Source organism: Chenopodium quinoa, unplaced genomic scaffold (assembly GCF_001683475.1).
Source record: "Chenopodium quinoa cultivar QQ74 unplaced genomic scaffold, ASM168347v1, whole genome shotgun sequence".
Classification (NCBI taxonomy): domain Eukaryota; kingdom Viridiplantae; phylum Streptophyta; class Magnoliopsida; order Caryophyllales; family Amaranthaceae; genus Chenopodium; species Chenopodium quinoa.
In genome coordinates this window covers 2,110,828-2,249,551 of record NW_018742461.1, presented here as the reverse complement: position 1 = coordinate 2,249,551, position 138,724 = coordinate 2,110,828, and the positions used below count along the sequence as shown (strand labels likewise).

At 36.2% G+C, this 138,724-nt stretch overlaps 16 protein-coding genes and 1 pseudogene across 22 annotated transcripts; 5 read left to right on the top strand and 12 right to left on the bottom strand.

Annotated features, from left to right (window-relative positions):
- Positions 1–3,152: 3,152 nt before the first annotated feature.
- On the top strand, positions 3,153–5,768 carry LOC110718680 (uncharacterized protein At2g17340-like). Its single transcript, XM_021897564.1, has 5 exons — positions 3,153–3,254; positions 3,352–3,429; positions 3,524–3,601; positions 5,189–5,251; positions 5,354–5,768. The coding sequence occupies exons 1-5, from the start codon at positions 3,171–3,173 to the stop codon at positions 5,432–5,434; spliced, it is 384 nt and encodes a 127-aa protein (XP_021753256.1). The 5' UTR covers positions 3,153–3,170; the 3' UTR covers positions 5,435–5,768.
- Positions 5,741–7,404, bottom strand: LOC110718679 (cysteine protease XCP2-like). The gene is made up of 4 exons (XM_021897562.1): positions 6,868–7,404; positions 6,545–6,777; positions 6,304–6,444; positions 5,741–6,126 (listed from the first exon to the last, which is right to left on the bottom strand). The coding sequence occupies exons 1-4, from the start codon at positions 7,325–7,327 to the stop codon at positions 5,911–5,913; spliced, it is 1,050 nt and encodes a 349-aa protein (XP_021753254.1). The 5' UTR covers positions 7,328–7,404; the 3' UTR covers positions 5,741–5,910.
- Positions 7,405–7,500: 96 nt separating this feature from the next.
- LOC110718681 lies at positions 7,501–12,487 on the top strand. 3 transcript variants are annotated; one of them, XM_021897567.1, is made up of 7 exons: positions 7,501–8,716; positions 8,819–8,890; positions 10,749–10,879; positions 10,980–11,050; positions 11,532–11,613; positions 11,898–11,932; positions 12,166–12,487. In XM_021897567.1, exons 2-6 carry the CDS (start codon positions 8,839–8,841, stop codon positions 11,916–11,918), a joined length of 357 nt encoding a protein of 118 aa, XP_021753259.1. In that variant the 5' UTR covers positions 7,501–8,716; positions 8,819–8,838; the 3' UTR covers positions 11,919–11,932; positions 12,166–12,487. The 3 variants fall into 3 exon arrangements, with proteins under 3 accessions (XP_021753259.1, XP_021753258.1, XP_021753257.1); XM_021897566.1 differs by having other exon boundaries at positions 12,047–12,487; XM_021897565.1 differs by having other exon boundaries at positions 11,898–12,487.
- Positions 12,488–13,090: 603 nt separating this feature from the next.
- On the bottom strand, positions 13,091–22,364 carry LOC110718678 (CMP-sialic acid transporter 4-like). Its single transcript, XM_021897561.1, has 15 exons — positions 22,163–22,364; positions 21,768–21,825; positions 21,602–21,647; positions 21,315–21,426; positions 20,962–21,041; positions 20,790–20,865; positions 20,591–20,691; positions 20,106–20,177; positions 19,013–19,061; positions 18,877–18,918; positions 18,613–18,734; positions 16,967–17,026; positions 15,646–15,694; positions 13,998–14,092; positions 13,091–13,916 (listed from the first exon to the last, which is right to left on the bottom strand). The coding sequence occupies exons 1-15, from the start codon at positions 22,187–22,189 to the stop codon at positions 13,865–13,867; spliced, it is 1,041 nt and encodes a 346-aa protein (XP_021753253.1). The 5' UTR covers positions 22,190–22,364; the 3' UTR covers positions 13,091–13,864.
- Positions 22,365–25,529: 3,165 nt separating this feature from the next.
- On the top strand, positions 25,530–26,645 carry LOC110718677. The gene has a single exon (XM_021897560.1). It carries the CDS (start codon positions 25,739–25,741, stop codon positions 26,213–26,215), a length of 477 nt encoding a protein of 158 aa, XP_021753252.1. The 5' UTR covers positions 25,530–25,738; the 3' UTR covers positions 26,216–26,645.
- Positions 26,646–29,814: 3,169 nt separating this feature from the next.
- Positions 29,815–32,397, top strand: LOC110718675. The gene is made up of 4 exons (XM_021897559.1): positions 29,815–30,247; positions 31,041–31,684; positions 31,783–31,983; positions 32,080–32,397. Exons 1-4 carry the CDS (start codon positions 29,992–29,994, stop codon positions 32,116–32,118), a joined length of 1,140 nt encoding a protein of 379 aa, XP_021753251.1. The 5' UTR covers positions 29,815–29,991; the 3' UTR covers positions 32,119–32,397.
- A 2,156-nt stretch (positions 32,398–34,553) lies between these two features.
- Positions 34,554–40,034, bottom strand: LOC110718674 (calcium-dependent protein kinase 26-like). The gene is made up of 8 exons (XM_021897558.1): positions 39,230–40,034; positions 38,638–38,781; positions 38,371–38,523; positions 38,147–38,262; positions 37,012–37,179; positions 36,010–36,234; positions 35,676–35,818; positions 34,554–34,984 (listed from the first exon to the last, which is right to left on the bottom strand). The coding sequence occupies exons 1-7, from the start codon at positions 40,032–40,034 to the stop codon at positions 35,723–35,725; spliced, it is 1,707 nt and encodes a 568-aa protein (XP_021753250.1). The 3' UTR covers positions 34,554–34,984; positions 35,676–35,722.
- A 2,745-nt stretch (positions 40,035–42,779) lies between these two features.
- LOC110718673 (mitochondrial phosphate carrier protein 1, mitochondrial-like) lies at positions 42,780–47,612 on the bottom strand. The gene is made up of 6 exons (XM_021897557.1): positions 47,233–47,612; positions 46,178–46,527; positions 46,037–46,080; positions 44,970–45,184; positions 44,767–44,891; positions 42,780–43,505 (listed from the first exon to the last, which is right to left on the bottom strand). The coding sequence occupies exons 1-6, from the start codon at positions 47,386–47,388 to the stop codon at positions 43,451–43,453; spliced, it is 945 nt and encodes a 314-aa protein (XP_021753249.1). The 5' UTR covers positions 47,389–47,612; the 3' UTR covers positions 42,780–43,450.
- Positions 47,613–57,220: 9,608 nt separating this feature from the next.
- Positions 57,221–62,473, top strand: LOC110718671 (monosaccharide-sensing protein 2-like). Of its 2 annotated transcripts, none has more exons than XM_021897554.1 (6): positions 57,221–57,487; positions 58,111–58,222; positions 58,671–59,237; positions 59,623–60,554; positions 61,219–61,406; positions 61,822–62,473. In XM_021897554.1, exons 2-6 carry the CDS (start codon positions 58,144–58,146, stop codon positions 62,261–62,263), a joined length of 2,208 nt encoding a protein of 735 aa, XP_021753246.1. In that variant the 5' UTR covers positions 57,221–57,487; positions 58,111–58,143; the 3' UTR covers positions 62,264–62,473. The 2 variants fall into 2 exon arrangements, with proteins under 2 accessions (XP_021753246.1, XP_021753247.1); XM_021897555.1 differs by lacking the exon at positions 57,221–57,487 and adding an exon at positions 57,604–57,673.
- Positions 62,474–62,768: 295 nt separating this feature from the next.
- On the bottom strand, positions 62,769–66,594 carry LOC110718672 (RING-H2 finger protein ATL80-like). Its single transcript, XM_021897556.1, has one exon. The coding sequence runs from the start codon at positions 64,982–64,984 to the stop codon at positions 64,394–64,396; it is 591 nt and encodes a 196-aa protein (XP_021753248.1). The 5' UTR covers positions 64,985–66,594; the 3' UTR covers positions 62,769–64,393.
- Positions 66,595–67,754: 1,160 nt separating this feature from the next.
- LOC110718670 (homoserine kinase-like) lies at positions 67,755–69,359 on the bottom strand. Its single transcript, XM_021897553.1, has one exon. It carries the CDS (start codon positions 69,080–69,082, stop codon positions 67,970–67,972), a length of 1,113 nt encoding a protein of 370 aa, XP_021753245.1. The 5' UTR covers positions 69,083–69,359; the 3' UTR covers positions 67,755–67,969.
- Positions 69,360–69,624: 265 nt separating this feature from the next.
- On the bottom strand, positions 69,625–75,666 carry LOC110718669 (glutamate receptor 3.2-like). 2 transcript variants are annotated; one of them, XM_021897550.1, is made up of 7 exons: positions 75,355–75,666; positions 73,787–74,159; positions 72,077–73,413; positions 71,632–71,909; positions 71,249–71,280; positions 70,760–71,154; positions 69,625–70,343 (listed from the first exon to the last, which is right to left on the bottom strand). In XM_021897550.1, exons 2-7 carry the CDS (start codon positions 74,049–74,051, stop codon positions 69,843–69,845), a joined length of 2,808 nt encoding a protein of 935 aa, XP_021753242.1. In that variant the 5' UTR covers positions 74,052–74,159; positions 75,355–75,666; the 3' UTR covers positions 69,625–69,842. The 2 variants fall into 2 exon arrangements, with proteins under 2 accessions (XP_021753242.1, XP_021753243.1); XM_021897551.1 differs by lacking the exon at positions 75,355–75,666 and adding an exon at positions 74,841–75,051.
- Positions 75,667–77,431: 1,765 nt separating this feature from the next.
- Positions 77,432–88,206, bottom strand: LOC110718948 (putative disease resistance protein RGA3). Its single transcript, XM_021897885.1, has 4 exons — positions 86,744–88,206; positions 79,683–82,934; positions 79,098–79,228; positions 77,432–79,006 (listed from the first exon to the last, which is right to left on the bottom strand). The coding sequence occupies exons 1-3, from the start codon at positions 88,204–88,206 to the stop codon at positions 79,219–79,221; spliced, it is 4,725 nt and encodes a 1,574-aa protein (XP_021753577.1). The 3' UTR covers positions 77,432–79,006; positions 79,098–79,218.
- On the bottom strand, positions 88,134–90,194 carry LOC110718947 (disease resistance protein RGA2-like). The gene has a single exon (XM_021897884.1). The coding sequence runs from the start codon at positions 90,192–90,194 to the stop codon at positions 88,251–88,253; it is 1,944 nt and encodes a 647-aa protein (XP_021753576.1). The 3' UTR covers positions 88,134–88,250.
- Positions 90,195–90,752: 558 nt separating this feature from the next.
- Positions 90,753–104,403, bottom strand: LOC110718666 (nucleolar complex protein 4 homolog B-like). 2 transcript variants are annotated; one of them, XM_021897548.1, is made up of 15 exons: positions 103,500–104,403; positions 102,918–103,010; positions 102,707–102,780; positions 102,337–102,398; positions 96,319–96,361; positions 95,903–96,000; positions 95,280–95,371; positions 94,126–94,227; positions 93,347–93,405; positions 93,085–93,259; positions 92,818–92,991; positions 91,988–92,144; positions 91,769–91,826; positions 91,561–91,666; positions 90,753–91,155 (listed from the first exon to the last, which is right to left on the bottom strand). In XM_021897548.1, exons 1-15 carry the CDS (start codon positions 104,001–104,003, stop codon positions 91,021–91,023), a joined length of 1,932 nt encoding a protein of 643 aa, XP_021753240.1. In that variant the 5' UTR covers positions 104,004–104,403; the 3' UTR covers positions 90,753–91,020. The 2 variants fall into 2 exon arrangements, with proteins under 2 accessions (XP_021753240.1, XP_021753241.1); XM_021897549.1 differs by having other exon boundaries at positions 103,536–104,401.
- Positions 104,404–105,013: 610 nt separating this feature from the next.
- On the bottom strand, positions 105,014–115,556 carry LOC110718668 (annotated as a pseudogene).
- Positions 115,557–115,788: 232 nt separating this feature from the next.
- Positions 115,789–130,455, bottom strand: LOC110718665 (epidermal growth factor receptor substrate 15-like 1). Of its 2 annotated transcripts, XR_002510946.1 has the most exons (14): positions 129,082–130,455; positions 126,054–127,158; positions 124,430–124,639; positions 124,036–124,265; positions 122,866–122,940; positions 121,068–121,139; positions 120,888–120,986; positions 120,722–120,790; positions 120,517–120,631; positions 120,014–120,082; positions 118,999–119,344; positions 118,325–118,436; positions 116,605–117,946; positions 115,789–116,192 (listed from the first exon to the last, which is right to left on the bottom strand). XR_002510946.1 is itself a non-coding variant. In XM_021897547.1 (13 exons), the coding sequence occupies exons 1-13, from the start codon at positions 129,217–129,219 to the stop codon at positions 116,825–116,827; spliced, it is 3,762 nt and encodes a 1,253-aa protein (XP_021753239.1). In that variant the 5' UTR covers positions 129,220–130,455; the 3' UTR covers positions 116,271–116,824. The 2 variants fall into 2 exon arrangements, 1 of the variants encoding a protein (XP_021753239.1); XM_021897547.1 differs by lacking the exon at positions 115,789–116,192 and having other exon boundaries at positions 116,271–117,946.
- Between the last annotated feature and the right edge of the window lie 8,269 nt (positions 130,456–138,724).

The window sequence follows — 138,724 nt, the reverse complement described above, 5'->3', positions numbered from 1 at the left end:
CCACCTGATGGCATACACGAACTTCATGTACCTACAGAGGTTGGATGATGCCACCTGTTGTAGATGCTTTCCGGCTACATTGAAGGGTATTGCCCAACGATGGTTCGACAACTTGCCAGCCGAATTCATAAATAGTTTCAAGACGCTCGCGTACTTGTTCATCTCTAACTTCTCTATATAAACATCCTTGCTAAGAAAACGAGCTTGGACTTGAGTGCCATATAACAGGGAGATAGAGAAGGGCTTAGGCCCTACGTTAGGCGGTTCAATCGGTTAAGAATTCATATTCAAGGGCTGTCTGACGAAGTAGCTTACCAGATTTCTTTAAGGGTCTAAAAGACGGATCAACTTTCAAGTTTGATCTTGTAAGGAAGAGGGTTGTTACCCTCCAAGAGGCTTTGATGGAAACAGATGCCTACATACAGGCTAATGAGCTATGCTCCATCAAGAAGCCGTCGGACTCCAAAAAATCCGACAAAATAGACTGTCACTCTGCTCATTCGGCAAAAATTGAAGAGAGCAAAAAGAGAAAGGAAGTTTGGGTGGCAGACGACTCTGGGCAGCCATGCCAGAAGAAGAAAAGAGAGTTGAAATTGTATGCCCCCAAGTACGAGTTCAACCACTACAAGAAAACAGCTGGATTCCGACGGAATTTTCCCGTCGGAAACATATGAAAATCCGTCGGAATCAAGCCTTCCGACGGAATTCCGTCGGAAATAGTCTGTCGCAACACCCCTTGTCGGAAATTCGACCTTTTCCGGCGGAAATTCCGTCGGAAGAGGTGATTCCGGCGGAATTTCCAACGGATCTTATTCTGTCGGCGTCGTTTTTAACTTTAATTGAAATTCCGACGCAATTTCCGATGGAAATTTCCTTTGGAGGTTGTTGGTTTCCGACGGAATTTTTCGTCGGAAAAGGAATATTACGATGGAAATTTCCGTCGGAAAAGTCAATTAAAAAAAAAAAAGCAGCCCCCCACCCAGCGGCGCCACCCCTTCCAACCCACCAGACCACCCCACCCCCTGCCTCTCCACCCTAACCACACACCCAGCGCCACCCCTTCCCACCCAGCCCACCCCCTGCCCCCCCCACCCCTAACCACACACCTAGCCCCCACCCACCAGACCACCCCACCCCCTACCCCCACCCTAACCACTAACCCACGCACACCCTAACCACCCCACCCTAACCAACGCCACCCCTAACCCAGACCCACACCCCCCCTAACCCATTTACCCAGACCCACCCTAACCCCATTACCTAGACCCACACCCACACTAACCCTTTACCCAAACCCACACCCACACCCACCTTAACCCCTTTACCCAGACCCACCCTAATCCCATTTACCTAGACCCACCCCACCCCACCCCTTTACCCAGACCCACCCCACCCCCCTTTACCCAGACCCACCCCACCCTTTACCCAGACCCACCCTAACCCACGCATCCCAACCCTAACCTTGTACCGACCTAACCCAGACCCACCCTAACCCACGAATTACCACATCCACCAACCACCACCACCGTTTTACCACATCCACCAATTACCACCACCCTAACCCACCAAACCCCCTAACCCGAACCCACCAAACCCCCTAACCCAAAATCCACCCACAATCACAACCACCACACGAAACGTGTGAAAAAAATAAATAAAAAAATAAAACATACCTTAACCGGTGAATTTTACTTCGAATGTCACACGAATTTGGTTCAATACGGCCAAATTCGATCATGAAACCTCTAGATCTAGAGGTTTCATGGTCGAATTTGGCCATATTACCATGGAACGCCGGCGAGAAGGAAGAAAGGAGATGGAGAAATACGGTGAAACGCCGGCAAGAAGAAAGAAAGGAGAAGAAAGATGCGGGTAGAGAATAGAGGAAAGAAGGAAAAGAAAATAGAGGAAGAAGGAGAGGAAAGAGGGCTGACCAGGAGGAGAGAGAAAAAGAAGAAAGGAAAGAAAGAGGAGAGGAAAATGGCGGACAAGGAGGAGAGAGAAAGAGAAGAGAGGAAAGAAAGAGAAGCTTGAGAGGGAAAGAAAGAAAAGGAGTGGCCTCAAAAAAAGGGTTAGGGTTTGGATTTCTGTTTTGTACCTCAAAAAAAGGGTTAGGGTTTGGATTTCTGTTTTGTAAAGGGTTTTTTTTTGTTTTGTTTTTTTTTTTTTTATTAAGATTCCGACGGAAATTATGTCTGAAATATTAATCCGTCGGAATATTTGGGATTTTCGAGGGAATATTCCGTCGGAAATTTTCGACGGATTTTATTTCCGCCGGAAAGTTAACCTTCCGACGGAATATTCCGTCGGAAGCCTATTGTTCCGAGGGAATTAATTTTCGTCGCAAAAATTCCGACGGATTTTCCGTCGAAATCAACCTTTTCCGACGGAATTTTCTGACAGACCCTAATTCCGTCGAAAAGTCCAAATTTTTCGACGGAATTTAGGTCCGTCAGAACGTTTCCGTCGGAAAACAGCCTATTTCTAGTAGTGAACAAGGATAGCTATTCCATGCTCATGGAAATCAAAACCGGGTGACTATTGAGAAACCGGCTGTAATATAAGGTTCCGTCAGAAATCAGAACAAGAACAAATATTGCTACTTCATGAGGACATAGGCCACGACACCAATGACTGTTACAACCTCAAACATATTGGATCGTGTGGCTGATAAAGGAGTGCTGAAGTCCCATATCTTGGAGTCCTAGGTGACCCTCAAAACAAACAAGGGACATCCACCCAAAAAGGCACCCCAGCCTGCTAATAGTTCGGACACTGATGATGAAACGATCTATACTATAGCAGGTGGCTTTACTGGAGGGGCCCAACCATCCGGGGCATCAAGGACTACATCCGGAGACTGGATGTTAGCGCAGTGGATGAGGGCCAGACGTCAAAGGACAAATTTCCAAACGTCCTCATCACTGAGAAAGACAGGGCAAGGTCAGGCGGCTTCACGACGACGCCGTAGTGATTGAATGCAAAATAGCCAATCAGAAGGTTGGCCGTATTCAATCGACACTTGGAGTTTGTCTGACCTGATCAGTCACAAGTGCTTGGCTAAGCTCAAGTACAAGCCAAGTAATATGATCCAGGTTTCCACCCCTTGGTTGGATTCTATACACATTGTATGCCAGATGATTCCATTACCTTGATTTCAACATATTGTGATGTTGCAGGTTATTTTGGCAGCCAATGAATTGCCTTCTATCAATGATGTAACATATACAGAATTGTTTGATATTTTATCACAGGTATTTTTGCATCTCACACTATGTCTTTCTTAAAATCTGTTCATTTGTAATGCCTCTCAATTTATGGGCTTGCTGGTATTCCTATTTTCTTTATCAGTTGAAGGATGAAAATGGACAGCTCATGGGTGTCGATACTTCTAAACTCTTGATCGCCAATTCTGGCAATGATTTGCCGGTCAGTGAAAAGTTTTAAATTTAGCTTTCAGAATTCAAATGCATTTGCTTCTGGAATCTGTTATCTGATGTCCTTCATATTAACTTTTTGACAGGTCATTGATCTTAGAAGCGTGTCACAAGAATTTGCTTATGTAGCAACTGATGCTGACCTAGTTATTCTGGAAGGAATGGTATGTTAATTTGCCGTGCTTCTAATGATTTTTGATATGTGTGTATGCCATAAAACATGCATCTACCCATCAATAAAATGTGCAGTATGGGTCAGATGGTCTCTTTTTAGCCAACGCAAGAATACTGCCTGACTGAATCACAGAACTCTGGTTCACACATTTCTGTAGGGGTTTGATGTTGTCTCCTTCAGTAGTCTAATCTAAGCTGGACTGATTGGTTCATCATGAATTCTCGAACTATTTGTCTTACTAGTTACCAGTGTAGATCTCCTTTATATATGGAAAGTACATGTTTTTTCATTTTTGGTAACACCAGGCTTTAGAATTTCTGAACTTAAGAGCAAACAGGCGCTAGTGAAGCTGTAGGACAAACGAAGCCCAGCACTCAGTCTTAAATCCAATTGATGGGTCAATAGACAAGGCCACAACATATGATCTGGCAATCTCAGCAGATTTCTGATTGCTGTCCGGGCCTTTCAGCATTGTTCTCTTTGCTTCTTTTGTAGTTGTTATAGGTGATTGGATTCTGCTAGAGTGCTATGCAGTCATGCAGAGAATTCAATTTTCAGAGTTTGTATAATTATGGTACAGTAGTATCATAGTGTGTTTATTTGCAAGGCCGTGTTTTTAAGTCATAACAACTAGGATTTGAATTTTCTAACAGAAGACCCTTTAACTGTGCTTTTAAACTTTACTTCTGAATCACAATTAAGATTTACTACCAGTATGTTCATGTACTATGATTCCACACCTCTTTTTTCATATTATCTTTTTCTTAAGAAGACTATAAACTACTCCGTAGTACTCTGTTACTCTGTATTATTCCCTTCTTCCCATATTTTTAGCAGCTCCTCCTTATTGGCCTATCCCTTATTTCTTTCATGGACTCCCTATTACAAATTATTATCTCCCCTCCCTTTGGACCCACATCTATTCCACATTCCTAATATAAAAAACATTAATAAAGTGAACCCATCCAGTAACTATAACCCCAAAAAACTACTATGTTCGTTCTTTTATGTTCTACTTGGTTAATGGAAACTAGTAATTTATGAAAATTTTGAAAACGGTTAGAGAATAATTTGGACTTCACAATTTGCCAAGACTAACATACCTCAATTAATCTACTTTCATTGTTCCCTCAGGATTTCTTATCATCAAAACTTCCTCTTGCAATTAGTTAATGCAGCAGTTTTGTTGTTTCTTGGAAGCTTAGGGCTTATTTTGTCATTGTGAGTTTTAGGTTTTGTTTTATTTAAGCCAGAAAACTAGAATAGTTATTTGTTTTCAGCTTTCGTTACTTTTAAAAATAATGTGACATGTGTGAATATGACTAATTTTAAGTTTTTGGTCTACACATATCATACCACAATGGATACTTAGAACAAAAGCTGAAATCTGGAGTTTGTAGAGTTGATGCCTTTTCTTTTCTTTATATAATTTTTTATTGTAGCAACTTATATTACCAGTTTTGCTGATACGTAGTAAATCCCCCTCACCTGTAGAAAATTGCTATAGAGCTTTGGTATTGAACTGTGTATCTAGCTTTCATATAATACTGATTTGGATTCCTCGTCACTTTTGCAGGGGCGTGGAATAGAGACAAATCTGTATGCTCAATTCAAGTGTGACTCCATCAAGATAGGAATGGTATATATATGGTTTATGCCTCTTTTATCTGTGTTTAGTTCAGGAAAGTTTCACATGCATAGAGAAACTTACTCATCCTTTGTGCTGGTCATAGACTCACAGGTAAAGCATCCAGAAGTTGCCCAGTTTCTAGGAGGAAGGCTTTACGATTGTGTCTTCAAATACAATGAGGTCTCTGATTGATGTAAATCTTTGATGCCCACAAAAAGGATCACCTTTTACTCTCTTTAAAGTATCACAGATGTACAATATCAGGACCTGGTGACGTGCTGGTTTTCCTGTACAGCATTTTATTGGTATTTCCTTGAGTATTCTGCATTAAACCTGAGCCTAATTCGCTCATGTAGAATGCCATTTTGACAGGCCATTCCGTAGTCTTATTTACACACGTATTGGTATGCTAATGCTCTAGCTGTGGAACGGAAATACTTTCCATTCTTTTATTGTACTCGAAAATAGTAATACTAATGTGAGAACCAACAAGATATCTGAATAAATGTTTTGAATTTCCTTATTTCTCACGAGAAATACATAGAATGATGTTTATCATATTCAATGATAAACTTGTATAAACATATACACTTTTTATTGTTTGTTGCTTGGATTGCTGCAAAGGCAGGAAGGAGGGTGATTGAGGAAAGAAACTTGTATCAAAATTTTCATTTGTTCTTGGTTGGATAAGAAGCCATTTTGTTAATACCACAAAGTCCCTCGCGGTGCTTAGTGTTTCTTTTCATTCTTATGTATCCTTGTTCTCCCCATTTTGGTCCCCATGAGTTCTTCACAATGATGTAATCTGATCCCTTTGTTGAACCGTACCCTACAGCTGTTACTCCATGGTCTAACATAGTTTCACAAGGCCCGTCAAAAACTCCCTGCATAAAAGAAACAAAAATGAAGCTAGTTAGTACACGGTAAACATCAACTGTCCATTTTCAAAGATGAATCAAGGAAGGGTGAAACCCCCCTTCCTATTGTCTGTTTTGCTCTGTCATTTTTGGTTATGAATAGTATTTGATGAATGATGTAGAAATTTGTGCAGGAGAGCTTACCCCGCTGTAAAATTGGAAGTCTCTCCCAGAAGCATCAATTCCGACACTAATAGGTTGGTGAGCGAGTGCCTTCAATAGACTTGCTTCATCATTCCTTGGAACATCTCTATGACCATTAATGGTCACTACTTCCATCTTTTCCTGTGAAAATGTCACATAAGATAGACAAAATCAATAGATGAGCATGTTTTCTAGCATAATCTCCTAGCAGATGTGGTTTGAGCTTCTGTGTAGTGCATACCTTTTTTGTTTCACAAGTTCCTTCCTCCATAAGATAAGGATAGTCTTCCTCCTTGTGAAGTCCACCATTAGAGACTATAAACTTAAACGCGTTATCCATTAGCCCGCCATTGCAGCCATTATTGCTTATATCACAGTCTATCAGTTGTTGCTCAGACAGTGAGGTTAGGTTTCCTGTGACAATCTGATTTATGCCCTCGACTGCAGCAACAGTTGAAAATGCCCAACAACTTCCTGCAGTATTGAAATAAAATCAAAGTTCATGATAAACTTCAAGCTAATACTGTAACGATTTTGAGTTAATGAGGAACATTTTCAGCTTACCACATGCGCCCTGGTTCTTGACTGGTGTAACAGCTCCTTTCGTTCTCCAATCTACAGACTTTGGTACATTCGTTACATCTCTGTAGGTGAAGTCTTCTGAAGAATCCACCTGTTTGTCTTGTGCAATTTTCAAGCCTAAGTACTTATTCTTGAACTCTTGATGGGTCAAATCTGCAAACTCATTCAAGCCAAGCCAATAGCTGCTAATACGCTTATTACTCTCATCAACATGTTTCAAGTTATCTTTGAATGCCTCAAACCTAAGCAGCTTCTCTTCGAGACTATCATAATTTTTTAGGTGCTTTGACATCCATGTTACAAATAGATTATGGAGTCTCTCTTCTGAACCCAAGTCATCAGGGGAGTAACCAACGATTGAGAAGTCATGAGCAAAAGCTGGATACGCAACTAGAAATACAATGAAGGTGAAATAAAAGATTGTTTTCAGTGGATATGACATTGTTGATATGGAAGTAGTAGTAGTAGTAGTAGTAAACTAGTAATGTGTGAGGTTGGATTGGTTTGATATGTGCAGAGCTTGATAGGATATTTATATGCTGTGGTTTCATGTAGTATATTGCTTAGAAGTAAAGACGAGATTAATATCTAAGATAACCAAAACTTTAAGGATGGATCTTTTCTGATACTTTAGTTGCAAGGTATTCCATTGTTTGTTGGCAGCATAGTTAATTAAATATGATCAATTAGTACCATTTGCTTATTCTAATACTCTTTGAGCATCCTATTCTTGACTTCTTGCAACAACTTTCTAACCCCATATGTAAATTAAGATTAACGGTAGAAAAAAATAAATGGTTCAAAAGAGCTGCAAAGACAATGATGTAGACGGAATTCAATCTCAGCTTTTGGATATCTCCACAATTTCCCAAACACTTTAAGTCTTTAACCAAACTAATTGGTATAGTACTATTTACTTGTGATTTTTTTTTATTTTAATTTTTTACTTAGAATTATTTTATACTCCATACTCCGTATATGTTTCCCTTTTACTCTCGTATGTCCTTTTATTTTGAACTGTATTGGTTTCTGTCTAGAAAGTAGAAACTTATCTGGGTAGAGCTCAGCCCAGTAACCCAGTCAACGCGAAAACAAATACTATCCGGATCCAATTTCTCGGCCATTTTCAATTTCACCCATCAACATAGCTCATTCACTATCTCTCTCTGTATCCTCTCAACTTCTCACATTCAAATCAACCCATCATCAAATTTCATTGAACATCAGTAACAATCCAAAATTTTCCACTTTAACCAAATTAATAACAAAAAAATCACACAAATTGAGCAATTTTCCAAATATATTTACAATCTTTACCCACATTTTATGAACTCTTCTTCACATCCTTTCTTCTTATATTCATCTTAATTATTACATATTCAAATTGATATACTGATTGAATTTCTTTACTCTTGTTCTAATTTCTCTATTATACTTGATGGGTCGTTTTCCATTTTGTTTAAAATTGGGAGGAACTAAAGTTATAGAATTTATGCCCTACTTATCATCCAATCTTTGCCCAAAAAGGGCAATTTCTTTTTCAATTAAACCCCACCAAAACCCAATTGTATCATATACAAGGAATTTGCCAAATTTAAGGGTTTATCATCAAAGAATTCTGGGGTTTTCTTCTGCTGCAGGTGAGAAAATTGGAAGTGTGTGTGATAATCATGGTGAAAATGGAGCTGGGTTTTTGAAATTATCAGATGAACAATTGATGGGTCAATGCGAAATGGAGACATTCAAGTCTTCTGGGCCAGGTGGGCAGCATCGAAACAAGAGAGAGAGTGCTGTTCGTCTTAAACATCTTTTAACTGGGGTTATTGCTCAGGTTTGTGAAGATGTTTTTCTGATTGTGTATTTTATGTGTTATTTTTGTGTTGTGTTATTGGTTTTTCGATTGATGATTGTTTTGTATTCAATGTTTCGGCAGCTGAGGATCGATCACAGCATATGAATCGTGCCTCGGCATTAGCCCGGCTTCGCGCTCTTTTAGCTCTTAAAGGTGAGGTGTTGATTTTATGTATCTGTTTTGACCTTAATTTGGTTGTTTTAGTTTGGTTGTTCTGAATTTTAAGTTTGGAACTTTGAGTTAGATTATGAGGGTTTTGCATTATATTAATGGCATTTGTAAGATGATATGGAGAAATTTGTGAATCAAGTTGATAAGATGCTTTTGCGAAAAGTTCCCAAAATCCTCATGTAGTGATTATCAAATGTGCAGTATTATATGTGTAAATGGTTTTGAGGCACAGCGATGTTCCAACTGCTGCCATATCCTCACAATCTCTTCCTTTGATTGTATGTTAGTTTGAAGCCCCTTTTAGTTTGTTGAATATTTAAGTATGATGTATAATCTAAAAAATTTCAAAAGAAGACTTATGAGTCAAGTAGACTTGTAATCCTAGTTGTTTCAGGCTTATTTCTTGTAACTACATGATTATAAACTTATATTTAGTCTTCGTGAGTAGAATGTTTTCTCTATGAATAATGTAAGCAAATGACCATTTATTGCACCTAAAATATAGAGCATTTAGTGAAAAATTAGTTGTGCTTGTGCCCCGACACTATGGTTTCTGAAAAATATTCATTGGAAATTTGTACATAGCATAGATCTCGAAGCCATGAAATGTAGGCTTCAGTACATATTCACGTAGTAATGCTTTGTATCAAAGGAGGCTTTTCAAAGGAGTAGTGTTGTACTGTAAAATATGGATCATTTGGGGAAGTCATTAGGCAATTTGATATGTCTTCTTTGTGATGCTTTTTATATTTAATATTGGCTGATCACCCCAAATAAACACTTGGGCATATTAGTTTTCATATTGGGCTTCCAAGAGGCAATTTTGGACCTAGCTACATGTACGGTGTAGGTGGCCAATTTAGTTCTCAATAGGATTATATGACTGCTTTGTTGGTGTCAACTAGTTTTATGTTTGGTATATTATGTGCCCAAGAGGGCTGGGGCTGATGGCAACTTGAAGAGCCTTTTCTCTAATTCTAAATGGATTTTTATGGCATGATTTTGTTATAACTTATGACCCCCTAATTAAGCTTAAGGAGCAATTTTCTGTCCGATGTCATTCAAAATTTAGGCTGCTGACATGGGCCTTTAGTGATATTGTGAAGTCGCTCTGGAGTTGGGGGTTTATCCAATTAGTTTTTATTTGAGATCTTTAGATATGACTTTGTGTCAATCCTGTGTTTGCATGGTGCAAATTTCAGGAGCCTTCCCTCAACATTTGTTAAGATTCTCCGTTGATTACAGAATGACATTTTAGGCATGAATTATAGCCTTCAAGGCTTCAAATTAGACTTTCTGAGGGAAAAAATTGGGTCCTTGGTTAACATAGCTAAAAGAGTTGCTGGAAACCTTCCTTCTAACTATGCATTGTAATGATCTTGGTTAACATAGCTAAAAGAGTTCGCAGGAACCCTTCCTTATAACTATGCATTGTAATGATGTATCAAAAAGGTCTCTCACCCATGACCTGAGGCCTTTTCTAGGGTGTAATAGTTTTATTTCTGGTGCCACCTATGCTTCATGAGGCTTTAGTTTATTGAGCTGCTTCTTAAGTTCTTGGTGAGCTCATCACCAGCTTGAACCGAAGTCTTATGCTTGATTTAATGGCCTTTGAATATGCTTTCCTTGGTGATGGAAATTTTATGTTTTTAAGATGACTAATACAAACCTTGGGAATTCCTGAAATGATGCTTCAGAATCTTTTATCTAAGATTTTCAACGAATATCCTCAACACACTGAAGGTCTTTTGATCATGATATAGGGTTCTTTACTGTATCAACTAGTATTGTGACACTAATTTGAAAAGACTTTGGCCTTTCTTAATCTTCTGTATGACAGTAAGAAGACCTGTGAATCTCAATGCTTATTCTCCTCCACCAGAGCTTCTTCAAATTCTTCCAACAAAATCTACTATCAGGGGATCAGAATGCGGTCCACAAATTAAATCCAATAATCCAAAATTTGTTGAGGTGATTCATGTTTTTATTAAACATCTAAATTCAACCCCACTATATTTAAAAACAATTTTACGAAGGTTTGTAAGACCAAATTTCTTTTTTATGTGTTTAGGGTATGCAAGCATTATTAGATTTAATCTATGCAGTTGAAGGTTCTGTATCAGATGCTTCCAAGTACTTGGGGTAACGTCATTATGTATTTCTGTAAATTCTGTCAACTTTTATTTATTCCTTGCTTTGTGTATAGGTACATGGTATTTGTTTTTGTGAGTTAGAGATGTTCATGCAGCAAAAGACACTGAAAGATATGTTTGATGTGTGAAGCTTCAATTATGACTCCCTAAAATCTCAATGTGTATTTGTAACTATGTAACTGCTATGTACTTGCAAAGCTATTGTGGAATCTCTTATTGCTATAAGATGAATCACTTTTTTTGCCTGTGTATCCTCTGATCTCCTGATTAGTTTTTAAGTCTTGAAGTCTTGACTTTAGGACCATATCTTATTGTTTAGCTTGTAGTCTTACATTAGGATTTATATGCATGAAGGAGCTCCTAGAAAAATGTTATATAGTTAGAATACTCATCTATCACAAAGGTAAGCTTGCATGTACACATACTGTTTATTTAAAGTTGATATTGCTATTTACTTGTTGAACTTGTAGGATGAGCACAGGGGCACTGTCACGGCTTATCCTCTCTGATGACAGCCTTCGAGGGGCAGTAAATGAGTTAAGAGCTTCGAAGGTAGCAACTCAAACTATTTAGCTTTTACATGTCTATGGGTCCATTGTCACACTTAGTTTTTTTAATGGGATGTGTCTAAGTTATAGGTCTATAACCATGTGCATATGTTGTATTCATAAGTTGAGTAATACTCAATGACATCTTTACTAGATTTTCAAATAATTCCAATTTCCCTTTATTAAACACCATTGTTAGGATTTTTGCATGTGATTTTATTAATTGGTTGCATATTTGGTGATAGTATATATGAAGCTGAATTTTAAATTTTGGTTTAACGTTTGCAGGGAATAAAGCCTCTTAGATAACATCGACTTCCTAGGTAGGTTATTTGCACCTCTTCTGTATCAATTTTTCGTTTTGAATTTATTTTGGAACTCACATGTGTAGTATAAAGCTTTCATGTTTGCTACCATTTGACTTTACTGCTTGACAGATCTCCAAAAGCCATAAGAAGACGAGAAGTAACTTTTTTTTTTTTTTTGGGTGAAAGTGATTGTACAACTTTTTATCTTCCATGAATTCCAAACGTGCTGGACTGCTGGTTATTTTCAGGACTGCATCGAGAGTTTGATGTTTTTTCCGGTTATGGAAAACTGGATCGCCTGACTGGTAAAAAATTTGGAATTGGTACTCCGCTTTAAAGACCATGAACTAGGTTCTATTGGCTCATGAGTGATCGGATATCGTTGAACCATTTAATTTAGCAATATCAACCAGAGTACTACCCCTGCGTACAGGTTGAGCGAGGATAAGCCTTGGGGTAAAGAAGCTTGGAGGAGAACAGCTACTATCAATTATCACTGCCCACTTCAATTTTTGGATTTTTGGCCTGTGTTAAATCCTGTTCATTTTTTATTTTATTTTTTTTTTTTTTAAGGAAACGAAGATGCTGCTACTTAGGATTGTTTTTATCATTTTGATACTCAAATATTTAAATATTTTAGGTGTATTTCTCGTATATAATTTTCATAAATTTTACAAATACGAAATTTAATGACGTACTAGTATGACAATAAAGAACGTAATTAAGAAAATTTGATCTTGCTAGTCTGGAATATTTTTATATGGTTTGGATTATAACAGGAATAAGTACCTTAATAAGAATAAGGAGAAGAGAACAAAGTCGGATTGATGGACTCACTTTAGCCTAGCTCATAGGCAATAGTCTATTAGTATTCTTGCGATGCACAATGTAGATATAAACAAAGTTATTTCATTTTGCAACAAATTACACAACAAAAAAAAAAAAAAAAAAAAAAAATGTCTAGTGCATTTTTGGTTAACTAATATTAACTCTTTTATTTATTTTAAAAATTTAATTTCCCAATGATTGAATTTAGAATGATAATTTGACAAAATATCAAAAGGAAAATAAAAAGATAATATCACTAAACGATTTTGGCAGAATTTTTTTTTTTTTTTTTTATAAGAAAATAACACTTGTGTAAATATAATATAAGTGATTTTTATTATTATAGTTAGAGATTATGATTATCCATAGAACATTTATATAAGGGCACCTCAGTATCTATTAGTTGCCATTTATCAGTCAAGCTTACTAAACTCCTTTTTTTCCCCAGTATACGAGGTCACAAATTCACAATTGATCCCCAAATCTGCCACAAGCCTTTACCAGAGTGATTTTTCAGATATCAACATAAACCGTGGGAGAAAAGAGAAGGCCAAACTCATTGGTCCTGATGTTAAAAATTCAAGTAATAATGAAAAAATCATTTCTAATTTTTCAAATTGTAAAAATAATCCCATTTCACACAACTATATTCTAGAGTGAGATGCTAATTAAGATACTACTCTTGGACAATAGACAAGGTACTCCCATTAGGCAACCTTGGCATATACATGAAGGGGACACGCATACAGTACAAAGCAGACCGCCCCTGTACCAGCAGCTTTTCCAAGTATGAACCCAACAAGATGTTACCACAAGTAGCTCAAATGTTACGTATATATTGACATTTACAATGATCCATACAAAATTAATGCAACATGACATGACAAGTTCTATATGCCTTTCACATAGTTTAGTAGAAGGATCATCACGCTGGCTCCAGAAAAACTATAGCCTTTCCTCCGGCTTAGAAATTGTTAGAACCGGAAGCACCAATCGTGACAGCACTAGCTTCAGGACATTGTCAATATGAATTCCACAATATCATCTGTCTCATTTTGTTAGCAAAAATTCTATAAGCACAATGGGACCAATCATAAAGAGAGGAATTGCTGCGTTCGGCTACCTTGGCGTTTTCCCAACCTTTTGTAGATACACAGAGACAGACACAACACTGCCAAAACATGCTATTCAGAAAACTTTGTCCAGTACAACAGTTGAATAAAAATATACTGTAAGATGAACAGTAACTTACGTAGCACCAAGAAAAAAGGCAAGGGAGAGATGAAATCCAAACAGAAAAACAGAAACAATTGCTGTCAGCAACATTGCTACCGAAGTTGAATATACCTGCAAAATGTTATCAATGTAAATTAACTCTGCGGAATTTTCACCATATACCACTGAGTTATAACTTAATTCACCATATACCACCAAAAACTTTCTAATTCACCATGTACCACTGAGTTCCTGTGCAATACCACAAAATATCTTTTTTGGTAACTGTCGTTAATCTACCGTTTGGGGTATTTTACTAATTCACCATATACCCATGTTTATAAAGTTATTTCACCATAAACCATTAGATTAAAAGATATTTCACCATATACCTAGAAATTGCAACGACTATTTTAGTTGCTGCATTTACTATCTTTTGCTACTTCACTACTCTTCTCTTGAGCTCCTTCAACTCTTGCTTCAACATGCTCTCATCTCCATGACATTATAACCCGAAAGGACATTTTTTTCGGTATTACCCTTGCACCATCTAAATTTCTCACATACATCACCCTTATAGTACAACTTTTGTGGAATTTTTGCCGAATCACAGCTCCTTGTTGCAAATTTCTTCCCACATGTACAAGCTTTCTGGGCATATTGTGAAATTATCTTTTAATTTAATGGTATATGGTGAAATAACTTTATAAACATGGGTATATGGTGAATTAGTAAAATATCCCAAACGGCAGACTAACGTCAGTTACCAAAAAAGGTATTTTGTGGTATTGCATAGGAACTCAGTGGTACATGGTGAATTAGAAAGTTTTTGGTGGTATATGGTGAATTAAGTTAAAACTCAGTGGTATATGGTGAAAAAGCCGTTAAATCTACATAGGATTAAACATGCAGGTAAACTAGTGAAGTTTAAAGGCATCAGGTAGAGACAAAGCATGCAAGTGTAATCCTGGAGGCATCAAGTTTGGCATTTCTGATGCCCAAGAGACAAGTGACACTGAAAGAATAGCCAGAAGCCATGCTTGTCAATGCATTATTACTTGACTAGTTCAAATTTAAGAAAGTCAGGATAAGAAAATGTTTCACTTGTTTCATATCGTAAAAAGGCTAATGAACCCAAGACAACCATCTAGTATTGTAAACTAGGAATAGACCAAATTAAAATAGGGTACACTCAATCAAGCAATGCAAAAATTTGAAAAGATGAGGGTTCGTCAACCGAGCAAGTGAGCAACAGCAGACGATGCACAGATCAAACAGATAGCACGAAAGAAAAGGATCAGAATACTATTTTAAATATTACTCCGTGCATTGCCTTCATCTCCCATTTAACTTCTACTTTGGGTTGTACACAAGTATATAGGAGATAAATTATAGGGGGGTTTTGTTGGATAAAGCTGAATAAATAAAAGGCAGTGAGTATAACTTATTGTTTTTTTAAGGGAGGTGAGAGAGAGGAAACCCAAGGTCAGAAGGTAAAAGACAATATAACAATCAAAGCATTATTTAATTATGTGGATATCAATTCAAAGTGGGAAATGGGAAATTTATCAGGGGACAAGTATTTTGAGAGAAATGAAAAGTTTACTGGGGGCAGAGACAGTTCACAATTAGGTAAATTCGTATCTCCCAGCTCAATAATGAAGCAAGATGTTAAGAGGTCTTACCTTCACGATATTGTCAGCATATTTCATTACCATCGAGACAGCAATGCCACTGCATGAAGAAGATTGAAAAGTAGCAAATTAATTATCCAATGTAATATAACTGAGAATACTGGGAACATAGGAGAGCAGGGTAGTAGCTAGATGACTTGCCATGATGTAAAGATTTGGGAAGAAAGGAAATGCTGTAAATTATTATTAATAGAGTATATAAACAGTTCACATGTACCCATATGAAATACAGGATATTAAAATACATCAACAAAATGTTAAAAAGGAACTAGGATTACAACTCCAGGGAGGCTGGACATGGTCAGCCAAGTAATACCTAGAAGGTCCAACTTGAACACCTATGAAAAGCTTTCTTGCACTACTACCAAGCAATACCTTAAGTTTCCCAAGTTCAATCTTTGATATTGGTCATATGGACCACAAATGACTCCAAAAGCAAGCATGACACTGTTATGAACAAGAAGACCTAAAGTATGAAACTCTAGAAAGAGTCTAGCACAGCTTAAAGGGGATGTAACAGGTGGACATAATGTTCATTCTGGTTCAGATTGTAATCTCTAATGAAAAATATAGCTTGCTATGCAGTGGTGATTAATGCAGCTTAAGTAGTCAAGTCTTGTACTGTAAGCACATAAATAGGTGAAGAGTAGATTTAATGGGTATCAGAGGCTAGGGCAAGTCCAAATAAAAACAATCCAAAGAATTGATTGTGTCATAAAAGCCCTAATGCCTGCAAACCAATCATCTTTCTGTAAAAATACGTGCTTCAAGTATACCTTCATACTTTGCCAAATCCCAAAGTTCGTCCTACAAAATGTATACCTATGAACAGCAGCAAGAAAAAAAAAAACCTTAAATAATCTTGGCAACCCATTTTCAAAGCTTATAATTAGGCCTGAGAAACCACTCCAAAAGCCTATTGAGAAATGTTAGCAAATAATGTTGGCAAGGCCCCTTGTTTTTCCTAATTACCAATGGTCCATCTATGAAACTATGTATACCCTGGTATAGCCGTACAAGACGTAATTTAAGAAACCATTTCAGGCATCTGAAGTAGTCTAAATCTAATTCCTACTTAACCACCTGGGGTCATCCAAGATATGCAGTTAATTCATCTATAGTATACATATCTCAACCAGTGTGCACTAGGCCATGGATGAACAATTTTTGAGATCTTGTTTAATCAACTAAAACTTATATTGTAAATTGGAGGATAACTCTCCATCAAGCATGATTCATCAAAATAGAAGAGAGCAATTATCACCTATTAAGCCATTTCAATCAGGAAAACTAGAGGTCGCGTAAAATATACCTGAGTGCATGATTTACAATCATGAGTACAGTAATGAACGAGTAGCCATGGAAAAAACCCCTACAAAAGAAAAAATGATATTAGCATCCAAATGCATGGAGAATCTTAGATAAAATCATTCAGGACCATCTATAATTAATGGACATTGCAACTGACAAAACTAATTACATGGAGAAATCAGTTAATCAGCACAAAGAACACAAGTCAGAGCATAGGGTCGTTACTGTCTTGGACAATGCCAATCATACTGCCATCTTCAAGGGATGATAATAAGCACACTCAGAAAAGAAGGATTCAAAAGGGCTACCAAAATAGCTAAGTAAAACAAACAGCACTTCCAGATTACAGCATTAAAACACGAGAAAAGATGAGAGCAAATCAAGCATATGCTGGCAAAGGACTTTGTAAATCTATCTAATAATCAGCAATAAATTGACCTTGGAATTCAGCAATAATAAGTCTATTGCTCCCTTGGAATTTCCTTTCATCCTGTCAATCCAAAATTCAGAAATGGCAGCTATGAGACTGCAGTTTCTGCTTGTGTTTTTGAGCTTTCTACAAAACTCCTTAAAACTCTCTTTAGCCCCCGAGTTCGATTCAGTATCCCAGGAAAACAAAGTACACCACACCAAGCCTGGTGACAAGCAGGGTGGTGAATAAAGTTATAAGGCTGGAGCGTGGAGCCTTTATCACATTTGAAACAAACCTTATCATTAGGTGCTAACAATGTAACTTTGACTTTTCATCACTTCAAGAACCCAAGTCAGATCCTTAACCCTTTGGCAAAGGTAGGACACTTCATGTTGGGCCAATCAAGGAAAGTTCTCACAAAATAGCCAAATCTAACACAGGACACATAAACACGTCAGAAACAAGTACCCGAGTCGAAGTAACATAGGGTGCTAACTCCTGCTCCCTGGAAGCTGACCAGTGCCTAGCCTATCTCTCCCAGACTCGCAGCCATCCACCAAATAAAAGGATGTCCGGTATCTATAAGCTTTAATGATATGACTCCAATCATCATACGTCACTGAACTTTTCCATCAAATCCCCTAAAGCTCTATAAGCTTTACAACAACTCTAGCTTCCTTAAGCAATGCAGAGAGCCATCTCGTCTCCAGCTTGATGAACTAAAACAGATATGTTCACAAAAAAAAATTCCAGCTTGGAGAAATACACCCTAAAAACACCATCAGATTTGAATCCAGGCAAACATCACAAAGTAACTCTGTAGCATATTCATGAAAGATTTGCGAAATTAAACTTCATGCTTATCAGCTCACAAACAGCAGTTTGATCAAGAAAACACGTCAGCATGGGGAAGATAATATCTTTGTTATATTATAAAACTGGATCTAGTGGAATTCACAAGGAATCGAGTATTTTACAGTTCAAAGTGTTCCATTTCCATCAATAGCATAATAGTCACAGATTATAGATTTTAAGGAAATTTTCCCAATTCTTTGATCCTACAAACAACGATCAGCCTAATAACATTCAATAGGATCACCAATTTGTTAATCCACTCATTGGAAATCTCCCCACCCACTCTCTTCACTAAATGAATAAAATTTTACAGGCTTTTCAGATCTTGTAAAGGTATGTAGAACTTTTCATAATAGATAAATAATTGAACAAGTACATACTTATTTGCAACTTCATCAAAATCTTGAATCACTATTGCAACGGCATTGAAAATCATTCCAAAGACGTATAAGTAGAAGTTCTGCACGTTTATGTTTCTTTGGGGACGTTTCTTGATAATTGCCTGGGAATACAGAACATATTTATCAACACAAAGACCAAGTCAGCTATTGCTTACTACTCTGCATCAATATAGCTATAGCTCACTTAACAGAGGTTAACACAGAATAAGTGCTAAATTGACAAATTATATCTACTGAAGTTACCTCCGTGTAGACCCCAGCAAACCCACTCAAAAGAGCCATGACCTACAAGAAATTCTAAAGCATTATTCCAAAATAAAATATCTAATGTTAGTCTGAAATTGACAGGAAAATTACTTTAAATAAACAAAAAACTTACAATGGCCATGACCCAACCATAAAGTGGAGTCTGAAGAACATGATCAGAACTGCATGGATGGAAGGAATGTTTTAAGCAGAGAACATATAAAACTAATATATTGTACAAGTATTATTCCACAGCTGTGATAAGATAGCACAAAAGATAGAAAAGATAGATTCACAGAAAAGCAATGGCTATACTGCAAGTTTGATAGATTAAATAGCATGATCAGGCACATTGGAGGCAGCATTCAGAAGCCCTTTTGAGGAGTGAAAATTTAGTTTTAAGGGGCTGTAAAGGAAAACAAGGTAGACCTGAGAAAAGTTGCAGGAGCTGATAAGACAAGATTTGGACTGCGTTAAGCTTGATGAGGATATGACCTTTAATTGGAACCTTTGAGACACTAAGGAAAACAAGGTAGACCTGAGAAAAGTTGCAGGAGCTGATAAGACAAGATTTGGCCTGCGTTAAGCTTGGTGAGGACACGACCTTTAATTGGAACCTTTGAGACACACTTTGTCATGATATCAATTATCAAAGTAGTCATTCATATAAGCTTTGAGAACATCAAAAGGTCTAGGTTTGAAAGTAGAGTGTTCCCATTATCATGATTTTAATAGAGGACATCACCTTTTAGGGACACCTTTTAGGGACACATTTTAGGGATATAGTAGATTTTGGGAACACATTGCCATGGATTATAAGATGCTTACTCACATCAAAATTTATGGAAGTAAAAGTTACTTTGGACATCCATACATCTACATGTAAATCTAAGCAAACTGATCCTCAGGAAAATAATTAATGAATTAGCCTACACCTGTCAATAATGTATTTGTTCGACCATTATAACAAATTTATGACTAATTGATGTATACTCCAGAGAATTATCCTACCCCTTTCATTTTCCTATATATTTCTTTTTTATGTTTATGTATATATTAGAAAATTGGTAAATTATCAACTGCCAAAGTACCAACTGAGGCTAAGGAGCTTATTCCTCTAGTTATTGAAACTGAAAATAACATTGACAACAGTGCTTATAACCAACCCACATAACAAAGTTTTATAAATCTAGTCAAAAGAATAATGAGTTTATGACCACTCTTACTTGGAGGTGAGCTGTGCAGTGGTGCACCCAGCACACAGTAGAATGAAAGCAGCCCACTCAATATCACTTAACCTGAAAATTCAGAAATATATTATTAGAATGGTCATTTACTCTGACATGAATCATTATCAGCAGCCATGTTAAACATTCAAAATCAAATTATTTGACAACAGAATATCATCAAACTGCAGGGCTGTTTCAACAGAAAAGATCCTAAAATAAATCATAATATCAAATTTTAATTTTCTCGATAATATCAAGGGTATGTCAGATTTCGAAATTTTCATAATACTGGCTATTTTGATTCCCAGAGAAGCTCCTAGAGTTTTTAAAGCATTCTGGAATAATTATAACTTTTCTAAAAAAATCATGAAGGTTAACAGAGTTCTCTAAACTTTTCCCAAGTAAGATTATGCAGAACAATTCATATGCTTTATTAGCGGACAGGAAATGATGTCAAATATCTTTAACATAAAGGGGCTTACCGCTTCTTAAGAATGATACGATAGAGAACACCAGTGCTGATTATATTCAGATTTTTCAATATTTGATATCCTGGAGCATCCACGTATGCAAAGATATAATACTGGTATTGTCAGGTGGAAAATGGTGAGAAACCAGAGAGGCGAATATTTCATTAAAAAAAAGAAAGAAAAAGAAGCAACCCAGACAACTGAAAACAACCTGAAGCAAATTCTTGACAAGATAAAGCAGTGCTGGTATAGGATATACAATTACTTCATCCACTGTAGTGCTTAACCTAGTATGATAACCATATGGAAACTCAAATCAGCATCATTTCCTTGGAATATTTAAAAAGAGCCAACTTCTCAATATGTATTCAACAATATATAACCTATTGTCTTCATTAACACCTTCAGTTCTCCAGATTTTTGCCAAGGCTAAAAGTGATAATGCACATTTCAAAGTTTCAACCTGGTAGCAAAGCAAAGGGTAGGATCTGAAATTAAGAACTGTGTAATTAAAACAGAAGAAAACTTTAAATCAATATCAAAGAAGTCCAGGTCTGCTCGAATAGTCACAGAAACAATGTTTTCAAGCTCAGCTACCAGCAATTAAAGGGGCAATGCGTCACTTTTCAAGGAATCATATCAACTGTCCAAGAATTAAGTAACAAAGTAAACAAAAAAGAGAATGTGATCACAGACAATAGTGCTAAAATCTCAGCCAAACGAAGATTTCACTCACCAAAAAATTTGCAGTTGTAACACTGTAATCATATTTCCCAGCTCTCTTTGACCAGACAATAAGTATAGCTTGTGAACTAGTAAGTATAGTCAGCGCAAGCGTAACCATCGACCTATTTTCATGACAAGAAAGGCAATAACCAATAGCAATCAATCCAACTACTAGATTTCTGTCTAAACCACATCTACTTCTTATACATAACAATCAATCAAAGCCTTGATCCTATAAGTGGGGTCGGCTACATAACAATGTAGAGTTAAAATCAGCTAAATTAAACACAAACATACTTGCGCTTCCATTGAGGTGCTACACCAGATAAAGCTCCCAAAGCAGCTACATTATTCATCATACCAGGAAAAATCAGCCGGAAACGAGATAACTAAAATTTACACTTAAAAATTCTAGTATTAAGTAACAAGAATTTCAAATCAATCAAATTAGGGGGTAATAAACCTGAATTAGGTTTCCCTCGTGAAAGTTCTAGGTCACCCGCGGATTCTTCATCTTTATCCTAAAACAAATCAAAATCATTTCTCAAATCTTCTGTTTTCACTTAGTTTACAGCAATCAAATGTAGGTTCTATAATGAATAGATACTTGGATCATTCAAATCAAATTAATTGTAAAATTCAAATTTTCTCCAATAATCGCGATAAGATTAAACGTGATGATTACGCAACTATGAAGGTTGAACTCGCATTCATAAATTAAAAGGTTCAATTGCAATAACTGAAAATGAGAAGAAATTATCTTCTGGAACTGGAGAAAATCGTACATTGATAAAAATACAGAATTTCTGCGAAGAATAAGAAACAATTGATAAAATAGTACGAAGGAGAGAGAAAAACCTGATCCTTGATCTTGCGATACTCCATTGAAGAAGGCAAAATCAAACTCTGCTGAGAAATTTGGTCTTCAGAAGAAATGGTTTACACACCGTCACTCACTGTGTTGTAGTGTAGTGGAGTGTGTTCGATTTCGTGCCTGAACAAAAGACTGAAGAGCGTCGAGCGAACTGTACGATATCGTGGTTTGTGAGATCAAGTTACTTTACTGTTAAAACTCAAAACCACTCGGTACTGAAATTTGCAAAAAGTAGACACGACACGAACTGATCACGATTGGGTTGTGGATAAGTTTAATTAAACGGATCAACATGACACGAAACGTTTAATTAAATAGTTCGGGTTAGTGTTGAGACTTCCAACATAAATTAACACGACTCAACTCGTCTAAGAAAAAAATCGGTAATAAATTAACGAAATTTTTGATAAATTTATTGAATGAGGCTAATATTTTTTTCGTATAACACAACAACACGACACGAAAAAAACAGGTTAGTGTTAAGGGACAATCGGACAAGGGATTCTGACACGTTTGATTAAACGGGTCAACATGACATGACATGTTTATTAAATGAGTCGGGTTGGTGTTGAGGCTTCCCAACCCGTTTAATTCGAACACGAACACAACATGACCCGATTGCCAGCTACAAAGTAAAACGGTACATTGTTTATTGAATGCAAGACCTAAAAAACAAGTCCTTAAACTTAGACCTTGTTTGGTTGTAATGAAAAAATACTTCCCATGATAATTTACTGCTTATGAAAGTTATTCCCTTATTAAATTCCTATGATATTGCTTAAGTGTATTTAGTAGATATTAAGGAAATCACAAAACATAAAAATTATGAATGACCTAAGGAGACTTAGGTAATTTAATTCCTACATTATGTAGGAACTCCATTCCTTAGAAATTTCAACTTCCACCATTTTGCACTTTTTGGGTTAACCAAAAATTAATCCAACCAAATAATACCTTACCAAAAGTGTTGCAACTAAAAATTGTTTTTGATTTGTAATTATAGATAATAAATATTCAATAGCATTACTTCAAAATAATTGATAATAATACATCTCTATTTTATTTAGTTTGGACAATTGATAGGTACAAACAATGAGGGACAAGATAGAGAAAAGGTGAGGTAACAAATAACAATGTTATTATGTAGCACTGTCAAAAACCGAACCGAATTGGTGAAACCGAACCGTTTCAACCGATCCGAATGAGAACCGAACCGATTAAAAACCGATTTTATGAAATTGAAAACCGACCCGAACCGCATGTTAGTAAAACCGAAACCGAACCGATCCGAGTAAACGTTAAACCGTTTAAGAACCGAACCAAATCTAAACCGAACTAAAAGGAAAATCGAACCGAAAATGAACCGAACCGTTTCTAACCCGAAACCGTTTAAACTGGCATAAAAACCGTTTACACCAAACCGTTAACAAACTGCAACCCGTTTGCACCAAACCGTTTATAAACCGAACTGATTATAAACTGAACCGCTTATAAACCGAACCGTTTATGAACTGAATCGCTTATAATTCGAACCGTTACAAACCACTTCCTATAAGGGGTTTTTTGAACGACTCGATAAAAAACCAATTTTTTGAAATAAAAAACAGACCCGAACCGTAATTTAGTAAACCTGAAATAAAACCGATCCAAATAATGTTAAATCGTAGAAGAACCGTACCCGTTAACGAACCGAACCAGTTATAAACCAAACTAAAATAAAACTGAACCAAAAAAGAACCAAAGTGTTGTAACCGGACAAAAACCGTTAACAAACCGCAACCTGTACCGTTTACTACCCGAACCGTTTACAACCCGGACCGAATTTAAACCGGGATAAAAACCGTTTACACCGAACTGTTAACAAACCGCAACCCGTTTGCACCGGACCGTTTACTACCCGAACCGTTTACAACCCGAACCGAATTTAAACCGTTCAAGAATAAACCGAAACCGAATCGAACCGATAATTATTTAAACCGAACTGAAACCGACCCGTAAGACATTTGAACCGATTTCAAACCGACCCGATTTTAAACCGAACCGATTTCAAACCGAACCGAAACCGAACTTTCAAACCATTTTGACAGTACTGTTATTATGTAAACAAGATTTATGTCTTGTTTCTCACTATTGGGAAATTTTCTTCCAATTATTAGGACGAAAATAGGAAAATGTACATATTAGCTGCTAGACTTTAGGAAATGGGCCTACTTGAGTGGCGGCCCAATAGTCCATAACCCATTGAAATTTATAAGTACGTACAAAAAGAAATATAAGCCAGATTTTTTGTTTAAAGAGAAAATAATAGTGTCGGCGGCGTATTGTCAACCGACAGCCTCACACGGTCCCACTTTCACACGCCACCGCTCTGTGACATTCCCGCGCATTCTTATAGTCCAGGGTTCCCGCCACGTGTTAATCTGTTATATTGCTCAACTCATCCTACTCAGCTTAATTAAGCTTTAGTTTGCTCTTAATAACGCTCGAATTAGCAACAAAAGTGGGCTTCAATTATATGTAATGAAATAAATGGATTTAATTGGATGAGAAAATTCTCTAGGGGTTAAACATTCTAAATTATTTTTTAAGTTAAATTATTAAAATTTGATGAAACTACACACTCCAATTAATTGTATTTTACTTAATTTGCAGTACTTTAAAACTACTCGTAAAAATTGGTTTTGATGTTGTGGTAAAACTTCAAATCCTTCTCTAATTTGAATGAGAACTATCAAAAAAGTTAAGAGAATATCAGCTCAACTATTCTTCATATAGAAAGTGTTGGTTATTGTGATCATTGGTATGTCGTCTTTAGGTATATAGGAGGTCGAACACGAGATTATGTTATTTAGTAAATTAAATTTGAGAAGATTAAGATATAAACAAGATTCAATTTGAAATTTTAAGTATGCTTCTTGTGACCTTAACCATTCAATGTAATTAATATTATGTATAAGGTGACAGTGTTAAATCAAATTGAATAAATTCAATTTTACATAAAGTGAATTAAAATTTCATGTTAGCTCTTATTTTATTGAGGATAACTAACTTGGCAAGTTATTGCATATAATATTATAATTTTATAGATTTCAATTGTGAAGAATTTTCTTTCGAAAATTCAACACTAAATTGCTGTCATTCTCAACTATCAAGATTCCAACCCACAACCTTCATTGAAAACAATAAAAACTATATTCCTATATAATCCAAACACTTGTTGATAACAAGCTAAATCTTTTAATGTACTAATCGTTACACTATCAATTTTAAGAAATTAAAAAAGTGGTCACCATTACAATACATACATACAAATAATAAGCTAAAACGACCCTACCATGATCACCCCACCCTCCAATCCCTTTTTTCCATGCCTTAAAACAAAGTAATTCAAGAAAAGAAGGAATCAACCAGCCTGTTTCCAAAAACCCTTATTAGCTATTAGCTGTTTCTCATTTTCCCTCAAACAAAGTCCCCTCTATATTCTCCCTCTCTCTAAACCGACACTTTCACTTTCTCTTTCAACGCTTTCATTTCAACAACAAAATAACCGACGCTTTGCAATGAGCTCAATAGTTCAAACCATTCAACAAAGAACAACAAAGAGTTCATCACTTCCAATTTCATCATCATCATCTTCTTCAGATGATCAACCAAGTTTACGAAGGCGGCTTTCGTCGCTTTCGTTAAATCTTCATCCTTCTTCAATCTCTGCTTCTCCGGCAACTTCATGGGCTATTCACCGGTCCAAGTCTTTATCTTCCATGGGAGAAAACGCGGGAAGCTCGATCAAGAAATGGTGGGATTTGGGCTGGGCTTGGGTTTTGTCTCGAAAGCCCACTTTTGTTCAAGATCTGGAAATGAATGAAGAAGAGAAACGTTTTCTTGGGTTTCAAAACAGGGGAAGTTTAATGCATCTGTTTTTTAAGGTTAAATCCGAGGTTAGGAAGCTTCTTAGATACGATGATATGTCTCTTCCTCAGACTTTTAAGTATCAAAATCATAATGGCTCAATGAGAAGAGGTTCTACTCTTGGTTGAAAATTATTATTAAGAAAAACAGAGTATTGCTTGATTGATTGATTAAATAATCTGATCAAGATTAATTCTTTATAATGAATAATTGATGTAATTTTTTTCATGTGATATTGTATGCGTGGAGATCTGTGCAAACAAGATGAAAAGGATGAGAGGAAGATTGAATTCAGAAAATGGTGGGTGTTTTGGAGGTAGGATTTTGAAGGGTACGGTATATAGAATATTATTAGTAGTGATTAATATGATTGATATTACACGTTATTATTTGGTTAATTTTATTATTTGTTGATTTTTTTTTTACAAGTACAAGTATTGTTTTTTGGGTAGAATTGTTTGGTAATTTGTAACAATGTATGTACAAGTAATTATATTTGAATGTTTTGTTGTTTCTTTAAGAATGGGTAATAGAAAGAAGCCAATATTATTTCTTCTCCATTATTTCCACACGTAAAAGAGGCTAATTTGGCCCCTACATCATATGATTCATATCTGTAGTAGTGCTGTATTATTGTACAAATAACATATATATAAAACAAGATTCTATTAGGGAGGAAAAGGGGAAATGACAGAGATTTTTACACTTCCATAGCAAGTTAAAGGTTGCTTTTAAATGGAGCATAGTAACCAAAGTTGGTGCTTGTTAAAGTTGCAATTGTATGCTCATTTTACATAGAAAGAAGAACAATACCTATGTGCTACTTTGCACTCGTATTTTGCAAACTACATCATGGACGTGGGAGCAAGTACATGTTGCCGACTTAATATGCGCTCTTTTACAAGTACATACTATCATATGCATTAAAATCGTTGAGGGATCTTGCATTATTATGCGTAGTAAGCACCATACAATGCATGCACATTAAAAGTTGCGAAATATACCACACATCTTTCTTTCGTATGAAGCATTATGAAATTATACTCGTAGCTATTCAAAAAACTTTAATTAAATATATGTTATTTTTTAATTCCTATAAATACGTCATCAACAAACTAGTTGGCGAATAATTTACTACATTACAAAAGTTAACTATCCTATGAAAATATTAAAAAGAGACCTTCCACAACTTTTGACAATTGGTCAAATACTAAGAAGATTCAATTTTAACACGAGTATTATATTATTGACAGAAGACAATTCAATTTTGAATCAAGGAAATACAAAGTGGTGTACATGTAAACCACTAATTATAACTTATAAGCAACTAAGACATGAGAAGTCAAAGTTAATAATCACGCAATTTAATCAAATACACGTGCTATTAGTTGTTCTGGCAGACCGAAACTCGGAAAGAAAGTTTCCTAAAACGCGTTACGTTGCAACTCTAACATACTACAGTAATTTCTATACTATGGAGTATGGAGACATGAAGTATCTAATTGCGATTCGTGATCCCTCTCATGTACTACGGTCTACGGAGTAATTTTTTATCGTATAATCTGGCTTATAAGTTATTGTGCGACCGTTTTATATAAGATTTTGTCTAGAAGATTTATGAAGAACTAGTTAAATTAGCTACAAGTATTAAACAAAAGACAATGATTAGTTTATTAATTAAAGCAATTATATGAGAGGTGTAGAATTAGTACAAATTTACGACTTAACTTTCATTAATCAATCAACACCAATATATATACAATGCTAATTCTAGAATTACCTTAACTTAGGTAACTAGGAATTAGGAAAATATGAAACATAACTATCAAAATATCCCACAAAATATATCCTCAATAGGAGGTCTGATATAAAAATCCAAGTTGTCAAAATGTCTGATTCTATATTCCTATGGAAGCTTATGTGTAGACTGTAGAGTACAAAAGCTGCAGACTAACCGTTATTTTCAAGTTTATACAAAGCTTAATTGTTCATTGACTGCAAGAATTAAGACATCTTATTCGCTTTGATGTGTCTTTCTTACCTCTTATGTTGCCCAATAATTGAGAAAAAGTTAACAATTAATGAGTGGGTAAATCATACTTACCTCAATTACATACAATGAAAATATATATCCAAAAAAAGTAATGATAAAAACACGCATTTATAAATAGTATTACTGATTTACTGTATAATCTACTAATAGTCTAATACTAATGTTTCTATTTTTACCTCCTTATTTTTAACAAACTCTTAAAGTTGTACATATTAAATTTCTTTTATTGGTCATCAAGTAATTATATTGGAATATTATGATGATTACATAACATCAATCTTTAGGTGATAATAATTAGTTGCAATTTGATCAATAATTAAGATCACATGGTTCCTACCATACACCACCGACAGAAACAGATGGAAAATATGCCGAAAACAATGCTGGGTTTGCTGGCTATTAAGACTTTAGCCAAACCATATGCATGCAACTTACAAATCAAACATTAATTAGCCTTCCATAATTACTTGAGTACAAAACAATGTGGTGGTTCCTTCTCCTTTTGTTTTACCATTACAATGATATTTTTTGAAATTGTTTATTGGCAAGTGTTTAGGTCATATTATCAATGATAGCTAAAATTATTAAGAACTCATACAGTCATACTCCAAACCTCTCGGAATTATTTATCAAGATGTTACATTTCTTAAATCGAATTAAACTTGATGGCTTGGCCTTACTAATAGTTTATGTGATTAAACTAGTTTTTTTAATAATTAATACTCGTATTAAAATTCAGCTCAAGACTAAAACAAATGACCCACCACTCGAATAATACTGTCACTGTAATTCGATAGTCTCATTATCACTTAGGTGGTGCTATGATTTTACAAAGAATCACCATAACCCAGGATCACATATGAGCATGGAGTGAACAAATCATGCAGACGTATACTATACAATTAGTTCAATGTATCTACTCTTTTCAAGCGTCCTATTTGTGAGACTTCTATTTTCAGTCCATCATTAAGACTTGGGCCTCCAGTGGTAGCTTAGCTGGGTCACTACTCACTCGGCCCAATAGCGTTTGTACCAGTAACCCTCTAAACCCTACATGGGTATACCTCCACTTCAATTTTTATAATCTATATTATGTATACGCCTTCATCATTCAATTATCGCCGTATTATTTAACCATTTACATAATTTGTCATTTACAACATTGATCCTCCTTTATTTTTTTGATTTAAATTATCAATATACGATCACATTTCAATTTTATATACAATTCCTTGCAAGAATTCCAACTTAACAAACAATTTTGCATAATCCTAAAAAAAGACATAAATATGAAGGAAGCACAAGTATTATTTTAAGATAAATAAAGAATTACACTAAAAAGATACCCACATTATTTCACAATGAGTTTTCTATTTTAATTGTACACATTTATCAATGCTTTACTTTAATATAGATATCTTTAATTGTATATTAGTAAAAAAAAAATACGTAGTATAACAATTCAATATTGATAAAGTACTCACATAACTACTTTGTTAGAAGATTATTTTATCTTATAAATACTAACAAGATTACAAATAAGAAGATTATTATGGAATGAAAAGAAAAGTATTTTTATTTTCTTCTTCAAAAAAGGCTAAGGAAAGGGAAGGTGCCAGAATATAGTGGCCAATATGCAAGAATAGTCCACTCCAAGGGGGAATTGACTTACTCACTTACAGTTGCAAGACTCACAGTTGCAAACTATCCTCACATCTCAACTCAACTCTACAGCCTTGTATTCTTTGCTCAAGATAATAAGTTCACTTCATAAAAAAGATAAGACCTTCCATTTAAAAATTTGTGTATTTTTGTTTCAAAATAATAAATAAATAAATTTGTGTTTAAAAAATGGCTTCTTCTTCTGCTTATCACTTTGTAATCTCACAGAAGAAGAGGACTCTCATACCATCCTATAGTAATTCCTCAATATTTCAGAATTACCCTCTTTTACCTTTTATCCCTAATTCACTTTCTCTTCCCTCAAAATTACCCCTGCCTTCTAATAGTAAACTTACTGTTTGTTCAGTTGCTAAGATTATTCCTTCACAAATTGAGGTTGATCAACAACAAAGTAGCAGTTTTAGTCCATCTTCTCCGAATTCCAGTATGTTATTTTATTTTACTGTTTTATTACTTGGTCTTTGATTTATTTAGGTGATTAAGTTGGGATATTAATTGTTTTTGGATTTTTTATTTTGTTGTTGATTTTGAATTTATGAATTATATACTTCATATGTTTGAATTTTACATTAGATTGTTGAATGAAGAGTTTACAAGTAAAATTAGCTATCTTTTTGAACCTCGATGTGATGTTGAGGGGAGAAACTACATTATAACTCCATATATACTTGCTCTGTATTTTTTAGTTGCATTACTATTGTAATTGCAGGCTCTTCGACAATTTTTGAAGTGGAGAGAAATAGAGAAAGAAAAATAAAAAGGTCACATATGATAGGAGAGGTATAGAGTGAATTTATTAAATAAAAGGGAAAATAATGCATCTAAATTGAAACTTCCATTATTAGAAAGTAATATATCTAAATAGAAATGGAGGAAGTATATCCCCTACCCTAGGCCTACTCCAAGATATCCCACTAATATAGTAATATGTCCCTTGATAATCCAAAATACCCCTGTGCTATAGGAGTATTATATGATGGATGCCAACTAGCTTAGTTGGTTAAAGTCTTTGTGCTGGAGATAGATTTAAAAAGACCTCACATTGGCGTTTATCCACTGTATTAGTTGTATACAAGCTCATTTCTTAGGGATTATCCGATTATAAGACTGATTTTTTTATTAACCTTTCTGAATTATATGTAGTATCCAAGATTCCTAATGTTATCACCTGAATTGATAAAACTGATGCAACAAGGTTGTTGTTAATTTGTTTGAAGGTTGGGCAGAATTCGCGGACAAAGTTTCAGGAGAGTGGGATGGATTTGGAGCAGATTTCACAACTGCTGGGGAACCCATTGAACTTCCTGAATCAGTAGTACCTGAAGCATACAGGGAATGGGAAGTTAAGGTCTTTGACTGGCAAACTCAATGCCCTACATTAGCCGATCCACAGAAATTCCTTCTTTCCTACAGGTCTGTGAAATTACTTCCCACAGTAGGCTGTGAGGCCGATGCAGCAACAGTATACAACAGCGATGACAGAATCATAGGAGGCGAAGAAAGCAACAGCATCTTAGCCTTTGCGTTTCAGAACACCGGCTGTTATGTGGCCCTTTGGTCAGTTTTGGAGAATGAAGTGTATAAAGTATTGGAGTTGGAGCATTGTTTGATTGACCCTCGAGATAAGGAGTCTAGAGTAAGGGTGATTCAGACACTTCGTTTGGAGGATTCAAAGTTGAAACTGCAGAAAATTAAAGTGTTCTGTGAGCTGTGGTATGGACCATTCAGAAATGGAGATCAGCTTGGCGGTTGTGCTATACGTGATTCTGCATTCGCTTCTACACCTGCGTTGAATGCTTCTGATGTTACAGGTGTTTGGCAGAGTCAGGACGCTGTGGCTAGCTACCAACCTTCTCAGAATGTGAGTCCTGTTTTGTTGTTTGATCAACTGATCACTATATTTTTTACAACGTACAGCATCATGTATGCTTAACGCCGATTTTCCTTTTCATTGGGCAGAAACCCTTGCAAGAACTTACAGGAAGAAGTACCCAGAAAATAGTCAGAAATGAGCATGAACTGATTATGTTACCGCGACAATTGTGGTGCTCGCTCAAGGAAAGTGGGATAGGCGAAACTTGTGGAGAGGTAGGATGGTTACTAGATCCTGGATTCGCTATTTCATCAAGATGCACTTTCTCAAGTGATGGCAAGTTAAAGGTATGCCTGAATAAAAACTCGATTTTTGGCAATAGTCAAAATTGCTGATCTGCCGAGATAAGCTGCTAAAACACATTGTTTCACTCTTTTTTGCAGGAAATATCAATAGGCAATGAGACGTCAGCTAGTAATTGAAATAGCATATCTAATATGAATATAATTTTATACAGTACGCTTCTGCTCTTTTAAGCTTGTCAAAGAGCACTCCTTTTTTGTTAGTAGTACTATTATATAATGCAAAATTCTCATTTTATAACCCCTTTGAACACAACAAATAGCCTCATCTCAGGGGCTGTACTTAGCTTTTGAACTATCCAATATATATCAATATGTATGCAATTTTACCCTTAGCGTGCTGATCATTATGTATTTTGATTCTCTGTATTTTATACAATTATTATTATTTTGGGAATATGAGAAATTCTGAATCTTAACAGGAGGATTCGAATCTTAAATCATGTCCATCAGCTATATACCACCCTTGACTTGGCAAAAGATTCATATGTACGTGCAATCCAAAATGTGCTGATAGAAAATTTATTGTAAACTAAGGTTGTATTCAAGCAACTTAATTGTCACCTCTAAATTATGACTAGATACGAATGATTTAATCAATCTCCCTTTAAAATAAGATACTCCCTCCGTTTTTTAAATACTTGCTCCACTTTTCATTTACGGCCGTTTTTAAATACTTACTTTATTTCCTTATTTAGAAAGTTTTTACAATATTTAATTCATTTTTTCAACTAGTGGATCCAACATAAATCATATTTTATTCATTTCATATTCTCTTTCTCCAATTCCCTCAACTACTTTTGCTTTTTATAATTTTTTATTCTTTCACCTATCCCATTATCTCCATATTTTATTATTTTCTCTAATTTCTCCTAAAACTCTGCGCATAGAGAAATGAAACAAGTATTTAAAAACGGATGGAGTACTTGTTATCTCTCACGTCTTTGAGTCTCCCTTGGTTGTTGAGACATACTAATATTATGTCACTTTAGATGCTCTAAGAGTTGCAAATATAATATTTTATCAAAATAGTGACGAGTTGTCGAGTTACGAGTACATTAATGCAACTAGTCAACGAGGCCAGATCCGCCAATCCTCATGCATCGTTGACTTAATAACTTCAAACTTCAAATACATGATCTCAAACATAAAAACTCAAATCTCTCATTCTTCATCTTAAATCTCTTGTTCATCGAATCAACCAACACAATATTCTTATACTTCGTATCAAATTCGACCACGAAAAAATAAAAAACAATGAACCAAAGTGCGAAAGCTTTGGCAATAGGATTAGTAGGTGTAGCAATTACATTTTCTGCCTACTCTCAAACAACCTTCTCCTCCAGCAATTGTATTGCCATTGGCTTCCTCGTACTCGTGTTTGCGCTTATCGTCCATGAAGGTTTCATCTCCATTTGATCGATGAATTTATATATATTTTAGTACTCACCTTTGTTTCAGTATGATTGTTAATTTGTTATGTAAGGATCTTATTCATTTACCTTTAATACAGAGTTTCATGTAATGTTTGGTTTATGTTTGGATCAACTTTTGATTTGTTCTTTTGTGGCTACTATGTTTGATTCATTTACTCTTGTTTGTCTAGCTAAAGTTTGATACGTGAATGAATAGTTTCGAGCCCCGATGCAAATTTGCAATCTTGATTATTGGAAGCTATTGTATGTTTACTCTATGTTGTGTATTAGTCCCTTATTCTGAAGGGATGATCGACCCATCTCTGAGAGTGTACTAGAGCTTTTCCGGATATATGTTTTGAGATTTCTTTTTATAGAATTAAACATTTAGGTAATCAAGATATTTCTCTCGTGGATCTTTATTCGGCTATTACACTTAGTAGTTTAATTTGATCATAAAGTTTCATGTCCACGGTCAGCCTCGTGCAATGTTAAATCTATCTACTTAGAACAATATTAGGTTTTTAGGTGTTGCTTCTTAATGTAACGAGTTACATGAAAACACTATTCACTTGTTAAGAGCAACATAATCCAAGACTTATTTTCAAACGGCGTTTGGGGAAGGGACAACCATTGGAAAATAGGACGGTGTTTTAAGATACATGGAGAGGGTATGCCCAGGTATACAAGAGGTATCCATTTCAATAGATTATCAATCTTCTTTGGCTTTTTGATTGTGATTTGTAACTACTAAAAATTAGCCTGAATAGGCCATTGAAATGAATACATTCCTGTTATTGACTGTGAAGTAGTAAATGATCATTGGATCAACAATCAAAGTAGCTCCGATCCTTTACCCTATCTTGGCGGGCTCAAACTATGTCCAAGGTGAAAAACACTTAAAAGACATTGGGGCAATGTTGCTGTAACAATGTAGCTCTTGTTAAACATCGCCTTTAGTCCAAAAGGGTTGCCATGTTAATTCAGGGCTAATACGTGGAGTATAAAGTTATGTAGCTATCACTAACTCATTGAAACGACAGTCTCCTGCGATTCATAGACCATAAGTCCAGAAGATGAGTAAATATCAGATATATATAGCAACGCATAACAGCTCTGCTGTATTAAAAGGGAGCAACATTGATAAAGAACAAAAAATTTAGAATGAAGTTCAACAATGGTCCTCTTTTCATTCATGATACAAAGGGATCTAAGGTTTAAATCTCAACATTTAACAACATACAACAGCACTTTTAAAATGACATTGACAGCCGCTAGAATAAATATCATTTTTCTAAAGTACAATCAAACAAGTTAAAAGTACAGAACGAGCACGAACTTCCAAGCTTGCAAAGGAAGAAACAGTAGATCAACCTTGTTCTTCCAAACATACACAGATCATCTATAGACATGGTAAGCTGGAATCCATTTCAGACCAGTCATCGCAGAGAGTTTATAACTTTTGCTCTATAGTGCACACAACCTTTACAATAAACACCCCACAAAAGGAAGTTGGTGAGCCGAAGGAAGAACCTACATCTCATGGTTTTATCATCCATTGCTGTACAAACCTGAAAATCACACTACGCTATCAGCACCACACTGGAAAGAAGAGTAAACAATCTACTTCTGCTTGTTGGCTAGCTCAAGGCATTCTTTTCAAATTTAAAGTTTAAATCAGAAAAAATAGTTATACTTCGTACTTGGTAAAAAAATCAATTTTAATTATGAACAATCAATTTTAATTGGTAAAAATCAACAAAACTCAGATGTAATCATAAAATTGGTAAGAGCTAAAATCAGTTCAGTAGAGATTATAGACAAAAAAAGACATGAAAGCCATTCTGCAAGCTAATACAACAAATATTGTAATCTTTCCTATTTTCACTTAATTAAATGTGCATAACACAAAATCCACAGTTTCATGCACCCATTCTGCAAGCTACGTTGTATGGTGAAAATTGTTTGTTTAAAACATCAAAAGAGAGTTAGCTTTCAATGTTGAAACAATTCTTAAAAGAACAGCAGCATCTTTCCTCAGAAAACCCTCCAAGTTTACAAGAAAACTTAAAATTATTATGAAGATCAATGGCTCAGATTTTAGATTGTCATTCTTTGTTAGCACACATAAGAACCTTCAGCAGCAATGATACACCATTCTTTCAAATTTCATGGTAAGACTCCTACTTCACAGAATCCACCAATTGCTCTTACACTGTTTTATCAGCTAAATAACTTTGTGAAGAGAGGAAAAACAAGTACCTTAAATAAAACTACAGTGAAAGTCTAGTAAAACCCAGGTGCATCTCTCATTCTCTCATGCTCATACGCATGGTTCTCCTTCCAATCCCACCATCACCTTTTCTCATCATCGCAACAAATTCACTATAATCAATTGTGCCATCCTGAAATGTATGTCAAACACAATACTGAGATGTATAGAAAGATATGATTGGAAAGTAAAAACATGAGGCCAATGACTTGCCATTCCAAATTTCAAAAATTGAAAAAAAAAATTAGCACAGAATAATACAGTATGCGGATAATATTACAAAAGGTGAAGCAGAGAAATGTGACTGAGAGTGACAAGACTTACGTTATTTTGATCAACTTCTCTGATAACATCTTCAAGGTAAAGATCGTTAAGGCCCTGTTCTTGACAGGCTTGCTGGAGCTCATCAATGGTAATAGATCCACTGCCATCCTTGTCAAAGTACTGAAAGGCAGCAACAAGATGTTCCTCACGCTCGAGCTTGTTGAGATGAATTGTAGCAGCTATAAATTCCCCATAGTCAATTGTACCACTATTGTCAATATCAGCCTGCAAAATATAACATGGTTCAGAAGAATGTAGCATACTAGCATGTACAAGAAATAGAAGCTTAAACAAGAAAAGTGATGTCATAATTAGGAACCTGCCTCTCTTCATCGTATCTCAAGTTAAATAAAAGAGATGATTCATGATAACTTTGTTGATAATACATACAAATATATTGGACAACCACAGAAAGGAAGGAGTAATTTTTTAGATTATACACTTATACAGTCAGGTAGGCTATCAAATTTATATGTACAAGGACAATAAATTGGGAAGACGTGCAAGGTTCACCTTCATATGGATACATATCACGTAAGAAGCACATGCAATGGAAGCCAACAATTAATTTTAAGGGATGCCCCATGAGAGAGAGCCCAAAGAGAAGCTAAATACACCAGGCTCACACAAAGTAACCAAAGAAGAGTTTTGACCAAAGTCTTAACTCTTCAACACAGCATCTTTATCAACAGTAGCAATGTTTACCTATATTATTTCTACTTGGACTTGTCTCTTCAGTCAAGTAAAAACTAGCAAACAATGTTACCAACATGCACATGTCTTGTTTCCAAAAACAATGACATACATTGCCAAATTTGAAAAGAAACAAACAGCTTAAATCAATAAGATTCATGGCATACTAATGTTAACTAAGTGCAGTGAACCAAAAAAAGGAAGGTAATATATCAAACAAATAAGAAGGTTTAGTGAATACAAGTGCAGGTGAGTGGTTGCAATATAGAGAAAAATAAAATACCAACTTCACAATAGCTAAATTATTACCGCTTCCATCAGATCACGTATCTCTATGTCTTTAAGGTTTGAACCATATCTTTTTAAACCAGCTTTGAGCTCCTCAAATGTGATTGCACCACTGTTATCAGTATCCATTGACATAAACATTTCTTTTAATCCAGCAATTTCTTCCTCTGACAAACTTTCAGCTATAACCTGCCAAAAATTAACATGAGAGATTATTTTGCAAATTTCACCATGTTATATCTAGAAACAAGCATTCAGAATATGTGAATGAAAGAAGAACATTAAGATCAGATTGAGGAAGTAGAAGACAAAGACGAAGTGGGGATAAAGAAGAGAGGCTTCATCAATTTTCAGGTCTACAGAGTTACAACTAAACGCAGCCTTGACCAAATGGGATATAACCGCGCGGGGGGGGGGGGGGGGGGGAGGGATGGGTTGGGAAAAAAAAAAAAAGGGCAAGTCCAAAATGGAAAACCATAAATGAAAGCAGTTTAACCTTTTCCAAAAGCAGATAACAGGGAAAAGAGAAGGTTGATAAGTAGAACAAGTAATCATGCCAAATAATAATAAATACATAAAAGGTTAAAATGATCACAACTTAGTGACACATAAAGTAACACACCAAAAAGTGATTCTTTTGACTAGAATCTATTGAATTCTTTTAGTTTTTCCTTCATAATCATGTGAAGTTGTGATTGTGCTTTCTATTAGTATACAAAAATCTTAAGGGGAGAAGTTAGAAAGAAACGCATGGACTTTTAAATAGAGCTTCAACAAGTTAACTTACGCCACCTGCAACCCTCCCAACCCTCTAAAGATACATTTTGAATTTTAGAAGATCATCCCCATATTACAGCCAGCTGAGATAATCAAAATCTGCCGATGCTCCCGTGCTTTCATCATGATATATCATAAATGTGAAGTGAACCTTGATGGAAAGGCCATAGTGCAAACTCAATCAATATGGTACTGCTACTATGTATTTAAAAAGAGTGTGTAGTTGTAGTTACTTTACTTATTATACCTTATAAAGTAAGACACAGGGGTATCACAACACCTCACATCATCACATAAGCCATAACATGGCATCTACTAGCACTATAAATCATTTGTGATTGTACAAACAAGGAAAGTCATATTTGTAGATTATACATACCCGCAATGCCATTTTCTTCAGCTTGTTCATTGCAGAGAAGTGTTTGAGACGAGAAATTACAGCTGGGTCCAATGCTCTATCTGGTGCAACCCCACTTTCACAAATCCAAGGATGACCTAAACAAGGTAGCTATTCTTAAAAAAACAGTGTCCAAATAACAAACGAGAAAAAACTTTTACTAACAATAAAGTAAGCAGATTATCAAAGAGCAAGTACTAACTCACATAGAACTTGGTGAGCAGTCAAACGCTCTTTTGGGTTTGAGCACAGCATCTTTCTGATAAGATCCTTTGCACTATCGGAAATTAGGGGCCAAGGATCTGAGTCAAAATCAATATGACCCTTCAAAACTGCATCGAATATTCCCTGCTGAGTTTCTGAGAAACAACAAAAGCAAAAGAATAAATATGATATCATCTGAAAGAAAGATGCACACAATATCCACAAAGTAATGATTGAAGAAAAAACAAAAAATTAAACCCCTTACTTACCAGCCCAAAATGGTGGCACACCACTGAGTAATATGTACAGAATAACTCCAGCAGTCCAAACATCTGCCTCAAAACCATAATTCTTCAAAAGAACCTCAGGCGCGACATAGTAAGGACTTCCAACCACATCCGTAAAGACCTGACCTGCAATAGCCAGCCACCTTCAATTATTCCTTGAAAACTGTATGCTGACTACTTTCAGCTTTGCTAACGTTACATGATATCATCCATCCAGGCATAATAGTGTTAAATGTACTTGAAAAATAAATAAGAATCTGGACTTCTTTAAAGATTTATACAAATTATTTCGAAAAAATATTAAAATATATTTTGCTATCTATATTCATTGCCAGACATCGCAACTACATGAAATTACTAACACAGGATCTCAACAAATGACAACCGAGTGGCATTCAGCCATGCCTATGCTCACCTGAAATGCTTTTAAAAAATTAAATATTTTCATGCTTATCAGGCGATGATAAAGTGTATGCTAACTGAGAAACAATCAATATGCATCAGAAAACGCAATTCCTCAAACATTGATGTTTATAAAAGAAACCAAAAGGAGAAACATAATTTGCTTGGATACCTGGTTTAAAGAAGACAGACAGCCCAAAGTCGATAGCTTTGAGAGAGAAATCATCATCCTTATTCACCAACAAGAAATTCTCAGGCTTGAGATCTCTGTGCATAACCCCAAGTGAATGGCAGGCTTCAACGACCCCTACAATGATCTTAGTCAATTCAGCAGCCTTTCTCTCACTGTAATGCCCCCTTTGAATGATGCGGTCAAACAACTCGCCCCCAGAACAAAGTTCCATCACAATGTGCACATATAAAGGATCCTCATAAGCACCCTTTATGGTCACAATATTCTTGTGACCTGCCAGGTGGTGCATTATCTGAATCTCTCTTCTCACATCTTCCACATCCTCCTTGGATATCAACTTCCTTTTCGATATCGATTTACAAGCATATTCAATCCCTGTGGAGATCTCGGTACATAGATACGTGGTCCCAAATTGCCCTTGCCCCAATTTGCGGCCAAGAGTGTAAAGATCACGAATGTTGGCGGTCTTATGACCCAAAACATAATAAGCTTGATTATCACTTTGCTTCCTTATGGTATTATTATCTTTAGCCATTGGAACAACAACCACAGAATTATGATCTTTCTTAGGATTATCTTGAGCAAATTCCTGATTAACAAGTTGCTGGTTTCTCAAACTATTAGGTGAATAATCTGAGTAATCTGAATCGTTTCTCTTGGTAGTATTAGAGCTAGTGGTATTCGAATTCGTGTTCGAGTTCGAATTTACAACAGAATGATCCTCGGGCTGAGTCTCGCCCTGATGAAATTTTGCCCCAAAAGATCCCCGGCAAGTATTGCCCATGAAACAACCTCAATTCCACCCAACCAATTCAACAACTCTTTCACAATCCAAACCAAAGTTTCTCATTCAATCAATCAATCTTAATTGCACTGAACAAGACATTAAACAAACAAAAAAGAACAACATTAAAAATCAATCAAAATCATCATATAAATCCACAAATAAGAACCAAGAAATCCCACAAAAAATTAAAACAAGTTAATCAATAAACAAACAATAAAATCACAAACCCATACGAGAAATGAATCAAATAATTGCTAGAAATGTAAACTAGATCTAGATGAACAAAATTAAATTGAAGAGAGAGAAAGAAAGGAGAGAGGGTAATACCTAAATTTTTTGATGAAGTCAATAATAGTATCAAAGAGAGGACATAGATTTATTGGTTAAGATGATCAACAAGAGGGCAAAAGGAAGATCTTTCAAGGTAAGTTCCTAGCTCATGTTCTTGAGGAATAAACAAAAGAAAAAAAAAATTGGGGGGAAAAATAAAAGAAAATTTTATTAATAGGGTGTCAAAGATCTTTCATTTTTAATCAAGGAATAATCAAGGTTGTTCCTTTATTACGTTTTTATTTCTGCTTTTTCCTGAATTTTGAAAAAAATTGTGAGGTGGGTTTCTTTGTTTTTTTCTGTAAACAAGAAAAAAGCAAATGAAACGAAAAGTGTTTCTTTTAATAGGATGTTTATAATTACATATCTTTAATCTTGGTATATAAAATATTAAGACATTAACTAATAAGTTGATAATGTTAATAAGATTCAATTCGACTTTACCGATAAGACTTAATCAACTAAGCTAATCGCTATCGCGTTAATAAGAAGTAAATAATAAAGTAATTGGGGTGCAAGAAAGATGTAAGAAGAAAGTGCTTAACAGCTCTTTAGTAGATCCTATTCCATAGATCTCATTATCTGATCCAGCCAAAATTACTTAATCTTAACCAATCAGATAATTAAAAGATGGAATTTTTTAATTTATTAATTAATTTTATTTTTGAGTGTTCTAAAATCTGAATTACGCGGTTTCTAGGAAAGGGGAAGGTGGCAATACTGGCAAACTCACAACAGGGGGGGAGAATGAAAGGTGGTGTTTTGACTTTTCTTTATCATGGTTCAGTTAAACAGTATCCAACGAAAGGCTGCTAATTTTAGGATTTTACAAAAAAAAAAATTAAATAAATAAATAAATAAATAAAAATGAAAAAAAAAAAGTTAATGGTGGCTGATTTGCAGTCAACGATTCACTATTTATGTTCATGTGTTGGTCAATCCAAGTTTTAGGAAGTCTAATCCTTATCTTTTTACACTCAATCTAGTCAAAGTAGTCTTGCTTAGAACTTCCTAAAAAAAAATCTTGCTTAGAATACAATTCATATTATCTTGTACTTAATTGCTTATATCATTGTCATTAGTACTTTTCTCTAAGAAGGGAAAAAAAAAAATTTTAATATTGATAGGTTGTGTTTGACAAAGAAAAATGTTAAACTATCCTTGATTAGTATTGTTATTGAAAAAGAAAATATTAAGCATATATGATAAGATTTTTTTAAGAGAAAAGACAAGTTTAAGTTTTTTCATAAGTTTCCAATTAATGTTATTAGAAAAGCATAATTAATTTTTTTGGAAATCTTTAGAAATTAAGAGTTATTGTTAGCAAATCATTCTTATGTACTTAAAAGCAGATATTATTGTATAAACAAAGACCTAAAATGTAGTACAAGTCAATCTTATAATAGTAACGATATATCATGAGGTAAGGTGTATAAGTGTATTCGTTACTAAAGTACTACTCTTTTTGTTCCCGTTTGTTTGTCCTACATTAATTTTGTAACTTTTTTACTCCATTTTTTAGTTGGATTGAGCTGATGAGAAACAAAATAGGTGGGAGTAATTTATAATTGAATTGAGTTGTTACCATAAAGAAAACTCAAATTAACAACAATAAAATTAAAACTGAAGCAATTTAAATGAAACAAAGACCAGCGAAAGTAAACAATAAGGTTTATGAAAAAGTCATAATCGTGAAAGTAAAATCATCTTTCACATCTCAATTTAATTATGAATAGATTCATATTCAATAAAGAAAATGTCAAACTTTCTTACCTAAGAAATAATCCAAAATTTTGAGGTGTGTTTTGATCAAGAAATATCAAAAGCCAGAAATAACTTTCACATTAGAACGAAATTGTGATAGTGCTAGCCAGTCCAAATTCAGAACACTTCAAAGCTAGTATGAAAAAGATGAAAGAGGCTGACATAATTGCAATTTCTAGTCCACTTGTTCAAGTGGGTAACCTATCTATCTTGTCTTTCATTATCACCTTTTAAGGCTTTTAGTACAAGTAGTGCTTTTTTCATTCAAACAATAGAATTTGTTTTATTTTTATGATGATTACATAAAGTAATTAATTATTATTGATTTTTATACTAATTAAATGTCTATTAAAAAATTCCATTGTATGAATATATCTTTCAAGAGTATTTCTAATGATGAAATTTTCTTATCATAAATATTACTCCGGGATTCATATTTATATTACTTCATTTTTAACCCCGTATTATCTGATTTAGAATTGGTTAGTCGTTCTAACAACCACAACCCCCTACCCCACCCCTCTTATTCTCTGATCATACAATCTTGGAGTAATCATTTACTCCCTTAGTGGTCCATTTTAGCAAGAAAAGAACAATAAATACAACGATGTCAACCAATAAGAAAATAAAAAAGCTAGAAAAAACAAGTGATTAAAAACAGAAATCCGACTACCAAACTTGAAAAAATACTTACAATGTATGGCACAGAGTTGATCATTGAGCTACATACGTGGTGGGACTTGGGAGTGCATGAATGATTATGTTTTTTTTCCATTCATGCTATACAAATAGGAGTTTGAACAACATGGTCCCATTACAAGGGCAACTTGCCCTGTCACAACCACAGATTTAGTGCACTCAGATCTGAATGCTGGCTACATGCCTTATGACTTCATGGACGCTGTACTAGTAAACTAAGCAACAAACAAAATTCAAACTTGGTAGCTACCACGGGATCGAATCTCATCGCCGGGAGGAGAGGGGTTATAAGGGGAATTCTGAATAGGTTGGCTATGTACTCCAGATAGGTAGGTCAGGTCCAAGCCTAAAAGTGCTTTAATTCTTTATCCATGTGATGATTTTATATCAACAGAAAATCAATCATGAGTAACACTGCAAGTTCATGTAATATGTCATTGAGTTATTTTTGCCAAAACCAGATACGTGCAGTGTTCACCGATATAGACCTGTACAGACATCCTCTTCGCTGTTCCATCATTCGTGATCGAACTGATACAAACTGATGAGTGGAGGGAATTTATAACTACTCTTGTCAGGAAGAACTATGCCAAAGGAGGTTGCTGGAAACAGCCTCAAAATTAACCAGCAGAAATTGATTCTTCAAGACGCTTTGGGAGTCCTCCACTTGCAGGCCTTCAGAGAATAATATAAAGCGGTTCAAACATGTCAGTAATACAGTTAAAAAGAACAATGTGAAACGAGTAGCCACTGAATCATGAGAAATTGAAACAAAACTATATCAGATATACAGTAGTAATCAGGATTGCCAAACAAAAACGTAAATTGAGTTGCTCTTGTAGATCTCATCGTGCTGAGAGGGTGAGATGTCGTCTGTCATCAAACCCTCCCCCTCCCAACCCAGAGAAGAAAAAAAGAAAAAGAAAAAAAAGTGAAACCAAGTAGTGTTTAGTCTCAGCTGGCCTTTTTTAGTTTTTGAATAAAGTTTCCATCAAGGTTCCATCAATCTACAGACAATAATGATTGAGCCCAACCAGCAGTTTTTACCATCATTTCAACCAACCCATATATCAATCAAAACTTACATGTTATGATCTAAGAAACTGTGTTCATAAGATCCACATGGGGCAGATGTGCACTAGGACCATGAATTTTAAGGTTCAAGTATTTGCTAGAAGACATGCTTTGAAATCATCAAACACCCAATGTAAGACCTAGATTTCATCCAATGTTAGATGAAAACAAGGTGTCCCTACTCACTGCACGAGAGTAGGATATGTAAGAGGCAGGCAGCTAGCCAGCCATCATCGTTAAAGGTGAGTTAGACAATCAGTAGGCATAGCCCATATATACATACAGCTCCTCTCCTAGGCTGCGGCCAAGTGAGTTCAATTAAGCATTGTTCAGACTCCAAATCGAAAGTACCAAGACTGCTAACTGCCAATTCTTAAGTGCAAATTATTAATTAATTTCTCTAGCCGTCTAACATCATGTTGCTGAAGGATAAAGGCATTCAAGCCATAGCAGAGAACTAAAGCAATACACTTTTAAGACTACTCTGGATCAATTTCAAGTAGAGCATTAACAGGGCCTTGTAATGTTGTACACTCATTGTAATCTTGCATTTTTTTTTACCCTTGTTATCATTCGCATACTTGATAAAATCCCACTTATTACAAATTGTGCATTGAGACTTGAGAGTCTCCCCACATTCATCATTTTACTTTCAATAGTCACAGCTTCCCGCCAAATGACTTTCACTTTGTCACCCTAATCATTATCCGAGCTCAATATATTATACAAGTATTACCTTAATGTAATGCTATAAATAAAAACATTTTAGGCAACATATATACAGAATATATAGAGGAATGCTGTTATAGAATCACCCATGGCAATAAACTTTACAAATAAACTTAGTAAGGATTGAACTTACAGTCCACTTAGAATTTTAATAGAGTCATAGAAGAACCACTGCATAGTCACTACAGGCCCCACCAGTGCAATTCGAACACGCAGACTCCTAGTGAATAGATTCAGGAACCCTATCTTTTTTACAGCCTGAAAGGAAATAAAATATATTTCAGTTTGCTTATAAGATGTCTACTAGCATGGATTCATATGAAACACTGTCCCCACCTGAAGGACAGAGTCAGCCTTTTTGTTGTAAAGAGAAGAAACAATGACATCAGCAGGATTTGAAACCAAAGTGCCAACAGCTCCAGCTGCATAACCAGCCAAGCAAGTTACACCAAGCTGCTGGATTCTAGAGCAGTCTTCCTTTCTTCGCTGAAGGATATCATGGTAGATATGGTGAACTGAATGCTCAAATGTTGAAAACATCACCATGGAAACTGTGAAGGGGGCAGAATAAGGAAATCATAAGAAAAGAGATCCCTTATTTCTTAAGAATACACCAGACTCTTTACCTTAAAACTGATAATCTTAAGGAGTACATTTTACCCTATAGTAATATTTTACCTATGCAAGAGTCCATTTGTTTTACCTATACAGAGTCCATTTGCTTATCCTCTAATACAAGAGAATATAGTAAAAAAGAGAGTTTATGATCCAACAAGAAAAGAATTGCAATAACTCAATCTCCCTCTCCTTCACTCAGCTTAACTTCTTAGTTCTTATCAAATTTGTATGAACAGTGAACATATTCAACCTTATATGGCACCAAATACTCAATAATGCCTTTAATATGCAAGCATAGACACATCATCATCATGTCAACTATTATCATATTGAACCTTTCCAATATTATAAAAACTACAACAGCAACAACAACAACAACACAGAGACACGTCATCCTCATGTCAACTACTTTTGTATTGAACCTATCCATTTCCCTATGTTATACAACAACAACACCACCACCAACTACTACTACTATGAAGACATTGATTTTCATAAGCAGGCAGAATATAACGATTAGACGATTACTGGAGGTGGACAGATAGAAAATCAGTGAAACTTGGAAATCAGTGTCTAATGCTGAAAAAATTAGGGTATGTTATTGTCGAACAGATCTGGTTTTTAGCTTGACATAATCCAATCACATCAGCATATCTGCAACTTTAAGGAAATTACAGATACTCAACTGCAGCATTCAACTCATCAGATTAACAAAGAACTTCTAGGACTGACAAACAAGAAAGCAGGTAAATGATCATTTGAGAAATGCAAGTTAGGCTTATTACATGGAAGATTACGTCCCCAAAGCGGAAGAAGTCCTTTGTAAAATCTGCATTAAAAAAACAAAGATTAGTCATTATGTTATTTAGAAAGAACACATACCCTTATGTAATGCAAAAGAACAAGCTTAAGCTCTAGATAACTACCCTGACAAGCCTTCAGCTCTGTATACTTTGGGAAATCCATCAACTAAACCCTTAGCAAAATTTGTTTGTGTTTGCACGCGGACTTTAATTGATTCAAAAGGACAGAGAGCAACATCAGCAAATACTTGAGCAGATGCACCACTCAAAAACAATATCATGCTCCTGTTTTGACCTACCAATACATCAGAGTAGAGCTTCTTAAAGTACTCATATAGACCAAACTTGCAGCCGCCTTGAATCCCATATCCGAAAAACTTCCCTGACCAACCTCTCCAAAGGCCAGAAGCACCATGTTCACTCCATAGAGTTGAGAAACCTGATGAAATGCCATTATATTTAATGGGATTCACCTACTAGTTCAAACAAGTTAAAATTAGAAACAAACTCCACACACATTAATACTATTACCAATTTGAACCAAATTTAGGTTATTTTGACAAAGAATCCACAGTAATATGGCACCTATTATTTAGAAAGCTTGAATATTTAGTGCTGGTCTGACCCAACTAAGGTTACACAGAAAACCAAACCCAAATAATCCAAAGTTTACTCATTTAGTCATTTATCATAATTTGATATTTTACTAAGTTTACTTTGGTTTGACATATCTTCGGTATCACCTTAAATCGACCAGAAACCAAACCCGATCAACCCATTGACTGGAATCGCTGGCTCTTACAATTAGTGTAAAAATTACAGTAATTAAGGAGAAATGCTAATTCCTTTTTCAAAATGTTACCAATTTAACAAAGGCAAATCCAACAATTTTAGCAAAAATGAGCGGTATATCAGTATATATATTCTAGTTAGCCACTAAATCTACATAGACCATCAAAACCCACTCACATTAATCATCCAAAAATCTGTAATTGCATAACAAACATGTTTCAAACCAAATAAGGTCAACACACCAAATTCAAACATACATAAATAAGCATATAATTTACAAGTACAAGCTAAAACCAGATATTAGCTGAGAAATAAACAAACAAATAATCTAACAAAATGTGAAATTAGAGAAGGGTTTAAGAAGGGTTTTAGGGAAGAAAACTGACTTGCATATTAACTTTAAGAACATCAAGAGGAGTAATGGCCAGATGGGTAGTTCCAGCACTAAGCATTCCACCAATGGTGCAAAGACCATAATACCCTGGTGAAAATTCCTCGCAAAATCTGCCTTCAACCCCTTTCATTTTCTCTAAAATGTTCATCTTTCTAAGTTTCAGATTTGTTCTAATTTCTGGGGTAAAAACCCCGGATTCCTCTTCTATCTGAAAATTATTCTTTTGATAAAACGAAATCCAGGATTCTTGGGAGATCAAAAAAGGGAAAAAGTGTTTGTTTTGTTAACGTCAGAGATTGAGGAATAGGATCGTTAGAATGACTGAAGAACATGTATTTGTGAAGTTTGTTTGTGTTTTGTTTATCGTTTGTGATTCTTCCACGTTACATGTTTTTTTTTTTTTTTTTTTACAAAAGCCACGTTACATGTTGTAGTATACGGTTTAGAGCTAATTGGAAAAATATTACTTTTTTTGGTGGGAAGGGAATTGAATAGGTTTCACACTTTTATTTATGTTCTATTCAATTGCGTGGATGATCGATTAGATTGATCATTACGAGTTTAAATTATGTGTACGATGTGCGATTAAATCTTGTGTACACGATGATTTCTTTGTGGCTCTCTAAATCCACAACTTAAATTTGTATCACAAACGCAAAATGTGTATTGTGGAAAATTGATAATCAATTGTGTCTATATTTTTGTAAGAGTTGGTGCCAAAAATTTGTCATAACATATTTGCATTAAAAAGAATTAATTGTTATAGTCATTTATTTAAAGTAAAATTAATTTATGAAAATTATTTGAAAGTATAATGGAATCATAAATTGTTGGTAACACAAATACAACGATAGAAGTATTCCCCCATTTCTTCTTAATTGTCTCATTCAGAATCTTGCACATCTTCTAATGTAGCATTATGAAGTACAGAGTAAGGTCCCGTCCACTTCACCCTATTTTTGTTGAACTAAAATAATTTTTAATGAATTGAAATTATTTTTGCTAAATTTAAATTATTTTTACTGAACTGAAATTTATTTGCTAAACTAAAATTATTTTTACTGATTTTCTGTTATATTTTTTCTATAAAGTTACTGATTATTATCGAATTGAAATTATTTTTACTAAACTGAACTTATTTTTACTGAACTGAACTTATTTTACCGAACTGAAATTATTTTTATTGAATATTATTTTTTTAAGGTGAAGTGAACAGGGCCTAATAACGATATCTCTAGGTATGTATATTAAAAACAAGTACTACCTTCGTTAATTATTATGTGCAACTTTGAAATATTTTATATTTCATAAATCATACCCCAAAGTTGCACACAATAATTAGCAGAGTTAAAATACGTGAGTACGTGACTATATTTTGAAGTAATTCGTATTTATTTTCCCATAAGCTATTAAACATTATTTGCATTGAAATCTATCAAGATTCTAAATAGGACAATAAAATGAAAACATATAGAGTAGTATTTTAGTCTTTTAGACAATCAGACTAGGTCATCTATCTCAAATGTAGGCCCAGCCCAATGTATATGACCATTTTCAAAAGAAGTTTCCACATAGTCCAATTGGCCCAATGTTTTAGGGGTTTTGGGCCTGGGAGGGTATTTATAGTTAAACTTGGGGCTAAAAGACAGCAATTCTTAATTATTGCTTCATTGAAGAAGAAAATGTCTTAATCTTGAAAATACTTGGGCTCAAGCAATAATGTTTTCTTTCCAAATTAGAAGCAATTAGAAAGATTTTTAGTGGAGTAACTAAGAATTGTCTAGTGATGGATTGATGGTACTTGTTTAAAAGCAAATGGGAAAAATAGTTATATCTAGAAAGCACTAACTCTGACTTTTTTATGTAAGAATTATCAAAAAAGAGATAAACTTGTAAATTGCATAATTTACTAAGAGTCATAATACAGAAATGTTATTTTTTTTTTTTCTTAATAGGATAAAATAATTCCTTATGAAATTAGTACGTCTCGTATAAGATTGTCATATTAGATAAACTACTACTCCGTATAAAGTTATAATGAAGTCATAAACTTGTGGTGGCTAAAAAGGAGTAGATTTAAAAAAAAAATTAAAAATAAAATAATAAAATAAAATAAAATAAAAAAAGAAATTAACTAATATGTTTAAAACAAAATTTGTATTATTCGGGAAAAAAACACAAAAAACAAAATGAGTAATTATTGATTAGCAAATATTAAGGAAATAATACTCGTATTACATTGTGACATACTCTGTAGTAAGAACGTAAAAGTTGACATAAACAATATAGTACGTATTAAAAAAGTATCTTAATCAAAATCCTTGAATTAACCTTCAATCGAATGTGCCAACGACTATCATACATTCGCATTATATGGATGGAGTATTTAGTTATTACTCGTATTAAAAAAATATCTTACTCCCAGAATTGATGATCAAACATAAAGTCTTAATTAACTAATCCTTTTTTTTTTAGTGGGTAAAATAAAGAATAAAAGTCTCAAAAAATTAGTAGTATGCTATTTTATCAATTCCCATTGGAATCCATTTTCTTTAGTTGGGGAGTGGGAAAATTAAAGCAGCATATTCGAATATCAGCCAAAGCACCACAGTTGCGGAGTAGCTATCATGTTCATGACGCCACTCCTCTTCTCTACATTGAAATAACTTTGTAATGATCTCCAAAACATAGAGATAGATATCAATCAGAAGCTATATATAAACCAAGTATTAATGCTCCTAAAGTCCTAATCCATAGCGAATAATTAACTTTTAAGTCGTGAAAATATTGTTCGTTCGTTGTAATTTGGGGTGTGTTATATTCATTTTATTTGAACTTATTTATTGTTAATCATCATATTGAGAAAGATTGGTATTACTCATTTGGTTTATTATAAGATAGTCGACTATTAGTCTATTACACGACTAATTGCAATATTCTACATATGAAACAAAAAAAGAAAAAAATCACAAAAGTGCTAAAAAATTTTGCTAGTATAACTTAAGTAGATGGGAATTGACTAATCTCTTGATTTTGCAAATTTATATTTGTCCACCACATTAACTATATAGTTATTCGATTGATGTTTTGTCGATGATACTTCCATAATCACTTATCCTAAACATTTTATCATTAAATTTAACTCATAACAAAGTACTCCGTACATAAATTACAAGGACTTCTTAAAATAGATGTATGAGACAAATGAGGGAAATGACTCCACATTCACTGTTATGATAAAATTAATAATACATACAAAGATTGATTAATTAATTAAATTAATGACTATGATTAATTCAAAGACTTAACTGTCTAATTGCCTAATTATATACGGAAGGAGGCTCGGAATTTGCCAAAAACTACAGGAAGATCCAAAAAATTCCAAGTAAAATATCTTGTGTAATCTAGGTTAATCTTTTGATTGTAGTAGCTTATAATAATTTATATTAACGTCACATCGCATCACTTTATAAAGTTAAACCTTATAAGACCCTGACCTTTCGATTTGTTTCTTTAGTCATTACTCATTACCACTACAAACTTCTTTTTGTCTCTCAGATGATACAATTGGTAGTATTAGAGATAATTTGTCTCAAGAAATCAAATTCTACCACCTCATCCATATTTTCAATTTATATCGTAAAAAAAATAATTATACCCTAACACGACGTTTACATGAGATTTCGTTGGCCTTGAAGTGTGGATGTAGCATGGGTCTTGCCATACTAGAGCTTAATATCCCATTTTGAAAAGAGGGTGGATGAGATTTGAACTCGTAAAAGTCGTAATCTTCTTGTCATGTTGACTCTTGATACTATATAAAAGGACCAACTCATCAATTAAATTTTTGTTTGAAATCCATAATCGATATATATACACTATCAAAATAAAAGAGAAATTCCTTCAAAAAATGAAAATAAAATGAAAAGGGATCGGAGAGATGAATTGTTCTCTCGAAACGGAGAAAATATATGGCAATCAACTGATAGAAAATCTATACACAAGTACATTGGTTTGACAAATCAAAATCATGTGTCCTAATTTCCGTGCACCAAAAAAAATGTACATAAATATGTATCTAGTAGAAACAAGAGGTCTCAATCATTATCTTTAATTAATGAACTTTTTTTGTTATGGAGTGTTTTTCTCTTATATTATAGCATTTGTAAGTTCATCCGAGTATAACACATGTGATCAATGTACTCCGTGTATAATATTAGAAAGTACAAAATATAACATCTTCTATAGGATAAATACTAAATTGTTATAATCATGTGCATCCTAAAAAATTATTTTAAGTAACCAAAATCTAAATAAGATAGATTATGAAAGGCTGAAAGCAACACAAACACAATTAAATTAGAACAACCCAAAATAAAATTTATATGAGTAGCAACTAGTTAAGAAATCATGTCATTTTTTGTACAGTAATATAAACATGAGTAGAATTCAATTTAAATCCATGAAACAATCAACCTCCAAGTTCAATCAAAAGAATAGTATCATTTTTTCCAGCCCCACGAAAAAAGGTTTCAATCAAACGAATATATCTTTATCAAACCTTGCTTTAAAAATGCATGATCACTAGCTACTAGTCACATCCGCACCAACAATAAATTGTATAATCGCATAATTAAAACTTTATCTTATAATTAATCTTATATTTTACTGTAAAGTCTGGAATAGATCGTAGGTTGAGTGTATATATATTATTGAACCAAACTTTAATTTACAAAGTTGCCTGCTTTACAGTGAATACAAGAATTTTAAATCGAATAGCATGATTAAAAAATTCAATGGACATGCATAGTTGAAAGTGACTAATGTGAGAATAGTATACTCTAAATTCATCTTATGATTATTTAAAATTTTGAGTAATTTTTGTTTTATTCAGCATTTCAGCATAACTAGGGTTTATCAAAGATTAATTTACACTAATTGGTGATATAGAGTAATTCGTATTAGCATTACAATAACCCAAAATTTTAACCATCTATAAACATGATTCATTTAGGCAAATTTAGGTATTGTAGGAGCTGATATTCGTGCAAGTAGTGTATTAGCTAGAAACAATCAACTAGAGTAATAATTATTAGAGGTAGCTGTTAAATGAGTTGTTTAGTACTCTATCTGTATATAATACTTGTTCCATTTTTTCATACACAGAGTTTTAGGAGAAATAATAAAAAGAATCAATCACACAAATACCTTCAAGTTTCTAATATTATACACACAAGATCTTGTAACACTCCGTATTATATTGCATGATGCTCATCTCAATTAAGGCCTAAACAATTAAAACAAAATCAAATATAGGCATTCATTACAAAGCCTCAAACACATAACCAAAAAAATGGATAATAAGTCACATTTATTTATCCACAACAATCTTATAAATTTCTGTTCCTCAAACAAATAAAATCTATACATATGGGTAAGGGCTATATATAAGCATTAAATACATTCTTAAAAATTGTATGAAATTAGTAATTTATGACAAAAACACGCATAAATTAGTGTAATTAGTGTTTACTATATTTTTATGATTTCCAAAATTTTTACGATTTTCTAGTGTGTATTTAAGGGCTATGTATAACATTTTCCTAACTATATAATCTCGTCACAATAATTTAGTGAATTGCTATTCGTGCAAATTCAAACAAATTTTTTGTGAATCGCTAAACATCGCCCGCAAATTACCATATAAAGCCCACAAATATGACTTGGTATGACAATTATGCCCATTTTCTAAAATTGAACAAATCTCGATTTAAAAAATGCGGAGCCGTACTGGCTCGCCGGGGGAGACCGGAGGGCAGGCCGGAGATGCGGGAGACGCCGGAGGTACGTCGTCGTCGACGGAAAATGAGGTAAGACACCGTTAAAATTCACGGTTTACGTAACGGCGTCTGAAAGAGGTGGTCGTGTAGTGGCGCCGGTGCCTAGGATGGACGCCAGTACCGCAGCATGGACGTCCAAGCCAGACGCCAGAACTACCGCACCGGCGTCCAGCCCAGATGCCAACACCACCAGACAGGCGTCCTGGCCAGGCGCCAGTCCAGTGGCTGTGGCTGCCCTGCCAGGCGCCAGTCTAGTGGGTGTGGCGGCCCTGCCAGACGCCAGCCTTTTTTTTTTTTTCTTTTTTTTTTCTTTTTTAATTTTGTTGTTGTTGTTTTTGTTTTTTTTTTTTTTTAAATTTGAAAAATCGAAAATGATTTTTTAAAAAAATTCGAAATTGTTTTCTATTTGAAAAATCGAAATGGGTTTTTTTAAAAATTAAGTTTGAAAATTGAGAATGGTTTTTTTTTTTAAATTAAGTTTGACAATTTGAAATTGTATTAAAAAAAATTGGAAATGGTTTTTTTTTTCTTTTTTTAAATTTATTTCAAATTGAAAATTCAAAACGGTTTTTTTTTTAAATTAAGATTAATAATTTAATGTTTTTATTTATGTTGTGAGTAGATTTGTGTTAATGTATACCAAAATATTTAATTGTTTATGTGACTTTTATAAATGATTGTGTTTAAAATTTGTATGTGTATGTGTATGAATAATATTATACATAATTATGTTTTTAATTTTGTGTTAATTCTGTGTAAATATAGAAATTAAATGTATTATCCGTTAAATGTATTTATTATAATATATAATTGATGCAGGATTATGGTGGAGACGGAAATGATTACAGTGGGATCTTTGGACATGATGGTCCATTCGAAGAAGCTCAACAAGCGATTGATTGGGCAAAACAGGTTGCAATTATAGCTGGATTTTGCTTGGTAGTAGTAACTCATAAATCTCAACGGGATGGTAGAATGGATCGCATTTTGAGATGCGACCGTTATCGCAAAAGAGAAGAAAGAGATTTTCGTACAGCCACTCGGTTTGATACAAAGCGGAAAGGTTGTGGGTGTGAGTTCAGAGTAAAGGTTCGACAACTGCGGAGTCGTGACGGTTGGGAAGTGATTGGTTACTCTAAATGGGGGTATCACAACCATGAGATGATAGTATATGAAGAGGGTCATCGACAGCTGAGCGGCTTAAGTCCTGCTGCGAAACTAGTTGTGAAAGAAATGAGTGATGCTCAAGTCAAGCCTGCTAAAATATTAGCATCTGTGTTAGAGAAATTTCCAGAAGACCATCCAAACCGAAGACACATCTACAACGTCAGACAGCAACTCAGGTTTGAACGATCAGAGGGAAGGAACCCTATACAGCAACTGCTACACCAGGCACAATCACGTGGTTACCTGTTCTGGTTTGATTCTGATGAAGATACAGCGGAGGTGACTCATCTTTTCCTTGTGCATCCTGATTGTGCTGATATGATCAAGTCTTGGCCATTTGTGATTTTGATCGACTCAACGTACAAGACAAACAAGTACAAGTTCCCACTGGTTTAGATCATGGGGATGACTCCAACGAACCAGAACTTTCTGATTGGTCATGCTTATTATCCTTGTACGACGGTTCTCCCTTGGCGTTTGCGTGAGACTGTCACTACACCGGTCAAAGAGGTAGCTATTGCGTTTCTTGGGTCGTCATACAGACATTTCATCCGACTAGACATGTCATCCGATTTTCCAGTGCCACCGATTATACCTCGGTGGTACACCATTCGCACAGCGAGCGTAGAGGGTTGGGATGCGCTATATCATGACCGGATCCACGAATGGAACACCCTAACTGCATTTTAGTTTTTCATGTTTACATTCTTCCTATGTAACCTTATTTGTACGTTGCTCTTTTAATGAGAACATTAATTTTTTATATTGTATTGCTTACTACATTTATATGCTTCATGGGTAAGTTGCGCGGATCCACGAACGGTTATGTCAAAATTTAAAACCAGCAATGATAATATGTCAAAGTTGAAAGCTAAAACAACAATCTAAAATGTTACAAACTTAAAACATAATGTCCAATTTTAAAAATTAAAACAATAATATTTAAAGTGCTCTATAAATAACATGCCAAAACCATCAGTAATCCCTCTTCGACGTCGACTCCCAATGCGCAAGGGTCTGTTCCAGACTATCAACAGCAGCTCTCACTGTTGCACTCATGCTGTCCTTCTCCAGAGAGAGTTTCTGTACGTCTTGCATTATCTTTCCCATCCACTGCATACAACAAAAAATAAAACATGAAATACAATAACAACATATAAAACTTAATTAAAAAACAACGATAAATATTTTATGAGACATACCGCTTCCATGGCAGTAGGCGGTGGCATATAATCATCATTGCTGTGATCGAGATCTGCGATCAACCTCGGGTGCAAATACCGGTTGAACCATTCCATGTAGTAGTGGTCACACATGGGAGGAACCCCAGATGGCGGCCTCTGCAACTCTGCAGTCCATAAGCGGGCCACCATCGAAAACTGGTCCCACGTCCAAAATACCAAAAAATTAAATAACTACCTACACATACAAAATACCAACACTTCCAACATATCGTCATGTTTATAAACATAAAATTAATAAAGATTATAAAAATCAAAGACATAATAAATAAATAGGACACAAAACAAAAATTTCAAATTATTTCAAATAATTAAACATAGAAAAATATTATACGGCATACACAAATACACACATAATACCTTAATGCATACACAAATACACACATAATACCCTAATATATTACAAAATTTCTGATTTCCAAAAAAAATAAATTTTTTTTTCAAATAATTAAACATAAAAAATAAAAAACAAATATATTACACATACACAAATACACACATAATACCCTAATGTATTACACATTTTAATTAAAAAAAACAATTACACATTAACACAAACAATTTCCACATACTACATCAATTAAGGCATAAAAAATGTTTAAACATCAAACATTAAAAAAGCTAAACATTAACACAAAAAATAAATCTGATTTTATAAAAATAAAATACACACGATTTATAAAAAAAAACACATAAAGTTGATAAATATTTAAAAAAAAATAAAACACATCAAAAAAAAAATTATACATAAAACAAAATTATTTTAAATAAAACTAAATTTCTGATTTTGCAAAATAAAAAATAAAAAACAAAATACAAAAACAAAAAAATAAAAAAATAAAAAAATAAAATTAAAACAGGTGGGGCGCCTGGCCAGGACGCCTACCCACTGGCGGTGGCGCCAGATCCGGCAGCCATAGCCAGTGGGCAGGCGCCTGAACTGGACGCCCACTCATAGGCACAGGCGCCAGATCTGGCCGCCACAGCCAATGGTCTGGCATCTGGTTTGGACGCCTGCCCGATGGCTGGGCTTCCAAGCCAGACGCCACGCCACCGGCGTTGGCTGCCGGACCTAACGCCCCGCCACGCGCCACCTTCGCCTTTTTTTTTTTTTTTTAAAAAAAAAAAATATTTAAATAATTATCTTGCCACCAGGTCGCCGCCTTTCCTCCGCCGTCGCCGCCGCCACCTCTTTCCCTTGCCGCCTCGACATTGTCGTAATTAATTTTTTTTAGAGAGGTAGATTTTCTGATTTTTTTTTAGAGAGATGTAGAGAGTGTTTTTTTTTTTTAAAAGAATAGGGCAATAAAGTCACTTCAACACGTATTTGTGGGCTTTATGTAGAGATTTGCGGGCGATGTTTAACAAATCCCTAGTCAATATAAATTATCGTCCGAGTCAATAACTACTCCCTTCGTTAATTTTTATTTGCAACTTTGGAGGGTTTTACGGTTCACGAGACAAAATTTAAGGGGCAAACATCAGTGGGAGTAAATGAAAGTGATTTAAGTGTTTGGAGAGAGAAAGTTGGCCCACCCACTAGTAAAATTATTAAAATCAGAATTTTTAATTAAGGGTAAATTTGTAATTTTCAGGGTTTTTGTGTATTAAAAATAGAAATAAAATAAAAAGTTGCACAAAATGATTAGCGGACTAAAATGGCAAAAGTTGAAAATAAAAATTAACGGAGGGAGTAGTTACTTATGCAAATTAAACGCGGGGTGATGTCAACAAAAGAATGAATAGCGCCAAGAGTAAGCACAACATCATCATACCATATTCCAATATTCCTACAATAATATCATCAAAACCGAATAGAATACTATGATGAATTGAGTAGTATATTTTAGAACCTCAACAAAAACTGCGTCAATCACTCTGCTTCCAGAGAGAGTCACACTAGAGAGAAAACACAAGAGCTAAGCTTAGGTGTGTTAAACCAACAACAGCAAGGCATCTGTCAATTCACTCCACAATCAGTCGGTTGCCAAAGGGCATGGTGATGACCTCAGTTTTTGCAACATTTTTATTTTACCATTTTTGTTTTTTTAATTATCTTGGGTTTTTGTTATTTTGTTTTTTTCAATTATATTCTTCAGATTTTGTTAGTACAGTACTATAAGTTATAAACTAATTTTTTTTTTACTAGCCAATACTTTGTTGGCCAAATTGCAGTTCATCAATGGTTAGAATTCTCTAAGATACTTCTTTTTTTTAAAAAAAAATTTAATTTCATCCTCACCGAAAAAGTTTCGATTTTTCTGGAAGTTAAGTAGCAAAATTTTCTTGAAAGTTGTATTTTTGTTTTGTTCAGATTTCAAATTTTATCTCTTTCATATGATTAACAGTAATTAGAATTATCTGAAATTCTGAACCATTCTGTTTCTAACTTGAAGTATAACAAAAATTTCATGAAAATTGGCTATTTTCTCATCTGGGTCCGTCTATTTTCCTGTTTCTTGCATGGGTTTTTTTGTTTTTCTTTGATTTTTTCCCATTCTTAATTAATTGGGGTTTGCTGTATTTTGCATGTGTCAATATTTTTTTTATTTAAATTTCATTATGTAATTTAAGAATTAACTGATGTTAATTGAGTTTTTTTAATCGTGGGTTTTCTGACAGATTATTGAAGAAGTAGATTAATTTGAGGTAAAAATGAGTGGGGCAGTATTAGTTGCAATCGCTGCAACAGTTGGGAATTTGTTGCAAGGATGGGACAATGCTACTATTGCTGGTAATATGCTCATCAATTCTTAATTCTTTCCATTATTGATTTTTCAGTAGTTTAATTGTTTATTTTTATGCTCCTCGAATTTGCCTAATTAAGATTATGTGTAAACTATAAAGTTGGATTTTTGGCCAATTTTACATTATTGGTAAAAACATGGGAAAACCCTTGCAAAGAGATGAAATGGGGAAAATTGGAGAAAGAATGATGATAAAAAGAAAATTACTGTCTTTTTTCATTAATGATCTTTGTGGTGGTTACTTTAATGGATGAAAACGGAAGTAGGAAGAACTTTAAAGAATGGAGGGAGTACATGATTGTTCATATATGCATTATGTTTTTGAGGAATTCGTTTACATTGATTTGTTAGTAATTTTAGGATCATGATCTCTGGGTTTCAGCATTCAGACTTACTAAGAATTTTGGTGGGGTTTTTATCTTTGTTTTATTCCAGGGGCTGTGTTATATATTAAGAAAGAATTCGAATTGGAGAGTGCACCAACTTTGGAAGGCTTAATTGTGGCTATGTCATTAATTGGTGCCACTATTATCACAACATGCTCTGGGCCGATTTCAGATCGTATTGGGCGTCGCCCTATGATGATTATTTCCTCTGTATGCTTCTTTGTTAGTGCCTTGATAATGTTGTGGTCTCCCAATGTTTATGTTCTACTCTTGGGTCGGCTATTGGATGGTTTCGGAAGTGGTTTGGCTGTTACTCTTGTTCCTCTTTATATATCAGAAACAGCCCCAACTGAAATAAGGGGTACATTGAATACACTTCCTCAGTTTACTGGTTCTGGTGGAATGTTTGTTGCGTACTGTATGGTTTTTGGGATGTCATTAATGGAAAAACCTAGCTGGAGATTGATGCTTGGGATTCTTTTTGTTCCATCCCTGATTTATTTTGTATTAACTGTATTCTTCTTACCTGAGTCTCCTCGATGGCTTGTTAGTAAAGGAAAAATGATTGAGGCCAAAATGGTTCTTCAACAATTGCGGGGCAGGGAAGATGTCTCTGGTTAGTCTTCTGCTACTTCCATAGTTACATTTGAACTTTGCTTGTAAACATAAGCCGGTTGTCAAAATTATCTACATTTTTACTGGACATGACACTTACTCCTTTTTTTTTTTTTTTTTTTTTTTTACTTTGATTAATAATAATGAAGACTTTCTGGTTAAAATAGACAAGCTTGCTAGCAAGAGATCAAATAAACCAACAATTGAGAGTTCAGTGAAGCTAAGTATTATTCGCCGAGTGACAATGAATATGTATGATAATCAATGTTAGACAGACCAAAGGAGATAATGGTCAAACTTAAGTAAAGGAAGTATAATTGTTGATTGGAGATTGGAAGCTAAAGCAATGTTATATCAGTTACATATTTTTTTTTTTGGATGAACAGCTGAAATGGCTCTACTTGTTGAGGGGCTTGGAGTTGGAGGTGACACATCAATAGAAGAATACTTAATTGAGCCAGATGCTGAAAACACTGAGGACCAAGATCCTATGGTTGTCAAAGATCAGATTAAGTTATATGGGTCTGAAGTAGGCCGATCCTGGGTTGCCAGACCCGTCACTGGCCAGAGTATGCTGGGCCTTGCATCTCGCCAGGGAAGCATTCAGAATCCTGGCAGTTCCTTTGTAGACCCTCTTGTCACACTTTTTGGTAGCGTACATGAGAAGCTTCCAGAACAAGGAAGCATGCGAAGTATCATCTTCCCAAATTTTGGTAGTATGTTTAGTATAGGAGGGAAAGATCCTAGAAATGAAGAGTGGGATGAAGAAAATATTCCTGGGGATGATGATGATTATGCTCATGACGATGAAGATTATGCTGAAGAGGATGAAGACCTACGAAGTCCACTTATATCTCATCAGACTTCAGGTACAGATAAAGCCATGGTTGCTCCTGCTTCGGGCAGCATGTTCAGCATGAAGCCTAGTAGTTTAATACAAGGAAGTGAAGCTAGTGGTATTGGTGGTGGTTGGCAGCTGGCTTGGAAATGGAGTGAGAGAGAAGGTCCAGATGGGAAGAAGGAAGGAGGATTCAAAAGACTTTATTTACACCAAGAGGGTGATGCAGGATCTAAACGAGGATTTTTGTTATCTCTTCCTGGCGGTGATGTTACTGGTGATACCGACTATGTTAAGGCGGCTGCACTAGTGAGTCAACCAGCCCTTTATTCGAGGGAGTTCATAGAGCACCGTGCAAATGGACCAGCTATGGTTCACCCTTCTCAGACTGCTGGAAAAGGACCTAGTTGGAGAGACCTGTTAGAACCTGGTGTCAGGCGTGCATTAGTTGTTGGTGTTGGACTTCAACTTCTTCAGCAGGTAAAAAGAGCTATTCCTTCTAGAAAGCATGTGGTGCTAGAGCAGGGGTTGTTTTTCAATTTTTTGTTTTTCCTTTTCGACTCTTGCCTACCTTCATCCTCTTAGCCTCTTATAATTCCTTTCTCTTATAGCTGTTGCTGATACATGACATTAATTGATTTGTTTGACTTTGGGAATCAGCGACATCTTGGACATGATGGACTGTGATTGTCTGATTAAGTTACAAATTGCCAGCAAACCAAAAGTGGTTTCTATTGAATCATATAATGATATAATGTCTGAATTTATGTGCAAAAACACTTTGTAGAGAATTTTAGTTTCCCTTTGAGGCCTTTTTGTGTATAGATATTTGACTCAATAGCATTAGTTACTGTTTCAAATCAACACCTTCGCAGTTTTAAACATTCCCCTGGGATCATATGATTTGGGTGCTATATTCTAAATTTACCACAAATGAATTTATTTCCATGCAAATTTAGCGGACACACATCTGTCCATTCTCATTTCCTAGTTTTTAGAAATGAAAGCTTTTCATGAGTAGGCTGTTACCAATTTCAATTAATGTTCAGTATTGTCTGAAATTCGTATGAGCATTTTCTATTTTTCTTGTGAATTGTAATCTGGCCTTGTGATTCTCACATGGTTTATATTTTTCTTGGTGCAGTTCTCTGGGATAAATGGGGTCCTGTATTACACTCCTCAAATATTAGAGCAGGCTGGGGTTGGTGATCTTCTTTCGCACATGGGTATCGGTTCTTCCTCTGCGTCATTGCTCATCAGTGCACTCACCACTCTTCTAATGCTGCCTGCCATAGCTGTTGCAATGAGGCTTATGGATATTTCTGGAAGGAGGTAAAATTTGACTTTCACCACCCAATGGCCTTTTGTTTCAGTAAAAGCTAATTTTGTGATTGCTTGTCCCTGCTCATTTTTGTTTAGAGGAGGCTTTAATTGAGCCTGAGCCAGGCTTCAAGCCACAGAAAGCAAAGCCTAAGGAATTAGAGTCCATTTAGTTTAACCTTGATTCTTCTAGTATTCTTTTCATAATTTTTTGTATAAAAAATGTTGTTAGCATATTGCCATATGCTATATTTGGATGTTTTTTTTTTTTTTTTTTTAATTGTGTTTCAAGTATATTTCAGTCATTTCTGTAATTGCATGATGCATCAAAAAGACTGTAAGTGAGCTTAAGTCAAAGTTATACCTCAAATTTTTATGTAAGCCTTTCCTTTCCTTTTGTGACATGTTAATTTATGTTTCTTGGCAGGACTTTGCTGCTGACCACAATTCCTGTTTTATTCCTATCGCTAGTCGTCCTGATACTCGGAAATCTGATAAAGATGGGTACCACTGTGCATGCTGTGATATCTACCATCTCCGTAGTTCTCTACTTCTGCTTCTTTGTTATGGGATTTGGCCCTATCCCAAATATCATGTGTGCAGAAATTTTCCCTACCAAAATTCGCGGTCTCTGCATTGCTATTTGTGCACTTACCTTTTGGATTGGTGATATCATAGTTACCGACACCCTTCCTATCATGCTTAATGCTTTTGGACTAGCTGGCGTCTTTGGCTTCTATGCCGTTGTTAGTTTTATTGCATGGGTTTTCATCTTTGTAAAGGTTCCTGAAACAAAGGGCATGCCCCTGGAGGTAATCACCGAGTTCTTTGCTCTTGGCGCAAGACACCCTTCCGAAGACAAGGATTGATTTGCAGTGCAGTTTTTATAGGGTTGCTAAGGGAAAGGATAGTATTCCCAACTCTGGATATTATTGGTCAGTCCAAGTAAATAGTTTTGTTGCAGCTCTTTTGATCACAGTGTTTCTTAAAACTTGGCTGTTTAATTACCAAATTTCAGACAGTAAATTATTTCCAGTAATGGTGGTCACATTCACGAGCTTGAGTTTTTCCACTTCTTAGTTCCGTTTGTTCATCCAAAAATCATCACAGTTTATAACACCCCATAAACACTAGAGAGGGTAAATGTTTTTATACCTCTTGATCCTCTATTGCCCTACTTGTCGGACGCTGTTAAAATTATTCTCTCTTACAATATTTGACATGAACTATGACACAACTAGAATTATTAATACAAATTTGTCTACATTGACATAAACTTAAGACTCTATTTCCCTTCCTGATATGAGGGAGGATGTATGAAGCAAACTCCACAAAAAGGATATATAGAGAGGGCTTAATTTTCTCTTTTGTACACTTGTCCCAGTTTCAAAAAAAAAAAAAAAAAAAAAAAAAAACCTTCAGACTTTACAAACACTCACTGACATGAACTTAATATATAAAGCTAACATCAAAGAAAAAGAGCAAAATTATATGAATTTTTATTCAAAGTTTTGAGTTTCATTCTGAAGATTGAAGACTCTTTTTGCATTGGACTTGCATTTGTTTGAGTTCGTATGTTTCGTTAAAGGTTTTAGTTAAACCGATCATCTAGTAGCTCCAAGCAGTTATCTCAAGACCAAAGCCACTAACTTATGCAAATAATTCTATGAATGAGACTTTTGAAATTCTATCATCCAAGTCCCAACATACACTTTGAGTTGTTAGTTTTATATTAGTTGAAAACTTGAAAAAGTGGGGTCAAACCTTATGCACAATTAATATACGAGTAGCAAAAAATTCTAAATTCTCCTAGTCAGCTAATAATGGCGTCATTTAAGCGAAAGTTTTCCCTTCTTGACTAGTTGACTCTCCCTCCCTGTGTCAACTTTCTAGTGGAAGTGTTCGTAGACAGTAGACTACCACATACACTCAAATTAAATGAAAGAGAAGTTAAAACTAAGGCATCTGCTAGAGTGAGCAAGGGAGATTAGAATAATTAGGATTTGATACAAGAGCTTTTAAGATTATGGAGCTTCCACTAAAATAGGTATATACCGTATACTCTAATCTTTATTAAAAAAAAAAAAAAAAAAGGCTAAGAATGCTTATCAGAACAAGAGATTATTAAGGCACCATATTACTTGCAAGCATCTTGAATTTTAAATAACAGCATTAATCTCATGATTTCATGAACTTAAAATATCTAAAAATCATAACAAATTTAGTGGTGCACATAATTTCGATTAATATTAAAAACCACAGTATAGTGTATACAAGTGTTCTGCAGCAAGTTGTACATAAAAAGCTGCTTTCACAGTTTCACTAATGCTAATGGCGTATCTCTTAGACAGCAAAGAGCTCTATAATGCCAAAGAATAGACAATGTGAATTATGCCCAAGTACCTGGAACTTGGCTCCTCTGTCATGAACCATTGGACTTTCGTTACTACCAGTATTGTATACAGGAAACTCAAGCAAGTCATCCACCATTGGTGTTTTCACGACAGTTCTGGTCTTTCATATTTGTTACATCATAATTCATAACAGTGCTTTTTAAGCATTTTTGTGACTAACTTCCCTGGGGCGAGGGGGGCATCTTGGCTGAGAATCAGGGTCTTGGACAAGTACAAGTGTACAACAGTATAAGAGCACCAAAGGTTCAGTGATACTGAATTGCTGATGAATGAAGTATTTCTCTGCCAAACACTACGTAGTAAATTTGTCTCACTAGACCAAAGCAAAGGCGACCTTGCAGCTTGATATGATCCCCAAACTCATGGCACATACGTATGTAGCAAGATGCAAAATCCCAAACTTCACATAATACCATAACTGACAATGCTAGAAGAATGTCATAATCAAATGCACTTGAATGGATTCCTATACTTCTTTTCCATTAGATTTAGCAATTTGACATGTATGGCACGCCCGCTCCAATCAAATGAAAGTAGGTAATTATAACGAAACAATAAAAAAATACACATCACTTCCTGTTGTTATTATGGTAAATATGTAAGCATATAGTCTTGAGGCTCTTGCCTGCGCATCACGTCAGTCTCTCTCGTATGCACCTCATTGGCAGTGCCATGGAAGCCTTGATGGGCAGAAAATCCTCCACAGTGATGACATTTACCAGCTACCAGAACTAATTGTCTACAAGATGGACACGATGAGTGGGACCCAAGCCATTTATCAATGCAGGTTATATGAAATACATGGCCACATCGTGGAAGAACCCTCATCATTTCTCCATCAGAAAACTCTGTCAAGCAGATGGCACAGTCATCCTGTTTATTACTATCATCTGCTTCACAAAGATACTTCGTTGTAGGCAGTAACTGGAGGGTCTTCTTACTGAGACCTGACGGAGGAGGTGCTGAAGTATGAAAGACTGGAGCTGTTGTGAAAAGATTGAAAGGGCGGTAAAGACACACACAGCGTGCTGCCATTGCAAGGCCAACTGCACAGATAAGAGCACAAAAGAGAGCAGCCAAGATGACGACATAGTCTGATTGGGTCGAAGTTAGTCCCGCATTATTGGCAGACACTGATGTGTTAACTGCAGAAAGAAGTCTTAGACTAACAACCATGACTTTTCTTTCTTTTCCTGTTCTCTGTAATCTTTTCAAGAGAGAGGGGAGGGGTTTGTAAAGTGTACAAGGGTGTGCATATAAAGGGTTTAATCTCTCAGAGGTTAAGTCTGAGCCTCTAGGTCTGCAAAGCTTTTATAGTAATAGCGATACGTAGCAAGTTGCTGTCAACCAATAACAAGACAGAAATTTTAACTTTCCTTCCTGCCCCCTCAAAAAATAAATTAAAAAAAAAACTTTTTCCTCTCTTGATTCTTTAGAGAGACTAGGTAACCATGAGCTTATAAAGCATTTTGCAGCTCAACTAAATATCTATTTAAGGCCCACCATCCAAAATTATTTCTATTGTAAATACACTAAATAACTACATCTCAGCAAGTGACAATATAAAGACTTGGCAATGTACTCATGTCATAGTCTTCCCAAGACTTCATAAAATGCAATCATTAGAAATATGAAACAATTGTCTAAGTAGAATATTAATCTCCTTTCTCAAAATGGTATACAGTTTCACACACATGTTAAGGCAGAAAGTGTAAACTAGAAATCAGACCACAAAACTACAGGGAATAAGTAAACTGCATTCAAAGTAAAACACCAACGCTAAACAAATTACATGCAATGAAGTTGTAACTAGTAAGCATCTAGTTCATTTAAGAAGAAATCAAACATACATGAAAAGACACTATGAAGATTATAAAACCTTCATTTCACTGAACATACTAGCATAAAAAAATTGGTATATAATAATTATTGACCTCTTCCTCTTTTTTATTAGCAATATATTTAGCGTGTCATTTCTGCACTGTGCCAGCCTGCTAGGAGATTAAACTTCTTGAGACAAAGCTCCATAAACAACTGACAGTGTTTGAATAGTTATGGCCAATGGACATGAACAAGTGCAATGCAAAAGTATAAACCATAACAAATCCTAACAAGGACACTGATTAACAGGAAGTGGAACATGTGTTCTTTCCACTATCATTATATATCTTCTTATATAACAGCTTTGTATCTGGCACTAACAAGAACTAAAGAGCAAATAGATTACTTGGTCAGTGGCAAGTATCTCACAAATGCTTGAACATGATAATAAGCACAAGCACACAACAGCATGACTGCTGCTCCTATAACCAAGTTTATAAGCAGAGTTCCATTTCTACAACTAGCAACTTTATTCAATAATTAATTAAAAAAAAACATGCATATTTTATAGCATAAACATGACAAAAAATTAAAGGAACTTTTGGTAGTGGGATAGACTACACGAAAAGGAACTCTCCACAATGAGCAGAAAAGGTGGTCTATTAAAGAATCTGGGTCATTCTTTTACGCCTGTGCTTTTGTTCTCCATCGCCCACCATCCATTTTTCCAACATTAACCTAAATTCCATCCAGAAGTACACTGAATGATTCTCAATCAATAATCTGAAAAGGACTTCTTAATGAAGCTCAACCGGTCCATGATAACAGGTAACATTTAGTACAGTGGCGACGGTTTCAAGTAAATGTTTTATATTAATAATTTGTGTAAGTGAAATAATTGTTAAAGGACACTTTTAAGTTTACACCCATAGAAGAATATAGCAAATCTAAGCAAATAAGACAAGGAAGAATTATAGCAGTGTATTAAAGATATGCTATAGTATATTATCTTATTAGTAACAAGTGAAACAGCAAATGTATGAGCCAAGAGTCATTTTGATGGCAGGTGCCCCAAGGTTCTCTCCATTTATTTGCCAAAAAATAAAATAAGATAAAGATAACCAATTAGTAACAGACAACAAACAGATAGCAGCAATAATAGAGCAGCAGAAGTATATTCTCACAAAATATCTTCTCCCAGCTCCATACAGTGTCTGCTCCATCACACAAGCATTAGATTGTCTAAATGGGTGTAATTCATCAAGCATCTATGCTGGTAAAAGCAAGATTATCATATTATAATTGAGGTGTCTCTGCAGTATACTAACTGCAGTAGTAAATAATAAGAACCATGCAATTTTATCGTTCATTTTCTTATTCCTTCAGCTTAGTGCAGTCATCTCAAACTAATTCAGCCAACAAGACGGGAATATGCTCCGTGGGAACTATTCCTACAACTATTCACTCATTATTGAAGATGGAAGACTCTAAGTCACAGCTGACCACAATATTTTATAATTTGACATTTTGTCAAGAATCGAGAAAAGAAAGGAAGACAAATACTACGGAACCCACAGCTTCTAGAGGTTTTGTTAGGATTGTACACGTTTCAGGAGAGCTCCTCTACTTCCATCTGCCCTCAAAGATCCTAAGACAACACAACTCAACCAGCACATTAAAAGCAAGAATTCATTAAATCTGGATTCAATGGTGCTGGCATGCTTGGAATAAAGTACATAGCATTACCACCAATACGTTCCTAGCTGCATACTATTGCACCCTCTCTTCCAAACATTTCACCCAAAGGAATGAAGTATGGGTGGTAAACAGTAAGGTTTGACTACAAATTCTTCTATTCTCATAATGAGACAACCAGTCGCAGCAACCAAATCCTCGTACAAGACCTATATTAGTTCTGAAGTCCTTCAACCCTTCCCCCTCCAACCTAAAGTGTCATTTCTAGTTTCACCAGATCCTTTCGCGCTATAAATCTATAATGATGTTCAGAGTTCAGATCACAAAGACCAAACTCAGTCATCAAGTTCCATGAACAAGATCATAATCAACGACGAAGATCAACTCCCATTACAATTTGTTTCAAGGTAACATACTGAACCATCAAAACTTTAATAAAACTTGAAATCATCATTATCATTAGAGAAAATACAAAAAATCAGCTACAATGATATGAGGAAGAGCTCAAAGCTCATCAGATTCTAATTCAACTCAGCAAATACGATTTATTTCCTTTCCCTAAATAATCTCAAACGAAGTACAAATCATTCAAAACTGATCAAAAAATACAAAAGCTTTGAAAAAACATACCCCAAAAAACAACATTCATCTGGGAACACTGCTAACAACTCTAGCACCCACCCTATCAAGCTTCTGAACAACAGCAGCAGCTTTCAATCCTCCTTCCTTCCAAAATGCTTCCACCATTCTTTCCCCAATCTCTCTCCCCTTCTCCTCTTTATCCGTAATCGCCACGGCTGTAGGCCCGGCCCCGCTAATCGTACACCCGAACGCTCCCCCTTCAATCGCCGCCTTCTTCACCGCCACCATCCCAGGAATCAACGGCGCCCGTGTCGGCTCCACCACCTTATCCGACGACATTGCCTTCCCTAATCCCGCCACGTCACCCTTCAACACTGCCGCCACCAGCGCAGCCGCCTGGCTAGAGTTCCACACGTGGTGCGGCATCCCAATCTCTTTCGGCAATGCCGCTCTCATCTTCTTCGTGGGAGCTTCAAACTCCGGACTAACCAATACAAAGTACAAATCATTAACCTCAGGAAACTCCAGTTTCACCAAATCTAACGGCTCGTAACTCCTGATTAAGATGAAACCCCCCATGATCGCCGGCGCAATGTTGTCGGCGTGATACCCGGAAACCTTAGATTCCGACTCAAGTCCAGCGTGGACAAGCTCGAGGTGGGTAAGAGGTGAGCCGAAGAGGGAGTTGACGGCGACGGCGGCGGCGGCTGCTGAAGCCGCCGACGAGCCGAGCCCGGAGCCGAGAGGAAGCCCTTTTTGGAGAGAGAGAGAAAGGCCAACTGAGCGAATGTTGAGGAGTTTCATGGCGGCAAGAGCGGAGATACCAGCGCAGTTGAGAAGGGGGTCTTTGGAGAGTTTGGAAGAAGCGTTGCCGGAAATGGAGGAGATTGAGAGTTGACCGGGGTGAACAGAAGGGTCAACGGAGAGAGAAACGAAGTCGCCGAGGCCATCGACGGCGCAACCGAGGAAGTCGAAACCAGGGCCGAGGTTAGCGACGGTGGCAGGGGCGAAGGTGGTGACGGAGGTGAGGGTAGGGGTGGGTTCAGTGGAGAGAGTTGGGGTGGGTTTGGAGGAGAGAGAAAAGTTGCAGGTGAATGGGGATTTGTGAATGGTGGGGTGGTTGAGATGAGGAGAGAGATTGATGGGTTTCAATGGAGATTGAGCACAGATTGCCATTATTGCAGAGATTGCGAGTGGAGGTGAAGGTGAAGGTGGTGGTCAAGAAATGGAGAAAAAGGTGGAGAAAACAAGCAAAAAAACAGATTGAAATAAATCAATTTCATGTACTCATCCATTTAATAAACCCCTTTTTTAAACAAAACAGATTAAACAATACTGGTACAGTGGTACTCCGTAATATTCTTGGACTGAAAATTATGGACCTTGATTTAGTTTGTAAACCTTTTTACCTTCACTTTTTTTTTACCGCATGTTCTTCAAGAAATTTCATCAATAACACACCCTTTCATTACCCATTCTTGTCATGATATGTTATCTAAATGGATTTATGAGACAATTTTAATTTTAAATATAAAAATTTGATGATTCAAGATTCATACAACAGATGAACCCATTACCTAAACTTAGAATGTCCTTGAAAATAATGTCAATTGAATGGTTAAATAAGATAATTAAGCAATTGTATTTGCTGAATTGAAAATTTCTATTCATTTATGTCACTATAGTAAACACAAATATGTTCATTACTCCAAATGATATGAACATACAAAGGGGAGATTTTGAACTATAAGATAAAACTGTTCTTCCAGTCTTTCTCTATAACACTAATAGCTCATTGCCATGGTATTACTACTAACCAAGCTAACCTGTATACATTCAATGATTTCTACATGATATATTTTCAAAAGGTTTAAGGGAAAGTTAATATATATTTGGACATAATTACAAGAAATTGGGATCAGCTTTGATCCTCTCATCAATTCCAAATATTGCTGTTACTATTGTTGTCACGATAACTTCTAAAATCTTCACTTTTAGATGATTTTCCCCCGGATTCAATCTCCACCGGCTCACTACCATGAGTTGGCATGGATGCAGATATACGTTTCCTTTTCAACTTTCTCTGTGACAGGTCTTCCTTCTTGTCAGCAAATGACAAGAATGTCTTGATTCGTGCAGACCGAGAGCTGCTCTGGGTTGAAGGTTCCGTGTGTTGAGGCAAATGATGCTGGTGGAACTGGTAGAGCATTATGGAGAAGTATATGATAAGAGCGAGGATACAAGCAACGCCACATATCAGAAATAAGCCGACGAAGTTTTCCAGCCTAAGCTGTTCAGAATCGTTTACAACATTTGATGGACAAGCATGCTTTTGCTTAAGATTACGCTCAGTAATATTTTGCAGGCTGCCATTCTCTGATAGCTGGAGGATGGCTGTTGACATGTCGAGAGCTAATGGAGAATCTCTCTTAAAAGCCTGAGAAACAGATAGACTCAGTGTGTGTCAAACTAAGTAATCAAAGCAAAGAACTGTAAGGCAACAACAGAACACCAGCTTCAATTAAAAGAATCTGATTAATTTTGGTTTATTATGCTGTCATTTTTAGTTTGCAATAAAAGACATATACATAATATGACATAATTCAATGGTTAAGCCACTAAGTGTATGGGTTTACTTAGGAACACTTTTCAGTATATACGGAAAAGTATAGGTTTGTTTTTGAAATTCATCTCCTTTCTTATTTTTTTCTTTTTTTTAAAGTAGATGCAAAATGATATTGCAACAGGTGAAGCCTGATGATTCCTAGAATTGTTAGCTAAAAAGATTCTGTTGTAATTACTAATGTAAGAAACACAACTAATTACTTATAGCTCATAGTTAGTGATACTCACAAATCCCCAACCACTCTTGGTGAATTCCTGGCCTGCAACTGCAAATTGGCAGTAGTTTGAAAGAAAAAGATCAACATACGGCTGTTCATCAACCACAGCAGCAACTCTTCCTGCTTTGAGAGCATCAGCATACTCTTGTGGGGAGTTTAGAGGCTTAAGCCTTGATTTAGGGATATTAAGTTCCTCATGAAGATAGTTTTCTGCATAAGAGCCTACTTGGAAACCTATAGGTGCAGTGCTAGTAATCAATGAGTCGATTCCTTTTATTGAAGATGTTAGCTGTTGGACGGTCAGGAAAGAAGTCAAACTAGCTGTATAGCTTGACTGAATGATCAAAACCACAAACAACCATATGACAAGAACCACTCGACCAAGTGTGCTCACAGTGTTTTCTCCTAAAAGTTCAGAATATTTCAATAAAGATCAGTAAATTAAACCAAAAACATATCCAGAACTGATATTCAGAAAGATTGATCAGAATAGACTTACTGTGGGCAAAAAACAGGGTTGAGAAACTAAACCTGACAATTTGAGAAGAAAATTATGAGTGAGAAATCATATACAGAAACGTACAATTCAGAAATGTAAGTGGTTGTTTGGCTAATATTCTGTATAGACTTGCATAAGAAGTTGAAATTTTTTGTATTGCTTGGTTGACAAAACCTCTAGACATTTTACTTCTTGGGAAGTAAATTAAATGGAACAAGTTGCTTAACTAATCCCCAAGATAAGTGGAGTCTACTTCCTATATTTAATCAAATAATCTTTGAAAAAGGAGCTACATCATGGGAAATGATACTTCATAGTTCATACAAACCAAACCACCACTTAGTATCTATCTTCTTAATGCACAATCATGAATTATGACTTACCATAAAATTGTCATAATCTGTTTACTGGGAGGCCCACGAAATTCATCGTTCAATCTATGTTCTAGGATCCATATAACTGCCCCCACTACAAGGAAAAACACAGCCGTCACCACCCACATGAGTGGTGTAAATGGCCTTAAGAATGTCCAGTCATTAGAGCTCAACTTTTTTACTGGGGCTACTACAACCAACCCTGAATCTGCATATGGCTGAGTGAAGTCTGCAATTCTTGTGCGGTTGGTCACAATCGCAATGTCTCCCACAGCAGCATCAAATTCCTATAATATCACATCTGAATATCAGTTATCAACACCCTTTATATGGTATTTTAAATCAGTAGAAGAACATAAGAAAGCCTGGGTTAAGTGCTTTACAAAAACCTATCAATATAGAATATTTAGAACCCAAGAAAGCATAGGTAGACAAGATGAAATGATATACTTACCCCCGTTGTGATCCTTGATACGAGATCACTATAGCTGGGATTTCGATGCCCATCTCCAAAGAATATGAACTCATGAGGAACTGCATATGGCAGCAGTTTTATGGCAGCTTCAAAAACATCGATGCAGTATCCACGAGGAACATGAGTTTGATTGTCTACATAAACAAAGTCAGGAAAGCTGACTCTACGAGGAACCCCAACTCGCAATTTTCTCCCATCCCGAGGGAAAACCCAACCACGAGGCTGGTTCTTAGTTCCTCCAGGCCACACAACACTGCGTAGCTTCTGACTGGCACCTGAACGGTTCTGCGGTCTTTCACGAAGAGTTTCTGGTGCTATAACAGATAACCCAGAATAGTTTGCCCAGTATCCAATCTGCCTCATTTGCCTACCAACTATGTTAATGACATCATAAGAAGGGTTAGCCAAAGCTCTGTCAGGATTGTACCAAATTGGGCCAGTGAGGCCTGTCATATTGGTTCCCAGTATAAACTTAAGCAAATCTTTTCCTCCATCAAAGATACTCAAAGCACTTAAATTCATATCTCCTCCTCCAACAGCAGTTAAGGCCGGATCATTTGAAAAGGATATATTGTTGCCGTGTCGTAGAAATGCATCAATAGCACGGGCGATTAGCCAAACAGTGTCATAGGCATACAACCCATATACATTTAACCCAGTTGAGCCTTTGCTCAAGTTGTTCCACCTAGAGATAAATGCCTTTTTCCTTTGCGAGTCAGGAGTATGGGGCCGAAGTGTGATTACCCCCTGACTGTTTTTGTAGAGCTTTGGATTTGGAGTACTATCTAAGTTGGCAGGTAACCATGAAGTAGCTATCCAAACATACCCTTCTCCTAACATGCCAAGCTGCTCAGCTGCCTCGAGAATTATTGGACCAAAAGTAGTCAAAGTATGCACAACAAGCACTCTGGATTCCTTATTCTTCACCTTTTCTAGTTCCTGTTTTACTACACTCAAATTTCCTCTGATATCAGGGGGAAGAACTGCCTTATAAGAGATCTTTCCACGCTTCTCTGCAAGCTTGTCGCCCAATGCAGTGATGCCATTCCGACTCTGCTCATCATCAGTGAAGATAGCTGTTACCTGGGTCCAACGAAAGTAGTTTACTACTTCAGCAATGGCAGACATCTGAAACAGATCACTGGGGGCCGTTTGGAAAAAGTAGGGATATTGGATAGGTGATAATGTAGGATCAAGCGCAGAGAACGACAATAGTGGGATGTGCAGTTCATTTGCTAGATGAGAAAGCACATGTGCCATAATGGATGTCTGAGGGCCAATTATAGCAACGGTATCCGTCTCCATGAACTGCAATGCTGCGATCAATGAATATATACTAATTAACAGATGTTAAAATTCTCATACATTTTAATGCTCGTTTGACAAAATTGGAGGGAAGGGAGTCAAGGGACAAGTGGAGACGGATAAAGGAAAACCAATCTGCAACATATGCTTATAAGTTCTCTAATTTTTGGACCCAAAGGAGGCTTATATTCCCTCCCAGCCAAGGTGCTCCCTCATTTTTCATCCATTTTCCTCTAAATATTTTTGGCTAAATAAAGAATAGCAAAGGAAGAAGCCTAAATGCATAAAGCAAGAAACATAAGAAGCACATATAGACTATCATACTTTTATGATAAGGAATCCAAAAATTCCAAATACAACAAAAAAGTGTTTGTAGGAATTTACCTCCCATGATGCTGAGAAATCCATTGTAATTAGAATCATGAATTTGGAGAGACAGGGTACGACCACCAAGTACCTTGGGATCAGAATTTATATCATCCACAGCAGCGTTCATCGCGATCTTTGAAACCTTACCAGTGAGCGTGCCCAGAGTAAATATAGCACCGATATTCACTTTCTCTGACCCACAGTAGCCTTTAAAGAACATACTGCAAAGAACTACCAACCATGGCACAATGTGAAGCACTTTCATCTTGAAATTAGACATGAAACAGGCCTTCACAGAAATGCAAGTTCCCTCAATAAGCCTCAATTATACAATAACAATATCATCATGCTTAGGAATCAGCTTCCTTCTTCCTTCTTCCTTCAGCCACTACAAACCCAATTTAAATAAGAAAAGTAAATTGGGTGTGTACAAAATGAACATATAAAATTAGAAAATGGTTAATAAAGCATCTAAAATAATATTCCTTTTCTGGCAAAAGAACCAAATACCCAAAGAAACTAGAATCTAAGGTAACTCTGCAGTTAGGGTCACCAAAAGCTGGAAAACAACATATGGACAGGGTAAACAACATACTCAAAAAGTAGAAAGCAAATATCAGGTGATTTTATGCTCAAAACTGTTCTATGATACAAGAAAACCCCATTTGAAACCCTGCAGAATCCTTGAACAAAGATGAACTTTGTACTTTTATTAAAATTCTCATTGTAACCTACTCCATTTGTCCGTCCCTAATTGTTTGCACCATTTCCTTTTCTGAGTCAAAGTACATCAAGTTTGACCATGAAATTCAATTGATATTTGTTGGATGTTGTTAGATTTGCTTGGACATATATTTTCAAAATACCATCTTAAATACACAATTTCAGATATTAACGGTCAAATATGTTTTTTTTTTTTTTTGGAGATCATGTAAAAGCAAATGGTGCAAACAATAAAGGACGAAGGGAGTAGTATACTAAACCCAAAAAATAAGCAAGAAATGAACTTTTTCAAGCTATACACAGTATACAACAAAGTAATTGGTTTATAAATGACATGGAAGCTTACTTAACACAGAAATTCAAGGACATGAAGATTGCAGGAAAACTGATATTGAATATAAGCTCCATCCATTGAAAAAGGTAGCAATATCACCATACATAAAGGCGCAAAATGAAGCTAACAACCCACTTAATTAATAAGCGCAAAATGAAGCTAACTACCTACTTAATTATAATGTGCAAAATAAAGCTAATTACCCACTTTTTTTTGCAAAATCTAAATTTTAAAGAATTTTTTATTATTATCATTTGCAAATCATTAATTAGAAGGCGCAAAATGAAGCAACCGCCCACATAATTATTTAAAGTTTAAAAATACCCACATAATATAAAAGTGAAAAATTGCCCCCTTCATTATTTTTTAATTTTTTTTTTGACAAAAAATTGCCCCTTTCTAATTGAGGAAGCAGCAGTTGGGAAACTACAAATTAAAAAAAAAATCAGGGAAATTACAAATATAGTTAAAATAAATTGAAATTGAAAAGGAATAATTAAGTAAAAAGAGAAAGATAAGTACTCACGAGAGAAAAGAAAAGCTGAAAGCTTCACAGGTGAAGTAAGAATCTGCCATTAAATTCAGAAGTAAGCATTACCTTATATATTTTCCAGAAAGAAAAAAAAAAAAAAGGAAAATTCCACTCAAGTTGAGTTGACGTTTCTTCTTAAATTAGAAATACGAGTGTAATTGAAGGTTAAAATAGGTACAGGATTAAAGATAAGGGTGAAATCTGAGAAAGATTTAGGAGAGAGAAAAACAAAAAAAACGAAGCAAAATAATTGCAACAGCACAAATAGCATAAGAACAACATGTCTGAGTCTCAAGTAATGTGTAGTAATATTGTTCATACTATGAACGTGGGAAATGAAAATGAAGGGTGGGGAGTGGGGACAGTGGAGCGTTTAGTGAAAGTGCATATCTGTATCACTCCAAAATTTCAAATAACCCCCAACTAGGGAAACTAGAATAGGGGAGTCAAAACCACATCCGATTCAACCTGATACGATTCGAAAAATATCCGATTTAAATTTCGGCTCGCATGAACACAATAACGTAGCATGACTCAATTTTAAAAATTAACTCGACCCGATTCAATTTTAAATGTTAACCCGACCCGACTCAATTTCACCGAATTCGATCCGGACATCGAATTGACACCTCTGTCTAGACATATACTATAGTATTGTTTAATTGTACAAAAAAATTAGGGAAATTGAAAATTCTGTGAATTTGGAAATAGGAAGTTTGTTTGGTTGACCATAAAAAATAGAAATGTGGGAAGTACAAATTTGTAATTCCCACAAAACATGGAAATTCAATTACCAAGCCCTCTTGGTAACTCAAAATTCTCATGATTTGCAAATGCCACATATCAACCAAACAAGTTTAGCTACTTCCTAGGAAATTTGATATGGGATTTTATTCTAATAAAATACAAATGCCTATAGGAATTTAATTCCTATGTCAACCAAACAATACCCATAATGGGGATGTTCAATTAGGCTCCGTTTTCTTCTTCGAAAATAAGTTAGAGTAAAATTATATCCTTTTTAAGTTTTTTTTTAAATTAGTGGTTTTGGTCAGAATGAGTAAAATTAAAACATTCAATATTTATAGTGGTTGGAAACTTTGTTAAAATGGGGTGTAATTAGGAACTTATAACTTTTCTAGCATTTTGTATGAAGATAGCCCTTAATTGAGTGGTAAAAAGGATTTGAAATAAAATTAAACCTATATTTTTGACAAAACTAAGTCAAGGATCTTAAATAGCGTTAAAATTAAAAAAATTACGGAGTATGTTTAAAGGGGTATATTAAAGAAACTTAAAACTTAAATATCATATCAAACCTTATCTTTATCTATCATGCACGTCATTATTAATTAAATATATCAATCAAAAACTTAATCCCATAAGAGGGGTCGACTATATGAATCAAAAGTGATTATTCAATGTAGTTATTGATAAAAATCTTCTTCCTTCATCTTTTACGATCCAATGTCTCATCCTCATCCTCATCCTCATCCTCATCTCATGCAAATCCATATAAAGTAAGGTTTCAAACTTTCAATATACAAAAAGGGCTTATAAATCCAACCCCCAAAAGGGAGTAAAAGCCTCTCTTCTCTTCTCTTCTCTTCTCTTCTCACCATCACACCTTTAGAAAAGCTTCACAAGTGAAGAATTTGAAAGATGTGAAACAAATAGTTGTGGAGTATGTACTACGTACCACTCAGGTCTTTCTAGGCTTCTAGCCCAACTAACTAATGGAGTGGTGGGCCTTGTGTGGGGCCTTAGACGGACCCAATAAGAACATTCTTCCTATCTTAAGGTATTTCTTTTTTTTTTCTTTTCTTTTTTTAATTACAAGTGTGTGGCTCATTGGTTGGTATGTCGACAATGTGGTTAATAATTTGTCTTGACTTTTGGCAAATTACAAAAAAATAATTAAAATAATTACGGAGTATATACAGTATATATACTACGTATATTGAGAAGTGTGATGTAAAAAGACATGAAACAAATAGTTTTTTTTTTTTTTTTTTTTTTTTTTTTTTTTTTTTTTTTTTTAATAACACTATATGATTGTATCATCTCACCACAAGATTAGTAAGTATTGTAGCACAAACATGGCACCATATACACCTTAATCACAACATTCGTTTTTTTGGTGTTTAGAGAGCCACAAGAGCGGGTGATGAAAATCGATTCCAGGATCACATGAAACTAAGCTCTAATCACTTGAGCTATCCCTCACTCTCTGAATCACAACATTTGTGAGTTGTTGATATTCAACACATCTAACTAGTACAACATTTTTTTTTACCAAGCTTAGCTTGGTCTAGTGGAAAGGAGAGCATCTTCCAACAATGAGGTTGAAGGTTCAATCCCCACTAATGACAATTTGGAGTGTGGAATTCCCTTACCTTCCCCCACCCTCCCAAATTGTCTAGCCCGCTAATCCAAACCGGGTTGACCAGTGAAGGATTCCGACTTAATAGGACTCTTCATCTTACCTAAAAAAAAAAAAAAAATCTAATACAACTTGAAGCCTAAAGGGCTCTCCATGTGATAGATTCTCAAATGACAAGTATGCATCATAACATACAGGCTCAAACGTTCCTATAATCCTATTTAAAGTGTCAATATTTTGTTGCACATGCCAAAATTATCATAACTATTCATTACTTCATGTGAGCCATCCAATGTTGAGACAACCTTATTTTTTTTTTTGGCAAGACTATCTATTTGCTAAGATTGAATCGTGCCCACTGAAATGCATCTTTCTGAAATGGAAACTGCTGCTCATTATTGCGCCATATCTCTGCCTAATGGTTACAACACCACTGCTCCACTAGACCAAGAGAATATGACTATTAAAGGCAGATGATTAACTCCATTCAGCAAAGGAGATAGGACTTAAATCTCCTACTAGTAATTAATTACAAAATTTTAAAATACAAGTTCAGCCTATAATCATTAAGATGAGTAATGGGCAATTGAATTTGAAAAGCAAACATTGTTATAACACAATTTTTGCTAAGTCAGATGCTCCTCATTAGTACAATACCACACAATAACAAAGGAAAAAAAAAAAAAAAAAAAATCATTCGAGCTCCTGGGTATCTACTCCGAACAGGCATGTGACTTTGCCAGTTGCAGCGCGCTTCTGGGTGTGTAATGTGTTCTTAATATAGAGCAACGATCAGTCTTCAGTTTTCTAATTACTCCAAGGAATGGAGGAACTGGCCGTGGTAACGAGCTGTTGGACCCATGGTTTTGTTGGCAATATTACTATTGAACGTAATTCACACCTAGTGGGAAGTCTTAAAAGAGCATGAACCTGGCCATATTTAAGCATCAGAGGGTTGAAAAGGCTCACCTTCTAGGAAGGGTCTCCAAATCAACCCATGCATCATGTGCTTTGGCGCAGCAGCATTTTAAAACTCTGATATCAAATATTTGAAAAGCTTGTTACTTTCTTGTACCAGTAGCCCAGTAGTAGCTTTAGTATGTCAACCGCGCTGCATTAAAATCCAAAACCAACACAGCTTCTTGCACTAGTAGCAATAACATATCAAATTCACCTTAATTCATCACCCCAAAAGTCCAACTCAGATGCCATCCACCTCATATTAGAAAACCAGAATACAAATTCACTCCAGAAAGAATTTCACTGCATGAACATAAACATATACTAGTAAATGGACACAAAGAAAACAAACCAGTACTAGAAAATTGAGAAAGACAAGTAACAGGACACTAACCTCAAAACCGGGTGTCCTGTTCAAAGTCTAGCTTTATGCAGAGTTTGAATGTCCAGAACCCAACAAATGTGTATTAACGCAACTGATGGAATTACCATTGCCGCAGATAATCAGACAGTCTTCACGACTCACTGATGCAAGAGAAAATGTCAATCCAAATCCAAGAGATAGAGGGATCACAATATGAGATAATAAAACAAAACTGAGTGTACAAATTGTTGAAACGATGAAACAAAAACGACAGTATATCAATTAAAAGGAAAATGGTTAAGCTCCAATGTTTGGCATAATCCAATTGAGATTAGGGGCAGAATTTTTTTTTTTTTTTAAATGCATGAGCATACTGATGTAGAAACATTGCCTAGCTAGTATTTGAAGCATTCTATATTTTTATTTTTTTTAATTACTCTTGTATCACCCAAAGAATGTTGAGTCTGTTAACTAAAAAGGTGCATGTACTCATGTAGCATCCAGGTACATCTTCAAAGAATTAAATTAGTTAATAAGAAGTGTGGAAGTGTTCGAAAAAAGCATAAACTAGGATCAAAATGGGATAAACGAGTGCAATTTTCTTTAAACACTCACCCGATTTTCACGTGTGGGATGTGTTTAATCTTGGGCTGATCCTCCCCATTAGGTCCTGCACATCTTTGTTCAAGGCACGGACAACGAGTGATCTCAAGACTCTGAAGGGAGCTGAGCCTCCGCATTGATTCAGGAAGTGATTTGAGAGAAGGACAATCTGTGATGGACAGAGACTGAAGAGACGATAAGCAGCTTATCCAATCTGGGAGAGCTATCAGGGTATAGCAGTATGAAAGCTGGAGTGTTTGGAGAGAGGTCAAGTACTGCAAGCCATTTGTGGAAGTTGGCATAAAACGGTCTTTTAGGAACATAATTTTCAGGGAACGGAGGCTCTGGTTAAGAGATTTCCAAGGTATGTCGTCTTCAACCATGCCAATGATAGATTTGAGATAACCCAGCTTATCGATTACCAACCTCTTTAATGTTCTCACATCATCCCATAAAATTCCAACAGCTTCATTGTCTTCATCCCTTCTGTTAACTTTAAAAAGCAATGATTCATTGCTGAAACATAACTCCAAATCTTCTAGGCTTGGACAAGGAGGAAATGACATCAAACTATGGCAACCATTGATTTTCAATTTTGAGAGACGTGAAAATTTCAATCTCCTCTTCAAGATATGATGATCACCATTCGCAATCAACTGCGCCCCACACCACCATCCTTTCAAACTTCTGAGACTGGTTATCTCAAGAGATTCAAGCGAGGGGAAGAATGTCGTTAATTCTTCTTCATCCCTGATAGTGTTGCTGTTTGTACTCTCCATATACTCCAGCTTGCTCAAATTGATAAGAACCAGTGATTTCAGATAAGGCAGTTTACTCAACAAAGGTATCTGCTCCAAGTTGCTACAAAATTGAAGCTCAATGGTGACAAGATGTGGGAGGATGACGGCCCAACTATCTTCTGCTCTACCCCACCTTGGAATCGTCGTACCCATGTATTTTCTCAACATGAACCCCTTGAGATTTGAATGTGGTAACAACTTCTCCATATGAACTTGATGATCAACACAGTTATCATCAAATTCAATAATAACTTCTGTGAGATGTTGTGTACTCTTCAAACAATCAATCGTGTCTTTGACATTTCTATAATTTTCACCAATTTCAATGTTAATTCTGCCTCTGATGTTGGTGAGGGATCTTAGATCTTCTAGCTCTCCAACACATTGTTTCTCAATACCCTTACCGACCACAAAGAATGGTAGCACTCTCAGACTAGTTAACTTTTCCATGCCTGAAGGCATACTAGTCAACTTAAAACATCCACCTAAATCTAAGTGCCTAAGTTTAATTAGTTTGCTAAAGTTTCTAGGCAACTCTCTTATTTCAAAGCAACAACGTAATATTAATGTCTGCAGATTATGAAGTTCAGTAATAGAATCAGGGAGTGTCTTAAGATTAAGATTCAAAGATAAATTAAGATACCTTACACGCAGTAGCTTATCTATCGAATCAGGCAAACTTTCAAAACTTGAATATTTCAAGTCCAATACCCTTAGGCACATCCAATTGTCTATTTGTGTATCCTTCGGCAGTTCCTTTATTCCTTGGCTACAAATAAACGAACGAATATTACCCTTGAAGAAAAAGCTTTCTGAACATGTATCAGTATCACTAACATATTGTAAATGGCGAGTTCTATCACCCAAATTATTTGTAGTAGAACTCACTACAGAGATTTCCTCCAGCCCCACTTCCTGAGCAACATCATGCATCAAGTCATGGATTTTTATCGACACAACATCACCATATTTATCCCTCACTACATCTTGGAAAAAACATCTCCGTAACAAAATCAAAAAATGTTCCTCCGCAGCATCTTCTATGCTTTGACCTCTATCAAATGGCACAATGTAGTCTTGGGCTATCCAAAGGCTAATCAACATCTCCTTCTCTATCTTAGTATCCTTGGGAAATAATGCACAATATCTAAAGCAACTCTTCAACGAGAATCCTAGATTGTGGTAACTAAGCTTTAAAATAGACATTATTTCATTATCACCATTATCAATTCCTGTCAAACTCCTCTCTTTCAACGACCTCCACTTACTTATGCCCTGACCATATAGAAGACTCCCTACAACCTTTATAGCAAGAGGAATGTCATAACATCTTTCAACAATCTTCTCTCCAATCTCAGCTAATTCAAGATGGTTTATGTGTTTAGGTCCTTTTCCAAAGGCTGTAATCTCAAACAAACGCCACGAATTCTCTCGAGACAAACCTTCTAACTTATAAATATTCTTACCCCCAATAATATCGGCTGTCATATGTGAACGTGTGGTTACTACAATCCTACTCCCCCCTTGACCAAACATCAAGAAATTTCTCAGTTTATGCCACTTTATCTGATCTTCGGTCCACACATCATCAAGAACAAGTAGGAACTTCTTTCCCATTAATTGTTGTTTAAATTGCCTTTGCAATGATTCCAGTGTGGAGGTGCTACTAGGCTTGATATTGGAAACTAACTCTAGAATCTTGCAAAGTATTAGTTTGACATCAAACATCTCTCCGTCTTGATCAGCAACACAAACCCACAACCTTAACTTTGGATCTGGAAACTCTTTAACAACCTCTATATCATTAAACACTAGTTGGGCAAGAGTTGTTTTCCCCAGCCCTCCTACTCCAACAACAGTCACGAAACAATCATCTTCATGATCATTATTATTCGGACTTAGCAACATATCTATGATAGCCTTTTTATCGTCCTCCCTCCCAATAATATGATTAATAGCCTTAGCATCTAAGTAGGAACAAGTTTCCTCCCTTCTCCTAACTATAGGTTTATAGTCAATACTAAACCCAAATTTTTGATGGTTGGTGACAATAACCTCTAACTGTTTCTTAATGTCCTTAACCTGGCGAGACATCCTATAAGCTTGACCTACTTGGTTCTTAGAAGAAAAGAAGCTACATACCTTTGCAAAAAGCTTACCACTCTTGCTTAGTGGTCTAAGCTGCTTGAGCTCAGCTAGAGTGAGGAACTCGTCAAATAGATCATCAGCATCATAAACAGCAGCCTTGAGGTCTTCAATATAGTCCCGTTCATGGTCCAAAAGCTCTTGCTTAGAATCTGCACAAAGGAGCACATTCTTGACAGTGGAGATAGTTTTGTTGAGCTCTTCAAGTTGAGATTTGTAGCCCCAAATGCCACAAATCTCTTTGAAGACCGCAGACCCGGTAACTTCAATGAGCTTTTGAGCAATGGAGATTCCGAGCTCAGCCATTGGGGTTTTCAAATTTCAGTGAAACAAGCAGGTGAAAGAATTAATGTGAGAACAAGGAATGTTAGGAGAAAGTTAGTAGTAATGTGGTGACTAAATTACTATCCTCCAGACTATATATAATGACTAACGTCCTGCACCAATTCGATTGGTAATAGTTAAGACAGTCTGGGTAGATGATGGGCAGATGTGAGATTACAACGCATATCTCCGAAAGACCCGGGCAAGATACATTACTCTCTATCATTTTAGCATTTACAGCACATTTTTGTTAGATGCTTCTTAATAGAAGAAGATTAGTTCACATGTAACAGATTTCTTTGACAGTAAAAAAATACAATAAGGAGATTACTTCACATGTCATAGATCGATTTGATAATTTTAAAACAATAAGAATATTACGTATATTCATTGTTTTTACTAACGCATTATAATATCATTTGCTTGTATAGGCAGTTGACTTGAAAAGGCAAATGGTGCAAACAATAAAGAACAAATGGAGTAGTATACCAAACCAAAAAAATAAGCAAGAAATGAACTTTTCAGGCTATATACAGTATACAACAAAATAATTGGTTTATAAATGACATGGAAGCTTACTTTACACAGAAATTCAAGGACGTGAAGATTGCAGGAAAACTGATGTTGAATTTAAGCTCCATTCATTGAAAAAGGTAGCAATATCACCAGACATAAAGGCGCAAAATGAAGCTAACTACCCACTTAATTAATAAGTGGAAGTTTATTCCTACATTATAATGTGCAAAATAAAGCTATTTACCCACTTTTTTTGCAAAATCTAATTTTTAAACAATTTTTTTTAATTATCATAATTTGCAAATCATTAATTAGAAGGCGCAAAATGAAGCAACCGCCCACATAATTATTTAAAGTTTAAAAATACCACATAATATAAAAGTGAAAAATTGCCCCCATCAATTTTTTTTTTTTTTTTTTTGACAAAGAACTGCCCATTTCTAATTTTTTTTCTAATTGAGGAAGCAGCAGTTGGGAAAATAGGTACACAACAACCACATAAGCTTTAAAAAAAAAATATCAGGCAAATTACAAATATAGTAATAATAAATTGAAATTGAAAAGGAATAATTAAGTAAGAAGAGATAAGTACTCACGAGAGAAAAGAAAAGCTGGAAGCTTCACAGGTGAAGTAAGAATCTGCTATTAAATTCAGAAGTATGCATTATATTTTCCAGAACAAAAAAAAAAGAAAATTCCACCCAAGTGGGGTTGACTTTTCTTCTTAAATTAGAAATACGAGTGTAATTGAAGGCTAAAATAGGTACAAGATTAAAGATAAGGGTGAAATCTGGGAATGATTAAGGAGAGAGAAAAACACAAAAAAAATGAAGCAAAATAATTGCAACAGCACAAATAGCATAAGAACAACATGTATCACTCTCAAGTCTCAAGTAATGTGTTATGTCTTATGTGTAGTAATGTTGTTGTTGTTCAATGTTCATACTATGAACGTGGGAAATGAAAATGAAGGGTGGGGACAGTGGAGCGTTAGTGAAAGTGTATATCTGTATCACTATAAAATCACTCTAACTATACCCCATGTAGGCAAGTAGTCAAATACTTTAATTTAGTATTCGATTAGGTTGTGTTCTCTTTACTTTATTTCATTACAATGAAATTAGCTCGGATAATTTTTGTTAAATTTATATAAAGTATGAAGTAGAATGGAAAAAACGTAAGTCAAGGAGTGCAATATTCTTACATAGCCTTAAACGTTACATATCCTATATGTTTTAAGGATTTAACTTAAGAAATTTATATGCATTAGATATACCAAACCAAACTTTGGATTACTTACTTATCGAGTTATCATTCAATGTGTTCTTTATTAATTGTAAAGAAGTTAATTGTGAAGCTGATAATTTATATAAGTGAAAATTACGTAAAGACGATGATGAACACCTTTAATTTTTAACGAGATTATAAATAGGGGTCTATAAATCTGACCCCCAAAGAGCAAAAGGTAAAAGCTTCTCTTCGCACAATCACACACCTTTAGAAAAGCCTCTCAACTCTCAAGTGAATGAAATAATTAGTTGTGGTCCTTGGTGGAGTATGTACTAGCAGTCTAGCACTCATATCAGGTCTTTCTAGACTTCTTGTAGGCTTCTAGCCCAACTAATGGAGAGGTGGGCCTTGTGTGGTGTGTTGAATGGACCCAAAAAGAACATTCTTCCATTTTATAGGGTAATAAGGTAATTTTACAAGTATGTCGACAGCTTGGTTAGAAAATTCTTGTATCTGCCAGATTGACATTTTTTTTTATGCAACAAAAAAAATAAAAAAATATTGAGAGTAGAATAATTAATTTATTACTGAGTATAATAACAAAGAGGTGATATATTTCTAGATAATAGACAAAGTATTTTTTTTTTTGTACGCATTAGTAAAAATATTATGATCAAAGCAATCTTGACTTTTGACGCGATTTACTTTGAAACATTGTAAGTTCATTTTGCTTATTTAGAAACTCCATAATTGACAAGTTTGACTTTTTTTTTTCATTATTCATATACTATCTATGACGATCATTCTTGTAAACAAAAAATAAAAAAAATAAAAAAGCCTATGACAATCATTATTTAGTAACATATAAAAAAACAAATTTTATCATAAAAATATTATTAAATAGATATTAATATAAAATTTTACAATATTAGCTTTTCAATATATTTTTACTATTTAATCGTATAAATCTAAGGACAAACTTGGGATTGAAATGTATGTCAAGTTTGAATGTGTCAATTATTTAGAAACGAAGGGAGTAGTTCATATTTTAAGTACAAATGTTCTTTCCCTTGCACTAGAGCTTCAATCGCACTCTCATGCTTTTCACTCATCCTTTATTCCTTCCCAAGTCCCTGTCTATTTTTTTTTAAGCAAACAGAAGAAAATATCATTAATAAAAGTTAATTTCCGTCAAAGGACCAAAGCAAACACATTCATTACAACCTCTAATATCCACACAATGAGCCAAAGTATTTCCTTCTCGGCTGGCATGAGAATTCAAGAAAGTATTAAAAGACCTAGAAAGAGACTTACTATCATAGTATCATCCAAATGATCCAACAGCATGAACCAAGGAGCAAACCCAGCAGCATTATCCTTTTGGAATTTTATAATTAAAAATTTGTTTCAAATTTTAAATTTTTATTTGTTCATCTCAGGAAGAAAAATTCAACTAGGACATCTTTATATTTAATTCTTTAATATAACAACATACTTGGAATTATGAAGAACATTTTATTTACAATGAACATATACTAGACAATCTTTTAAAAACGACCTCAAATTAATGAAACATTTTTTTATTAATAAAATTTGTAATGAAGAAACTTACATGTTTTGGAAGCCATATCCATGATTTTTTAATAGATTATAAACATTAAAGTACCTGCCGGTCAGGCACTTGGAAATAAAGGGGAGGGTAAGGGAATCTCTACCCCAAACACCCTCATTTAGTAGGATTCGAACCCTAGACCTCTAAGTCTGAGTTAAGAAACTTACCAAGTGAGCCCATATGAACCTTGCATCATGTGCTTAACCGAGGTTTTACAAAAGTATACCAAGAAATCACTTAGCTATGCAGCCTATGCTCAAACATATCTATATATATATATATATATTTATATATAATACAAGCACAGCTAACACCATTTCAGATTTAACAGCTACAGTGACAATTACATGCTTACAGAATGTTGTAATAAATATTTAACATTACTAGTTGCTGCAAATACAAAATCAAAGGTAATGAATGGAATGTACATTTTTGTATTTATTCACCCGATATGAACATGTGGGATGTGTTGAATTTTGGGGCAGTCTTCTCCGTTAGGTTCTTTGCATCTTTCTTCAAGGTCTGAACAATATTTAATCCGAAGTCTCTGAAGGGAGGTGAGCTTCTTCATTGACTCAGGAAGTGATTCGAGGGCATTGCAATTCTTGATGGACATGGATTGAAGAGATGATAAGTTGCTTATCCAATCTGGAAGTGCTTTCATATAATTACAAAGAGAAAACTTGAGTGTTTGGAGGGAGGTCAAGTACTGAACGCCATTTGCAGATACTGGCATAGCGCGATCTCTCAAGAACAAAAATTTCAGGGAAATGAGGCTCTGATTAAGGGATTTCCAAGGAATGTCTTCAGAGATGCTCAACTGATCATTGCAGAAGATCGAGTTGAGATAGTCTACATCATCAATGGCCAAACTCCTTAATCTTCTAGCATCATGCAGTGAAATTCTGACATTTGAAGGCAGAGTTTTATTGTTGGCGCACAATGTCAGAACTTGTAGGCTTGGACAAGGAGGAATTGACATCAGACTTTTGCACAGTTGGATTTCCAATTCAGCAAGACGAGGAAATGTTGGTAGATTAACATCGTTGTCCTCCCTCCACCATCCCTTCAACTTGGGCAAAATAATAATCTTCAGTGATTCAAGGGAAGGGAAAAATGCTGTCAAAATTTCTCCTGCACTACTAGTGTTGTTATTGTTTCTATTTTCTATATACTCCAACTCAGTCAATCCGCGAAGTAGCAGTGATTTCAGATAAGGTAATGTACTCAGAGACGGCAACACCTTCAAGTTCGTACAGCTTATGAGTTCGATGTTGACTAGATGAGGAAAGGAGATTGTCCAGTTACATTCTGCTCCTCCCCACCTTGGAATATTTTTACCTTGATAATTATCCAAGATGAAGCCTTTGAGATTTGAAGGTGGCTCCAAGATTTCTAGCACACCGTCATAATCAACACATCTGCTATCAAATCTGATTTTCAACTCTATTAGATGTTTTGTGCATTTAAATTTCATGTCTGAATTTTCTATCTTCATGCCTTCCACTCTTCTGTAATTTCTTCCGATTTCAACATAAACATTGCCTTTTATGTTCGTGAGGGCTTTAAGGTTTTTCAGCTCCTCATCACATTGTTTCTCAGTACACTTACCCATCACAAAGAATGGCAGAACTCTGAGACTAGTCAATTTATCCATTCCTGAAGGCATTCTAGTCAATTTGCCACAGTTTCTCAAATCCAAGTATCTAAGTTTTACCAATTTGCTAAAATCTTTTGGCAATTCCCTCAAATTATAGCAATTACTTAAAACTAATGTTTGCAGATTATGAAGCTCAGTAATAGAATCAGAAAGTGAGACTAGTATTTGATTCTGAGACAAGTTAAGAAACCTTAGATGCAGTAGCTTACCTACTGAATCAGGCAAATTCCCAAAGAGTGAATACTTCATGTCTAATGACCTTAGGCACATCAAGTCGTCTAATTGTGTACTCACTAGAGGCTCTTTCTGATGGCTACAAAAAATCGAACATAACGCACATGACGAATTTTATCTCCCAAATTTTTTGTAACAGAATCCAATACACAAATTTCTTGCAGCCCCACGTCTTGAGCAACGTCGTGCATCAAGTCATGGATTTTAACCGACTTCACAGCACCATATGCATCCCTCTCTACATCTTGAAAGAAACATCTCCTTAACAAAATAAAAAAATGTTCCTCAGCAGCATCTTCTATGCTTTGATCTTTATCGAATGGCACAATATATCCTTGGGCTATCCAAAGGCTTATCAACATCTCCCTCTCTATTTCATAATCCTTGGGAAATACTGCACAATAGCTAAAGCAACTCTTCAAAGAAGAATCAAGATTATGGTAACTAAGCTTTAATATAGAAATAACCTCATTATCACCTTTCCTTATTTCAGCTAAACCTTTCTCTTCAAAGGACCACCACTTACTTATATCCTGACCAAATAAAAGACTCCCTACCACCTTTATAGCAAGAGGAATGTTATAACATTTTCCCACAATCTTCTCCCCAAGCTTAGTTGATTCGAGTTGGTTTATTTCTTCGTGCTCTTTGTCAAATGCTGTCATCTCAAACAAGCGCCAAGAATTTTCTTGGGACAAACCTTGTAACTTATAAGCATACTTATCCCCAATAACTTTTGCCGTCATCTCTGAACGTGTAGTTACTACAATCCTACTCCCCCCTTGACCTATCATTAAGAAATCTTTTAAACTAAGCCACTTCTTTCGATCCTCATTCCATACATCATCAAGAACAAGCAAGTACTTCTTTCCCCGTAACTGCTCTTGAAATTGCTTTTGCACCCATTCCATTGTAAAGGCACCATCAAGCCTCATACCGGAAACTAATTCTAAAATCTTACAGCAAATGACTTTGACATCAAATTGCTCCCCATCTTGATCGGAGACACAAACCCACAACCTTAACTTGGGATCCGGAAACTCTTTTTCAACCTCTTTATCATTATACACAAGTTGAGCAAGAGTCGTCTTCCCCAACCCTCCTACTCCCACGATGGTTAGAAACCGAAAATCTTCTTTATCATCATTATTAGGATCAAGCAACATACCTATAACGACCTTCTTATCATCCTCCCTCCCAATAATACTCTTTGCATCTAAGTAAGAGCAAGTGTCTTCCCTCCTTCTACTGATAGGTCTATAATCAACACTAAACCCAAATTTATGATGGTTAGTGACAATTTTATCTAACTGCTTCTTAATGTCCTTAACCTGATGAGACATTCTATAAGCTCGACTCACTTGATCCTTGTAAGAAAAGAAGCAACGTACCTTTGCAAAGAACTTGCCACCCTTGGTTAGTGATCTAAGCTGCTTGAGCTCAGCAAGGGTGAAGAACTCATCGAACAGATCATCAGCATCATAAACAGCAGCCTTGAGCTCATCAATGTAGCCTCGTGCTTCGATGGAGAGCTCGCGCTTGGAGTCAGCATCAAGGAGCACATTTTTGATGGTGAAGACAGTTTTGTTGAGGTCTGCGAGTTCAGATTCGTAGCCCCACATATCACATATCTCTTTGATGACTTCAGAGCTAATAACTTCAATAAGCTTTTGAGTAATGGAGATTCCAAGCTCGGCCATTGGGCTAACAACTGATGTCAAAATTAGGATCAACTTTAAGGAGTAAGCTAGTTGTTCCTGGATAATGTGCTCAGTGGTGACTTTCCTTACACCAGTGCTACTATTTCCCTTTAATAAGTTTGAAAAAGATCTTATGGACAGTGTGAATTCGTGTGAGTCATACGTGTGGATGTTCTTTTTTCTGTCTCCACCATTCAACAATCTTCCAACTTTTTCTTCACCGACGCTCAGTTTCGTCCGCGGTTGTGATATGATCTCTTCTTGCTCATAAGACAGCCTGGAAGCGCGAAAAATAAGAAGCATTTACTCTGAAAACCCGATTGATAATGTTTTTAAATCGAAATTCATATGTATCGTTGAATGCTAAAGTCCAAACTCCCAAATTTAGCTTAGTTTAAGTGTTCAATTTGCAAGAGGCACAGTCTGACTTGTATTTATTTAGTTTAGTTTTTAGTGTTATTTGGTTCAAGAAGTCAATAGGATTAAATAACCTTACTTGTTACTTGTATTTGGCTTCCTCCTTAATAATAAAATAAAAGGACATCGAATATAATCAGGATTTCTATATCAATTGGAACATTAAAATCAATATTTGGGACATCTCATGTTTACGTCAATATGCAGTCAGGAAAGTTCCAGCTTCTGATAATCTGAATTCCGAAATCAAAACCAATCCAAGACAAAGCTTTGCCACAAGAATTGTTGGATTGGGTTCATCTTATATTGTAAGAAGCATTTCCACTACCCCTGCAACATCCGATAGCAAAGGCGCCATCGCTTACCGTAAGACAGACACATAATCAACAGTCATAAACTAATATGGATATAAGTTGCCAAGATATTGCTCCAACAGAAAGGTGATGGTACTGGACCTATTGGTGTATTGCACATTGCACAAACTAAACTTAAGGCTTCCAATCATCCAGTAATCCTAAAGCCCTACAAAAACAGATTTCCACTTTCCAGCACCAACTGGTAGTCATACAAAACATTTTACCATTTATCCGGGTGAAGAATACATGGGATTTGTCTACATTGGAATTTATTATATGGTTACATCAAATTTGAATATATGTGGTCTCCATATAATATAGAAATTAAAATTATATTTTTACAACAGTACTAGATTCTAAAAAGTCTTCACCTCCTCATTGGTTCCATCATATTTAAAAGACCAGCCGGGGAACTCAGACTCTGAAAACAAAGAGGTAGGTGTTGCTTTTGCATAATCAGCAAGAGGAACTTTCTTTACCCTTCTTCGCATCTGCAGTCAATGATATCACCATTTCGAAAAATGTCAGGGAAACATGAAATTGTGAGGATATTCAATCATCAAACAATCGCTAACAAGACTAACGTATCTCTTCTATCTTTAGTTGGGGAATAATTCTTTTACAAAGTTTACAATATTAGAATGTGGTGTACGACTTGTGAGAAAATATAAAATTCTGATTAGCCCTGATGCAGCTATGTAAATCTACACAAATTTGAAAGCGAATAATTGGAAAAAAAAACATGTATTAAACTCAACCCTCTTCTTTAAAAAGCACTAGTCTTGAATAGGCAGAATTTCAATTTTTTTTTTCCCCTCCTGTAAATGATAAATTGAGAAGCGCACAGGGCCTTAATTTAACTACATCAAATTGATCTTATTGTATCAGCATATTACCTCCTCCCTGAATATAGTAGCATATGAACCAGAACTAAAGTCATCAATCATTACTTCTGCAGTTTTAGCTCTCACTGTCAAATCATTCTCAAGTGACAAAACAAATCTACAAAGAAAGCAGAAAGTCAAAAAGGTGATAATAAAAACATCAAGATAATATGGAAAAGCAACTATTAAAATGTACTTAAGGTCATTAGCCAGCATATACCTTGATACAGGCGGACAATAATGGTGGCGCAGTGTATCAATCTCCCATAGAGAGCTCCCTGTTACAAGTACTTTTTATTATTCCATGCATAATTATACGCATACTGCATAGATAACCACCACCAAGTATTATATGGAGTAACACTCAAGAAATACGGAACACAAATCAAAATCACAGAGAGAGCATCTCAAGCACAATACATGGATTGAAAATGCTTACTCATGGCCTTTGACCTTAGAGGATCACGTTCTTCATTATTGAACAGATCAACACCTTTTTCACTGGCCACATCAGAGCCTACACCAGCATTTCCATCAGAACTAACAGACTCTTGCTTAGTTTTTGTGTCATCCTTATTTGTTTCTTCACCAATTTCCTATAACAATAATAACAGTGGAGATTTAGGAAGTTTCAAAATGCTTAGGAACAAGGAGAGCTCATTTAATGGAAAGAACAACTTCATGATAAAACCGATAGAATTGTACATCAAGAGCCAGTTAATCATTTTCCACAATTATATTTTAAAACAAGAAATCCGTGTATAAGAACAACCAAACAAGTACTCGAAGTATAATGCAGAAGCAAAAACTAACACACACTTTTTAATTAAACAAAAATACATTATGCAAGAAATATTGTTAAAGTCAATCACATACAACTATACAAGTATTCCTGAATCCTGATGGATCAAAAAAGACTACAAGAGCAAAAAATAACAAAAATTGCACACAAACAAATAAGAAGGGAAAACAACAAGAGAGCATATTTAAGTTACTTGCGTCCTACGGAGTATTAACAATTTTTATAACAGGTGGCCTTCTAAATAGTTTCCCTATTCTAGGCAGGCATAACCTCTAAAACAGGTACCAAAAGTTGGATAATATCCTCAAGAAATAACTGATCTTAGAAAGGAACAAGTTAAGCAGAGGTAATAAGAAAAACATATAAGTCAGCAGAGATATTTAAATGTTGCTAATGCTAAACTGGCTGTACATAACCTAAGCATATATATCCAAGTTACACCTTTAAATGTGGAAAAGATACTTTACCCGATGAACCAAACAGTTGATTGATGGATGTCTCCGGAGAAGATTGTGGATCAGAGCAATAATAACCAGTGCCCCAGAAGGAGGGACTGCAAGAGAGAGCCTGCTTAACTTCTTTGTGAAAGCAGCTGCCAGATATGCAGGAAGAAGTGGCGATTTCAAACAGGAATCGAGCAGCTACAAATAAAAAATCATAACACATAAGCGAAAGGAAATTTTGTATCCTAGTGATAGCTACAAAATTAAGCTCCACAGAGTTCCTAATCTCACCTCAAAGAATTTCGCACGGTGTTTTGCCATAAATATAGAAGGTATCAGAAGAGCATAAAGCTTCTCATAAAAGTTTGGATACTCCAAGCCATACTTAGTCATAAGAATGAAAAGACCACTTAGAGCCATGACACTGACAACTCCACCGATGTCATAGGACCTTGTCAAAAAGTCACTGCAAAATCCCATGCATAAAACTAAGTTTGTAAGTACTAAATATTGAGTATATGGGCAAAGAAAGGAGAGATGCATATGTACTCACCATAACATGACAGGATTGGACAAATAAGGAATGACTTCCAGATGCAGATTAACAAGCACCTGAATATCATGGAAAGTTGAGAATTATTGCTAATATCAAGAAAACTTGGGTTCCCTATAAAATTATATCAGGTTAAGATACAAAGTTCAAATTAGGATAACACCAATTCAGTTCAACAGGAGTCAGTGGGCAGTTTGAATCAGACTGGCTGACAAACTGAAATAAATGAACATAAAAGGGCCCATCACATCCTGGGAAGGTTACGATAGGCCAATGACAGCCAGTGTAAAACTTTGTCACATCACTTGACATGAGCCACAATGATTGAGAGTAGTACTAGGATGGGTGACCTCCTGGGAAGTCCTCGTGTTGGTTCATGTAGCCGACCTCACTTATGAGATTAAGGCGTTCAACCAAGCAAGCAAAAGGGCCCATCACACATTTACAATACACTGGGACTGAACCAGTCCTGACTCAAAGCAGCCTGGGCACAGTCGAAACAGCCTGAAGTGTTGATTTATTCAGCTAGTAGCCATCTCCTCAGCCTTTTAAGTATTGATTGTGGAAATGAAAAGGAAACCCACCCAATATATTTTTATCAATCCTACCGTAACAGCTCAACATAAATCTAAGAATTTCAGGCTCAAATCAGTCAAATCACCTAAATGACTTTCAGAGAAAGTCAGCTTTGAGCAACTTTCTTTACCATACAGTCATATAGCTAAAGAAAAACTTATCAGCGCTACAAAATAAATGGCTAACAAAGCAGATGGACTAACCTCCTTGTAGACATCAAGAGGAAGTGGTAACCTAAGAAACGACATCCATGCCTTTGTAAACTTTAGTTTCATCTTTTTAGAGACACTGCCCAAAGGAACATCCTGGACATCAAATTGTATGATGGAAATACAAAGTCAAAACATATTATTAAGGATTCCAAAATTCAATAACAAACAAGAAACACAAGATCTGTGCATAGAAAAAGTATGCAGCAGAATAAAAGAACAAATTGTAAACGAATTTTACATACAACTAGCACATGATTATTTGTGCACAGAAATAGCATGCAACATGCATATAGTGTACAGACTTTGGGTTCTAAGCCTTCACCCCTAATTATGGTAAAATAACAATTAAAGATTTCAAAATGCAGGAGGTATTCAGCAATTGGGTGCAAAATAAATTATTGGACAGATGGTGTGAAAAGACTAGCATGAAAGGAAAACCCAACATGTGACAGAATGAAAGACTGGAACTTGGAAAAGAGGGTGAGGCTACCATGATAGCATGATAAGATTATCGGAGAATCATCATATCAACACGTCATGCTATCAAATTGAAGAAAACAGAACAAGAGAAAAAGAAAGCGGTGGAGTTACTTATCAAATGGTGCACATATTATCAGACATATTAGGAAAAGGCAGTTGATTTCATATAATATTTACCCAGACTAAGATAGTGAGTGATTAGTTGCCATGACATTTGTTACATGGTAGGCACTACTTCAAGTTCAACACTATTAATTGAACACTATAGTGGGTTATTCAATACTAGCCACTTTTCCCATATTAGAAATCCAAGAGGAGAAAAACTTTGGATAAGACACAATTATCTTGAGAAGGTCGATAATTAACAGCCCTTGCAAAGCTGTCCACCCTACATAGTGTAAATTCAGGTTCTTACCCTCCAATTCCGTATATGGACTTGTACACTGTTTATTTTTCCCACATTACCCTGTAATAGATTACAATTGCCCAATAATTGCTCACCGGAAAGACAAGTCCACATATTTGGCTAGCATGAAAACAAAACACTCAGAACAATAACAAGAAGGAAAAAACATAGCAAGAAGCAGACGACACATCAAAGGCAAGTTACTTTGCTGCATTACGAACAGGGAGGCATAATTTCAGGTCAAAGAAAAAGCACTGACATTTTTAGTGATTTTCTCTCTTTTTTTCTGTTTATTTTTCCCTTCTGTATGCTTAGCATCCTCCTGCTGATCCCCTTCTTTAGATAAGAAACCTAATCAGTTGAAACCCAAAAAAAAAAAAAAAAAAAGGTCACCAACAGAAACTGCAAGACTATCACAGGCTACTAATGGTAGATAGAATCATAGAAATTGCAAGTAAGGCTTACAGGAGGTTCACATAGTATCCATATAGTTAGGCAATTTTAACTCACTCTAATTTTAGAAATAAAATGAAACAAATTTAGGTTACTAGTAACATTGCACTTAAAGCCTTCCAACAAGTAGATCAGATAGCAAAATGAAACAACCAGGAGACTTGCCCAAGTTACCCCTGACAAAGAAAGAGAGTCAACAAAACAAAGATAACTAGTTAACCAGGCCCGGGTAGTGTTTGAATAGCAAAAGCACAGATATATCCTCCTCCCCCAGAACTCTCCATCTGGTTTCCCGGTTGTATGAAAACAACAGAATATGATTAATGGCAAAGAGAATTGGAGATAGGAAATCCACAAGGGGAAAAATAACAAGAAACTTGATGGGGAACAGAAGCCAACACATCAAAGCAAACAAGATGGGGTGTTCACCTTTACTCCACATCTCAATAGCATCATTCTCGGCCACGTTGCCCAAAGGAGGAATGTGAGATAAGATGAAGTGGATTTTCTTTATTGAGCACTCTAGACTGTTGCAAAAAAACAGTATAATAAATAAATAAAATAAGAGAGCAATTATACTTCACTTTATAAATAAAACACTATGTTGGCACAGGCTCACAGAGCAAGCTTGAAGTCTTCAACTAGTTAAAATAGCTAAAGCTACTGAGAATTGATGGCTAAAGCTAGATAAATGGAGTAAAGTAGACAGAGAATAAACAAAGTACATATATATTTTAAGGCGTAATTGCACTAGGTGCTCAAAGTTACAATCACCTATCCAAAAGTCATGGGGCTACAATACTGCAAATATATTGTTATTTGCTAAGTGAAAATAATAAACTAACCTTGCCTTTGAATCATCTTTGTCTTTAATCCCAGCTTTGTCACCTGGAATAAATTAGGTTAAGTGCTTGAAAACTATATTAAAATTCTACAGAGCATAGTGTTATGGAACGGGTCAATAAGGTCAACAGAGCTATCGGACCAATTCAACCACCACTTTTGGTGTACTCCAGGCGCGCAAAACAGGGGCAGCAGCAAGGGTCAATTGTGAGAAGGAACAATGAACAACAGGACAAGGCCAATTAAGGGGAAGTTGAGGAAAGAAGGCAGCCTCCTTTAATCATAACCTTTGTGGGTTTCTATTTTAGTTAATTAATGTCACATGTTCTAGTTAAGTCTTGAGTATATGTATTGTAGTTAGGGGGCAGTAGAGACCATCCAGAAATTAGTGAAAACACATGAGAGACTTGTGGCCTAAAGCTACTGTGAGATTCATAACCTCAAGTTATGCCTATCCCTTGTAATTCAATCATCAGTGAATCAAATACTCAAGTTTAAGCCTTGGTTCTTGCAAATTGTCTTAAATTATAATTGCAGTAAGTTAGTCTATTACAAACTTGGTATCAGAGCGGTGGTTCTGCGGCCGTGGTCACCGGAATCCACCACCCCCCTTTTAAAAAAAAAAAAGAAAAAAAAAAAAAAAAAAAGAGAGAGAGATGGAAAACAGCACCTCGCAGAGGGTGGACGCCCTGGAGGGAACGCTGGCAGACCTGAAAGCCCAGATGGCTACCATCGTGGAGAAACTACAAACCCCGGACGACAACCTGTCGCGAGCAGTAACAGCAGCCGTAAGGGCTGCCATGGAGGAGGAGAGACAAAAAATCGCGGAGGAAAGGAAGAAAACCGAGGAGAAAGTAATAGCCACCGTTGATAAGGTGGAGGAACGTTTAATTCACTTCCGATCCACGGTCGATACACAAGCCGCAATCGATCGCCAGAAGATCACCAAATTGCAGGAGGAACCGGAGAAAACGAGGCAACCTCAAGCACAAGGAATTCAGCAACCTATTCCGGTGGTGGAAGAGAACAGCCCGCGATTGGGTGGGGGGAATAACCTCACGCCAGGTAGAGAGAAGCCGTACGAAGAGCAAGACTGGCCGCACTTTGAACAAGGGGATTGGCGCTGGAGAGGAGCCGGAGAGGGCGGCGGCGGTGGCGGAGGCGGTCACTGGAAGCACCGGAAGTTGGAGATGCCACTCTTCGACGGGTCAGACCCCGATAATTGGACGGCGAGGGCCGAAATGTACTTTGATTTTTACAAATTGACGGAGAAGGAAAAGATGGAGCTGGCGGTAGTGGCGATGGATGGAGCCGCTCTGAAATGGTTCCAGTGGGAGCAAAAGCGGCGGCCTTTTTATGGGTGGCCGGACCTCAAGCAGAGGGCCTTGAGCGAATTCCGACCTTCCCATTCGAGAACGCTCCACGAACAGTGGCTGGCGGTGACGCAAGAAGGGTCGGGGTCGGTGGCAGAATATCGTCGGAAATTCATTGAGATGGCGGCGCCGCTAGAGGACGTGCCGGAGAGTATCATGTTAGGGCAATTCATCCACGGATTGAACAAGGAAGTGAAATCGGAGCTGAGACTCCTCAACCCGCCTAACCTTGAAAGAGCCATGGAAATGGCAGGAAGAATAGAAGAGAAGAATCGGGTTCAGCAGGGAAAGAAGCCATTAAGTAATTGGAGAGGTGGGTCAACGGCTGGGCCTTCAAACTCTGGCCCAATACAAGGCAACCCAACCTTCAGTAAAGGAGGCCTCATAGCTTCCTACGGGCTGCCAAGCAGCAGTGGGCCGCCCAAACCCTGGCCCAAGGCTCCTGAGTCCCAAGGGTCCGTGAATTTGGGCCGGGCCACGTCGGCCCAAGTCAAAGTGTTTCCGGGGTTACGAGGAGGTTGACCGAGAGTGAGTTAGCGGAAAGGAGGGCAAAAGGGTTGTGCTTTAAGTGTGATGAAAGGTGGGGTGTAGGGCATCGTTGTAAGAGAAAGGAGCTTAGTGTGTTGTTAGTCGCGGAGGGTGAAGTCGAGTTGGAGGACGAAGGGCCGGAGTTGGGAAGTGACACCCTGTCGGAAGAGGTTGGAGGCATGTCGTTGTGCTCGGTGATCGGGATACACAACCCAAAAACGATGAAGTTGAGGGGAGTAGTAAAAGGGCAAGAAGTAGTGGTGATGATTGATCCCGGGGCTACTCATAATTTTTTAGCTATTTCGGTAGTAGAGCAAGCGGCCATACCCATCTCACAAGGTGGGGAATTTGCGGTATCCTTAGGAAACGGGGATACAATTCGTGGTAGAGGAGTGTGTAAGGGAGTCAAGGTGGAATTGAGGGGAAGTATCACCGTTATTGAGGATTTTTTTCCTCTCACTTTAGGGAGTGCCGAGGTAATTTTAGGAGTTCAATGGCTCGAGAAGTTAGGTCCGGTGGTGACTAATTGGCGTACTCACATCATGAAGTTCAACATCGGAGGTGTGCCGGTGACCCTTACCGGAGATCCTACTCTCGAAAAGACCCAAGTTTCGTTAAAGGCCATGGTGAGGGTGCTTAAAAAAGAGAAGTTAGGCCTTTGGGTCGAATTCAATCAAGCTGAAACACAAGAAATGGGCCCAACTGAAGTTAGCCCACCTTCTTACTTGATGAATGTCTTGGGCCAATTTAAAGGGGTCTTCAATATGCCTAATGGGCTGCCACCAGAAAGGGGCCATGAGCATTCCATTGTTCTTAAAGATGGGGTCGACCCAATTAGTGTGAGGTCATATAGGTTCCCACAAATTCAAAAGGATGAAGTTGAAAGGCTTATCCGGGAAATGCTCGAATCCGGGATTATCAAACCGTCTTCTAGCCCCTTCTCAAGTCCGGTTTTACTCCTGAAAAAAAAGGATGGCTCGTGGAGGTTTTGTGTAGATTACCAGGCCCTCAACAAGGAAACCGTTCCGGATAAATATCCAATCCCGGTTATTGATGAGCTATTAGACGAGTTACATGGAGCAACGGTTTTCTCCAAGCTCGATTTGAAATCCGGTTATCATCAAATCCGGGTTCGACCGAGCGATACTCACAAGACGGCTTTTCGGACACACGAAGGGCATTATGAGTTCCTCGTGATGCCTTTCGGCCTCACAAATGCGCCGGCGACGTTTCAATCACTTATGAACGACGTTTTTCGGCCATATTTAAGGAAGTTCGTTTTGGTCTTTTTCGATGATATTTTAATATCTAGTAAGGCAGTGGAAGAGCACGTCCATCATTTGCAGTTGGTCCTTCAAAAGTTGGAAGAAAATCAATTATATGCAAATTATAAGAAATGCGAATTTGGGAAGGGTGAAATCGCATATCTTGGTCATGTCATATCGAAGCAGGGAGTTTCCATGGATGGAGATAAAATTCGATCCATTGTAGAGTGGAAAACCCCGAGGAATCTCCGTGAGCTTAGGGGATTTTTGGGATTAACAGGTTATTATCGCAAGTTTGTCAAACACTATGCTCAGATTGCCGGCCCCCTCACGGCTCAATTGAAGAAAGAAAATTACGGATGGACGGGGGAAGCCACGGCAGCGTTCCAGAACCTGAAGACCGCCATGACCACAGCCCCGGTCCTGGCTGTTCCTGATTTCCGCGAAGGTTTCGTGGTGGAAACCGACGCCTCCGGATACGGATTGGGGGCAGTAATGATGCAGCGAGATCGTCCAATTGCTTTCTTTAGTAAACTCCTGGGGGTGCGAGCTCGGGCCAAATCGATTTATGAGAAGGAGTTAATGGCTATCTCATTGGCGGTGGCGAAGTGGCGCCATTATCTATTGGGTCGATCATTCGTTGTGCGCACGGATCAGCAGAGCCTCAAGTACTTAATTGAGCAGCGAGAAGTGAGTAGTGAATATCAGAGGTGGCTTCGGAAACTCGTGGGGTTCGATTTCACCATTCAGTATAAACCGGGCACCGCCAACAGGGTGGCTGATGCGTTGTCACGCAAGGATGAAGCTCTGGTTATCAAACCAGTGAAGGGGACGAAGAAAGAAGATGAAGTGGTTTGAGTTTGGGTCTTTAGTTCACTCTTGTTATGTGGACTGGGCTGATCTTGAGAAGGAGTTGGAGAATGATAAAGGATTGGGCCAGATTATGTTGGGCTTGAAACAAGGAAAAGAAGGGCCTAAAGGGTTTCACATTGAAGGGGATAAACTCTTTTATAAAGATCGTATTGTATTGCCTAACCATTCAAAATATATTGCTTTACTTTTGCAGGAGTATCACAGTACCCCCATTGGTGGCCATGACGGTGAGCTCAAGACCTATCTCCGGCTCACCGCCGATTGGTTTTGGGCCGGGATGAGAAAAGATGTGGCTAAATTTGTTCGGGAATGCGATGTTTGTCAACGAAGCAAGACTATCACTAAGAGCCCGTTAGGATTGCTCCAACCGCTCCCTATTCTCGAGGCCGTTTGGGAGGAAATTTCATTGGACTTCGTGGAGGGTCTTCCCTTATCCCGAGGAAGCGACGCGGTGTTAGTAGTGGTGGATCGCTTGTCGAAGTACGCCCATTTCATTGGTCTCAAACACCCCTTTAACGCCCTCAAAGTAGCAGATTTCTTTGTCAAAGAAGTTGTCCGACTTCATGGATTTCCGGCATCCATTGTGTCGGATCGAGATCGAGTCTTCATGAGTATATTCTGGAAGGAGTTGTTTCGATTGCAAGGAACGCATCTCCGAAGAAGCACGTCCTACCATCCTCAAACCGATGGTCAAACGGAGATCGTGAACAAGAGCCTGGAGATGTATTTGCGATGTTTCATTGCGGAAAAACCAAAGAGTTGGGCTCGATGGCTCCCGTGGGCGGAGTATTCTTATAACACCTCACCCCACACCTCTACTAAGATGACACCTTTTCGAGTGGTTTACGGGAGAGATCCACCCAAGCTGTGGCGTTTAGGGGCTGGTCAAACCATGGTTAGCAGTCTTGAAGAAATGTTAATGGAGAGGGATGCGATATTGGACGAGCTGCGATTGAATTTGAACCGAGCACAGCAAGTAATGAAGGGTTACGCGGACAAACAGAGGAAAGATGAGGAATTTTCGATTGGGGAAAGAGTGTTCCTTAAATTGCAACCTTATCGACAGAAATCACTTGCTAAGAGACCATTTGAGAAGTTGGCTGCCAGATTCTATGGGCCTTTTGAAATTTTGGAGCGCATTGGCAGAGTAGCTTATAAACTACAACTACCACCACATTGCAAGATCCATCCCGTGTTTTACATCTCACAACTCAAGCGAGCATTAGGGGACTCTACCTGCCAGCCCACGATTCCACCCCAACTCTCCCCCGACTTGGAATTGTTGGTGGAACCAGAAGAATTGCTTGAGGTGCGCACCATTAAGAAAGGTCCTGTTTTCGTGCTTGAAGTGCTGCTCACTTGGAAGGGTTTGCCAGCGCATGATGCTACTTGGGAAGAGTTCGATGCAGTCAATGAGCGCTTCCCCTCCTTCCACCTTGAGGACAAGGTGAAGCTCAAAGGGGGGAGTGATGTTATGGAACGGGTCAATAAGGTCAACAAAGCTATCGGACCAATTCAACCATCACTTTTGGTGTACTCCAGGCGCGCAAAACAGGGGCAGCAGCAAGGGTCAATTGTGAGAAGGAACAATGAACAACAGGACAAGGCCAATTAAGGGGAAGTTGAGGAAAGAAGGCAGCCTCCTTTAATCATAACCTTTGTGGGTTTCTATTTTAGTTAATTAATGTCACATGTTCTAGTTAAGTCTTGAGTATATGTATTGTAGTTAGGGGGCAGTAGAGACCATCCAGAAATTAGTGAAAACACATGAGAGACTTGTGGCCTAAAGCTACTGTGAGATTCATAACCTCAAGTTATGCCTATCCCTTGTAATTCAATCATCAGTGAATCAAATACTCAAGTTTAAGCCTTGGTTCTTGCAAATTGTCTTAAATTATAATTGCAGTAAGTTAGTCTATTACACATAGATGGTAAAAGCACCGTTTAAAAAGAGCATACATAGAGGAAGAAAATCAGGTACCTGAACTATTGTTGGACTCCAATGTTTTACAGAGTTTTTCAACTGTAATAAAGGTGAAGTAGCTGCACCAAATTGTTCAAAATGTAAATAACAGAATGAAAACTATTATATAAATTCAAATTGCATCCTATAAAGTCATGATGCTACTATGCTAGTTAATAAGGAGGAAACACCACCTAAATGGAATGCATAATTTATACATTTCTTAGTATAGAGGAATGTATGAATTGAAATAGAATGTACCCAGAGTCTAATGCATAGAATTACATGATGTCTTCCGAAAAAACAATTGACAACCTTTCCTTCGCCCAAAGGGCCAAAATAAATTTACGCAAATGGAGAGGCAAGTGATTCAGAAAAGGGCCCATACCGTACATCGACGTACTTGAAATATTTTGAAGCTAAGACTTCGAGTAAGAACTCAGCTTCCAATGACGAACAAATCTGCCAATTAGAGAGAATGCAGATTACATCATTAAAAGCAATTCCTAAAAATCAACAGTAAGCTCCAAAATTGCTACGTATATAAACAAGCAGCAAGATGAAAAACCAAAATTCCGTGACACAGGTAACTAACTCACAATTGCCTGAATAAGCTTATGGTATAAAGCAGAATAAAACTTTTCGCCATTTCCAAGCTGCACAAACTCCATTAATGTATCCAATACAATCTCCTGAAAAATAGAAATAGCAAAATCAATTATCATGGTGGACGTTACAGAATAAGTAGAACTCAATTATTATAGAAAAAACAAGCTTAAAACATATAAATTGCAGGCAAAAGGAAAAATTAAGTAAATTCTGATCAATATAAAAAAATTCGGGATGATCATCAAATTGAATAAAAAAATCATACGCAATTTTATGTACAATCCAAATTTTTTTAAAAAATTAAGCTTTAAATTGAAAATGCAGCAGCTTAATACCAATTATAATGAAACACAAACATTAGAATAAAGAGATTTACAATCATAGAATTTGCAGGCATATAGATAAATTAAGTAAAATTTGAGTAGTTCAATTGTGAAAACAACCAAAATTTTCCGGATATATATCAAAAATGATGAAAGAAACACACGCAATTTCATTAGCTATCCAAAATTTGAAAAATCAAGGTTTGAAATGAAAATGCAGCAATTTAATACGAAGTACAAATTACTCACACCAACTCGAATGAAACTCGAATCAAAGAAACTCACACGAACAAGTTCATCAGATAGAGGAGAAACCGCGATATGAAGCAACGACTTGACGAGGTCGTCGAACTTAGAGCGAAGCCAAGTGCGGTAAATGACATCGGGGTCGGAAGCGGCGGAGTTTGCGGCGGCGCCATTGGAGGAAGCAGGAAGAGTGGAGATGTGGAGGTGGAAGAAGGATTGAAGAGAGAGAAGAGATTCGACGACAAGAGAAGGAGGAGAAGAAGGGGAGATGTAAGTGAGAAGAAGATGGAGGTTGTTGGTGTGAGCTTTTGAGGAGAGGAGTTGTTGACCTAGTTGTTGAACGTGGTCTAATTGACTGCGTTCGTCGCCGGTGGTGGTGGCGGCGGCGGCGGCGGTTTTGGCTTTTTTGGTTTTAAGGTTTGATATACTGCGTTTGTCGCGCTTCTTCTGGATTCCGGTGGTGGTTGTGGTGGTTGCGGCGGTGGTTTTGGTTTTTTTGTGCGCCATTGTTTAGTGGAATGTTGGAGAAGTGGAGGGTTTAAGGTTTTGAGGAGAGAAAAAAGGGTTGGGGTCCACTTAACTTAGGTTTCTGTTTTTTTTTTTTTTTTTTTTTTTTTTTTGACAATAAAGGAAAGCAAACAAGCAATTACATGCCCTTTCCTGCTGCTGTAGAAAGTGAATGGGTCTCGAACTCTCAATTACTTTCTTTACTAAACGGCTTATGTTTATCTACGGAGTAAAATCGTAATACCATTGAAGATTTACACTATAACGAATTAGCGGTATTATTCATAATCAATAAAAAAACATACAATGGTCGTTTACCATGAAATTCAACTTGTATTTTATCTTCTTCATTACGTATTTGCTTTGTTCCCAATCTTCCCATCCGTGAATGCATACAACAAATCCGACGAGTAAGTGAGCATCACAATTTGCATAAGGATTTTGTCATTATTTGTCAATTGTTTTTCTCTCTTCTATTTTTACACCCTTTGTAACATGATTCTTATGACGGAATATTTATATACTTGGAGTCTTAGAGTACTCTAAGACCAATTAGGTAATTTTTTTTATCCTTACGACCAAACGTCATGAAAAAAAATAGAGGCCCAAGTCCATAAAACGGGAAAACAAGTATCATAACCTAGTAGAAGACTATATTCCAAAACACAATTTCAACCTCTCTAATCAGTAAAAAAATTAAGAAATAGAGATACTAATGTTGCTAAAGCTGACATCATTATGAATTAGCTCAACGTTGGGATTACTTGATGAATGTTGATCAAAACTGAGATTATTGAACTAATTGAAGCAGACCCAAAAAAAAAAAAAAAAAAGGATCATCAATAGTTTTAAGTGTTTTATGATTTTATCAAATCTATGGCTTTTTTTTTTTTTTTTTTAAATTTTTGGTACAACCAAAAAAGCAACTATACAAACTGGTTACTCATAGAAAAATGTAAAATTGAACTATTACTATGTTAACTATGACTATCAGATTATCAATGTCATAATGAATACGAAGCAGTTCCTAGTTCATTTACTGTGTATTTCAATTGTGTACATACTTTTAGAATACTAGGAACAAAGGTATACCATATTTGCACTTGAGAATGAAACTATACTAATATTCTTGTCACATCCATAATTGTCTCTCATGGTATGATTAAGCAAGTCCAAAATTTAGGGTAGCAGCATTACAAGAAGGCTCTACAAATTGAGACCTACACTATGTCACTATTCTCCAGGGCTCCAACTATGATGATTACAGCCCAATATACAACTATCGGAGACACCTACAAATCTTAGGAGTTGCTTGGGTCTAACTTAGGTTGCGTCTGTTCAACAGTAGCACAGAGTCTAAACAGTGAAGCTTGAGCATTGGCAGACCTTGAAACAGCACTGTAGACATTCACAGACCCTTCAGTCATGTTCTATAAGTGGAATTTTGCCAAAACCCTTCGTCTGATTAGTGTGACAGGAGATTCACCTATGCCATCACAGAAAAAATAATTTCACACACGTTTGAAAGATGTACCAAACTACAACATGATTCACCCCAAAGGCCCCATCTTTCAGGCATTTCCAAATTTTGCTGCCAGCAAAATCCATTCGAGTTCTTCTCCTTTGAGATCTACAAAATAGGAGGAAGGAGAGGGGGGAAGAGGAGCTGAAAAATCGTAAATTGCTTTTAAGGTTCTAACCTGTATAAATTCAGGATGATTCTATTCCAAGTTGCTTTAGGGAATCTGGGCCAACAAGGAAGACACGCTTTGAACTCTGATATCTGAAAACTACTACTCCCTTGTATGCTGCCCTGGGGACACCATCCTGATCCAACGAAAAGATTAGGTCATGTACAAGCATCCTAATTTTATACGAAGTGTTTTTCTCGATTAAGGAACACAGCCATAAACTTGCATTGCAGAGCTCAATCTGCTCATTATGTAAAACTTGTTCTTAGCAGGAAAAAACACCTTGAAATTACAGCAACTACAAACAAGCGACTATGAAAGAAAGAAAAGAAGCAAAGACCCTTGCTACTGATCACATCAGGGACACCACACACATAACAAAGGCCCAAAATGCAAAGCTACTACTCTGTAAGTGTACAATGTCAGGGTTTCGGTGCAAACCAAAAAGATACTGAAGCAAATAAGACTCAACAAAGTGAAGTGGGACCAAAATGTGTTTTTCCACCAAATAACCTGGGGCCTACAGTAGTATCTTGAAGCAAACAAGACTATCAATAATATCACTAACTTCCACTGGGGCCTGAATTATGTCTGCAGCCTTACTCTTGCTGGGGTTTTTTTTTTATTTTTTTTATTTTTTTTTTAACATATTGACTCTATCCCAGGATATTAAGGAACATGCAATTTAATGAGCCCTTAGCCCATTATTTAAACCAAAAATCAAATGAATTCTTGAAAGCAAACAAATTTTTACAAAAATTAGAGATTAGACAAGGATATTAAGGAACAAGCATTTTAACATAAAACAGTTCATGTTATAAAGAGTCATCTTTAATGTGAATACGAGACCAAGGCATGACCCATTGACCCTGAATTGAATTTCAATATTAAGCCAATTAAAGGCTTGAAGAGATTAGACAAGGGGTCTTAACAATCTATAGATGTAAAATATACCTTCCATTCTTCAAAAATACCAAACTGTCTGGCAATGCTTTCAAACTCTGGCTGATCCTCGTACTTAATGCGTACATCACCATCTACACCATTGGCCTTCACTACAGCATCAGCACCATGTATTGGTTTAGCCTTTTTCACAAGGCTGGCAAAGTATTCTATATAACTGTCCTGAACATCAATAAATGACATTATTACGATAAATGAACCAACAATGGGCTTAATCAAAAGTTGCAAAAAATCTACTCTGAGCCAAGAACTCAAATGCACGATATTCAGTATTCAAGCCCTAGTTGATTTGACTCTAGAAGCACATAAGTCAACAGATATTGAGCGCGGTTAATTTATTTAGATTGTTACGTTTAAACTCTAAGATTAATGGACTATATGTCTATACTAGGTTAAATTCCGTGCAATGCACGGTTGTTAAATACTTTTGAAAATAATATTATAAAAATTATATAAATAGAATGACTTGAGTATTAAAAATATGGTATATATTAAAAATAAAAAGAAGCAAGAGAAAATATTTAATTTACATGTATCAGTTATAATGGACAGTTTAATATTTTTGGAAAGGAATTATATTTTATATAAAACAAATGTCATAATTTAGATACAAAATTTTTTCCGTAACAATGATTTATTTTAAGAAGGTACTTTAGGAGGGAAAATTTTTAATGCAATATTGACAAGTGTCTTTTTTCATTCGCTTTTAGTAGTATGTAATTGATACAGCACCAATAAGTTATCAGACATATAATCTGGACAACTAAATATGCTGTAAATTTAAATAACAATAATGCCTTCACAATTTGACATGTATGCCTGTAGAAAGGTTCCAATGTTACTAACCTCCATCAGGTAGCTTAAATCCATTGACTTCCACTTAACCTAGCAGAAGTAAAGACCACAGGGATAAGAAGGATAATTGAAAGTTAGAGAAAGTTCATAATTTAAGGGGGGGGGAACAAGTCATTTTAACACTGAAGATAACTGGCACTCACATCCACATCATTGAGCTTAATTGGCTCAAGGTATTGGCTGAAAAACTGCCCTAGACTGGACCCCTGCACAGAAATCATTAAAAGCCTTTTGATAAGCAGTGTGGAATCCATTCAGAGAATCAAAGCATAAAACAGCAAACTTTCTAAATGACAAATATAATCTATGCAGGAGAGCCCACAGATGAATAACATGACCACATTAGTAATTATCACAAACCACATATGTAACTTCAAAAGACCCAGTTTCTGAACGTACTTATAGATGCTACAATAATGTGTATCATGAAAGTTTAGCTTTGCTGAAAGTTAGATTTTCACATGCATATCAAGTTTAAAGCATAAAAATGGTAGAGCTAGATCATACATGCTCGCCAAAATTATACGTTCTGCAAACTTCTGGTCTTATAAACTGTCGACCCTTGTGATTCTCTTTCAGTCTCAACCAATCATCCCAGTAAGTAGAGTTTTTGTCAAGGAAAAACTTGTACATGGATCAATCAACACCAAAACATATACAAGATGAAAAGAAAAAATATGAAGGATATGCCTTGGGCCACTTTGGGGATAACTCATCCCATGTATCTTTCGATAACATCCATCCAAGCCCAGGAAAGAAATCAGATCGATAAAGTACATCTGCATAACATCACAGAAAACATTGATGATACAGGTCTGTGCATAGATGATGGAAAATAAATCAAACATACAACAACAATAATTACAACAAAAATTAAGTGACCAAAAATTAAAAAAACAACGTATCATAATGGATGGTTAGATAAAGATATTAGATTACCATGTATGCAACAAACAAAAACCTTGAGATGAGCTACTTAAATCACATTCAAACAGGAATAAACATTGCGTGAAATAATAATGCGGATTTAGGTATGATGTGAAAAGTGCTTTCATTCATCTTATAACCAAATAAAGGAAAAACCTTCGACCTGATAAGCCTTGATATGAGTGGCTAAATTCTCATCACGGAGTAAAGCTTTATAAATTCTGACTTACCTAAACCTTTTGCTTCCATTAAATAGGTCAATTTATAGGCTTAGAGTTACATATTAATGAAAAGGTTATGGATCCATAGGTATTGTAGAGTGGTCTGCGTATAAGGCTATAAGCACATCCAGACTCCAGCAGGTTTGACAGAGCAAAATAAGTTTCATGAATACATCATTTCAGAAATCAGTAAGGAATAAAAAAACTTACAAGGGTCATGCACAAACTGCTTTTGTCCATTATCATTCCAGGAGGAAACAGCCATAATTGACCTATGATTGAACAATTTCACAAACAAGCAACAAAATACACAAGGTCAGCAGTTTAAGGAGGGCTGCAGAAAAAGGATCCTAAGTAACTAAACTTCTATTATCAGATTAATCCTTCAATACAGAACTTAGCCTTCTGCAAATTATAAACATTAAATACAATGAACATGAGAGACATACCTATCTCTGTCAAGTAAACCTGCTGCAGCCTCAAAATACTCAAAAAAAATCAGGGGCAATCTCCATGTCATCTGCATTTGACCATAAAGGTGAACTTAAGCGCAAATTTTGAAGCCAATTCTCTAATTAGATATATTAATGGGAAGACACAGGAATATGGATGCAATCATGTGAGACAGCAAGATCAAGTATTATTTACCTTCAAGAATGATCACTTTGCTGAAATTGTGCTTGTAGAACAACTTGTCCAGTGCCCACTTGTAATGACCTGGAAGAAGCAACTCGTTCAAGATGATGAGATAGGTTTATTAAAGATTAAGAAAAAATTAAAATAAAAAAAATATATCAACCGGTCCTTACGTGCAATTTTATAGTATGCAATCAATTCTCCGGGTCTCTCTGTGCGAATGGCTTCATAATCCAAATGCTGCAATGAATTAAAAAAAAAAAAAAAAAAGAAAAAAAAAAAAAAAAAAAAAAAAAAAAAAAAAAAAAGCATTAATGAAGTATAACTTTAGGATTAGAAGCCAATTTCTTTATTCATGGAAAAACACATGCACTTAGTAAGAGAGTAAGCTATACAGTATCCCAGGAGTGAGGGAGAAGCATCTTCAAATCTGGGTTTGTTATTTATATAATCAAATCTAACAATCTCGGCCATTTTAAACCAAATGAATGCAGCTATTCCAGAAAAGAATTAATCCACTTTCACACAGTCAATTGGTCACTAATATAGAAAGGTTCAAAGATAAGCCCTTTAACAGAAAACCTTTGAATACTTCCCTGGTCCTTACAAAAGTGAGAAATATTTTGGGGTACTGGAATTATAGGAAAGCACAAAAAATTATTATCTCTGTTTCAAAATATTTTGGGGTACTGGAATCATGGGAAAGCACAATTCACTTGTCTTACTTAGACCATATTTTTCTACTAACATATGAAAATATATATATATATCATGTAAAAGGTTATTGGTTTGTCACAATGTACATATTCAATAAAGTTACTATTTTACTACGTATATTTTTTTTATAATAATTAATAACAGAAATTAATGAGCAAAGTTACGCATGGCAAACTTGAAAATCAAAATATTGCAACTATTTCGAAAGGGAGGAAGTTGAGAGTGAGGATACTATTAGTCCTTCCAATTCCGTGGTTGTATACATGTCTTAAATATGTACAGGAAAGAATGGAAGATGATTAAAACAAATCTAACTCACAAGGAGCAGGTGACAAACTCCATATAAAAACATCCAACTGACAATCAAAACCTTATGTATTAATCACCAAAAATTTCACAATAAAGGAGATAGCATCCATAACAAGAATACAATACCTGCATATAGGTTATTTGATTAAAAGTCAGTGCCTTGCTTTTGACATTTGAGTCTGGTCCATCCTGATAGTATTACCAATATTACATTTTAAGTTTTCTTCAAATCAAAATATAATATACTCCAAAAATCAGCGCCCCAACAGATAACCCGGATGTTTACCTGGGATATAAAAAGTGGGTACTTTGATGCAACAGAACCATGATATCTGAAATGATAGTGCTCTAGTCAGCATATATAAACACTTAAGCACATTCAAAAACGGGATATCAGAGTATAGCTGATTTCAAAAGGCAAATTTGAACATTAGATCTAAATTTTACAATAGACATACTTCAAAATAGAATTGACAGTTCTTTCCAAGTAATCAGCACGATTGCAGGCCATCACCACAACCGCTGCCACGGGCACCTAATGGATTCAGCAGACAAGAAGAGAAACTTGATCAAGTACTCAATGAATGCATCTGAAAATGGAAATTAACTGATTGCTCCATTTGATTTCAACCTCTAGTTTCCCATTCAATCGTTGAAGACCTTTTCCTGCAAAGTCATTAGACATTTTCTCGGACATGAGGCATCAGAAATTATAAATCATCCAGAAAACATATTGATTGAAAATATGGGTATCAAATTCTATCCTTTAGTTTTAATGTTCCATGCTTCAAAAGTTACAAGAACGAAATAGGAGGAGGGAACAATATGAACTTTAACCTTAAGGACTCAAACACCATCAAGCTTATTCGCAACATAACACAAGAGCTAAAATCAATTGCTAGAACCTAGACACTATTCATTATATATGAACTAAAAAATTCAGATTAAGCTGGCAAGAAAATTCCCAATGCAGAAAAGAAAATAACTATGCAGTACATGATAGCAGAAAATGGATATCAGTAATAAGTACATACTCTCAAGATCTCGGACAAGAGCTCTCAGCTGGGCTGTTTCTTCATCTTTGCGCCTTTTCTCATCTGATACAAAATCATAGTTTTCACATTATTAAAAAAAAGAGAGAAAAATTAGCATTGGCAATTAGAAGCAACCAACAAAGAAAGTAATTGTTCATATCAGCGCACAAGTAATTGATTCACAAGTTCACATCTTATACTTCTCAAGAGCCCCTATGAAGGCTATGGTAGAGTATATGCTTCTGTAAGTATATCCCTGCAATATTGACTCTTCAGTGTAGCTAATTTTAAAAAATGAAATATGTCCATCAGATAAGTTTTTAATTACAATTAACCTTGCAGTACAAATAGCTTTAAAAAATAAAAAAGCATAAACAATAACAAACAAAATAAAAGCCTTTTTCGAAGGATGAACCAAGAATATGTATCCATTTACCCATCCTCCATTTGCTTCTATTTTGCACACATCCTCTTGCAAGCCCAATTTCTTCTCAAGAGCCCCTATGAAGGCTATGGGATTAAGGCTTTGATTGATTGATTGATTGATTGATCCTCTTGCAAGCCCAATTTCTTCACATCCTTTTGTAAATCCCATTATCCAAGTACACTTACGACACCCTTGACTTCTTTTATAATCCACATTGTCCCAAGATTACCAACCCTCCAAATTCCTTATCTATGCATCCTCCAGGCAACATTTCGCATGCCCTAACCATCATAGCTGACTCACACAAACGCACGCGCGCACACACACACACACGCGCGAGCACAGATCAAAAATATATATACACTCAATATCATTTGGCAATCAGTTCCTTCTACAACATAAAAATTAAACTGGTAAGATATGGAAAACCAACGTAATGGGGGTCAATAGCCTACTCTCAAAATGTTCACCTTTCTCTATTCCAAAATATGACCTTTTATTGCCCATATAGTTCAAAGACCTCTAGACTTGGAGGAAACTAAGCACTGTCATGCAGCTCTAACATACGTTGAAGAAAATGGGCAAGAATGACAGATCAAAAATTCGGCTATGATGACAATGTTACAAGGGATAAGGAATATACGAAAAAAATTCGGTATCGAATTCTTTCTTTATTATTTTTACTTTGCCAATGCAGAGTCCTTGGATTTCCTAACATACTGTTCTATATACTTAGCACCATATCCAGTCTGATATCACTGCTCCAAGGTTATTAAAATTTGAAACAGATTAGTCTTACTTTTTTATTCCCTACAAGAATCTTATTTCATGACAAAAAGATGGCAATAGACAAAAAATCAATTGACTCCTAGCTAGTAGCACTTAAGCATGGTGAGGATATGGGATACCATAGACAATATGCAGTCAAAAGGAGGTGACTAAAACTTAAAGAAGACTACACTGTAAAAATAACACACCCTTTAATGCCACAATCTGTCCTTGTTGCATGCTTATTTGATCAATATATAACCGTGTCTGTCTTGTACAATAATTTTCGGCCTCCACCTGAAAACAAAGGGAAAATTTTGGGTAAAAACGTTAAAGAACACTGATGCTGTTATAACGGATGTTTGCAATGGAGCAATTTGAGAACTCACCCTCAAACACAATATAGAATAAATAGCAAACTACGATAATAAAATAGACAATTATGAGGAAATTTAGATTTCCTCCCCTCAAACAAAATATTGTTTTATTAAGTTCCTACAAAATAAGACAATAACCCTGTTGATGATTTTCCTCCTCAATAAACCATCATTATTTTCACCCTCTTGATGATTTTCCACCTCATAAAATCATCGTTGATGAATCATCATTATTTTCTAATAAGCCTAAAACCCCTTATATAGGTTAACTTAGAAACCCACATCAATTAGGATTATTTTTACTTGCTCCCCAAGCCTAAATAATCCTAGATTGATTATATTCCTAAAATCTATCTATTTTCTTAATTAAAATCCTCATCAAACTAGGAAAACATAAAAGATAGAAATAAATAAAAGATACATCATATCTAAAACATACATCATGTCTTTTCCCAAAATAAATCTCGTTAGTATTTGGTAAGTTTAGTTTATTTCCTAACAGATGCAATCCAAATGTATCTTTCCTAGTAAGTTCATTCTATATTTAAACTATATTTCAAGACGAACGTAAATGTACAAAGAAAAAAGAGGGTTTTAACACCGGCATATAGTAATGACTAAAGAGTCACCATGCCGTGACATGGTGCATTTCCATACATGCTACGATGTACAATTATAGACAAAAACTAAAATTGAGAACTTCCTAAAGTGGATTCCTTTTAATATTCTAGCTTCTTAAAGATCTCTATATCAATTGATCTAACTGCCATAATTAATATTAAGTTGTAAGACTTGCAACCTATTTTTAATCAGTAATTTAATGCCCTAAGATATCAGCTATGCTATTTCAGAGATGGACAGTGTGATCAACACAGAAACCAGAATTCCCAAGCTCTATTCTTAATGGAATCCTCTATATCTCTAGCCTCAATGCCAACAATTTAGCAATGGTAATACCACTTAATTTTCCTTATGCCACTAGAATAAAAACAAAGCCTTTGATCACTATTACCAACACTACATTATACTCAATTTCTACTGAGCATTGCCTTTAAAAACTTGAGGAAATTCAATGGTCAAACAGAAGCTAAATTTCCAAGTTTCTACCAGATAATGCCACCACAAGATAAAAGAGGAAGTAGAGCGAGAACTAATTGAAGAAACACTTTAAAAAAAAAAAAAATGGTACAAGTATCACGAAGTCAACATGTCAAGATAATTCAAAATAAAAAAATATATATATAAATCATAATCATTCCATCACTAACACAAGAGCATCATGAAATTTAAACAATGTCCACATACCGCAGCAGCCAGGCGATCAGCATACTTCGATTGCGTAGCAAATAGCCGCATCTAATATAAAAGAAATAACACCAAAGAAGCAATATGTTAACACTCCATAACTATTATACAAAGTAGCTTATAAACAGCAATAACATTTAGAATGTGACAATATGCTCTTACAAAGTTTAATTATAGAATGCAGAAAAAACAAAAATCACCAAGCAAACTCAAACATAAACCTACTTTCACACCAGAACTTGAAGCCCTTGACGACAATGACTTAGTAAGCTTACAAAATGACCTAGTATCTCTAATTTGGGATCATCATCACAAAAGCAGTAAGTTTGTTTGGGTAATGTTGAGGGAAGGAAAAGAAGGGGAGGGAGGTGAAGGGGAGGGAAGGAAGAATGGAGAGTTTTCCTTCCAAATCTCTCCATTGATGAAGGGATCATTTTCTTAGAATTTAATCCCTCCATTTCTCTCCCCTTCAATTCCCTTCATCCCTAATTTGTTATCCAAATGAAAGATATTCCCTCCCTCCATTTCTCTTCCCTTCCTTTCCCTCCATTTCCTTCAATCCAAATTAAAGTGTTACTAATTTTACAATAGTCGCGTCTTTAAATTAAACCTTAATCCCTTATCATAGCCGGCTATACTGGTGTACCTCAACTTACACCGGCATTTATCCAACTACACTCTTTAATCATAGGGCCATTATTATCAACATTTTCAAATTTTAATATGCAATTTCTCCGAAAATCGAAACATGAACCAATAATTCTGACCATTAAATCCCTGAAACTCTACTTCTTAGCTTGAAGCAACAAACTCCACCATACTAAACTAATTCTCCTTAATCATTTCCATTCCATATCAGTACATACGATCAAACTAAATTCTTCCGAACTACTCCACACAATAAATTAAAGGGATCCCAAAAACTAAAATTTCGTCAGAAACAGAATATCACTAATTAAACGACTACCGAACACTAAAATCGATGAAAATGTAATCAAACAATTACTTAAAAGATGAAATTAGGGTTTTCAAGAAGTGAAGATTAAAGGAAATTCATAATCAAAGAATACTGAAATTGCTTATTTTTACCTGGATGTAGATAAATGCGACGGCAGCAACAAGAAGAAGCCATCTGAAATCACAGGAAAATTTGGGCATTTTTAAGAATAGTTAAGGAAGATTGAAGTTGGGAGTTATGATGAAATGATCAAAGCTTCTTCATCAAGCTTTGGAGGAAGATGAATACTGTGATCTACTGCTGGGGAGCTTGGTAGACTTAATTTTCAAGTAGGAAGACTTCAACACTTTTGTGGTTTATTATTTTTTTATAATTTGTTTTCAGGACATATACATTATTCATTCACATATTTGGACAAAACTACGGACTACGGAATACTTTCTCTACCCGTCTTGAAGGGTCTTGTTAGATTCATCTTATTATATATTTATAAATACTCGTGTCAATTTTTTAATTTTGCGTGTATAGAAATGAAGTTATATACGGATCATGAAAAGTCAAATGTGACAAAAAATAAATAAATAAATAGGAGTATAATGCGGAGAAGTCAATAGGTACAAATTTATTTAAATCAAGCTAAGCTTGGTGAAGTTGATGGGAAACTCAACTTGTAACTTTAAAGTCATGAGTTCGAGCTCCAATTGTGCTGGCTCTATGGTATGTGGAGAAATTGTAACAGTTAATGTTCCTTTTATCATAAGGATAGTTACAATAGAGCATCATGATATTTAAATGATAGAATAAATCAGAAATTGAAGGATTTGAAAAGGAAAAAAAATAAAATAAAATTTACTCCGTAAAAGAAATTTGCTTCATGCTCGTGTTAGTCATACAGAGTACTGTGTATTTTTATTCGTTGCGGCCAGTGACCTTTGAAAACATGTCTCTAGAATCACAGTCGATCTGCCTTTTATTACAGCCGGTGAGTATTAAGCAAACAACTGCAAAAATTACATCAGAAAATTTCTTCAGATCAATCTAAACAGTCCCTCCCATATTCAAACAGACCGAGTCAAAAATTAGGATTCAACTCTACACGCTACTTGCAAAAACATTCAATTTTGTTGAGATACAATATTCAATGACATTTAATTTAAGATAAAATGCAAAAAATCACAGCTACACTAGAGTAACACAACAGTCGTGTAACCAGGTAATTGTAAAGAATAACATACACTCGTGCTGATACTACAAAGCCAGCCCACTATATTTTCATTACAAGCCACAATATTGGCTAAGGAGGAAAAAAAAAACAAGAATCCCAAAGGTTCTCATCAGCAGGAAAATGGCAATAGCAAAAATTTCGCAAACCCAACAAAGCCCCAAGAAAATATATAATAGAGGAATGTTTACCAAGGTTAAAAATAATGAAGCTGATAAGCCAGGAGTAAGCCGCTTTAAAGATCGTAGCAGGGATTTTCGGCTGGTTGGTAGCAGGTGGCAAACCTGCAGCACGCTAGGGAGCCTGTAAAAACACCAGGATGAAGCATTCCCGGGCTCTAACATTTGTAGGCAAAATTGCTCTAGCATCAAAGCACTGGACAAAGGATATAGAATATAAACTCACTATACTCTAAAACGCACTCCAACTATCTGTTCGATCTTTTGGGGTTTCACTACCCACAGTCGACTTAAATGGCCCAGAAGAACCGAATGCATCCATGTCACCCCTAGGTGTTTCATTGCCAAATGATGAACCAAATGGCCCACCAAACCCGTAAGAATCAAACTCACCCCTAGGCGTCTCACTGCCAAAAGGAGATTTAAAAGAACCAGAGTATCCAAAATAGTCCGATTCTCCCCTGGGTGTTTCACTGCCCAGTGATGACTTGAAAGGACCACCAAAAGGGTCAGTATCTGCTCTTGGAGTTTCACTGCCCCAAGACGACTTGAAAGGCCCAACAGAACCAAATGGATCAGCATCTGCTCTCGGTGTTTCAACACCCAGTGATGACCGAAAAGGTGCCCCAAAAGGATCTGAATCAGCCCTAGGAGTTTCACTGGCCATAGATGACCTGAAAGGCCCCACAGAACCAAATGCATCTATCTCTGACCTTGGAGTTTCATTTCCCAGAGAAGACCTAAATGCACTAGATCCGAAAGCATCAGAGTCCCCCCTAGGAGTCTCACTTCCAAATGAAGACTTAAAAGGCCCAGAGCCAAAAGCGTCTGAATCATCAAATGATGAAAATCGATCCCCATAATCAAAATCATTAGTACTTCGCATAGAATCAAACCGTGAAAAAGAATCCCTTTGCTGAAATGACCTATCATCATGTGACTCAAAATCTCCAGTACTGCGCATGGAATCAAATCGAGATAGCTTTTCTTGAGGCTGAAAGCCACTATCTGATGACCTGAAGGAATCAAATCTTGAAAAGTTTAAACCGCGCTCTAGTCCTTCGCCAAATTTCTGTGGAGAATAGCTTGATTCATAGAGTGGTGTGCTTGGAACAGAATCGGCAAAAATGCTCTGTTTAGGCAAAAAGCCATCTGCTGGTGTACCAGGAACAGAATCTGCAAAAATGCTCTTTTTCGGCACAAAGACATCTGCTGGTGTGCCTGGTACAGAGTCTGCAAATATGCCTTTTTTGGGCAAAAAGTCATCAGCCTGTGAGGAACTAGTCCTGATAGGAGGCAGAGTCCATTGCCCGTGTCCAAACAAATCATCATTATGCTTGTCGAGTTTCATCTCCTAAAAAACAAGTCAGCAACAAATTTAAGGTTAACTTGGTTCAAATATAACAGGAATAGAGGGGTTCGTGGAGCACAGTGTTTCTTTTAACATCAACCAGGGAGAGGGGGAGGTGTTTATCCCGAATTTTTTACTACAGCAAGCAGAGACTGAAAAACTGCTACTCAATTGATAATGCAACAGTCCAAAAACAAAGTGAACTAAAGATGAGTTCTCTATTTTCCAGACCTTAGAATTTAATAAACAGAAGCAATAAACTATTAAACTTTCATTGATGTCAATTTGACGAAGCTTTGCCTAGAAAACCTAGTTGTACATGGTTTTCTAAGTACAATGTTGAAGTTGTTACAAGTGCTACAAGATAATAGTTTTATTTACCTTTGAGAAACCCCAGATTGAGTCGGCATCATCATTAGTATCAAAGGTGCCCTGAGACGGCTCATCGAAACTCTTCTCCCCGGATATTGAAGCATCAGCAATCCCAACGTCACTGCATCAGATAAACAGCAACAATCATCAGTATAGGCCCAGGAATAACAACAATACTGTATATAGTTAACAAGACAATGGTATTTGTCATCCCACAATGAAGTGCGATTGATGAGTCAAATTGGATTGATCTATCCTGATTATAAGCAACCATTCCAAACATATTACCAGCATAAAAAAATGCCTGACTTTGTTCAAGACCATAGGAACAATGAAAAGTGAAATATTAGGAGATATATTTGCAGGGAAGGAAAATACAAAAAAAAATAAGCTTACTTAAGCAGAATTATCTATAAGAAACAATGTAGAATCTGACAGAAAGAATTTCATGTCTTGTTTTCTGCTACTATGGAGAGTAGACCTGGTTATTGGGCTTGTAGTCATGATTGGTGTGGGTCAATAATGGGTAGGGTCAAAGAAGGTCACATTTTATTGGGCCAAAGCTTGTGGGGTTATTAGCATTGCAGTGCCTGTTTAAGGTACTTTCAGCTACAATAAAAAGTTAACAAAAAAAATAGATACTATCCAACAAACATGACGCCATCCATAAAATCAATACATACCTCTGAGATCCCTTGGCACGAGGTGAAGCAACAGAACTTTCAAGCTTTTGGAAATGATTGTCCTTAGATCCATCACGTGGACTTCCATGCGAACTTCTAGCAGAAGGACTAGAAACTGTATTCTTTACCGTTTCAACTGCTTTAGGGGTACCTACGACACCATTTTCTGCCACCTGTTCATCCTCTGCAGCGGACTTGACAGGTTTGGTTTCAGAGTCTGAGGTATGAGCAGCTGCATCACCTTCAAAAATCATATTCTTTTCTTTCTTTGCAGCTTTAATTTTTGTTTTCGGAGGTGCAATGATGTTATTCACGTCAAGAGTCAGATCCTTCACAAAAGTGTAACCTGAAGCAGAAAACCAAATGCACAAACAAACATGAGAAAACCAAACATACCCACATTCTCTAATGCAAACAAGACACAGAGATAACAGTACAACACTTGAGTGAAAATTTAATGAACAAAATATCAAGGCTTGCACAATCCTATTCACTTTCAGCTGTTGAAACTGTTAGCAGATTATAAAATAAAAAATAAAAAATGAACATGAAGGGGGAAAAAACAGTAAAATGATTATATGGCTGGATAAAGTTTCTAACAGCAAATAACATGGTTGACATGAGATCATTAAGGTCAGAACTGCCCATCACCAAAAATTAAAATATAAAATTAAAATTAAAAGTAAATAAGTAATTATATAAAAATCTCCACAAATACTGAGCATATTATTACCCTAAAAACAAGTTTTAGGTAATAAGTTCAGACAAGATCAAATAGGCCTTCCAAGTTTATTTCACAATAATAATAAATTCAGGAGAAATGCTAATATGGTCAGAAGGCGGCTGATATGGGCTAGAATTCTAAAAAATTCAGACAAGGAAAACAAAGGTGGAAAAATCCACAGAACTGCAAGGCATGAAGAATAAGACTTGCAAACAATAAAAAAATGATCACTGACATAAAATAATGAAATAGTTTGATTCTCCATCTAATAACAATATAGATTCAACTAACCTTCATCTTCAAATTTATCCCAGTCTTCATCCCAATCAGCAGCACTCTCCTGAATGCCAGGTTGCCACCCTGAGAAAATAAAAACAAAAAACTGCTTCAGAACAAAATCAATCCAAATTGAGCTGACATTTCAGATGATATGAAGATTTAGCCAGAGTTAACAATCTTGTAAGCCTTGGAACTCATTGCAATTTGAAAGGTTGTCCGGCTTTACATGTCAGTACCTAATGAGGCCCAGCTTTAACTATATATATTACAGTTTACAGTCTAAAGCTAGGCCTTGTTTTAATATCAAGTAAAATGTCTAGCCCTTAGAAACAGGACAAATTTTTTGGAATAAAACAAGTACACTATGATGCCTAGACCAAAAATAAATAAACAAGAAGAGATAGCCAAAGATGTCAAAGTACTATTATACAATATACGTGGGGAAGCCTTCCCCTGCCTCATCAGTGATTTGAACTCAAAAGAAATGAGGATCAAAGAAAAGTGTACGAAATTACCAAAGGGAAGCTCAACTAGCGTGGTAGGTTTAGCACGCAATCCATATTTCTTGCAACGTTCACAGAGAGATCTTATTAATTCCTCCAAACTAGACTGGATGTGATCAGCACGAACCTGACAAGATACTCCAGACTCAGAAAAGCAAAAAGCAAGGGAAATGTTCGTGTTCATCTTGTGTTTTCTTTCATAGCTAGTACAAAATACCTGAAAGTTCTCATCAGTGCCATCCTGCTCCATCTTCACAATTGCCTGATACATCTCCATTTTCTTCTCCTGCAAATAATCAGAGTAAAATTATACTATAACAGCTAAAGGAAATGCTTCTTACCAGCTACAACCCTGATGAACTAATATAAATCACAACAAAAACCTGTATGTCACGGAATGTTGCTTCTTCAATTGTCAATCTAGATGCCACATCACCATTTTGTCTGTACTTCTCTTCATACTTCTTAGCCAGAGACTCAACCTGAAAAGTCACACTTGTGAAAATGTGACCACTTTTGTTATCTGATAAGGTAAATCTGAGGAAAAAAAATTAAGCTCACACCTCACGCTTATCTGCAGCAGCCCTCTCTGAAACTTCATTAAAGCGACTGTCACATCTACTCTTGTACAGAACCTTACAAAAAAAAATTGTTATCAATATTCCAAGGTAACATTGAAGTAGTGAGGAACTATCAATAATAACATCCAAAAACAAAGCAAGCTATACACCGCCAAAAAATCTGTTAAAGAAAGGGAATGATCGTTCTTGTAACCAATAGGAAATGACATGATAAGAAAAGTAACAAAACTAAATTTGTAATTCATAAATTTACCATCATTTTTTTCTCTCTCATCATAACCACACACACGACACACTGCAATAAAATGGAAGTATGACAAGTGAACTTCCTCAACTTAATATTCTCTTTGAGCTATTCACTGTTATTTGTATACTACCTCAGAAAGTTCTGAACAATATAAGAGCATACACAATGGTTGCCCAACCCCATCTTGGTTATTGATTATTTTATTATTTTATCCATCTTCCACCTCACTTATAACCACTCTTATAACCATTTAATAACCAATGTATGCCAATAGTTAACCATAATATTTTGGTTATACATTTTCTCTCTCCTACTTTTACCCAACCCCACCACACAATTTATTACTTAAATTCTATTATTATTAAATAATGCATTTGGTAATAATCATTCAAAATTAATAATTATTTATTAGCATACATTAATTAGATAAAATCTCAAAAATTTAAAAATAATGCAATTTTGATATTAATTAGTACGTAATTAGTCGTTAATTAAGACACAAACAATAATTGTAACCCTACTACATTCCACAATAATAAAAATCATACATATATATTCTATCAAATGACAAAAGTTATCAAGTTTTCTGTTAGATTTTGGAATGTTCATCTTAACACAATTTGCCAATAAGAAGAGTAATTTTCACTTAAAAAAAAGTTGTTTCAAAATACTTCAATATTGGGCTCATTTTATAGAGAAAAATAAAATAGAGCCGTTGGTGTATTTTTTTTTTTTTTCAGAATTGTATTTTAAAAATTATGGCCGTTACAAAAATTACAACGGTTATAAATTCAGAGCAAATCTCAACCATTGATATTTGTATTACGTGTCAAAATCTTAGCCATCCATGTCAACCAAAAAGCAAAAAAAAAATTGCATGACCATATACATAACCGGTTATTTGAATAACCTGGTTATTCAATTGATACCCCAATAATTTCTCTCTCCTCAATATTTTATTAATATTTTCATTTTCTCTCTCTTAATAACCACCCAAATAGTTAATGGCTGTGGGTACTCTAAGTTTTCATCCATTCCAAAAAGTTCCCAACACTTTCACTTTATTCCATTTTTGGCAGATTCCTTTTCCAAACCCCTCATACCCTACAATATTATTACCTTTCCACTTACTCTCTCTTACTCTATCCAGATTATTCTTACACTATTAATTATCCAAAATTTTCTTACACCCACTCACACACAACACTCTCTCTTCAAATGCATAAATTTGTGTGCATATAGTACTCCGTATATATTAACAGCTTTCACGATCGGATGTAATAGAAAAAAGACATTGGTTCTTAACAAAAGATTGGGTAGTAATTGTTATCTACTAAACATGCAAATTTGTTGCCATTTTAAATCATTCGAGAGCCTCACTATAGCAATTATACACCCTTGCACAATGTGCATACATGCAAAAGAACACACAGATGGAAAACTATGCCACTCCATAGAAATTCTCATAATTGTGCCATAATGAAACAATTGTGACACAACGTTACTAGATTAAGAAAGCTTAAAAGTACTCACAAGCTCCTGCATTTTAACTCGGTAGAACTCCGTTTTCTCTCTTGCTTCTTTTATTTCCTTCTCCAGTTCTTCAACCTGGCATCAACCAAACAACATTCTCAGTAAAACAAAAGACAACACAAAAGCAAAGACAATTTCTATTTCTCAGACACCACAAAGCCCGCACTATATAATGAAGAAAAAAAAGAAGAAATAATTCTCTCATCAAGGAGCTGCTAGCAATTGAGAAGGAGGAGGAGACTGATATGATAAATCACGGGAGGACAATCATAATACAAATTAGCTCGAGAGGAAACAATCACAAAGACTGTTAGCTCAGGTGGCAAAAATCAAAAGACAGTTCAAACCAAAAGAAAACATTTTCAACAGAATTTCATCTCCATCAAAATTCTAATATCAATTCCTTTTAAGGGTTCCTTGATACCGGAGCTACTGAAAGAAAAACGGAAGTGAGAGACAGACAGAGAGAGAGAGAGAGAGAGAGAGAGAGAGAGATTGTAAACATATAGGAAGAAATATGTGGGCATTCCTTCATTACAAAAGAAAAATTATTTCTATCATTAAGACAAATAATTTCCATCAACTACAAACCAAACATAGGAAAATCAAATATCAATTTTCTTAAAATACAATTTCCCCTTAAACAAGCACAGCCTAAGAATAAAAATGCAGAAACAGAAATTGGATAACAAATTGAATAAGCCTTTGGTAAAAAAAAAAATCTTGTTCCTCAATGAAAGAAGAACTGATGAAAGCTAATTTGGTATTAACAGACATTTAAAAGTCTAAGATTAAGGAACCTTTCTGACCCTAGCAATTCTCACACAACCCACAGTACCCTGGATAAAGAATAAAGAAAAAAGAAAAGAGAAAAAGGAAGCATATAAAGATTGTTCATAGAAGAGATATTCCTCATAATTATGAGTTTCTAGTACAGCACTTGCCACAATAACCCATTATAAGTTGCTCCTTTCATCCCCTTTCGATTGTCTCAACTTTACCAAGAGGTCAAATCCAGTCAGCATGACCAATCTTATTTTTATTATATGGAATCTCTGTGTGTGTGTGTGTGTGTGTAAATGAGTAACTGACACTCAAAACTTCACAGCATCATTGCAACATAGAAGCACCTGAACTGGAAGTATATAAGAGCAAGTACACAACACATACCTTTTTATTAGCCTCTGATGCCTCCAAGAATTTCAAATTGAGTGATTTCTGCTCCACTTCACTTAGCTGTTCTACTAGGTGCTTTTCTAACGTTGGCACTTTGGCTTTTGGTGGCTTAGGTGGCATTCTATCATCAGATGACATATGAGCCGTAACAGGCAATGGTGGCTTCCCTGTCGGACGTGCATTTGGTCTTGGAGCAGTTCCAGGTGCCTGTGGTTGCTGGAAACCTAAAAGACAAAGAAAGTGTGCAAAGTAAAAAGAGGCAGCTCCGTAAGGAAATATCCCATTAAACATTATTTGCTGTTTTTTTTTTATCAGTCAGTCCAAAGTTCATCAAGCATAGAAGTCAGAATGAAGTTAAGGAGCAGAAAAATGCAACATCTCAGCTTACCAGCAGAATATCCCCATCCTGCATTACCATATCCAGCAGGTGGTTGAGTAGTTGCGGGGAAATCAAGCACAACACTACTTGGAAGAACTGCTGGAAGAGGACGTCCTTCCCTGTATCTTTCCATCAGATAAAGTGCAATGCAGAATTCCCTGAGAGAAAGATTGCTATCATTATCCTGATCAGACAAGTCCCACACCTGCTTTAAGACCTCTGGAACATGTAACAATACTGAATAAGTGGCACATCAAATAAGGAAACCTGCTCCTACCAAAACAAAAATAGAAATCTGACATGTCATACATGAAACAATCCAAATATTTGAAGAGACCAAATTCCATACATTTTTTTCGATTTCATTAAAAAAGAATACATTTAAAAAGTAAAGGGCCTGTAAACCCTATACAAAGAGGAGGCCAAAGAACCCATAAAATGTAATGCCCCCAATACCCTACAGATATATACTATACACCATACAAGAGACCAATTCCTCCATTGTTAAATTCTCTACAGTAAAAAAACAAAATTCTCATTGAAGATCACTAAAGAATTGTTTTGATCCATAATAGAAGAACATGCTTATGAATGCAATCTTCTTACAATACAAAAATGTATAAAGTTTACAGAGCCAAACACTCCAGCAAGAGATAGTTGATCCAGCCAGAACAGCAGAATGACACAAAAAATTGAGAACCCATGACTGAACTACAATAACTCTCAGCTCCATGGAAAAGTGCTTGTTTGGTTGAACATGGGAAATAATAAGGCCAAGGAAGATGATTTTCCCACGCAATTTTATTCCTAGGAATGACTAATTGTTGTTTGGCTGAGCATATGAAGTTTTACTTCCCATGAGAGGTTTCAGTTACATAGGGGCCCTAGGTAAGTAGCTCCCTCCATTTTGTGGGAAGCAGAAATTCTTAGGAAAACTGGCTTCCCATGACTTTTCCAACCAAACAACTCCAACTTTTCCCACTTCATAAGAAATTTTACATTCCATGAATTTCAATGTCAACCACACAAGCACTAAATATTTTAGAGGGTACTACAAATAAATTTTACACTGCACAGAATTATAGGGGAAAAAACTGAAATTTAAGCTCCCCAAACAAAAACACAGTGCACACAACACAATATTATAAGTTGGTGACTTCTTAAATTTCAATCACATTACAGCTCTAGTCTATATAAATTTCTAATGGAACAGAATCTACAGAGAGACTTCAGCAATCTACCCACCACATTTTTGCAGAGACTTCAGATAACCACCCACACCACTTTCCTTTCACGTAATCAATACTCCAAAGTGCCAGGATTTTAAGAGGGAGGAGGGGAGGGGTTAAACGCTCAAACAAGAACTACAATTTAAAATATGAAAATTCAAACAAAAACTACAGTTGGAGGGGGGAAAGTTACTCAGCACACAGCCAAAAAAATATGCACAAGAGCCACAGGACTTGCTTCAAAATTAAAGATATGAAACAAAAACAGAGGAGAAACACAATTAAAGTGTTAACAAAAAAAGTTAGATGAAACCTTATACATCAATAAGAAATCAAGCATACTTCTACATAAGATACTAAAAATTATAAAGCATAAAAGTAGATGACAAAATCTAACCACCTACCTCGTGGTAACTTCCAACTTAAAAATAGATTGCGCGCTTGTTCACCAGTAATTTTCCCATCTTTATCAGTATCAACCTCCATAAATACTTTGGTGTATTTCTGTAGATCAGTCTGAGTTGGTCTTGGCCAGTGCAGCTGGGGCTGATGTCCTGCAGAATTATTAGGTGGGGATGCAGGAGGGCCACGTGGAGCAATATTTTGGACTGGAATATGTTGATTCTGTTTCACGTGTGATTGCAGCTTTTGATGTTGTCCACCGAAAGAGTGTGCAGCAAGTGAATTCGGTACAGAAGTAACAGAACCCTGCTTTGAGAAAGACTGGTTGCCAGCTGAGACTGGAACCGAGGGTGTAGGGACTTGTACACTTCCAGCAGATGACGTAAGAACAGAACCCTCTCTTTTGGGCAGAGACGGAGCGGCAGACAATGCTTCACCTCCGAAGAAAGAGCCTTGACTGAACCCATTTTGTGATGGTTTAGGCTGCGTGGCAGAGTTTCCTGCTGTTACAGATGGCTTAGGTGGTAAAGAAGCTGCTGGTCCTTCTGTTGATGTCACCCCAGACTGGTTCGTCAAAAGACTGCTACTTCTCTCTGAGTATACTGTTGTTGGTGACCTTCCCGTGTTAACAACCCCTACGTCATTTGAAGGTCTAGAATTAGGCAGATTTGATCCAGGTTGAGGAGCTCCTCCAGGAAATCCTTGAAATCCAACCCCGTGCACAGGTTGTGTAGCCACACCAGAAACTGTATTTTGAGGTCTCACAGTCCCACTTACTGCTGGTTGGTTATATTGCTGATTCATGTTAACATTAGGTGATACTGGTACTCCTCTAGGTCCAGGGTTATGGTAAGAGATAGGAGCAACATTGCTTGTCTGAGGTGCGGAAGGGGTTGATCCAGCAGTACTTGACTGAGGACCAGGTGTAGTAGGCAAACTTATCTGTGGTGCTGGTATTTTAGCTGAAGCTGGACCATATAAAGCTGCCTTGACAAGCTCGGGAGTTAATTCACGCTTGCTTTGTGCAACGGTCACAAGTTTAAGAGCATTATAGAATTCGGCTCTACCAAGGAACCCTGTTCGGTTATGGTCAGCAAACGTCCATATCTATAATAATTTTTATTAAAAAAAAAAAAAAAAAAAAAGGAAATACAGTCAGCATAATACAGTTAAACAAGAAGACATTCCAAAATGTGCATGTTCTAAGTCAGCACTTAGAGGTATCCAAAGACCAGAGTAACATCACCCATCTTTGAAAGACGTATTCTCTCCTTTGTTTTTAAGAGTTACACTTAGCCATCATTGGCCTTACCATTGAACATTAATATATTTGTTTATGTATTAGTAAAAATTATGGAGAATGAGAGCTGATATTTATTAAAAAAAAAAAAAAAAAAAAAAAGTAACACATTGAGAGGAATCTAACAAATGTTTTGATAAATACAATAGTGATAATCTATGTTTAAAATTTTCTAACTTTGACCAAATAGGCCAATATTTTAACTGATACTTCCTCTATTTCTATTGCACCATTTCCCTAAACGTACTTCATATAGGGACCAATTCCCACTAGCCTTGATTCATGTAATCTTCTTTTCTCACAATACCCTACACATCCCCCTACTTTCACTCCTAAATTATAGTGCCAAAAAGAAATGGTGCAACTACATACAAACGGAGGAAGTACATAAAAATAAAAAATAAATAATTAAAAATAAATAAAATGAAATAAAATAAAAAAAAAAAACAACAATAACAAAGGTAATTTTGAATCGAGCAACTAGTTACTTTAAACATATAAAAACTAAGTTCATTTGCATCCATCCCCTGGTTCAATCAACCATGCCATATGACCCAAAGATCCGTTCTAAGTCTAATAGGCTACACGGCTAATTTTTTTCCCAACTGTATCACAATTTGGATGAAACATCCCTGCCATTCATCACTATCAAGTCTCGATAAGCATCAAATGTATTGTAGTTGCAACTTTGCAAGCTCAATGACTGAAAGTCTGAAATACCCAGTGAAGAACAAAAAATCCCAACCATGCAATTTGCTATCAAGGAATGTAAGACTTTAAAGTAATTATTTTGTTGAACATGATTAGTAATGTTACTAATGTATCATCAGGTTTTGATTTTCTCATGTAGTTTCATAAGCCGGTAATAGTAAGTTGTTGTTTGGTTAATCATAAGAAGCAAAACTTTCCATGAAAAATTCCGATTGCCTAGGGTGGCCTTGGTGAGCTACTTACCACATTTTTGCCAACCACATAACTTACACATTCTTCCACTCCATAGTTACCCCATATTTATAACAAACAAGCACTAAGAAGATGGGGGGAAATAGCACATTAGTTGCCCTATTCTTATAACCATCAGTAGCAGAACCAAGGTAGTGATGAGTTATCTGCCTCTGTTAGGGTGAATGTCATGAGTCCACAAAATGACGAGAAGAGCCAGCTAAACTTCATTGCCACAACCGAGGCAGCAATTGGTATACAGCCCCCTATCGGGACAAATCAACAAATTGATGAGAATGGCCATTTAACGCTATGATAGGTATCCATCGAAAGTGCAGAGATGCTGCAGCTTTGGCATCCTATTGACCACTCCAATCGTACTAGTTGAATATAAAGCTATATTCTACCCCTCTCCCTCCCCCCACCCCACACACACACACAACAATATCACGATACTTAATAAATTTCCTCTATTAAAATCAATCACAAGATTCACAACCATGTCGATTCAGTGAGCTTTTAAAAACACCATCAAACATTCTAGCCAATAATCCCATCTCACTACTCTACCAGTTCTGACGATCTAACGACAACCCTTATAAATCAAATAACAAATTCAACCTGAAAATGGTCATAATTAACCAACAAAATGCCAAACAACTTTTCGGCAATCATAAATTTAGATCAATTGCATCTGAATTCACAAAACATCAAATTCAAAGTCGCTAAACAAACCACCAAATAACCAGGAGAGAGAAAATTCAATAGAAAGAGAAAAGAAAAAAAACCTGCGCGAGAACTTGCTTCGGCAAATTCGAACCCTGGAAGAAAGCGACGGCTTCAGCGCCACTAATTCTACCATCTTGATCCAAATCAGCTCTCCTAAAATACGTATCAAACAGATCCCCTGGGTTTTGTGCCGCCATTTCGACCACCCTGCACAAAACCAAAACCCCAATTCCTCGAAAATTCGCCGATCAAATCATCGATTCGAGAGAATCACAACCACCGATAACCAATCATAAATTCAACAGTCACTAAAATTAAGTATAATACTGCGAAATCTGGATCGAAAAGACGAATGTATTAAAGGAGTTGGTAGGCAATTTCAGTTGCGATTAGATTGCAATCAAAGTGGAGAGAGATTATGGCAAAGGAGTGAAGAGATTTGCAGGTGAAATTAGGGTTTTGAAATTGGGGATTTTTTTTTTTTTTTGGGGGGAGAGGAGAGAGAAAAAGGAAGTGTTTGATTATTCTGGCGAGCCAAAAATAGGCGTCGGCGACGACTGCCTGTCACCGATTTAAGACAGGGAAGGATTTTGATTTTAGCAGACTGTAAGTGCTTTTCTTTTTGGTGTTTTTCTTTTCTTTTCATTCAATTTTTTTTATTTTTTTATTTTTATTTTTATTTTTATTTTATTTTTTCATTTCTATTTTTATTATTTTATTATAAGGGGGTGATATACTGATATGAGATTAACTTAACAAATTTGGGAACTTTTGAAACGTGGTCTAATTGTTTTGTGCACCTTCCTTCATTTATCCGAAGTAGTAAAGTACACAACTAATGCTAACTTCAAGATGTGGGGATTAGTGTAGTTGGTATAGATTAAAGGAAAAATTGCCCGCAATAATCCGATCTTTTGCCCGTCCGCTGAAAATAACCCCACCTTTGGATTATTTTTTAATAATCCCACCTTTACCCCCCGATCTTTTTTATTGGTCCCAACCGGTTAGTTAACTTGTTATAGCAAGTTACTAGCCACGTGTCGGCACCCAATTAGTCAAAAAAATAAAATTAAAAAAAATAAAAAAACAATTAATTAATTTAGAAACCACCCACCACCCAAACCACCTCCCCTGCCACCATTCTGGCGCGCTGGCCTCCCCTGCCACCAATCCCGGCGCGCCGCCCTCCCCTGCCACCCCTCCCTTGAACCACAATCGAACCCCCTTCCCTGAACCACCCTCGAACCCCTCCCTCCCTCACGAACCTCCACATGAACCACCCTCGAATCCTCACGAAACCAAGCCAACCCCCAACCGGCCAACCCCATTCACGCGGCTCCGGCTTACCCTCCCCTCCCATGAACCACCAATCCTCTCCCTCACTCTTACCCCCGTGAAAACCCAACCCTTAAACCCAGGCTCCGTCCGCGAAAAACCCACCAACTCCCTTAAACCCAGCTCCGACGCGTCGACTTCCCCCATCCCCAGATTCTGGTCGCGTCGCGTCTCCCCCGTCCACCGTTTCCAGCCGCGTCGTCGTCGTCGTCCACAGAGGAGGGGTTGTGTTAAATGGTTAATGTGGTTAAGGGGTTGGGTACTTGGGTTAATGGGTAATTGGGTTTAGGTTGGCTTGGCTCGGTGGGATTCCGGTCAGCTTGGTGGTTTCAAGTGTGGGTGGGATAGTGGTTCTAGGGTTTAGGTTGGGTGGTGGTGGCTGAATTGGGGTGGCTTAGGTGGCGGTGGTGGTTTTTTTACTACTTTTTTATTTTTATTTTTTTTACTAATCAAGGAGCAACACGTGTAAATTCTACTTTAAAAAAAAAAAAATACCTGCTCAATCGGTTCCAAGTAAAATGGGACCATTTATAGTGGAATGGGTATAAAGGTGGGATTATTAAAAAATAATCCAAAGGTGGGATTATTTTCAGCGGACGGGCAAAAGGTCGGATTATTCCGGGCAATTTTTCCTAGATTAAATTATTTTATATGATTAGTAATTTTGATTGATCTTATGTACCACCACAATGATAGCGTGTTATTATATGTAGATTTCATATTTCTCACGAGTGAGTGCATGAGAGGAAAGCTCTGTAAAAGAAATGAATGGAAAAAAACTTCATAGAAAATAATGTCTTTGCTTTTCTTCTCCTTAGTTCCTCCATTTTTTTTAGTCTATCAAGTTGATTTCTCTTTTATGTTCGCATCTTCATTGATATCTGAGATATATTTAATACCAGTTGAGATGTTATTATGCTAATACTTATGTTGATTACTAACAAATGAGCTATTATACTTGCTAATGTGGATACCATTCGCATTGGTTGGTTAACATATTTTGGGTGATATCTTGGACTTTGTACTTCGTATCTAAGACATGGGATCAAACCGCTTATTACCATTCGCCCTTTTTGACACTCTTTGTATAGAAAATTCCTAAAAATTACACTCGCTGATAATGTGATCATGTCCACTATTATGTAGCCTGATACATTTAAGGGAAATTTAAATTAAGTCAAACACATATCTTGATAGTTGACTTGGTATGATGCAACACAGCCGACGCCAACAAACTAATTTCACAAGCGCCTACATAACTATGTTACTAAAGTAATATTAGTCATAAAGTAAATGTAGAAGTGCTATTTTGGAATGTTTAAAAAACTCAAGACTTGATACTTTGACATGTTTTAGAAAACTACAATACTTTATTTAGGTAACTTTTAACAACTTAAACCAATTACCTTATTAGTACTTAATCACTTTCTCTTGTATTCTCTATAAACTTTTAACTTTCTTAAGATAATCTCTCATAGTCTTAGTCTTAGTCTTACTTTTTTGATAATCACATGAGTTAGCAATCCACTGATAGCCTTTTTTCTCTTGCCTAAAATAAGGGGTCTTATTTTTTTTTTATTTTTTTTTTCTTTTGACAAGAATAAGGTGTCATTTATTAGTGTTGCAATTTAGCAATTTTATCAGGATAATGTACTTGGATTAGTTGAATAATATTTTAAGTTTTGCACTTTTGCCCAATCATCACAAATTCAAAATTATCTGGGCCTCCACTTGAATATGGGCCTAGTTCGAAGACTTTCACTTTCAACTTTTAATTAAGTAACCTGGATAAGGGCCTAATTCGTAGGGATAACAAAGCGACAAGGAATGGGTTATTACAACGCAAAGCTTGGATATTGAGTATGCACTCCAATTCGGCAATTCCTTATCACAAAATATCATGTAAATGTTAATTTTTTTTTTCCTTGAATATTATGAATGATGATTAAAGCAAAGTTGGAGAAATGGTTTATAAAATGACTTATCAAAGTTCTTTCTAATCACATGATATTTACTTATTGAAATTTATACTCCCTCCATCCCATAAAGGCCATAATACTTGGGACGTTGGGTGGATAGGTAGTTTAAGAAAACTACAAGTGGGTCCATTTAAAACATTTGTTTATTATACAAAGAATTCTTTTTTGTATATTTATATTGTAAGAAAACAAAATGTTGGGGCGGTGGGGGTAGTGAGGAGAGAGAAAATGTAGGATTTAATTAGGTTTTGGTCCGAAAGTGAGTATAAGATTTTTTTTTTTTATTAGTGGTCCAATTCCATATTTACTAACGTGTCAAGTATTTTGGGGCGGACGAAAATGGTAATTGTGTCAAGTATTATGGGACGGAGGGAGTATAGTCTTATTGATCTTATTTGAACTTAATTAAATTGACTAGATCTTATTAAAACAAATTTTAGTTGTAAATTAAATTTAGGTAATTCTTATAATCGAATTTTAATATGAACTTATATGTCTTAAACTTATTTTTCCATTAAAAAAAAGTTGAAAATAGAGTAAAAAAAAGGATCTAAATTGTTATGTTGTTAATACGATGAACTTATAGTTGGATTTTTTACGAAAGTAAGCTTAATTGGCAAACAATTTACCAATCTAGACGCGTGGCCAAACTATTTACGAAACTGAGCTTCTGACATAAAACGCTGCCTCGGTCAGCGTTTTACCTTTGGTTATTATTTTTTTTTATAAAATTTCGTATTATGTGAAATACAAATTTAAAAAAAAAATTGGAAATACAGTGAAACGCTGACTCAGTCAGCGTTTTTCTTGTATCCATAACAGAGAAAAACGCTGACCGAGTCAGTGTTTTACACCTAAGCATAAAACGCTGCCTCAGTCAGCGTTTTATCTGCTGGCTGAAGGCAGCAACAGCAGGACCCCAACAGCAGCCAGTGCAGCCCCCTTCCACATCCACCAACACCACGACCCTCCTCCTCCACATCCTTGATAACTTGCTATTTGATACGATTTTAGGGTGTTTTGAACCTAGTTTACTTGATATAAATTGCGTTTTGGTTCATTTTTACTCTATTATTATGCAATTTTTGTGTATCCTATGCTTCACGGGTTGTTGGTGTTTTTGTTGAGATTCTAGGTTCAAAAGAACGACCAAATGGAGCCCATGGATACAAAGCCGAGGTTAGAAACAAGAAGATGGATGAAAGAAGCCAAGGAAAGGAGCATTATAGAAGAAAAGATGAAAAAAGGGGTTTAGAAGACCCTGCACGGCCGTGCCAGACCTTGCACGTCCGTGCAGGAGGTTCCAGAAAGCTTCAGCAAGCTGCCAAGGCCTGCACGGCCGTGCTTAATCTGGCACGTCCGTGCAGAAGAGGGTGCACGGCCGTGCCAGACTCTGCACGTCCGTGCAGAAGTGCTCCAGAAACTCAGAACATTCTGCCAAGGCCTGCACGGACGTGCCAAATTAAGCACGTCCGTGCAGATGTAGCTGCACGTCCGTGCCAATATCTGCACGTCCGTGCGGAACTGCTCGATTCTTAGCAGTACGTTCTGCCTCAATTCTGCCCCCTCTGCACGTCCGTGCCAAACTTGGCACGGCCGTGCTTAGCCTTGCACGTCCGTGCCAAATCTGGCACGTCCGTGCAGACCTGCAGTCGAACTCCTTCCTTGTTTTCTCCGTCCTTTTTATTTGGGGGTCATATAAATACCCCTTGAGAGCTCATTTGTAAGGGGGGAGGCAGTTTTTCAGAACTTTTCTCTTAGTTTGTAGTCTTAGAACATTAAATTCTCAAATCATTAGTTAGTTCTCAATTATTAGCTTGGAATTATTCAAATTCAATCATTGTAGAAGACAAAATCCACCATTGTTGCTCACCTTGAAGCTTCATAGTAACCATTTCTTACTCATCTTTTCTACTTCTCTTTACTTTGTTGTTAATTATTTGCTAGTTCTTGCATGTTTTGGATTGTTAATTAGCTTAATCCTTAGTTTGAATTTGTTCATGAATTGCTTGAAATCTTTAATTGCTTTAACCCCCATGGATTGTGAGTAGTCTAAATTCTAGGGTTTGGGCAAAACCCTCAATGTAGTCACTAATTACTTGTTGCATATGCTAATTTGGTTGTTGTGGGATGTTAATTAGTTGAGCTTAAGTGGTTTAATTGCTTAGTTCTTGTATATGGCCATTGCTAGAACTATTTATCCAAGCTTTCTCAACGAAGGATCGAGAGATGAACTTGAGTTAGCTCCCTTATGCTTGATTGACCCGAAATGCCATGAGAATAGGGATTACCGGTCAAGGGAATGTTTATGTCATCGTGATTATGCTTTAACACTTGTTTTATGCTATGTAACCACGAGAGTAGGTTGTATTCATGATTCAAGTAATCCCTCTAGCTTGAGAGAGTAGTTGGGTGCTTTAGATGACTTCCCCTAATTTATCCCATTAATTTACCTTGATTGTTGCATGCTAATTGTGATTTGTGATGAAGTTGAGTGGTATAACCCAAGCCCTAGATTCCTCTTAATATTGTTAACCTCCTCTTAGCTTAGTTGAATTGTGTTAGAAGAAGTTACTAAAAACCAACCCAATTTAGAATTCGTTTAGCTTATTTAAACGGTAGTACTCGGTGGTTGATTCAACGCCTCTCTTGGGTTCGACCCTTTCTTACCCTTACTATTGTTAGTGAGACCAAGATAGGAATTATTATCTTTGGTAGGCTCGACGACGGCCTATCAGATTTTGGCGCCGTTGCCGGGGAGGCAAAGTCACATTGAATGTATTATTGTTGAATGAGACTAGATGTGTGTATATGTATAGTAGTTTTCTTACCTTAATTTTTGTTTATGTGTGTTTAACTTGCGATAGTCATTGCTAACGTTTTTCTTAGCTTTGTTTGACTTTGCATGACACGAAAGAGTAAGCAATCACCGCTTATTCCCGTTGATCCAGAGCTAAATAGGACTTTGAGAAACGTGAGGAGACTCTTGCAAGGCACACCCGAGTTTTCCATTGTATATTCGGATTCCGATCCGGAAGAGGTTTTTGGAGCTAACGAAGAAGATAACATGGGAGAGAATCCTCCTCAACCATTGTTAAGAGACTATGACCACCCCAACGCATTCCAACTTCGGAGTGGCATACGTCTTCCCACCACAAATGCAAACAACTTTGAACTTTCACCTCAACTCATCCGTATGATTCAAAGCGATCAATTCGGAGGTAGTCCTCATGAGTGTCCTTTTGCTCATTTGGACAACTTTCTTGAGTTGTGTACAACTATCAAGCAAAACAACATTTCGGAAGAGTTCATCCGTATGCACATGTTTCAATTCTCCCTCCGTGATAAAGCAAAACATTGGTTGAGAACGGTTGAAGAGGGATCATTGAGTACATGGGACGAAGTCACTAGAGCCTTTCTTGGAAAGTATTGTCCTCCGGAAAAGACCGCCGAACTAAGAAGAAAGATCACCAATTTCAATCAAGACATTGATGAAACATTGAGTGAAGCTTGGGAGCGTTTCAAAGATTACACAAGGAAATGCCCCCACCATGGTTTTACATCATGGATCATTGTACAAAGCTTCTATGACGGTCTTACTCCTATTTCAAGGGCCAACCTTGATTCCGGGGCCGGTGGTAGCCTCAAAAAGCTATCGGTGGACGATGCATACAAGATGATTGAAGAAGTGGCCAAGCATTATGCATATGGAGGTGATAGAAGGCAACCTCAAACAAAGAAGGGCGGAATTCATGATCTTAGTGCAATAGATCTTATTGCATCAAAGTTTGATATGCTAGCTCACAAGCTAGATCAAGCCACCCTCACACCCTCAAGCTCTTCCTCGCAAGTCATGTCTTGTGAGACTTGTGGAGGAAATGATCACTTGTCCTCTTATTGCAACTCAACGAATCAAGAGCAAGCGGCGGCAATTGGGCAAAGGAATGAACAATACTCCCAATCCCACAATCAAAGTTGGAAGCCCCAACATAACACGGGATGGAAGCAATACAACCAAGGCCCCCCACAAAATAACTACAACCAAAATCAAACCCAACCTCAAAACCACTACAACCAACCTCAATCACAAAACCAACAAGCTCCATACCGCCATCCCAACCAAAGGGATCAAAACCACCAAAGATCACAATATAACCAACCCGCTCCTCCTCCTCCACCTCCTCAAAAGACTAGCCTTGAGTCCGTTCTTGAAACTTTCATGACTCAACAAATAAGGAACAATGCGGAGATGAATGCAAACATCCAACAACTCCAAGCACATAATAAGATAATGGAGGGCCAATTTGCGATAGTCATTGCTAACGTTTTTCTTAGCTTTGTTTGACTTTGCATGACACGAAAGAGTAAGCAATCACCGCTTATTCCCGTTGATCCAGAGCTAAATAGGACTTTGAGAAACGTGAGGAGACTCTTGCAAGGCACACCCGAGTTTTCCATTGTATATTCGGATTCCGATCCGGAAGAGGTTTTTGGAGCTAACAAAGAAGATAACATGGGAGAGAATCCTCCTCAACCATTGTTAAGAGACTATGACCACCCCAACGCATTCCAACTTCGGAGTGGCATACGTCTTCCCACCACAAATGCAAACAACTTTGAACTTTCACCTCAACTCATCCGTATGATTCAAAGCGATCAATTCGGAGGTAGTCCTCATGAGTGTCCTTTTGCTCATTTGGACAACTTTCTTGAGTTGTGTACAACTATCAAGCAAAACAACATTTCGGAAGAGTTCATCCGTATGCACATGTTTCAATTCTCCCTCCGTGATAAAGCAAAACATTGGTTGAGAACGGTTGAAGAGGGATCATTGAGTACATGGGACGAAGTCACTAGAGCCTTTCTTGGAAAGTATTGTCCTCCGGAAAAGACCGCCGAACTAAGAAGAAAGATCACCAATTTCAATCAAGACATTGATGAAACATTGAGTGAAGCTTGGGAGCGTTTCAAAGATTACACAAGGAAATGCCCCCACCATGGTTTTACATCATGGATCATTGTACAAAGCTTCTATGACGGTCTTACTCCTATTTCAAGGGCCAACCTTGATTCCGGGGCCGGTGGTAGCCTCAAAAAGCTATCGGTGGACGATGCATACAAGATGATTGAAGAAGTGGCCAAGCATTATGCATATGGAGGTGATAGAAGGCAACCTCAAACAAAGAAGGGCGGAATTCATGATCTTAGTGCAATAGATCTTATTGCATCAAAGTTTGATATGCTAGCTCACAAGCTAGATCAAGCCACCCTCACACCCTCAAGCTCTTCCTCGCAAGTCATGTCTTGTGAGACTTGTGGAGGAAATGATCACTTGTCCTCTTATTGCAACTCAACGAATCAAGAGCAAGCGGCGGCAATTGGGCAAAGGAATGAACAATACTCCCAATCCCACAATCAAAGTTGGAAGCCCCAACATAACACGGGATGGAAGCAATACAACCAAGGCCCCCCACAAAATAACTACAACCAAAATCAAACCCAACCTCAAAACCACTACAACCAACCTCAATCACAAAACCAACAAGCTCCATACCGCCATCCCAACCAAAGGGATCAAAACCACCAAAGATCACAATATAACCAACCCGCTCCTCCTCCTCCACCTCCTCAAAAGACTAGCCTTGAGTCCGTTCTTGAAACTTTCATGACTCAACAAATAAGGAACAATGCGGAGATGAATGCAAACATCCAACAACTCCAAGCACATAATAAGATAATGGAGGGCCAATTGGCTCAAATTGCACAACAAGTTGGAAGCTCATCCTCCAATCCTAGTGGTCACTTTCCAAGCTCAACGGTAGTGAACCCAAAGGAGCAAGCTAAGGCTATCACTTTGAGATCGGGAAGGGGTTATGAGGGCCCGGTTATGAGTGAGGAGGAGCCACAAAAGAGAGATGAGGGAGTTGTGGTGAGAAGTGAGGATGATTTTGAAAATGAAGTAGTTGAAGTCGAGAGAAAAGAGCAAAAGAGTGATGAGGGAGCCACAAAGAAAGACGAGGGAGATGAAGAAAGAATAGAAAAGCCCCCTATGAGAATATATAAGCCCCCCATTCCGTTTCCTCATAGAATTGTAGAGAAGAAGTTGAATGAGAAGTTTTCAAAATTTCTTGAAGTCATGAGAGGACTTCAAGTGAACATCCCCTTTCTTCATGCTATGTCACAAATGCCTACCTATGCAAAATTTTTGAAGGATCTTCTATCCAACAAGAGTAGGCTTGAAGAGAGTGCAACCATCTCCCTTCCTAAGGAGGTGAGTGCAATCATCCAAAACAAGCTTCCCCAAAAGCTTGGTGACCCCGGTAGCTATGCAATACCGGTGAAGATTGGAGATTTGGAAGCTATGGATGCTTTATGTGATCTTGGGGCA

What these genes read in the sequence shown, in the direction of transcription:
- LOC110718670 (XM_021897553.1), bottom strand. Translation starts at nt 69,082, where the DNA reads ATGGCAATCTGTGCTCAATCTCCATTGAAACCCATCAATCTCTCTCCT.
- LOC110718672 (XM_021897556.1), bottom strand. Translation starts at nt 64,984, where the DNA reads ATGGTTGTTAGTCTAAGACTTCTTTCTGCAGTTAACACATCAGTGTCT.
- LOC110718677 (XM_021897560.1), top strand. Translation starts at nt 25,739, where the DNA reads ATGAGCTCAATAGTTCAAACCATTCAACAAAGAACAACAAAGAGTTCA.
- LOC110718673 (XM_021897557.1), bottom strand. Translation starts at nt 47,388, where the DNA reads ATGAACATTTTAGAGAAAATGAAAGGGGTTGAAGGCAGATTTTGCGAG. An exon ending in AGAGCTGAAGGCTTGTCAGG is followed by an intron (nt 46,081 to 46,177) that starts GTAGTTATCTAG and finishes TTTTTAATGCAG; the next exon opens with ATTTTACAAAGGACTTCTTC. An exon ending in TTGGGGACGTAATCTTCCAT is followed by an intron (nt 45,185 to 46,036) that starts GTAATAAGCCTA and finishes CCCCCTTCACAG; the next exon opens with TTTCCATGGTGATGTTTTCA.
- LOC110718947 (XM_021897884.1), bottom strand. Translation starts at nt 90,194, where the DNA reads ATGCTTCTTATTTTTCGCGCTTCCAGGCTGTCTTATGAGCAAGAAGAG.
- LOC110718948 (XM_021897885.1), bottom strand. Translation starts at nt 88,206, where the DNA reads ATGAAGTATTCACTCTTTGGGAATTTGCCTGATTCAGTAGGTAAGCTA. An exon ending in ATCCCACATGTTCATATCGG is followed by an intron (nt 82,935 to 86,743) that starts GTGAATAAATAC and finishes GTTTCACTGAAA; the next exon opens with TTTGAAAACCCCAATGGCTG.
- LOC110718679 (XM_021897562.1), bottom strand. Translation starts at nt 7,327, where the DNA reads ATGTCATATCCACTGAAAACAATCTTTTATTTCACCTTCATTGTATTT. An exon ending in CAAGAACCAGGGCGCATGTG is followed by an intron (nt 6,778 to 6,867) that starts GTAAGCTGAAAA and finishes TCAATACTGCAG; the next exon opens with GAAGTTGTTGGGCATTTTCA. An exon ending in GAACTTGTGAAACAAAAAAG is followed by an intron (nt 6,445 to 6,544) that starts GTATGCACTACA and finishes ACATTTTCACAG; the next exon opens with GAAAAGATGGAAGTAGTGAC.
- LOC110718666 (XM_021897548.1), bottom strand. Translation starts at nt 104,003, where the DNA reads ATGGCGCACAAAAAAACCAAAACCACCGCCGCAACCACCACAACCACC. An exon ending in ATAAGCTTATTCAGGCAATT is followed by an intron (nt 102,781 to 102,917) that starts GTGAGTTAGTTA and finishes TCTAATTGGCAG; the next exon opens with ATTTGTTCGTCATTGGAAGC. An exon ending in TCCAATCCTGTCATGTTATG is followed by an intron (nt 93,260 to 93,346) that starts GTGAGTACATAT and finishes GGGATTTTGCAG; the next exon opens with TGACTTTTTGACAAGGTCCT.
- LOC110718669 (XM_021897550.1), bottom strand. Translation starts at nt 74,051, where the DNA reads ATGTCTAATTTCAAGATGAAAGTGCTTCACATTGTGCCATGGTTGGTA. An exon ending in ATTTCTCAGCATCATGGGAG is followed by an intron (nt 73,414 to 73,786) that starts GTAAATTCCTAC and finishes CATTGATCGCAG; the next exon opens with CATTGCAGTTCATGGAGACG. An exon ending in CCAAGAGTGGTTGGGGATTT is followed by an intron (nt 70,344 to 70,759) that starts GTGAGTATCACT and finishes TCTGTTTCTCAG; the next exon opens with GCTTTTAAGAGAGATTCTCC.
- LOC110718665 (XM_021897547.1), bottom strand. Translation starts at nt 129,219, where the DNA reads ATGGCGGCACAAAACCCAGGGGATCTGTTTGATACGTATTTTAGGAGA. An exon ending in AGGATGGGGATATTCTGCTG is followed by an intron (nt 124,266 to 124,429) that starts GTAAGCTGAGAT and finishes TTTGTCTTTTAG; the next exon opens with GTTTCCAGCAACCACAGGCA. An exon ending in GGATAAATTTGAAGATGAAG is followed by an intron (nt 119,345 to 120,013) that starts GTTAGTTGAATC and finishes TTTCTGCTTCAG; the next exon opens with GTTACACTTTTGTGAAGGAT.
- LOC110718671 (XM_021897554.1), top strand. Translation starts at nt 58,144, where the DNA reads ATGAGTGGGGCAGTATTAGTTGCAATCGCTGCAACAGTTGGGAATTTG. An exon ending in GGACAATGCTACTATTGCTG is followed by an intron (nt 58,223 to 58,670) that starts GTAATATGCTCA and finishes GTTTTATTCCAG; the next exon opens with GGGCTGTGTTATATATTAAG. An exon ending in GGGCAGGGAAGATGTCTCTG is followed by an intron (nt 59,238 to 59,622) that starts GTTAGTCTTCTG and finishes TTGGATGAACAG; the next exon opens with CTGAAATGGCTCTACTTGTT.
- LOC110718674 (XM_021897558.1), bottom strand. Translation starts at nt 40,034, where the DNA reads ATGGGCAATACTTGCCGGGGATCTTTTGGGGCAAAATTTCATCAGGGC. An exon ending in GTCTGTCTTCTTTAAACCAG is followed by an intron (nt 38,782 to 39,229) that starts GTATCCAAGCAA and finishes TGGCTATTGCAG; the next exon opens with GTCAGGTCTTTACGGATGTG. An exon ending in GAGAAGTTGATCAAAATAAC is followed by an intron (nt 35,819 to 36,009) that starts GTAAGTCTTGTC and finishes CATACATTTCAG; the next exon opens with GATGGCACAATTGATTATAG.
- LOC110718678 (XM_021897561.1), bottom strand. Translation starts at nt 22,189, where the DNA reads ATGGAGTATCGCAAGATCAAGGATCAG. An exon ending in ATGGTTGGGTCATGGCCATT is followed by an intron (nt 18,919 to 19,012) that starts GTAAGTTTTTTG and finishes AATTTCTTGTAG; the next exon opens with GTCATGGCTCTTTTGAGTGG. An exon ending in TTTGATGAAGTTGCAAATAA is followed by an intron (nt 17,027 to 18,612) that starts GTATGTACTTGT and finishes TTTCTTTTGTAG; the next exon opens with GGGTTTTTTCCATGGCTACT.
- LOC110718680 (XM_021897564.1), top strand. Translation starts at nt 3,171, where the DNA reads ATGTTGCAGGTTATTTTGGCAGCCAATGAATTGCCTTCTATCAATGAT. An exon ending in TGTTTGATATTTTATCACAG is followed by an intron (nt 3,255 to 3,351) that starts GTATTTTTGCAT and finishes TTTCTTTATCAG; the next exon opens with TTGAAGGATGAAAATGGACA. An exon ending in ACTCCATCAAGATAGGAATG is followed by an intron (nt 5,252 to 5,353) that starts GTATATATATGG and finishes ATAGACTCACAG; the next exon opens with GTAAAGCATCCAGAAGTTGC.
- LOC110718681 (XM_021897567.1), top strand. Translation starts at nt 8,839, where the DNA reads ATGAATCGTGCCTCGGCATTAGCCCGGCTTCGCGCTCTTTTAGCTCTT. An exon ending in CGCTCTTTTAGCTCTTAAAG is followed by an intron (nt 8,891 to 10,748) that starts GTGAGGTGTTGA and finishes TCTGTATGACAG; the next exon opens with TAAGAAGACCTGTGAATCTC. An exon ending in ATAATCCAAAATTTGTTGAG is followed by an intron (nt 10,880 to 10,979) that starts GTGATTCATGTT and finishes TTATGTGTTTAG; the next exon opens with GGTATGCAAGCATTATTAGA.
- LOC110718675 (XM_021897559.1), top strand. Translation starts at nt 29,992, where the DNA reads ATGGCTTCTTCTTCTGCTTATCACTTTGTAATCTCACAGAAGAAGAGG. An exon ending in GCTACCAACCTTCTCAGAAT is followed by an intron (nt 31,685 to 31,782) that starts GTGAGTCCTGTT and finishes TTCATTGGGCAG; the next exon opens with AAACCCTTGCAAGAACTTAC. An exon ending in CAAGTGATGGCAAGTTAAAG is followed by an intron (nt 31,984 to 32,079) that starts GTATGCCTGAAT and finishes TCTTTTTTGCAG; the next exon opens with GAAATATCAATAGGCAATGA.